Genomic DNA, 144,179 nt, shown 5'->3' on the forward strand with positions numbered 1-144,179 from the left:
TCTTAAATAATCACCAAGACGTGATTTTCTTTCCATCTAGCTTCCTCTCTTGCTTGAACAAATGGCCATAGACTTTTTCCTTTTCTCCTGCTTTTACTTCCTGAAATCAGTACCCCCAGGAGGATCCAAAACAGAGAAAAGAGGGAAAATATTTAGACTGGCACAATGTGTGCACATTGTATGTATGTATGTGTGCACATGACTGTATATACATATAAATGTGTGTGTACATTTTTTAAATTTAAAATTTGAACTTTTTATATTGTAAAACAAATCTAATGTTAAAGATGACTTTTTGTTAGCCTTTCCTGTATTACAATTTTTGTTTCAGTCAGCAATGACAAATTCTTCCCCATACAGGTCATATCCTGTTACAAATATCAGAGTGACCAAAAAAAATTATGTAGCAGATGATTCCCAAGTATCTCAGATCTTCTTGACTTCAGGTGCAGTAATCTGTGCATTCAGGTTCTAGCTGCCCCTAAAAGCAGATCTTTCCTTCATTCTGAAAAGTGGTGGACTACAGTACAGAATAGAGCATATTGTCATATATGGTCAATATGTAGTTTTTTTCTTTTAAAACTAACTGTATTTCTGTGTTACAAGGAACCTTGAGGGGAAGAGGAACTAGTGTGTGTATTAGCTAGGTAACACTAGAAAGTAATAGTCAATTTTTTTTAAAGCCACATTAAATTTTTAAAAAATAGAACTTTCTAAAGGGAAATCAATGAATGCCAATGGAATGCCAAGCCTTGATGAAGACATCAAATCTATTCCCTACTTATCATGTGACTGACTGACTGCTAGAGAGTCACCTGATGAGGAGGGAGAAGCAACTTGCATGGGTCCCACTTATCATACCTGGCATTTCAAGTCTTTTCCAACCTGACCCAACATAGACCTTTCCAGCCTTATTTTTATTTCTGCATGTATTTTTTAATTTTAAATATTTTCCAATTTTATTTTCATCTTCTTCCTTTGCATTGGGGAGTGTTGCAGGCAACATGGGGTAGGTGATGCTCTATATTTAGATGATCTTTTTCTCTCTCTGTGTGTCTTGGTTTTACTCAATCTGCCTTTGTCTCTCTGTCTCTTCTCTGTCTATCTCTGTCTCCTTCCTCTCTATTGCAGATTGCAATAAGGAATTATGAAATTTGGAGCTAGCTATGACTTTAGAGTTCAGCACCCACCTTTTTATCACATTCATTTTGTAACAGGTAGTTATAATACAAATTCTTTGCAAGTTTGACAACTAACAAAAATATATCTCTTTACCACTACTCCCCCTCTCCCTGAAATTTTCATTTCAAAATCTGAGAGAGAAAAAAAAAAGGGGAAAGAATGGGGGGTATTGGCCCACGTCTAAATCTACAAAGCTGCTTCAGATGTGATGGATAATCCACATACCCAATGTGGGTGTTAGTCAGTGGAATTCAAAAAATGATTTTTAAAAACACCAAGAGGTGCTATCAAGAAGATGAGGGATTATGAAGACATGGTATCTCAATTTCCTTACAGGCCAGAGAAGACAAAATCTACCATGGGAGTCCCATAGTTTGAAAACTATAGTAAACTCTATCATGAAAATGCACATTTTTGAAATAATCGATAGTTTCTGCAGATTTGCTGGGGCACCAAAGCTCATGTTCATACAGCTTTTGTGTGACACAGATGAGATTTGAACCCAGCCCTTCTTGTCTCTAAGCACAGCCTTTTTATCTATTATGGCACACTATTTCTTAGTATGAAAAATATTAATAAAATATAATTTCCTAGGAAAGGACGAGGAAAATTTTCTGTCCTTTGATATTTTTTCTTTCATCTCCTTTCCATTTTCCTCTAAGTCCTGAAGCATTCATTTTCTTTATTTTTTCCCCCTGAGAAGGAGAAAAAAAAGAGATGCCTTCTGTATAGGCCAAAACAGATGCCTTCTTCCTTTTTCATTTCCCTCTATTGCCTCTCATTTTATGTATCTGTTCTTTCTTTTTAAATGAAGTATGAGCCTCTTCAGGGTGGAAAGAGGCTGTTTTGCATTTCTTTGTATGCCTAATGATATGTATATCCTGTACATAAATAGCATGAACTGAATGAATCTTTGGTGTGGATAATGATGATGATACCTAGAATTTACATGGATCAGTTTTTCTACAAAGGAAATGATTTAGGCAGTTAGTCCTCGGAGAAGGTAGATAATAGTAATAGATGTTATTCTTACTCTACTGTTGGAGAAACTGAGAAACAGAGATAAACTTGTAATTAAATATAAAAATCACTATTCAGGGCAATCCCTAGTCTCTGAAAGAAGAAGTAGGAGATGCATTGTAGAAAGATATGTTTTCTTTGATGTCCAAGACTGAATATTAAAAATATACATTTTTCTCTTTGAAATTCATTATAGTTCAATCATCTATACATTTATCAAAGTCAATGAACTAACACGCAATTATAAAAAACAAAATTATGGACCGACTCTGGGAATACAAAGCCAAAAATGAAAAGAGATGCTCTGGTATATATAGAGGCATATGTAAAATTTATATATTTTTTACAGTGTATAATTTTTGCCTGTGTCACTTTGGGGAGTTTTGTAAGTTTGTTTCCCTAAGTGAAATAATTCCTTCTTGTTTTTTCAAATTTATCTATTCCAGGGTTAAAGGAGCTTCCTCTCTTTAGTGAATTGACTTGCACCAGTGGAGGACCCCAGGAATCTATCTTAGCCCTGTGACATTTAAAAATGTTTATCAATGACTTTGATGAAAACATAGGAGACAAATAGAATGAAGCTGTGAGGGATGGCTCCCTTTGGATGATGTAATCAGTATTCAAAAAGATCTTAACTGTGTAGAACAATGGATCAAAAGCAATAAGATAGAATTTAATAGGTAAATGTGAAGTCTAATACTTAGAGATACATTGGTGTGTGTGTGTGTGTGTGTGTGTGTGTGTGTATAAAACAGTAGATTTTAAGTTCAAATGAGGCAGCCAGAAAAACAAATTCTATCTTAGGTTACACTGAGAATTATAGTGTCCAGGATCAGGGAGTTAATAGTGCCCTTATATTGTATCCCATCTATGTTAGCACATCTAGAACATGGCAACATATTTCAGGAGTAACCTTGACAACTTGGAGTGTATCCAGATGAGAATGATGAGGTTGCTAAGGGAACTCAAGATCATGTTATATGATGATTAATTGAAGGAAGTGGGACTATTTAGTCTAAAAAACACCATCTTTCCAGTTCCCCAGACTGACAACTTAGACATCATCATCTATTTCTCACTATCTCTCACTCTCCATATAGAATTGTTGCTAAGGCCTGTCGATTTCACCTCTTCAACATCTCTCATCTATTTCATCTCTGCAACATCTCACCTCCATTTCACCTCTGCAACATCTCTCATCCATTTCACATCTGCAGCATCTCTCATCTATTTCACCTCTACAACAGATCTCATCTATTTCACCTCTGCAACATCTCACCTCCATTTCACCTCTGCAACATCTCTCATCCATTTCACATCTGCAACATCTCTCATCTATTTCACCTCTGCAACATCTCTCATTCATTTCACATCTGCAACATCTCTCATTCATTTCACTTCTGCAACATCTCTCATCTATTTCACCTCTGCAGCATCTCTCATCTATTTCACCTCTGCAACATCTCATCCATTTCACCTTTGTAACATCTCTCATCTATTACACCTCTGTAGCATCTTTCATCCATTTCATGTTTGCAGCCTCACCTCCATTTCACCTCTGCAGCATCTCTTGAATATGTCCCCTTCTCCCTCTGATATTGTCTCCATTCTGGTGCAGACCCTCCTTACCTCACATCTGGACCATAGCTGCTGGTGGATCTGCCTGCTGCTGCAAGTCTCTCCCTTCTACAAACCATTTTCTATTCCTCTACAAATGGGATTTTCCTAAAGTGCCTGTCTGTTCATGTCACTCCTGTACTCAATAAACTCTAATGGCTCCCTAACACCCAAGATCAAATATAAAATTCTCTGTTTGGCCTTCAAAGCCTTTTATAACCTTAATAATTTTCTTCAACTCCCAGCTCTATGAAAAGCTTATTACATCTCACTTCCTGACAAGCCCTCTTCATTCATTGGGCTCCTTGCAGTTCCATGAACAAGACAGTCAATTCTGGGCATTTTCTCTGGCTGTTTCCTCTACCTAGAATGTTCTCCCTTCTCACTTCTGCCTAGTGATTCCTTGACTTTCTTTAAATCCCAAATCAAATCCCGCTTTTATACTTCCCCAAACCCTTTTCATTCTAACGCTTCTCTTTTCTCTCATTTCCCATTTAGCTTGTTTGTGCATATTTGTTTATTGTCTCATTCACTGGATTGGGAGCTGCTGGAAGGCAGGGGTTGGCTTTTGCCTCTTTGTATCCCCAGTACTAATGCCTGGCACACAGTAGGTACTTAATGAAGGTTTATTGACTGAGATGACTTAAGACACGTAGGATCATGAGAGCCGTGTACATTATTCAGGGCAGATTCCAGTAAGTACCTCGGCTTACAGGTCTCAATGGGGACAGAACCAAAGAAACCAAAGCCCGGACAGGTGGGAGTTACTTCCGTTTAGGAAACAAGGATTAGACGCCACGTACGTTCTATACCAGGGAATTCCAGGAAAAGAAACAGTCCCAACGCTCACATTCCACCGGCTGCGGGTAACCACAAGGAGGCAAAATTGGAAACCAAGTGAACACAAAGTTACCGTGGCTTCTGCCTCCTGGGGTGTCCCGGACCGCGGCCGCGTAGCCACGGGCAGGAGCGAGTTTCCAACGCGCATGGGCCTGGAGGCCGAGCAGGAGAACTGGCCGGGGAGAATCCGCGGAAGCGCGTGCACATGCGCGAGACCCAGAGCCGCGGCCCGCGGCCTAGGGCCGGTGGCCGCGCGAGCCACCCGCGTTGCCGGGGTAACGGGCAGAAGCAGAGCTCGGTAGAGGCGAGCGGTACGGGGCGGCGGCGCCAAGAGGGCGGAAAGATCTCGGCCGCGGGGGGGGTCGCCATGGATCGGCTGACTGTGTCCCCCGGGGCCGCCGCCACCGTGGACGAGTATCTGGAGTACCAAAAGTGAGGGGCGGCTCGCCCGCTGCGCGGAACGGGAAACTGAGGCAGCGGGAGGCTGTCCGGGGCTGGGAGGGGGGGGGGTTCTCAGAGGCCGCCCCCTCGCTTTACAGCTGGGGAAACTGAGGCAGGCCAGAGCGGATCCATAGTGTCCCAAATAACTCTAGGGAGGGAACTCGGAACCAGACAGCTCAAGCTGAAGCCATCAGTGGCACTTCTCCCCAGTTTTACAGCTGAGGAAACTGAGGCAGCCTAAGGCTAGGTCACAACATGCTCAAAGTTACCCAGGGAAGAAGTGCTATGACCTGGCACCCTCAGAGACCACCCACTCCCTATTTTATGATGGGGAAACTGAGGCAGCCTAGAGTTGAACCACAGCATGTCCTAAGCTACTCTAGGAAGGAATCCCCAAATCTGATCCCTCAAGCTTGTGAAGCCTCAGAGGTAATAGTGCTTCCCCCTCTCAGGTGCCCAGATCTAGAAACTGAGTCCTAGCACGAGGAAGTCACTTAGGGACTCCAAGGCTGCCACCTGCATTTTACAGAGAAGTGTAACAGGCTGAGACAGAAGGGAATGGGGTCATGGAATCAGAGGTGGAAGCCATTCACTTGAATGTCCTCATTTTCCATATGAGGAAACTGAGTCTTGGAGGGGAGAAATGATCAACCCAAGGGCACCAAGGTAGTAAGAAAAGAGGTAGAACTGGAATCCACATTTCCTGACCACAGAACAGTGATTCCTTTTACTATCCTTTCTTGTGGGCAATTGTTTCACTTTTGCCTTTGTTTTTCCCAAGATAGTAAATGGTGTGTCCCCTCTCACCCCGTAAATTCTCTTCTATTGGGAATCACAGACTCAGCAAACATTTTACAAAGCACCTACCATGTGCCAGGCTCCCTGCAAAAAACTTGACTGTGCCTGTCCTCAGGAGCTTACAGTCTAATGAGGGAAGACAATACATTAACATGGCTCTGGAAGAGGGAAGCCACAGTCAGCCATATGTTCAGTAGAGTCTCAGTTCTGAAACTGGGGCAGGATCCTCAGGGGCCTTTGACTCCAACATGCCTCAATTTATAGAGGAAGGCCTGCAGCCCACCAGGGGAAAACCCCAGCTGGGATCACAACAGTCTAATAACCCAAAGCGGCACTTGAACTTGGGTCTCTCTCTTCCCAAGGATAGTTTAGGTGACTGGGTGGTGAGGGCTCTGGGTCTGGGGTCCCTCCTTCCTTCCTCCTTCCTTCCTTCCTTCCTTCCTTCCTTCCTTCCTTCCTTCCTTCCTTCCTTCCTTCCTTCCTTCCTTCCTTCCTTCCTTCCTTCCTTCCTTTCTTCCCTCCTTCCTTCCTTCCCTCCTTCCTTCCTTCCCTCCTTCCCTCCCTCCTTCCTCCTTCTTCCTTCCCTCCTTCCTTTCTTCCCTCCTTCCTCCTCCTTCCTTCCTTCCCTCCTTCCTTCCTTCCTCCTTCCTTCCTTCCCTCCTTCCTTCCTTCCCTCCTTCCTTCCTTCCTTCCCTCCTTCCTTCCTTCCTCCTCCTTCCTTCCTTCCCTCCTTCCTTCCTTCCCTCCTTCCTCCTTCCTCCTCCTTCCCTCCTTCCTTCCTTCCTTCCTTCCCTCCTTCCTTCCTCCTCCTTCCCTCCTTCCTTCCTTCCTTCCTTCCCTCCTTCCTTCCCTCCTTCCTTCCCTCCTTCCTTCCTTCCTTCCCTCCTTCCTTCCCTCCTTCCTTCTTCCTTCCTTCCCTCCCTCCTTCTTTTCTTCCTTCCTTCCTTCTTCCTTCCTTCCCTCCTCCTTCCCTCCTCCTTCCTTCCTTCCTCCCCTCCTCCTTCCTTCTTCCTTCCTTCCCTCCTTCCTTCCCTCCTTCCTTCCTTCCTTCCTTCCCTCCCTCCTTCTTTTCTTCCTTCCTTCCCTCCTTCCTTCTCTCCTTCCTTCCCTCCTCCCTCCTTCCTTCCTTCCTTCCCTCCTTCCTTCCTTCCCTCCCTCCCTCCTTCCTTCCTTCCTTCCTTCCTTCCTTCCTTCCTTCCTTCCTTCCTTCCTTCCTTCCTTCCTTCCTTCCTTCCTTCCTTCCTTCCTCCCTCCCTCCTTCCTTCCTTCCTTCCTTCCTTCCCTCCTTCCTTCCTTCCTTTTCTCCCTCCCTCTCTCCCTCCCTCCTTCCTTCCTTCCCTCCTTCCTTCCTTCCCCCCTCCTCCCTCCCTCCCTCCTTCCTTCCTTCCTTCCTTCCTCGCTCCTTCTTTCCCTCCCTCCTTCCTCCCCTCCTTCCTTCCTTCCTCCTTCCTTCCTTCCTTCCTTCCTTCCTTCCTTCCTTCCTTCCTTCCTTCCTTCCTTCCTTCCTTCCTTCCCTCCCTCCTTCCTTCCTTCCTTCCTTCCTTCCTTCCCTCCTTCCTTCCTTCCTTTTCTCCCTCCCTCTCTCCCTCCCTCCTTCCTTCCCTCCTTCCTTCCTTCCCCCCTCCTCCCTCCCTCCCTCCTTCCTTCCTTCCTTCCTTCCTCGCTCCTTCTTTCCCTCCCTCCTTCCTCCCCTCCTTCCTTCCTCCCCTTCTTTTCTTCTTTCCTTTCATCTACTAGAGGAACAAATTCTTTGGTATAAAAGATGATTGTGATCACATTCATAACACTGAACTGAGACATTTTTAACAGTACAAAGCAATATCACTTTAAAGATGATGTTTCCTATGTGCATTTAAGAGAAGGGGCCTTAGGATGATTAATTGGTGTGTACCTCTCTTTCACCCCCATACTATTATCAGTTGATTTCAAAGACTAGAGACCAAAAACATAATACTTTGTAGGAGAGAAAATGGGACAGAGAAAATTAGGTAGCTGATTGCAAATGTCATTACAGAGGCAAACATTCAAAGGGAGAAGCTTTCACTTTTGAATACTTCCATTTCCTTTTCCTTCCCCTAGTTTTTGTATGACAGTTTGGAGGTTTAGCCTACATTTTTATTATTGTTAAAATAGCAATTTCAATCCATAGAGCTGGAAGCTTATGTAAACTAAGTGCAATAACAATTCAACTACACATGATCTCATTTGAACCTTCTGAGCAACAATCCTGAGAAGTAGATGCTATCTCACAGATGGAAGAAGTCAAGTGACTTTCCCAGAATCCCCCAGCTCATCAGAGTCAGACGTGGTCTTCCTAAACTCTAGCTTAATGTGCCATTGACTGTCTCTTGGTGGCTGAAAGCAGGTACTTTCTAGGTTAGTGTCCCTAGAGTGCAGCCCTGACTGGGAGCTACAATTACCTGTATGCACTAGTGAGCATTTTCTTGGTTTTAGAATGATAAATGCCTTGGCATTTTCAGACCTGACCTTTTGGCTAGTTCTGGAGAGGGATAAAGGAAGACAGAATGTATTTTAGGCTGCTTCAGAAAGAGAAAATCCAGATAAATATATAATAAACTATGTGTAGGGTCTGACATAGCCAGTAGTTTCATAACTGTTCTCTGACTGATTAATATGAAAGGTGAAAGTGAAATCTTTACTTGACTATGCAATCTAATTTTTTATATTTTATATTTTAATTTATCTTTCTCTGAAAACAAACACACCCCAACCTTATAAAAATTTGTTGTAGAAATGCTGGTGAGGATGATGGAGGTTCACTTTTCACCCCCGAAGAATCTGATGTGCTCAGAAATAAAATTTTACCACTGCGATTACGAAACAGATTATATGTGAGCTGGCGATCACCAACGGGCATGGACTGTAAACTTGTTGGCCCACAAACTCCATGTTTTTGTACACACAGGTAAGATATGATGCTATAGCCAAAATAAAAATTGATGAATAGGTTCTATAATGTTTGTTATAAGTTAAAAAAAAGTTTTAAAATAATTTTGGACCTCAGGTTTGTTAGTTGAGCATCTTAACATCTCAACAAGCTTCCCTTATTCAACTTGGTGACTTCAGAAAAGAATACAGTTTGATTTTATTGGGGTGATGATAAAGAAAGAGAAAGAATAGCAAGCTACTGCACAAGATGATGGAAACACAAATATTAGAAAAAATCCATGGCCCCGATCTCTGAGATGGTTGAGGGTAGGGAAGACAACCCTGACCTCTGAGACGGTTGAGGGTGGGGAAGACTACATTATGGACACAGAGAAGTAAGAAACAAGGTTGGGGGAGATTGAGCGAATGAGGTTTAGTAGGGAAGGATTTTGTTAATAGGAGTGTGAGAAATCCAGAGGTGACAGTGTAATGGAGAGGCCCAGGCAAAGTGCTTTAGGAAAACTTGAGGTGGAAGAAAATCCTTCCCTCTAGGGAGAATCCAGAGTTAAATCTTGGAAGAAGAGAAAGATTCTGAACAGGCACATTGTTCAGAGGATGTTCAAAGAGGAGGGCTTGTGAAAGAAGATGCACAGATGCAGGAGATGGCTGTGGAATTGGCCACGTGCTTAATGAGGGTCTGTGTGGTAAAATGTAAGGGCACAGAAAGATCCAGAGCTGGGAGTGGGAGGTGGGCGGTGCTTGGACAACGTGGGCGGACCGGATGTATGATTTCCAGGCCCTGCTCCACACCTGCAGCACCTTGCCTTCTCTCAGAATGTTCGCTTCCTTTTCAGTTCAATTTGTGTACCATTTCCTAGAGAGGCCTTTCCTGACATCCAGCAGGCTTCCTTAACTGAGGAGCCTCAGCGAGTGATTGGATCTGGAGAAGGGTCATAGGTTGGCAACTAGGTGATGAACCCAGGTGACAGGAAGAATGGTGGCTTCCCCAGAGATGGGGCTACATCTGGAAGAGGAATAGGTTTTGGGGAAATGTTCTGTTTTGTACATGTTGAATTTGAGCTACTTGTAGGGCACTGAGAGGGAGCTATCCAGCAGGCGGTAGATGTATGATAATGGAACTCATGAGAGCTGATGAAATTGCTAAGGGAGAATGAAGACAGAAAAGAATCTTGGGGGATGTCCACATTTATTAGGGATGAGGAGGATGATCCTAGAGCTCAAAAGTTTGGGAAAGGATGAACAGACAGGAAGACAGCTGAGAGAGGGCACTGTCATAGAAGCCGTGGGAGTCTAAAAGTCCAGGAGGAGCAAGTGGTGAGTGTGATTGCCACCTTCAGAAACATCCACTGGCTTCTGATTGCCAGTGGACAGGTTAGTGGCTGGGTCAGAAGCTGGATTATAAAGGGTGAGAAGAGATTGAGAAGTGGCAGAAGGAAGCCAGGGATCATGGTCTCTTAGGAGGTGGGCTTTGAAAAAGAGTAGAAACAATAGGATGCTAACCAGAGTGTGCTTTCTGTTCTAGCCACCCTAGCTTATTTTCTATTCCCAATGCACAATATTCCGTCTTCCACAACCTTACATAGGATGTGCTCCCTGCTCACTTCCACCTCTTGGAACCCCCAGTTTGCTTCAAAGTTCATCCCCTAACTGAAATTACTTGGTAAATTGTATATATTGTGTATTATGTACCTCCTAGTAAAATGGAAGCTTCTTAAGAGCCATTATTTTGTTTTATTTTCATTTCATTTTTCATAGCTGTATCCTCAGCACCTAGCACAATGCCCAGTATATAAAAGATGTTTAACAAATTTGCATAAATGCTGTATTTTATCTCCTCTCTCTCTATGTATGATCTCATTTGGATGATTTTGTTAGAACTAAATTTTCATGCAAAGAAATCATTTAATAACATATTTGTGTTTGGATTAAAATTTCCCTACAGTAATATTTTCACCTTTGGTCCTTGATAAATGCACAGTGAGAAATATGTTTATGCATGATATAATGGGCTTAATTTTCTTAGACATGGTACTGTTGAAATCAAAAGGTTCTGGTAATGAAATTCTAGTTTTTTCTAGAAAAATCTCAGCAGATTTGTCCCTCTTATTCTCTTTACTGAATAGAACAATTAAAGAATTAAGTGCTTGTTATTTGAGCTTAAAAATGTTTAATGTAACCCCTTTCTTTTGTCTACCATCATGAAAGCTCAACAGTAATGAGACTTACACAAAATATCTTTATCTTTCATTGAGAATTTTCAATAGTCTCATCCTCACAGAAGTGAGTGCAAGGGATAATGTTGTAAAAAATTACCCATGCATATGTTCTGTCAATAAAAAGTTATAATAATAATAAAAAAAGAAAAAATAGTCTCATCCTCACCTGTCTGAACTTGACTTTCTTTTGAAATAATACCTTATGTTATCAGCTTGATTATTTATGAATTAATTTTGCCTTTCCCAGATCATAGCAATCCAGGAAAAATAGTCATAGATGGAAATTTGTGTCTGAATGTGTAACTTTTTTGGGGAGATAGTATTTCAACACTAAGTCTAACTTATTTGACATCTATTTTGTGTGAATTCCAACATTCTGCTGGTGTTTCTGTGTGGCTGCAAAATGTGGAACACAACAGAGAGGCCTATGGTTGGAATGAGGAGTAAAAACGTGTCACCTGGCAGGAACTCTGATGGAGAACTCTGAGGAGTAGAACAAAAGATGTCCTCGAAAAATGGAAGGCAGGAAGAGCTAGTCATGTGGCAAGGGTGATGAGAACATCCTGTAGTAGGACTCTGGAGGCCATTTTGTCCGGCCCCTCTGGACATGACCAAAAATTCCCTCTTTATCAGCTTCTCCAGCAAATTGTTCTTTGTTCCGCCTTGTACACACTTGCACACCTCCACTGAAGGGGATCCCCTTGTGTGTCCAGGCCGCTCTCATTTTAGGGAAGTGTTTACATTGTACTTGGAAAATGTTACGGTTTTCCATACTTCTGAGTTGCTGTGACAATGAACCAAATTTACCTGGGTGCAGCTTCCACTGGTGACACTTTGTTACATCCTCTGGGGTCAATCTTATTTTCTCCTTAGCAGCTTTTCAAATACCTAAGGGAGCCACCATGTCCGCTTCGAGGCTTGATTTCTCTAGTTACTTCTTTATTCATTTTTCCATGTCATGATTCAGAGACTTTTACCTTTCCCAGTGGTCTAGACCATTTAGAGCTGGAATACTTCCTAATAGGGAACCCTTAGATAGAACCATCATATTCCTGATGGGGTCTCATGGGGACGTTTCCAACCCTATTCTCTTGTTATTGAAATTTTTAATAGACTATATCGTCTAGTGAACATGTAGCTGCTTCTTGTTGCTTTTGAGGTAGCAAAACTAATACCACAAATAGGGATGTTTATAAAGGACGAAAAACTGTTTGGAAGACTCTCTTCATATAGGAGGATGATATAATTAAAAATGGAGAGCATTTGTAACATTTATTTCACTCTCCTGTCAAAGCACAAGAATTGATGTAATTTTTTTGGTTAAAAAATAATATGGGGGGACAGCTAGGATAGAGCAACCAGCCCTGAAGTCAGGAGGACCTGAGTTCAAATTTGACCTCAGACACTTAACACTTCCTAGCTGTGTGACCCTGGGCAAGTCATTTAACCCCAATTGCCTGAGCAAATACATATATATATATATATATATATATATATATATAATCTTGATTTAAGTCATCATACTTTTCCCCAATGTTTTTTCCCTTCTTTCTCCCAGAGCCATCCCACATAACAAATTTTTTTTTTTAAAGAGGAAAAAAATCAGTTCAACATACTGAAAAAGTTGGAAAAACTATGCATTTCACAGTGTTTGTAGCCCTCGCATCTCCACAAAGGGGTATCCTCTTGTATCTCTTGATTGCTTGATCTTGACAATCTTGTAACATTCACTTTTTAATAAAAATTTTATTATTTTTTTAATTAAAGCTTTTATTTTCAAAACATTGAGCCTTGCATAGCCTTGTGTTTCAGATTTTCCCCTCCTTCCCCCAACCCTCTCCTCAGATAGCAAGTAATCCAGCTATAAAGTTAAAATATATGTTAAATCTAATGTTTAAACATATTTATACAATTTTCTTTCTGCACAAGAAGGATCAAAAAGGAAAGTAAATGAGTAAAAAAAAACGCAAACAAACAAATGAAAAAAAAGAATGAGAATGTTCTGTTGTGATCCACACTCAGTTCCCACAGTTCTCTCTCTGGGTGTAAATGGCTCTCTTCATCACAAGAGTCGTGTTTGTTAGAATTGATTCGCTTTTGATTATTTATTGTAAGCTTTCCATTTATGCTGTTGGAGTTATTCTTTCTGCATTGTTTTCTCGACTCTCCTTTTCTCTGCAGCAGCTCATACAGCTCTTCTATGCTTCTGTGTCTGTCCCGACAGAGTCAGGTACCACAATGCATTTAACTGTGGTTTATACAAACTTTTTATTTCTGCTGAGGTTCACTTGTTATTTTTGAAGGATTTTAAAAGATGGAAATTCTGCTCAATTTTGGCCGCCTTGTTCTTATTCACCGTCTCCTTTCTTTTGCTTCATTGTTCTTTTCAGGTATAAACAACATAAAACTGAATTCATAGTCCTCCCGGCAGAGCGTCCAATTTCTCTGCCTTGTAAAGTGAGCCAGTGCCCGTGCAACTCCTTTCACTATGTGCCTTTAAGTGGAACCCGGCCCATTCGATGCAAGTGTAAGCACTATGCCGACCAACACAGTGCAGACTCGAGCCGGAGTTGCCTGGCATGTAAGTAGGAAAGGGTTCTCTGGATGCAGAGACAGGCTTGCGGGCCTTTTGGTATCAGCACAACTGGGCAATTTTCACCGTGGACATTTTTTTCTTTGCATGGATTTGAATCTCTCACTGGGTTATTCAAAGAAGAAATGCTTAGGAGCAATGGATGTTGGTGCCACAAGCTGCAGTCTTAGATGTGGTAAATCAGTAACTTGACTAACAGCCACAGAGTTTGCACTGCAATTGTTCTTTGGGTCTATTGATAAGTTTTTAGAATAGAGGGAGTTTAGTCAATTAAATTATGCATTGCTAAGCATATTACTGGGAGTCCATTAGACAGTTTTTATGTAAGCACTGTAAAAGCTGGAAGCAATGGTGTTTTAGATTCTACTTTTTATACTCTAGCTATGCCCCCAAAAGATTGTGAGGCAGCTTTATTTGCTGGCAAAATAGGGTATGTGACAAATGGTGTATGTTATTCTAAATTAAATATGTCCTCTTGCAGAAATTATAATTTAGAGAGAATAAATATAAAAATGAAATCAATGTATCTATTTTTCTAGATTATACATATTAAGTTATTTCAGTCATTTTTGAGATAATTTGACTGGAAATCTGACTGTACAGTAGAGCTGGGGTAAATCTGAGTCTCACCTGGCATATTCTGGCCTTATCCCCTACTTTTTACGAGTAAGGATGGGTGGCTGAGTTTTCATTAAATGAACTCTCTCTTGGATCTGATACTTGAGCTCAACTTGGTAGCTTAAAGACTTTTGGAACAACCTCCCCTTGGATCTCGAGGGGAAAAGGGAAGTCCATTGTTCCTTTTGGTTTCCGTCATCCGCTGACCATTGCTCTTCCCATCTGCGCTAACTCCCAAGGGCAAATAAAACGTGTTCATAGCAATCTCTGACGGTCACGGTTGACATGCGTGGAACTTGAAAGCTGTAAGAGTGCCGGGTCTAGATTCTGTTACGACGAGTCTGTTCCAAGCCTGGTTATCCCCACTGGACAGAGGAGGAGCCCAAGGCTGAGAGTGGCCGGAATAGGCTTGGACGGCCGCCTGATTCCTAGCCGGGCACCTTGTCCACTGCGCCTCATTCTCCCCTCCTGCTTTCGAGAGGCCTCTGTCCCACTTGCTGCTCTGTAGCCCTTTTGCCCCAGGAATGGCTGAGGCCCCAGAGGGAACAGTAAGACCCCCCCCTCCCCCGGCTTTGCCATCTTTGAAGTCGCAAACTGATAGACAATGACGAGAGTTGTTTTTTGGTGATTTTTTGCAGGTTCCAAGTGCCCAGAATTTCGTAGTTACTATACTTGTAGTTGTGGTCATCCCGCTCACGCACATCAGACCGTGGTGGAAACTAGAGAAGAGAGGCTGGCCCTGGGGAAGCCCGTGGGACGCAACGTTCCTTACGCCGCAATGGGAGAATTCGCGGGATTCAGTGCACTCTCTGAAGACTTCACGGATCTAGATGAAAATGAATTAGGTGGGTGACCTCGTGGGGAAGGGCTGACGTCCGGCCGCCACAGGTGGACCTGCCGGGCTCTGCACTGAGGAAGCTTGGGCCTCCATCTGTGGTTTTTGTGTCATCGTGGGAGAGCCGGCCCAAAGAGAAACCCTCCCCTGGGGGACGACACATCCCCGGTCCTCCCCATTGCTCTTTCCCACAACATGGGTGGAGGCCTGGCCCTGCGGCTTCCATTGGCTGCAACAATGAGTCTTCCCTTTGAACATTTGCCTGATTAGCACGGGACTTGTATGATAAAAGACAGGCTCGTGTGGAGAGTTACTCTTCTTTTCTGACTGGCTGGTCAGCTACAGCCTCCTCGGATGGGACAGGACATGGGGCTGCCTCCTGGAGAGCGGGGAGAAGGGGAGGCCTGGCCTCCCTCCTGCCCAGGCACTGGGTGCCCGCTGCCCATGTGTGCCCCCGGCTGCTGACCCCTTCGCTCCCCCAGATCTGCTTCCCTTGCTGCTTGGCACCCGGCTGCCTTTGCCACCGTTTCATTTCCTTTGGTGCGGGTTTATTTTTTGGCTTCTCTCTCCACAGCTCAGGCAGAGCCTTTAACCCCACCCTAACCCCTCCCCACCATGCCAGGCTGTTCCTTCTCCCTTTGCCCTCAGGGAGGTCCCAGAAGCCTCTCCTTGAGGTGCCACGGGTTTATTCTCCCATGGCCCAGTCTGTAGCCCCGATGACTCCCTCCATCCTTCTCTTCCCGGGCCTGGAAAAACTTGCCCCGATCCATCCCCATTTGATGCTTAGTGTGAGTTGCTTTGAAACAGCACCTTGTTATTTCCCATATTGTGTCTGAAATGTCTGCTTGGACTCCTCCTGAGATGAGAAGCACAAAAAGGCCCTTAGCCTCGGCCCCCCAGTTCTTCTGCTGAGGGGCACATGTTGTCTTTGAGATGCCTTTGCTTTGTCTTCTTCCTGCCTCAGTCTTTACCATCTTTCCTGTATATTTTTAGTGGATCATCCCTTTCTGGGGAGAAAGTCTGTTGTGAGAACCTTTAGCCAGGGCAGAGGGAACAAGAATCTTGAAGGGACCTTCCTCCCCCTCCTCCTCCTCAGCCAGATTTTCCATTTTCTCCCTCCTCCCTGAGGGGGAGGATAGCAGCCTTAGGCCTTTGCTCTTCCTCCTCTTGCCCTCCCTGGTCTCAGAAACAGGAGGACATTGGTTTCCAAGCCTGTCCGCAACACATCCCCCACGGTGGCCATCTTGCTTCTCGGCCAGATGGAGCCGGGACTATCTAGGGCACCTACCTTATTGCCAGGGAGGATTAGGAGAGGAGCCAAAGAAGTGAGCCATGCAGTGTGCTTCCAGACCTTCAGGCACCACCCCTGGATGCCAGCTGTTGGGAGGAGGACCTGCCCCCCGGTGCTGAGGTCTCTGCAGGATTTCGGCTTCACTGTATTTCTTGGCCATTCCTGGGGGTATTTTGGGGCAACAGGAAATCTTTCTCCCCTTCTTTTGGCTTGTATCTCCTTTGAATCACTAGGCATCTCTGTGACTAATTTTTTCTATTTTATGCTTGTTCATCCACCATACATTTCACTTGATGAATGCTCCCTGCAAGGAAGTGAATGTTCTTAAATTTTTACATACAGAGAGTGTTGTATTTTATTTTTTATTATATCAATAATATATTATTTGATTATGACTATTTTATCAAGTGCATTTTAACTAAATTGCTTGGGGTAAGAAAGTGCCAAGGATGGTGAGGAGACTGGAGATGATACTAGGAAGAGGATTGGTTAAGGGAAATGGGCATGTTTATCTTGGAGAAGACTCAGGGGTGGACATGGCTGCTAGTTTCAAGTCTATGAAGGGTCAACATGTAAAGGAGAGATTAAACTCACTGTTTTTAGCTTCAGAGGCAGCTTTAGGCTTCATTCACATAAGGAAAATTGATGGCTGATCATCATTCAGTTGTGTGCGACTCTTGGTGACCCCATTTGGGGTTCTCTCAGCTCTCTCCTGCTCCGATGCAAAGAAAAGTGCGTCATAATTAGAGCTGTCCAGAGAGAGAGAGAGAATGGGCTGCCTGTGAGAGGGCAAAGGTTTCCCCTTTGAGGATGTGCTTGAGGAGACTCAGACTTTGGCCATGAACTGGCTGAAGATGATCTTCGAGGTGCTGAGATCCTGATTTTCGTGTTGGTTTCCTTAAAAAAAAAAATCACTTTTCTCCTCATTGTTTTTCTACCTAGAATTTTTAAAATCTACAATGAATCCTGCAGATCATTCATCAAAAACAGGTCAAGATTCAGCTAGCTCTGTTCAAGGTAAGTCAATGGGAGAAAATGCAGTTAACTAGAGCCCAGAGGAGGTGGCCAAGATTCACTTTCCTCAATGTCTGTCTACTTTTATCTACATGTGTTTGCTCTGCAGTAGAATTTTATTTGTTCTAGTCAGGTCAGCCCCGGGGAACTTGTGAAGCTTCATGAGCTGTTGAAAGGCTAGAACTCAAGATGGCTATCTTGGGATGGCTAGTTCTGAAGCTCCCAATTTATATCGGCCTTTATTTAAGCTGAATTGGAAGGCTCATGAGATCAGACCCTGGTTTTCTCTTCAGAGGGAGAACCTGAGTCTTTCGTGCCCTTCCAAAGGGAATGGAGCACATGATAATATAGTTTCCCAGAGATTATATGGGGGGGGGTTCATGTTTTAGAAATCAAAGGTAGGCAAGAAAAATCAAACTGATAACCAGTTATCCTATATAACTATGATCCCCTAGCACATACTGTCAGGCTTGTAGTCTTTGTTTTCTAATCTTTTGTCTAAAATAAGATAAAAGAAATGGATGTCTTCTACAGAATTTTAATCATTAAAAACTATTTTCAACATGTATAAAATAACATTTATATGTTTAATCTTTAAAAATACTTTTGTAGATTTAAGTAATCAAACCTCTTCCTCAAGGAGACCAGGTGAAGATGATATGGCTTACTTTGAGAGGCACTACCAGGAAAGGGTAAAGACACTTTTCTTTCTCTTGGTGCTTTTCTTAAGCGTCCGTTAGGGATCGTGATGTCACTCAGATTATTCATGCTGCTGCCTTTCCGGGGTGATACTAGGTGCTTCTTGTTTGGAATTTGGTGTGTGTTAACAGAAGCTTTAACGAAACCTTCATTGAGGGCACATTGCCCCGGTTAACATCTAGAAGGTCTGCAGAAACAGGACTGCAGCGTGTGGGGCTTACTTTGTCAGACTCAGGAAATTGCATCTTGATGACAGAATTTTGATAAAACCTTCAGTTGTGTCACTTGTTACAGATCGAGAACTTTAGGGTTAACCTGGGCATGAGTTAGTAACTGGCTCATTGTGGATGGATAGTTTTACATCCACACCAGAACTGTCCAGAACTCAGGAAGCTTGGCCTTGGGGAAGGGAGGTGCCTGTGATTAGGTCAGAGTGCCTTGCTGGAGGAGGAGAGGACGGATGAGCCATGGAGAGTCAGAAGGGAGAAGATGAGCAAAGGGAAAATGGTAGGGGATTGGATGGAGGACACAATGGAGGGGCGGCCTTGACAAAATCGAATTGCTCCTAGAAGTCTGGGTATTGTTACTGGATGTGCACAGATCTTGAAAGTACTTAGCACATAGTAGGCATTGAGTAACACTGAAGTGAGCATGGGGGTTGAGGATGAGGGCGGTGTTTGGGACAGCTTTGGGGTGAAGAAGGAGGTGGATGAAGGACTCTTGACAAAAAGTGGGAATTGAGGTTCTCTCCTGAGGATGGAGGGTGACAGAGTCAGGAGCAGGAGAAGAGATTTTTTAAAATCTCTGTGGCAAATGAAGGTCCTAAACTCATATTGAAGCTATTTCAGTTTTACTGTGGGCTTAGTTAATAATATGCAGTTACCTCATATCAGTTCTCCTCAGTTATTTCTGACTTTTGAGAAGTTTGGGGTTTTTAAGCAGTCAGCTCCAGATCTTCATAAAATAATAAGCTAATAGAAGATGCAAGTTGATCTTGAATTTTGTCTCTCTAACATTACTCTTTCATTTCAGCTGAACAAAGGATTGGGGTTCGTGCCATACACAGAACGATATTAAGGACGGAAGGTGGAGATTGAACGCCATGATGAATAAATGAACCTGCAGTAGGTATATACATACCCCCTCTGTAGAAGGCTTGGACTGCACTAAAATACATCTTTAGCTTTTCTCGGGGCTCATTTGTGGGAGTTAAGCCTCCTTTGCCAAAGTGAACATGATGGGATGTACATCCACCTCTTAGCTCTCACTTTGGATCGTACTCCTAAGAAAAAGGGTCAGACTTGTTTACAAGTGGAACACAAAGTTCCTATTACATCACGTCTTCGGTCTAGTCTTTTTCCCTCTCAGGAGAACAGATGCTGAGGTGGCAATGAGGGCATTTTAGAAGTATGTAAGCACATTTCCCCTCTGCAGTTTCTTAGTTGATTAGAGCTCTTCATTATTATATTTCATGTCACATATATATCATATTTCTTATGCTATTTATTTAAATCCAACACATATGCTAAACGTAGTGTTCAGGATGTTACAGGTGTTTGAGTCTAAATCCAAATTTCCCTATGGCTGAGAAATTAGGAATGTAGACAGAAGACGAAATAAATGACTGATACTTGTTGAAGACATGTCCTTTATTGTGGCGGAGTTTTGTGCCCTTTAGTGGTCTCTGTCTGGGCCTGGCTGATTTTGAGGCCTGTTTGTATTGGTAGGATCTGGAGTTGCTGACCCCCTTTTGGGAGCAGAGCCTCAGGGCTGGAGATGTACTGTTTGATGGCCAAGATCACAAAAGAGCTAGTGGAAGCCTCTTGCTTCTTCCCTTCTACATTAAGTTGCATCAAATATGAATGGTTTCCAAATCAGAGAAATGGCAAAACTGAAGTAATACATTCCTAGTTGGGGAAGGAGCAAATTAAAAGTACATTTTGATACAAAGATTTGCCAAGTGGAGTAAAAAGTTGTCTCTAAAATAATCATGAGTAATATTAAGTGTTATTCCTGTCATATTGTGGCCTTCAAACCAAACTTTCCTTCTTCCTCCACCTTGGCAAGAAAGCACTTGTGATAGTAAAAATAGCTAAGGAAAAGTAATAATGTATAACACAATTACAGGTTAACATTGATGTTATTCAAGGCTTTGCTACAATGATTTTTATTATTTTTTTTGTTATTTATGGTTTTATTGTATTAGGGTATTATTATTTAGGATTTTATTATGCTTAATTACTATAAAATGGAAGTATTTACTTAAAAACTTTTAAAAACTTTAAAACTTTTTTCAAATAAAAACATTATGATTTGGTTACTAGTTGAAATAGTAGAGAATTATTTAATATGTTAAATTACTGATTATAATAGATCCTGATGTATTTTTTCCTTCTATTAATTATAACATTCTGTCACAGGGTAATTTCTCAATCAGTGAAACAAGTGAACCATTCGCTGCTGCAGGTACTCAGCCTCCGTAACCCATTTTACCTCCGACATCCGCTTCCAGACCATACCACCAGATCCTTGGGATTCCAAGGGTTACTTTCTTGTCCATTTCTAGTGGTGCCCAGTAGAAATCTGTACTCACCAACCAACCATCCCTCTGTATCTAGCTTATCAACAATAAAGGGCTCTAGAGAAACTGTATTCTGTGGTACTGATTCTTTTCTTATTAAGGGGAAATAGAGAAATCAAGAGATCTGACTATTAAAAAGAATAACAGCTAACAGTCATGTAATAATGTTCCAGGCACTGGGCTAAGTCCTCTATAAGTAGCATCTCATTGGATCCTCACAACAACCCTGGGAAATGGGTGCTGTTATTAATCCCATTTTAAAGAGAAGGAAACTGAAGCAAACCGATTTGGTCAGGATCACATAGCTAGGAAGTATACAAGAATTAAGCCCCTTGGTAAGTTCTGGAATGGGCTAAGTAGAAAGAAACTTAGCATTTGATTTTACATAGCTAATTGGTCTCCCCCAATGTCTACCTTTGGTTATAGAAGATTAGACTGTGGCAGGTTCTATCATTCGGGAAAAGCTTCGAGAAGGGCCCCAGCAGATTGTTTTCTAAGGATTCATTGAGGGAGTAGACCACGCCTCCTAAAAAATCAATACTTTTCTGTAGCATTCCTTGTAATGGGCTGAGGCTTGGGTTGATGCACTGAGGTCCCAAGCACATGAGGCTAAATAGTAATTGGACCATACTCTATTAATATATATGCCTGGAGACGATTTTGGTGGGTGGAGGCAGGGGAATGGAAAGGGGAGTGGAAAGGGAAGCGGAAAGGGAGCACAGCTGCTCACATTGCTATCCCGACCGCCCTTCACCTCCAATCCCCTTTTCACCTGCAATCCCCCTTCACCTCTGCTAGCTGGCTTCCTGTCGCAGCTGCCTATATTGCTATCTCAATCCTTCTTCACCTCTACTGAGAATAAAGATTGAAGATTTTTCCCTTAACCTGAATTCCTGACTCCAGCTGATTTTAAATATGCGGTCATTACAATTCCTCTCTGGGATACTCCTTTAGCTTACGATAACCCTTGGGGGGCGAGGGGGGAATCCAAGAAAGTTTCTTTCATGGTCCATGGAAGCCCTACCATTGTGATTCTCATAAACACTCATGCCCAGCAAGAACAGACTATATGCCCTCTCCCTCCCCCTACTCCAAATATCAACATGATGGCCATGGGGGTGAGAGGTTCAAGTGGAAGAACCACAAGTGACTGAGATCTCTCATTGTTGCGGAACCCCAGTGTATCTAAGTAGTTTATCTCAGGAAATCTGGACAGGTTGGTTGCTCAGCACAGGGCACAACAGCCTTGGTGATGCTGGGTGGGCCATGGATCTCCTGAACTTGATTCCTTTTTTTCAATAGCTTTTTATTTTCAAAATAAACGGTAAGATAGTTTTCAACATTTACTTTTGCAAAATCATGTGTTCTAAATATTTCTCCCTCCTTTCCTCTCCCCCTCCCCTAGATAGTAAGTTATCCAATATATGTTAAACAATTCTTCTATAAATATCCACACAGTTATATTGCATCAGAAAAATCAGATCAAAAATGAAAAAGTGGGAGGGGAAAAAAGCAAGTGAAAATACTATGTGGTGATCCACATTCAGTCCCCATGGTCCTCTTTCTGGAGACAGATGGCTCTCTCCATCATAATGGACTTGATTCTTAATGGGCAGATTTCCATCATTTCCAACTTCAGATTTTGGTCCTTAGCTGGGGGATGAGTTGTTAGGACTGGCATGAGGTTTTCTCTTATTGCCCCATTATCACAGCTCTAAGGCTTTTTCCAAGCAGGGAATGAAAGCTCTGGATATTCTCCATGAGAGCTCTTGGTCTAACTTCTATTGTCCCTACAGAATACTTCCTAGATCTGCCTCTGCAGGCTAGACTCATCTAGGGATGACAATTTGCTCTCATCACCTGTGGTCATCAGACTGGAAGGGCTTCAGTGTTTCCCTGTGTTTTTTTAAACTATAATGTTTTCTCCTAGGTCCATGCAAAGGAATAGCCAAACACCCAGTGCTTGGCACTTAGTATTTAATGTTTGTTGCTTATTATCTTGCTGGTGGTAGGGGAAATGCTCCTAAAAATCCTATGTCTTAAAACTTCTGGCCACCTCTTATGCAGATTAGTCACTCCAACTTTTATTTCTTTTGCTGGGATTGAATGGACCTATGACTTCTGTAGTGTCTACTTACATCCAAAAAGAGGATCACTTTCTACTGAGTGTCTTCATCTGATGGGGAGTAGATTGGAGTAGACTTTAACAGGCTGTTAACTTGGATAAGACAAAAAAATTTACCAATTAAAAAAAAACTGGCTTTCATTCAATAAAATCTGATTGTTGTCACAATATCACCATCAAATATTAGCTTTAAACCTGAAAATGTGAATTTTTCCTACACAAAATCTTTTTTTAAAAATAAAAGTAAATCATCTATAATCAAGTTGCTTGCCTTCTTGAGGAAGGAAGGATGAGAAGGAGAGAGAATTTGGAACTCAGAATTTAAAAAAAGAGACATAATTGAGAAAAAAATAAACAAAATAATAATAATTAGAAATAATGGACACAAATCTAATAAAATTGACATTAAAACAGAACTCATCTTTCTTCCCCTCGCAAATGAGTACAATTGTCCAATGTTGAATGTATGTATGATAGACAAAATGAGATTTTTTTTTTCCTTAGGAGTATTTTTCTTCTTTGGAGTCTTTCGAGCTCAAATATAATTTAATATTTGTGTGGCTATTTTAATAATGACTTTTTTTTTTTTTTTTTTTTTTTTTTTTGCTTTTTCAAGATTTCAACCAAATCTGGTAACTGGTTTGTTTGGGAGTCACAATATAGCTTCCTGAAGCATCTAAAGATAACCATAAAGCATTGAATTTGTTTTTATTTTCATTTTACCTATCTGCCCTCTCTTTTTTCCTTCCTCTCACCAAGCAGTAAGAAGTTAAATTAAAAATCAGCCATCTTTATTGTAGGGGCAGCAAGGGGGCCTGAAGCTAGGAAGACATCTTCCTGAATTGATACTTACTAGCTAAGTGCCCCTTTGGCCTCAGTTCCTCATCAAGAGCAGGAGAAAGAAAAGGCAAACCACACTGTCCTGTAAAGCCTGAGAAACTGTGGCAAGACAGAGATTAGTTTTTAATATGTTAATAGTGGAGAATTTGGGCTAGCTGGTCAGACAGGACTTGCCCAAAAGATGTCCCACCCCTAGCAGTTAAGACACAGACCTTTGATAAGGCTCCAGTTAAAAGGGAAACAAAGGCAAAGGGTGGGGTGGGGTAGGGGAGTGGAGAAGGGAGAACACTGAGTAAAGCCATAATTCCCAGAAAGGATCATAACTTTAGTCCTGACAGGATGGGGGTCAAGATAAAGAGATCCAAGGCAGGAGACAGGAGTGGGAGGGGCAAACCCCAGCAGGCATTTGAGATAAGCCACCTGGAGTTTTATGACTCTTAGGCATGTAAAGTGGTTAGAGCTTCGAGATTTTAATTCTCTCAGCCCTAATGGCCAGGAAGGGGGGTGTGTGGCCATAATAATTTTATTCAGGGCATAGCATAATAATCCAGGGAAACTGAGGCACAACAATTCAGGGAAACTGAGGCATTACAGTCCCTTTGCCAAGAAAACCCAATAAGGTTAGGAAAAGTTGGACATAACAAATTTTCAGTGTGGGCATTTTGTTTTCCAGGGAGCATTAAAGAATTTATTGATCCACAAGTAATCTAAGTGTTTAATTTTAGTTATGAGCTCATCAATGGCATTTAACCTTTATCAAATCTTTTAGAAAATGAATTGAATGAAAAGAGCTACCAGCAGGTTCTTAAAAGAACTAGCCAGCTTGAATCCAATTAATCAAATAATTGATTGCTTTCCCGTGGGGAGAGGCGGAAGTGCCTCCCCCCCCCCACTTTTTAACCTCTAACAAAACTTATCTTTTCATTTAGAAAAAACAAAAAACACCAAAGCTTTTCAGAGTTGTGTTAATCAGTAACCAGAAGTTGGCCTGTTTTTGACGTTTTAAAGCCCTTTTGCATGGTCCCGGAGGAAAGCGGGATCTTGGGCTGAGCGTACGCCGGACGGGTGAGGGGGATGAACCCTTTTAAACGCAGCTCATTTAAATGTCTCCATCTGGGGGCCAGGGAAGTGGAGTTTATTTTTATTTTATTTACTTTTAACGTGAATTCTTCACCACGAGACGTTTGTAACTGGGGCAACCAGGGATCAGGGGCTTTGCCCTGGGGGCTCAGCACAAGCTTCCTCCCAGTCCCCAGTTCCTTCGGGCCCAGGTCTGAAGCTGGGGCACCTCGAACCCTTGGGGTTCCGTGTTCCGACGGCCTCGCTGGCGGAGGAAGCGTGCGCACACGCTGCCGGGGGCCAGGGCTGGCATCAGCCTCGGGGACATCCCGGGGAGCCGCAGGCCTGGGCCAGACTGGGCCCCCGGGGGGAGCCACGGAGGTGGGCGGCCGCCCCTGCTGAGCCCCGGGGACAAGAGGATGATCGTGGGGGCATCGGCCTGAGGGGGACAGGCCCGTAGGCCGCGGAAAAAGCCCGGGCTTGCGGGGGACAGCTCCACGTGGGAAGAAGCCAGCGTAGGATGCGGAGGGGCTGGGCCTGCGCGCCGGGAGGACGGGGGAGGGGCTGGCCTGGGGGTCCAAGTCCCGCCTCCCGCCCACCCCAATTGCGAGATGTGCGTGGGAGAGGTACTAGCCCCTCCTATCTGCAAGCGGGGGTGCTAATCTCCTGCCTCCTGCACCACCGGGAGGGGCTGGCTGGAGGGGGGTTTATTAACCTGCTCTCCTCCCAGCGCAGGAGGGGCTCACTTCTCAGTTTTCCCAAAGTCCCGGGAGCTCCACGAGGAAAGCGAGACCGCGGGGCTGGCGGGGCTGAAGGCAGGGCTACCCATCCCCCTCACCCATCCGTGGCGCACGCTCAGCCCGAGGTCCCGCTTTCCTCCGGGACCATGCAGTGATGAAAGCCCTCCTTCCCTCCCCCGCGTGCCGTCCCGCCCGGCCCGCGGTGACACCCGAAGCAGCCTCGCGCAGGGCGGGGCGGCAGCCGCGCCACGTGCTCTTCCCGCTCTCTTCCCCTGACTGCCGGGCTGCCACGCGCAGGCGCAGAGGGCGCCGCCTGGAAAACTGGCTGTGGTTGTCGCGCGCGAGGTGCGAGGGGCGAGGGGCGGGGGTGGGGGCGGAGCGCGGTCACGTGGGCGAGCGCGAGCGCGAGCCGCCTAAGAGCGGGCAGGCGACTGGGACGGCGGGAGCTGGGGGAGGGGGCCGCCTGTGGTGTCGTGTCCGCGGCCGTGGGAGTGAGGGCGGGAGGGAGCGGGTGAGGAGCCGGCACTTGGCCGCGGCCACCCTGGAGAGGCCGATGATGGACCCTGGGCCTGCTGAGCAAGGACCAGCCCAGCTAAGGGCCCAGAGGTTCGTGGCCTGGCGGGTGCCGGGCTCCTCGGGCCCTCCCCGGCCTCGGTGTCCTCGCGTGTCCCGTGGGGGGTGGGGGGCCTGGCGGTTCTCCACGGGCCCTGCTAGCCTTAGACCCCCTCTATGACGTGTCCTCTCCCCAGCCTTAGTATCCCACTTTGTTCAGGGAGGGGGTGGATGGGTTGCTCGGGTAAGGCCTCTGGCCTTCAGGCTGACTTAGGGCCTCTCTGGCCTCAGTTTCCCCATCTGTACAGTGAGGGTCCCCCAGCTATTTAGATTCCTCGAGCCTCAGTTTCCCCATCTGTTTGGGAAGGGGGAGAATTTGCCACTAATGAGATCCTTCCAGCCTTCCAGCTTCTCGAGCCTCAGTTTTCTTCGGGGTGGGGGTGGGGGACTAGCCACTGGTGAGATTCCTCCAGCCCTTCAGCTTCCCCCAGCCTCAGTTTTTTCATCTGTTTGGGGAGGATGGGGACTAACCACTAGTGAGGTGCTAGTCCTCCAGTTTCCCTGAGCCTCAGTTTCCCCATCTGCTTGGGGAGGGGGCCGGCTAGCCCGAGGCGAGGTCCCCTCCAGTGTTTAGTCCATATTCCCTGAGCCTTAGTTTCCCTATTTGTATGGTGGTGGTGGGTGGACTAGCTACACTAGCGTGAGGTCCCTCCAAATCTTAGTCCATCTTCCTAGAGCTGCGGTTCCCCATCTGTACAGTGAGGGACCGGACTAGCCAATAGTGAGGTCCCTTCAGCTCTTAGTCCAGCTTCCCTGAGCCTCAGTTTTCCCATCTGTAGGGGCTGATCAGGCAGCTCTGGCCTCTCGGGCTCTCAGCTATCATCCTGTGCTTCACCTTTTGATAGTTTTATGACAAAATCCTTTGTAGAAGCAGTGGAAACCACATTCAGATCATGGTTGTAGGAGGGCTTCTTGCAGAAGGAAGCTTTTCGGCTCAACACTGGGATTGTACACTAATGAGGAAACTGAAGCACAAAGTAGTAAATGCCAGGCAGGAATTTTGCTCCTTATTAGACTTCAGATCCATTGTTCTTTCTACTTACTTACATAGATATATTATTATCAAAAAAATTTTTAAGCATTGTTCAGGCATTTGATATTAAGATCCTTGCACCTCTAGTTTGATTATCTAATTGATATTGACAGTTGGTTGAACTGGACAAAGTCCTATAACATTTTTTCCCAATTTATTTATTTATTTTTAAAGATTTAAACGTTTTCCAAGCCCTATGGGTGCAAGTAGAGTAATTGGTATCTGTGGTAGATTTCAAAATGAAATACTGCATTCAAAGCCTCTAATTTTTTTTTTAACTGCCTGTCAAAAGGATAGGGTTTCAAAGTCTGCAGCCTTTTGTTTTCAATTTGAGGAAAATTAAAGTTGTTAAATTCTTTCTTCTTAGATAGCATTAAGTGCTTATAGCTTTGTGGGCATTTCTTTGGACATTGTTTAGAGGCTTAATATGAGAGAATGCCTCTGAATTTTTAGTTTAAACTGTTTTGTTTTTAGTTTCTTTGTAAGAATTACTCAGACCTTTGTGTCCAAAATAATTGATACTATATTTTAATTTGACAAGGATAAGCTAATAAGAATGATGTTTTCTCATTTTTTTTCTGATGAAATATTTGGTCAACCATTAGCTTTGTTTTCAGTATATGAGGAAAAACAATTATATTTAAAGAAAAATTGGGGATATTTGATCCCTTTTGTGATTGTGTGATTTCAGACTTTTTTTTTTTAACAATAAAGACCCAACCCATAGTTCCATTTTTTAAAAAAAATTTTCAATGTTTTCCTTATGACATTTTGAAGTTGCCATTCAAAATAATTGATACTATATTTTAATTTGACAAGGATAAGCTAATAAGAATGATGTTTTCTAATTTTTTTTCTGATGAAATAGTTGGTCAACCATTAGCTTTGTTTTCAGTATGTGAGAAAAATAATTATATTTAAAGAAAAATTGGGGATATTTGATCCCTTTTGTGATTGTGTGATCTCAGAGTTTTTTTTTTTTTTTTAACAATAAAGACCCAAGCCATAGTTCCATTTTTAAAAAAAATTTTCAATGTTTTCCTTATGGCATTTTTGAAGTTGCCATTTAAGATTTTTAAGGATCTGATTTCTTTGTGTACCTTATCACCCGTGCCAGATTGGTGATGTTTCAATAACTCTACAATTTACATAGTAGTTTGCAAATTTTTCTTTATAACAACACTTGCGTTAAATAGTGGAAACATTGTTAGCCTCCAATTGAGGTGAGGAAATTGATGCTTACAGAGGTTAGGTGGGTTTCTTGGAGATATATATATATATATATATAATTACACACACACACACTCACACCATATGTATATGTATATAGGTATGTGTGTATATACACCCCCCCCCCCCATACACACCTAGTAAGTAGCAGAGCTGGAAAGTTGCTTGTTCAGGCTTTCTGATGATCAAGTCCAAGGTTTTTCCATTTCATCACAATTTTTTTTTTTTAAGAAAAAGATGTTAGGTATCCATCTGCTAATGTAATTAGCTAGAATCTAGTGTATTTCTGCTTTCATATTGTAAACTTGAGTGGGTATTTAGGAAAATAAAATAGAACTTTAGTAATAGAAGTTGTCTTGTAAAGGAGCAGAACACATTTGCACTACTTATTCTGTGACATAAGTCTTTGATCAGAGGGGTAAAACTGTCAGTGCAGAAAAAGGTTGACTACATTTTGTGTTCTGGATTTTAAGGGCAGAGACCAGTCTTAGTTTATGTTAGCTTTCCAAAATAACATTAGATAGGACTCTAGAAGAAATGCAATATTCAGTGCCTGAAGTAAAGATGGAAGAATTTCAGTCATCTCAGATGTCAATGATTTGAATTCTGCCTCTTATTTATTATTTGTGTAATTTTGGGCAAGTCATTTACCTTCTATGAGATTTTTCATCTGTAAAATGAAAGGGTCTAGATTACTACTGAAATGTCTTTTTAGGATCTCAATCTATGATCCTATGATTTAAGATATTGAATAATTTTAGTTTTTCAGGGGCTGTCAACATGGATGAAGACGTAACTTATAATAAAGGTACTGACAATACAAATTGTTGTGTTTAAGAGCAAATTAATGTGGAATCAGTTCTAATTTTTTTTTGTCATTTTGATTTCAGTTGAGGATGTGGTTGGAAGTCATGTAGAAGATGCAGTCACATTTTGGGCGCAGGTAAAAATGCCATCTGGACATTGAAGGCTTATTTTGTTTAAACAAAAATATGGGACCATGCATTAAATTCAACCACTAATGTTTATTGGATAAAGCAGTGATAAGGCTAGTGTTATATATTGGCCTCTAATTTTAATATCTAAGTGCTCTGAGTCAGTAAATGAAAGCCATTACTAGATTCTTAGAAGATGAAATTTAATAGAGAAAAACCACAAAATCATATGTTTGGGCGAAAAGAATGGACTTTATAATCATAGATAAATGTGGGGAAATCATGGCTAGATAAACATTTTGAAAAAGTTTTAGAGGTTTAATAAACCCTAAACTCAGTATGAATTAACAGTGTGATCTAGCAGCCTAGGAAATGAATGCATTTTTTGGTTTGATGGGTCTGAGACCATGGAGAAGCTACTTACAATTATATTGTATCCCTTTAAACTACATTGGAAATATTCTGATTTAGTTCTGGATGCCATTTTGAAAGGTCTTGAGTTCATGCCATATAATAATGGTTAAAAAAACTAGATTTGTATAGTATGGAAAAGAGAGAACTTGGGGAAGGCAGGGTTAGGATATAGAAGCTGTTTTCAAGTATCTGATGGCATGCTACAAATAAGAGATTACATTTGTTCATCACTGTGTACTGCCACAGATTGCTTCTGCAACTTGGTAGAAACCAGGATCACGTCTAGAGTTCTCTAAAGATAACCAGGAACAATGTATGGATGGTACATAGGCCAATTTATGCCTGAAAGTAAGGGAATATTTACTATTAGAGATATGTCAAAGTGCAGTGGAATAGAGTGAGCATCATCTTATTTTCCGTGAAAAACTGGATGGCTATTTATTGAAAACGAAAAGGAGACTTTTGTTAGAGTGTTAACTGGACAAGAAGAAGCCTTGAGTTCCCTGTCACTTTGTGGAACTGATGGCATTTGGAATTTGGAATTACTGAACATCAAGGAATGTACAACTCTGGTAATGTTTCTTTACCAATAGTACTAGATTCCAACCATTTCCAGGAGACAGAAAAGGTATTTCTTAATCCATAGAGTTTTATTACATTAAAAATTAATGTTTTTATTGGAACAAAAGGTTTTGCACTTGTCAATGCTGAAAAATTACCCATGCATATATCTTGTAAATAAAAAACTATAATAAAAATTAATGTTTTTGAGGAGCTTAGTGAATAAGACATTAATGGCTTTGAATTCCATGGGACTAGAAGAATTTCCAAAAAATAGTTTTTTCATCCACATCCATAGAATGTTCTATTGAAGGTAGAAGGTGAGGAAACTTCTGCTAATCACTCTTAAGAAATCTGGTCTGTTACTTAAAATCTCCATATCTTCAAAGAACTAGTTGTTTTTATTTTGTCTTGATTTTGGTTAAGATCTTCTTGCCGTGCCTCACTATGGCATGGAGATGATCCTGGTTTCTCAGAATCAAAGTGCAAGGTGTGTGTGGTCTGGCAGGTCTTATCCCAAATCAGAGACTGGGTGGTCAGGCAGCCAAGCATTTGTGACTTGAGGTAGAGGCTAACTCAATTCAGAGAGGCTGGCCACTAGGTTCCCTACATGGGGTATAGAATATTTTTGGCACAACAAAGCACAAAGACCATTTACCAAGTTGTAGAAGCAGTCTGTAGTAGTGTGGGTAATCCCCATGGCAATCAAATTGTCAGTTCTAGAGGGAAAAAGTGGTGACAGAAAAAAAAAAAAACTTGCCAATTAACATAAACCTGTCGGATCAGAGTTAACACATTTATCTTTTGCTTTTCTTTCTTTCCTTTGATTCCATGGCATTTATCCTTTCATATAGAGTATCAATAGAAATCGTGATATTGTGAAGATAGGTTGTGCTTTGGCTGAAGTTTGTCCTCAGTCCAGTTCAGTTTTTGGGAATCCTGACCTAAACAAGGTAAGCCATTTTTTGATGTAATTATTTCATTCTTTATAAACTTAGTTTTCCTCTTTTTGTCTGGATATGAAGTCATGTTTTCTTAATTTCTAGAGTTAATAGTACATTTTTGATATTTGGTAATAAGTGTTTAGAAACTTGTATGAACTGCAATTCTAAAAGCTCTAAAAGGCATGTTGTAAGTGCTCAAAGGAGAGGCTATGATTTAGAGTATCATAAAAGTGTGGCAAAGTATGATTAGAAACTCTTACCATATATATATTTTATTGCTGCTGACCTCAGTAATATGGATATTTTCTCCCAGCAATGCAAAGAGAAATTCATATGTCTAAGTGAGTAAAAAGGAAGGGAGTTTTAAATTGACTAAAAATAATCTCACTGCCATGCCCAACAAAAAACAATTAGAAGATAACAGCAGCCATTTCTTAGATTTGGATGTCCCCTTCTATGAAGTTATATGAGGAGAGACCCAAGTGTCTTCTCAACCATAACCCTTAAGGGACTTATTTTTCTTTTCTTGTGCTAAGGTTCTCATCACCACAAGATTGGACTGTTCTAATAGCCTCCTAATTATTTGATCTTCTTTCTGGCTTCCACTTCAGAATTGGGCTGTTGTTAAAATCTTGCTGAGGCACTCATTCTCTTGTTGAAAACCCTTCCTGGGATCCTTCCTGCCTTTAGGATAAAATGCAAACACCTCAGTTTAGTTTTTAAGGCCTTTGATTGGCTGGCTCCAAACCAACTCAAATCTCACTTCATCCTACTCTCCTTCATGTATGTGAATTTCCAATCAAAATGGCCCATGTTTGCCTCCAAATTAGGAAGCACTTAATAAATGTTTGTTAAATTGGATTTTTTTCCTAATTTGGGAGCATTCAAATTAGGTTCAATTCAGCCTGATTAAAGGAAAACAAACTTAGCCTTTTGTACTTTGGCTTATAAAATATGACCTAGCTGTTAAGGATTTGTATGAATATTTTGTCTTTGTGGATCCCTGATTAACACTGTCACTGTCTACCTTCTGGGTAGTCCAGTTCATAAAACATTATTACTCTGGTGTGCAGATCAACTTGCTAGGAGAAAGCAGGATTTACAGATTTCAGATAAGACTTGGTTCATGCATAAGGATTTTGAGAGTGTGGCAGGAGGTGGGTCAGGTGCCTAATACAACATGACACTGAGTGCATTATCAAGTGACAGAGCAAAGTGTTGGGTATTTTGGATCCCTGACCACCGGGAGAGGGGGTAAGTCAGGAAACAGTTGGGTAGGACGAGGAATAGATACATTTCTGAATTCATTCCGAAGTATTTTGTTTGCCTTATATGTTTGTTGCCAGTGTAATTCCTTCTTTGTTGTGGACTACTTGGCATAATTCTAGTAAATTCAGGCACAGAGCTACTCTTTGGTATTTTTGCCCACAATAGGGAGCATATTTTTGACTGAACCAGAAAACCATATAGGGAACAGGAAATATTCCCCAGTGGTTTGGGTGATTCATCATTGAGGTTATTAGTACAAAAAAGAGACAGAGATAATTACTTTGTTTCAAGTATTCAAAAGGATAAATTTATCCTATTGTAATTTTTTTTCCTTTTATAACTTTATTTAATGAAAAAATATTCAGAGCATGAAAGAATTAGCTGAAAGATATAACCTGCTGTAATTTAAGGACCTTTAACATGATTTACTCTGCACAAATTAGTACATTAGTGAAGTATGTAAATCTTTTTTGGATACAACTCAAGTTTTATAATTAGACTTGATGGCATTTTCAGGGTTAAAAAGAAAAAAGCTATAAGCAATTATGCCTATAGTCTGTTTTATTGAAAGCTGCTTAACCAAAAATGTGTTATATGATATATCCAAAAGACTTTGTGTTCTTCTAAGCTTAAAACAGCACCAAGACTTTAGTCTCCCTATACATGTTCATGTTAATTCTGACTCTTGATAGAGAGCGTCTTAAAAATGGGACTTAAAAATTTTTTAAGCTTTGTCTTCCCAACATCACTTAATGCTTGTAGATTGATAATCTTGTTTAATTTTTCTCTCTTGCAGATTTATGCTGGGTTGTTTTCGGAAGATAAGTGCTGGTACAGATGCAAAGTGCAGAAAGTCATCAGTGACGAAAAGGCAGGACAAAACTATTTCACTCTTTGCTTTGATGATGTATGAACTCTGGGATGCAAAATTGAAGTGGTTTTGGAGGGTCATCAGTAGTTATTAAACTTTAGAATCAGTCAGTAGGGTTTGTACTCTTAAGAATGTTTCTGAACTTTTAAAGTTATGCTGTAGAAATAGTTGTATGATATCTTTATATGTGAATAGTTAATGAAGAGAGACAGAGGAATATGATCTGGAGCCAACCTTTAAAAACACTTCAGACCTTAGTTTTCTCATTTTTTCTAAACTGAGAGAATTAAGACTAGAGCCTTTTGGGGTCTTGTCCCTCTTCATTGATCATGGTAGCCAGAAGAAAGCGTTGACAGAGGGCCTCTGGCTAACAGTAACTAGTTTAGCAAACACTGATGAAATGAAAGCCAGGAATATAAAGGCTGGGGGGAAATAAGCCCTGCTTTCAAAGAGCTTGCATTTTATTAGAAACATGGAAAGCACATACAGGTAATTTGGGGAGCAAAATAACATTAACAGTAGTTGGTGGTGGAGGTGGTGGGGTTTGGAGGAATAGTTTGCTACTTTGGCTTCCATATTACTGGTTCCTCATAGTTTAGTACCTAAATAGGTGGTGATAAAGAAAAACGTTGAAAGTCAATTCAATATTCAATAAATTGATAATAAGTTTATGGAATTGGCTTTCAGAGGATTTAAATAAAATGTAGCTGTATTTTCAAATATTAGTGATCTAGCCAAGTTTCTCGCATCAGGAAAAAGTTGTTCAAAATTACATATGAATCCTATGTAGGGCCCAGAGTGTAATTGATCATAATTGGGATTAGAAAGTAAATAATTGCTATTTTTTGGTTCCCTTTCTCTCCCCCATTCTTTATTCTTTGTAATATTTTTGTAGCATTTGATAATATTGACTTTGTTTGAGCTACTCTATCTTCCCTTCTGTACAACTGCTGTTTTTCTACCTATAGGCCCATTTTTTTCTTAATATTTTTTGTTAATTAATAATCCTGTATCTTGTCTCATAAATATGTGAGGCCACAGGATTCTGTCTTGGTTCCTCTTTTTTCCTCCTATTCTTTCTGTTCTCATTAGAAATATCAGGTCTATGCAGATGATTTTCAAATCTAGAGATTCCTAGAATCTAGAGATCTAGAGACCTCCATTCCTGCATCACCAATCATAGCTGGATATTGAATAAGTTGTCATGCAGAATGTAAAATACAACATATTCCAAAGCAGAATTCCTGTTTACTTTCATAGCCACTACCCTTCCTTTTTCCGTTCTTTTTTTTCCCTCTTGTTCCTGGAACTAAACTTGGATTTTGACTCTACAATTTTGGGTAAATTACATTGAAAGGTCATCAAATGAGTTAATATATGTAAAGCACTTAGCAGAGGGAATGATTAATAGATATTTAATAAATGCTAGGTGATTCAGTGGCTGGAGAGTCATTTTCCTGAATTCAAATTTGACTTTAGATGCTTCCTAGCTATGGACCTTGGACAAATCACTTAACCCTGTTTTCCTTAGTTTTTTCATCTGTGAAAAGAGTTGGAGAAGGAAATGGTAAATCTGCCAAGAAAACCCCAAATGGAGTTGTGACTGAAATGAATGAACATTAAGTGTTTATTTCTTCCTCCTCTTCCATCCCCTTTCAAGTTTCCCTGTTTTTGTCAAGGACACCCTTCTATTTGCAATCTCTGGTGTTTGTGATTTTGATCCCCACACAGTTCTTTATTCTCCTTTATCCTCTTTATTCTGCCCATTGCAAGTCTGGTCAGTCTCCCTCCCCAACAGCCTTTATACTTATTCTTCTTTACATTATTCCTTCATCTCCCATCTAGCTTCCTCATTTTTCTACCTCCATCCAGTCTGCCACAGATATCTTCTACCTAGCTGCCCAATAAATATTCTTCAGGTATGAGTTTGACTGTCACAATCTTCATTGACTTGCACTAACCCCTAGCACAAAATTTTAGACTCCTCTGTTTGAAGTATGACTCCCAGCCATCTTTCCCATTTAATTTCAGATTATTCCTCCTTTCTGTTCTGCTCAAATTAGCTTTCTGGTTTTCCCCATGCAGCTTCTGTGTCTTTGGCCTAAAGAGGCTTCTCTCCTTCTCCCATCTTTCAGACTCATGAGCTTCTTTGAAAGTGTCCCTCAGATGCTACCTTTTGTCTGAGGCCTACAAGATCTTTCTCCTCTTTCCCCGTGCAATAATTGGGATTATTTTGTTTGTGTCTCATTTTGGTGTGTATCCTCATGAAACATCGAGCATCTTGAGGGCAGGATGTTCCATTTTCTTTTGATATCCCCTGCATATCTAGTTCAGTGTTTTGTACAATGTAGGTATTTAATAGAAATTGGTTGCATTTCCTTTCCTCTTTCATTCTTCCTTTAAAGGGATATATTTACTCCCATGCTGAAATAAAGAAACTAGAATAATTGCAGCTATGTGACATTTGGAGTAGGAGGTAGAAGTGAAATCCTTGGGCCTATGTTTGTTGTTTCAATGTAATCCTGCATTATCCCTTTTTAAAAGATGGCAGATTTTTAAAAATTGCATTTAAAAGTAGAACAAATATTGTCTGAAGTATCACTTATTTCTGGGCCTTAGATTTCATTTCTTTTGAAGTTAAAGCATACCTTGATTTCTAAAAGCATTTGGTGTCTGGCTTATAATAAATGCTTACTAAAGGATGTGCCAAGTTTGCGAGAACATGGCCCATGTGGTTTAGTATGAAGCTTACAGATAATTGATAGAGTGGAAACATAAATATGTTGGTTTTTCTCTCGGGACTAAAATAAACTACTTGAATTTTGACTCTCCTTTGTGTTTCTCTCATAGTGTCTGGTAAGGTACATTGACTATGGAAATACAGAGATTCTAAATCGCTCCGAAATTGTTGAGATTCCTTTGAATCTACAGTTTCCTGATGTAGCAAAAAAATATAGACTCTGGGGACTACAGATTCCTTCTGGACAAGAAGTTACTCAATTTGACCAGGCAAGTCAACTTCCTATATGTAAGTGAGGGAATAAACTTTAATGTTGAAGCTTTTTCTTTGGAAACAGAGCATAAGGGATATTGGGTAAAATCTCAGTGAAATAAAAGTATATTAAAACCTCATTACTTTAAACCAGGAGGAAGATTAGTCTGAAGGTTTGAAATTTGTGAATTATGAATAATTTAAAATAAGTAGGATATTAAAGTATAGCGACCTTCATTTCAGTTTGCCCATCAGATAGTAATAGTTTGTGATGTTCAGAAAGTCTTCAGAAGCCAAGTTGTATCTTGTCATGATAATCACCTTTAAATCTTAAATCCTAATTCAAGTTGAATAAAAACATAGAAGGATGAAGGTACACTATGAAGGATGGTACAGTGGATAGTGATGGTTTTGAAATGGAAGACTTGGGTCTAGTTTCTTCTCTTTATTCTTTCTAGTTTTGTGACTGAGCAAACCATTTGGCCACTCCCTAAAGTTTATTTGTTGAGTCAGTTTTTTTAAAATTTTATTTTATTTTACTTTAGGGTTCACATTCTTTCTATCCTGTCATTTGAGAATGCAAGAAAAATAAAGCTCATTAGAAACATATATAATGGAACAATATACATTCCTCCATTAATTAGCCATATCAAAATAAAGGGAAGGAGGAATGTTTCAGTGTGTGCTTTGAGTCTATCCCTTCTCTATTTTGAAGTGGAGTTAGGATTGATCTCAATGAATTTCGGAAATGTCATGAATATATTAAAAGGTTTTGAAATAAAGGTAACTTCTTGTGAAAAGATCTGAGTATAATTGTTTAAATAAATATAGAATGATTTTTTTTTGGCAATTTGAAAATATAAAAATATATATCAGTTCTTCTGATTTTCAAAAGCATGAAAAATATATTCTCTGAAATATTTCAAGCATTGTCTCAATAAATTTTTCTTTCTTAAGTTTTTGAACAAAGATAATCTTGCCACTCCGCTTTAGTAACTTAAATTCAAAGAAAGTTAGTAACACCTGAATTAGTGTGATTTGGGTTTGGCAGACTGATGTTTTCAAGCAACTGCAATGTGTCTTAATTACATTCTAGTTTATTCATTTCTTTAGGATTTTGTTGTGTTGACATATAAACCCAAGAAAGGAGATTGTAATTTCAGACCTCTGTTCTCATACCAACTTCCCCCCAATTTTCTGTTTTGCAATGATTGTTGGGATTTTTTCAGCATGAAATTACCTGCTTATTTGCTTTGGGATTCCATTTTAGCAAAGTGGTGTTTTTTTTTTGGGGGGGGTTAAAAGTAACTTAATTGAGATGATAATACACAAAATTAAAATGCCTTCTGGTACCTGTAATTACCTGTGTTTTTTTTTTTTTTCCTGAGAATCTTGCAGGTGTTTTATGTAAAGTAGCCTTGTGACACTGTGATCATTAGAGGAAACATTTCTCTATGCTGAAATGAATCAAATCTAAATGAAAATAGTTGTTTTTGTGTGATTGAATGTAAGCTTAAGCAACAATTGAGAGTCTTCATTATTTTGTCATTGAGAGGTTTAAGAGCAGTCTTAAGTACTTTAAAATTTTGAATTTACTGAGTATAGATTTGTTTATGCTTGCCATATTTAAAACCATATATTTTTGGAGCTGGAGGAGACTTCATAGATGATCTACCTTCATTTTATTGGTTTTATATGAGGAAATGAGTTTAGGCAATAGCTTTTTTTGTTTGTTTTTATACAACGAGACATTTTTGAACTTGAGTGTCATGGAAAAATGTTATTTAGCAGTTTTTTCTCTTAAATAGGTGATGTCAGCATAAAGGTCTTCTTTGTGGATCTCTGCTTTCTGCCTAGCCTTATAGCAGTTATGCAGAATGTAAAGGCCCCGATCTTTAAAAGAGCTTCCCTTCTAGATTAGGATAGTACAGGGGCATTGATATGAAGAGGTTCAGTAGTGGCTACCACTTAAAGACCTGATATAAGGAAGTAATTTTCTCCTGTTAAGACTTGAGGGCCTAAATAAACTCTAATAAATATAGCTACCAGAGGGGAAACAAAATGGGGGTAAAAGCAGTAGTTAGTATAAGGGGAAAAGAAAGGAGAGGAAAGGTGGGGAGGAAGTAGGAGTTGAGTGGGAGAGTCTTTGTGTAGAATCAGTCATATTCTGGCTGCCTTTGCAGGAAAAGTTAGAATTGAAAGCCCAGCATCCTTTTTGAACTGCCCTAGGTTTGACTTTGGAGGAAGGGATGAACTTGTCACAGAATCTCTGAATTGGAAGGAATTTCATGCCATCTAACTAAACTTTGCCTTAATTGTAATCTGTGAAAAGCCCTGGAGTGTGATCATCTAGGTTTTAAAAGGCCTCTTGTAAGGGAAGAAACTATTTCCTGAGACAATTTGTTTCATTTTTGGACAAGCCTTATGTTGTGGTGTAGGTATTAACATCTTATATTATTTCCTAGATCCTAGGAAATTTTTGCTTCTGGAATTTAACTTCTGGAATTATTTTAGGATCAAGGGAAAAACTCTTTATTAGATTAGACAGATATGAGGTGTTTAAAATGTATCTCTAAACTGAGGGGTCTAATAAAATAGTATTTTTTTGTTTTAAGTTTTATAGAAATTGGGATAATTCAATAGTTGTTTACGTGAAAAAGAAAAAAAAATCCTTAAATAGATATCACGTACATTCTTATACCAGCTTCCTATGGTGGAACTATTGAAGTTCTTTTTATGGAGAAGTAGATGTGCTTGTCTTTCTGTGGTGAGAAGAATATTGGACTGAAAGTCAGAGAACCTGGGAGTAAATTAGTTTACCAATAGCTAATGTGACTTAGGATGGGCAATTTAATCCATGCAAACTATTATTAGCTAGGGAGTTAGGCTTCCAGAACATTAAAAGGAATTTAAAAAAATTCCTTAGGAGCAAAGCTTCTTTGTTAGAAAAGTCAACTGTCCTGCCCTTGTTCTGGGGTTAAGTGGAGGGAGCTGAAGGATCTCTCCCCATTTTGAAGGGATTGCCAAGAGCTCTAGACATCTCTAGGGTGGCTGCTGAGGAGGAAATGGTACAGTTTTAGGTATGGGCACATTGAAGGCATTTTAGACCTTCATTCTGCTGAAGAGGATTAAACTTCCAGGATTCAGTCACTTGCTGCCCAGCCCATGTTCATTAATGAAACTTATCAAGTAAGTGCTTATGCTTCGTGCTAGAGATACAAAGACACAGCAACAATTCCTGCCTTCAAAGGGGTTATACCCTACAGTGTTTGTGTGCAAAGTCTGAGTGTAAGTTTATATGAAAATGAAAGAGTGTAAACCTGGGAGATCAGGAAGGATGATAGGAACTGGCAAGTGAGCCTGATCTTGCACAGAATAATAGAGAGTTATTGACCCTTCTTAAGGAAAGTCGTAAAATGTTTAGTCTTGGGCTTGAAGAGGCGACTGGCTGCCTCAGTAGGTGGTGCACCATGATAAACTATGTGAGAGTACACCCTCTTCTCCACGCTGGTTATTTAGTTCTTTCTGGCATAGCAGAAATAGTTCTCACTGGGGATGACTTCTGAATCCCAGACCTGGACTGTATTCCTGAGCCTTCTGTATTAGTGGTTCCCTGAGAGCAAATTTGCTGGGTTTTTTTGAAACCATTTAGGTTAAGAATTATTATTATTATTAATTATAGTGTTATAGATGTAATGGTATTCATATATACACATATGTATGTATATAAACAGTAAGGAGAAGTGATTGTTTAAAAATAAAATTTTCAGATTAAAAAAATCATGATCTTTGATTAGCATCATATGGTGAAGGGGCAGCTAGTGCCCAGAGCGCTGGCCCCAGAGCTGGGAAGATCTCAGAAGTGGCTTTAGAACCTGACTAGCTACGTGAACTCATAACTGTTTGCCCCAGTTTCCTGTATCTGTCAAATGAGCTGGAGAAGAATATGGTAAACTCTACCAGTATGTCTGCCATGTTGTTGTTTAGTTATGTCCAACTCTTTAGATCCTTTTAAAGTTGGCTGTGAAAAATCTGAGGATGAATCCTGCTTCTGCCCTGTACTTTCTGGATTTGCTGAGGCATCTCTCAAGTTTGTCCATGTGTAAAATGAACGGTTAGCAGTAGATGAGCTAATCAGTTTGCTTCTGGCTCCAAGCTCTATGAGACTCTGACCTCAGGAAGATGGGCATAACATAGAATTTAATGACTCTCTTCTTTCCTGTCTTTCCTAGGGCAGATCATTTTTGGGGAGCTTGATTTTTGAAAAGGAAATAAAAATGCGACATAAAGCTACATACCAAGATGGTACAATTGTCGCTCAGGCTGAGTATGGTAACGTGGATATTGGGGAAGAAGTGGCCAAGAAAGGGTATGCAGAGAAATGCAAACTCCCTTCCAGCAATAACGTCCCTGAGGAGAAGAAAACTGACCCTGGTCAGCTTGGCCTTGGGAACCTCAAAAGCCCTATTCCCCTCTGGGGACATAGGCCCAATCCGTCAGCATTCACTAGGCCAAAGGGCCGCTTCAATGGACGAATGGTCCCAGACCTAAAGACAAAAACTCTTGTCACATTCCCAAAGTAAGTTTTTGGTGGGAAGGAATTGTTTTTTCTATAAGGGGATGGTACTGTGCTGAGCCAGAGCATACAGGTTCTGGTCTTGTAGTTCTATAACCTGATGCTAGCCTTGATTTCCATTTCTTATCCTATAAATATCCTACAATATATAAAAATATGTAATATGTATTATATAAATACATAACATATAAATATCCTATAAATGGGTGATATAAATGGGTGATAAATCTATAAGGCCCCATCAGAGAGGCAATGAATAATGTGGGAGAGGCTTCTTGAATGAAGACATTTTTATTGGTACTGGTTATTCTTATAATTCTCTAATATTATTTTAAAAGATCACTAAATTTTTAATTACAAAGACAGGTGTAGAAAAGAAGGCCTTGTTGAAATGTTTCATTTTTTTCCCCTTAAGCATAGGTATCCTCATTTGTTTTATCCTCATTTGTCCATTTTTATTCAGAAAAAATAGAAACAATTTTTTGAATCTTTAATGTATTATTATGAGGAAATGAAATATTCTTGAAAAATGCTTCCACTTATGAAATTGGAACTCACTGAAGCTGAAAGCCTAGTTTGGATTGACTGCTCATTGTAGGATGTTCTCCTTGAAACTCAGGCTATAATTTGCCACCTTTAAAAGTTAAAGGCAGATATTAGTGAGGGTCTTCAGTTCTCAATTCCATTGGTGGAAGAGTCCATGGCAGAACTACTTTCTATTATGTTACGGTGAGGTTCCTGTATATACTTCTTGGGTAGGAGTTAGAGGAGGCAGGTACTGCTGCTTTTTTTTTTTTTTTTTGTTAAGTATTATTTTTAGTTCTAGAATTTAGTCAGTTTTTTCTCCCCAGATGTCTGTATGTTGTAGACTAGTTAATATGCAGGATAGGTCAATCACCAAGCCCACCTTGACATAGTCACAAGTGTTATTGTGAACAATGTTGAAAGGATTTGGGGCTCCTTATCTCAGGTCTCTGGATTTGAAAACTGAGATGAATTTCTTTTTAGTCTTTATTTTTTTCTTACTCATTTTTAACAGGGAAAGGTTAGCTGTTGGAGACTTTAATTTAGGATCAAATGTCAGCCTGGAAAAAATCAAGCAGGACCAGAAGCTGATTGAAGAGAATGAAAAGCTTAAAGCAGAGAAGGACGCCTTGCTTGAGAGTTACAGAGAGCTAGAGCTGAAGGTTGAGCAGACTTCCCTGGAGCTACAGGTGCGACTTGGGCCCCTTTGCTCTGCCGGTCCCATCCGGTTCTTCCTCTGTGTTCCTCTTATAGTCTGTGATTGTGAGAAAAGTCTTGACTCAGGTTGGATCATTTTCTTAGAAGTATGTGGACAATATGCTCTTCTTTTTCCATTTTCATTCTTCTCACATTTAAAGGAGGCAATTGACTGAAATCTGGAGTTAAATCATATTTAATGGTGGGGGGGGAAAGGCTCTCATTTTCACCCAAGAAAGTATATGCTCCACATATGACACGTGATTTAAGAATCAAGTTAGGTAGAAAGAAAACTTGTACATCAATGATTCTTTTATTTCTTCAATGAAAATATTCTATATGGGAATTGGACTTTTTGAGGAAGACAGTTCACTTTGGAGAAACAAAGGGAGAAGCTGACTTCAACTTCTTTTTTTTTTTTTTTTTTTAAATTTTGAACTTAAACATTTCCATACCAAAGTAGAATAGAAAAAAAGAGGATTATATCTTAAACTACATCCCTGTTATGTACAACTTCTTATTCTTTTAAAATATAGAACAAAGTTATCAAGTAATTTTCTTTCATTTTTAAAAAATCTTTTCACCCGCCCTGATAGCCATCATTAGACACAAATATATGTCTGTCTCTGTGTGTGTGTGTGTGTGTGTGTGTGTGTGTGTGTGTGTATGTATATGTGTGTATATGTATATGTGAGTTTGCAGTTAATTTAGGTATTTATAATAGAATAGACAGCTCAAGGCTGTTCTTAAAACAATATTGCTATTACAGTATACAGAATTCTCTTGGTTTCACTCATTTTGCTCTTCTTCATTTTGTGTAAGTCTTTCCACTTTTTTCCCTAAAATCATAGAGCTCGTCATTTCACACAGCACAGTAGTATAACATCACAACTTTTCAGCTATTCCCTAATTGACATACATCTCTGCAATTTCCAGTTCTTTGCTATCACAAAGAGAGCTGCTATAAATTTTTTTAAGAAGATATAGGTTCTTTTCCTTTTTCTGTAATTGTCTTGGAGGAGAACTGATTTAATTTAATTGTGGTATTTCTAGGTCAAAATAGGCAGCTTAATTCCATGTTCTTCAATTTTTTTGGTAATATTTCCCTTTATTTCTAGATCTTTTATTTATTTTAGACCTTATTTAGGTAAATGATATAAGATATTGGTCTATGCCCAGTTTCTGCCAGACTTTTCCAGCTTTCCTAACAATTTTTACCAAATAATGAATTTTTGTCTCTTAACACTTTTTTAAAAAATAGCTTTTTATTTTTCCAAATACTTGCAAAAATAATTTTCAACATTCACCTTTGTAAAATATTGTGTTCCAACGAACATTTTAATGTATCTGTGATATAAAGTTGAAATTATAAGGCAAGCACTGACATTTTGAAATGTGCTGCTTTGTTAAAAAAAAATAATAGTACAAGTTAACCTTTGATTATCTGAAACAAATGTTAACTCTTATATAAGCTACTCAGACCTGCTTCTGGGCCACCTTCTGTTTGTTGGTAAATGGAACTGCAAACTTTATTTTAACATTAAGGTAAAGCTTCTGGGAAAAATCATATAACAACATTCCAGAACTAAATATAAATAATTTAATATTACTAACACCGTTGCTTTCTTGTAGAGAATCAAGTGTAGACAATAATATGGCAGGGAACACAGGCAGGGAAGTTGTACCTGCTCTATATCAGAGAAATGTTTCACTTCTATTAATTGTATAAACTGGCTTAGATCTCATAGGGAAAATGAAACTTTAGAGTTATGTCTCAGGGCATATATTTTTCTTTTTTTTAATTGAAGATTTTTATTTTGAAAACATATGCAAGGATAATTTTTTAACATTGACCTTTGAAAAACCTTGTGGTCCAATTTCTCCCCTTCCCCCCACTTCTTATCCCCTTCCCTGGATGGCATGTAATCTAACATATGGGAAACGGGGTAAAATATATATGTTAAATCCAATATAGGCATACATTTTTATGCAGTTATCTTGCTGCACAAGAAAAATCAGATCAAAAAGTTAAAAAAAAATGAGAAAGAAAATAAAATTCAAGCAAATCACAACAAAAAGAGTGAAAATGCTTTGTTGTATTCCACCTTCAGTTTCCACAATCCTCTCTCTGGGTGTAGATGGCTCTCATCATCACAAGATCATTGGAACATGCCAGGGCATATTCGTATATCAGAAGGAAAATGATTTGACTTCTCCCTGCAAGCTGCCATGAATTTGAAATCAAGATGATTCTGTTTTTCGGAGGCAGAGTTATTTGTTTTTCCCTATGCCATTGGGGTTCTACATAGTATTTAATCCAATTCTATGCTTTTTTTTTTAATAAAAAGAACTCAATCATTTCTGTTTTAGAATTGTGTTATCCTGTAACATACTGATGTGCATTTTTCCTATTTTCAGCGAGCAAAAGTGACTTCCATGGAACTGACTAAACATTTGGAAAACACTCTGCATACCCATGTAGGGACAAGAATGAAGAGTCTTGCTGCTAAAGTTGAAATATTGAAAGAAGTCAGGTAGGTGAAGTCACTTTTAAAGTAGAGGAAAATCCTCATTATATTTTGATATGTGATTTTTGATATGCGATTCCTGCTTTCTCCTGCTGATTTAAAAGCAAAAACCACCACCAACAAAAAAGAAATATTTTCCTGAAGCTTTAAAAGAGAATTTGTCTCTCTTGTCAGTGATTGATCTTATGACGGAGGAGCATGTTTAGTTGGAGTTGGCAGCATTGAATCTATTTGTCTTGTCTTTGTATCCCAGTATTTCCTCTTAGGTTCTTATCTGAATGGATTGTTTTTAAATGATTTTAAAAAAAATTTAAAAAATATCAAAGAGGTTGTATTACTTTGTGGATGGTAAGAAATTAGGTTTGTGGACCTGAAAAACCTGGATTTTAATGCCACTTCTGCATAATCTGGGCAAGTAACCTACCTGTATGGTTTAAGCAGCTATAGCAATCCAGCTTTAATGTCCCAAGTGGTGGGATGTTACATTTGTTTAGTGCTTTCCTTATGAAGATGAAGTTAAGACTTGTTCTCTTCCAGCTATCAAAATCACAGATTTCTTTTTAGATTCAGTATTAAAAAATGAGAGGACTTATAGATTCAAGGAGTTATCAGTGCTTTAATTTTATGAACCTTGCACTCTATAGTAAGTTGCAGTTTTCAAAATTCAAAACACGTCCCCCTAAACTGTTGCTTCTCTTTCATCCTCTCTGTCCTTTGAAAACTGAGTTAGGCCAGGGGACATAGGATAGACCTTCCCTAGGAGAGCAAGTATAGATTTGTTAGAGGAGACCTGGATTTCATAGCTGAGTTTTGAGTTTTTATTGTTCTGAGGAAGCAATAACTGTTTTAAGAGTGAGAAAATATTGTGCCCTGCTTTCTAGAGCGCCCAAATTGGGTGACAAAATGTACCATTGCTTTCTAGAGTCCTCACACTGGGGTGATGAAAATATCCTGCTTTCTAGTGGAGAAGTGATGAGGCAGGAATGCTGAGGATGGTGGAAAAATGGAGTCTGTTTATTTCAAGAGCTTTCCCCTTTTTATAATGTAACAAAAACAACACTGAACATGTGGGACCACATGAACAACTTGCTGTTATAAGTAATTTGCCTCCTGGTATCACTCTTCCACTGGTATCCCTCTGCCTCAATCTCAGCATAGGTTGTCACCGCCCCCTGACTTCTCAGGAAGGCCAAGAGCCCTTAGGGGAGATGGGGAACTGAACCAGACATTATTAGCAGGTTCCTCTGGGCTGAAGGATCTTATACCTTACCCAGAGTTTCCCCACTGACTGTGACCCTCTACAGGAAAAGATCCTTCTCCCTCTTACCTGGAGAGAAAATTCAGGAAACTGTGGTGACATGTCAGTAAGAATGTGGAGAACTTAACAAGTGAATTATTTAGTATATTTTAGCTTCTCAAAATACTCTGGAAGAATTTAAATTTTTGTTTGGATTAGTGGTCTTGACCTGGTCTTGACAGGTTAAAATATTATTTAAAGCTCATTGATATTAATGGTAGTTATCTTTTCAATAATGATACTTTTGTTTTCTAAAAATTTGATTTTTTGTTTTGCCCTGTCTGTCCTCTTCGCAACAGGAGAGCAAACATCAACGTTCGTTGTGGAGATGACCTTTCTGATGCCGTAAAAGTGGTGGCCGAAGGTCACTTGGTCACTCCATCTTCCTTAGATGACCTGGAGAAGATCTGGGAGGAATACAACTTGGCTCAAGAGAAGATTCAGATTTGTCAGAATGTGGTAAAGTTCTTTTTTCATTTCTAGGTGTGGGACTGTTGTAAGGAAAAGTAATGTAGACTGAGGCTGTGGAGAGAGGGAGTTTTGTATTTGATGCCCATGTCATTTGAAGCTAGGGATGCTTCTTGAACAGGGAAGTGAGTGTTTTGATCAGAGATGAATTTAGGAAAATTATCCTAATAGCCATGTTATGGAGAGTATTCCAAGCAAGTGGGTTAGGGCCTACTCCTAGGTGTAGCTACAAGACACTGGGGAAGAAGATAGATTGGAGAGAGAGCTTGGATCCACAGGATTTGGTAAATGGTAATCTCTGTGAGATGAGATAGAGTGAAGATCTGACCCTGACTGACTGGCTCACACAGATTCCAGGACATCCAGGGCATTCACCTGAAGATAGCCCTTTGTCACCAAGGTAGAGGGATGGTAGTACCCTCAACAGAAGAAATTGGGAAACTGGGAAGAGGAAAAGGCGTGTTTGGGCAAGTTTGAGTTTTCAGTGTCTCTGGAAGATGTAGTTTGAAATGTTTGTGAGGCAGCTGCTGATGGGAGGAAGTAAGCCCTATCGGTGTGGACCGGCCCAGGAGAGCTGAAGAACCCACATGGCCTGGCACGGGGCCTGCAGCAGCAGCAGCTCTGTCCATGCAGGGTTGCCAGATGCCTGCAAGTTGTTGGGCTTTTCTCTTTTTCCTTTCATCCAATCTTGGTGGCCTCAAGGAAAAGGGGGCAATGGAACGGCTAGGAACCCAGAAAGCTGTTACATGGTTGTTGTGGGGATTAAATCAGGGAGTGTTTGGAAAGTGCTTTGGAAACCTTGAAGCATTTTATAGATGCTGTCTAGGATCGCTTTAGTCTGTGTTTGTGATTTTGTTCCCTTTTCCCAAAACTCATCTGTGCCTTTAGAGCCGGGTGATTTCAGAGCCTCAGTTCTCAGATTAGAAAGCCTTTTCTGATTGTACTAATTGAGGAGGTCTTTGTGCTAGAGAGCTTGAACACGCTTGACATTTTCACTCTCTTATTTAAGTAAAAAGTATAGAATTGGACCATATATTAAGTTTGTTAGAATGGGAAGCAGGTGACTGAGAATACCAATTACTGAAAAGTGGGAAATTTGAATACGTCTCTTGAACTGATCTGTTGGGAAGGCCGGCCCCTTTTGCATCTTCTCTTCCTTTGTCAGGAAAAATTCCCATGGCTCCTTTCTTCCTCCTTTTGAAGTTCTAAAAGAAGGGGAGATCCTGACTGGAGAGGACTTTCACAGGAAGGTGTCCAGTGGTCATAAAGAAATAGGAACTAGCTCATTCTCAGGAGCATGAAGTGAGCTTGAGTTCTCTATCTTGAACTTTCTTCTTTTTTCTCCCAAGATCATCTCTTGACTGTCCATGGGCAAAAATGGTGAAAGTTTTGCCTTTTGCTTCTAGTTCAGCTTTCAGCCCCACCGATATTGATTCCTTCTCTCTGTCCTCTGCTTTTGGATGTTGGGGGTAGTCTCTCTGAGAGGGGATCGTAAAGTAGTCAGCAGGGAAGCTCAGGCCTTGGAGCCTGTGCCTGCTGTCTTGTAGGAGCTGCAGAAGGAGTGTTCATCCTTGGACTCCATCAGTTTGTGTGTTGCTGTTACCTCTCTCAGTGGCATATATTCTCATTGATTTCTTAAGGAAAAGATGTATCACTACTATTCAGGAGAACATTAGAGAGTGAACTCAGTTACCTTTGACCTTTTGGAAAAGTCAGTTGTGAAATGAGATCTGTGAGAGGGTTGAAATTTCTGGAAGACCTGAAAGGAAGTAGTTACTGTGTGGGGAAAATTGGAGAAATCCTTGGAGCCATGTAGTACTGTGAATCATTGGAGTTTAACCTTCATGGTTGTAGAAGGGATCCATAACCCTGGGTGGATTGGGTCTTTTGAATTTCACAGCCATCTAGATTATTTGCTTTTGCTTCAGAGGCTGTTGCCTTCTTTCTGGGCACAAGGCCATTCTGGAGCACAGGAAGGAGGTGATAGGGAGGGATGCTGGTTATTTTCTGCTCCATTTGAAACACAAGAAGGCTTTAAAAAAAGATGGATTGGTTGGCTAGCTTAAGGGTAAGAATGTTCCTGTTTTCTTGTTCTCAGATGCTTATTAAGTCACTGATTCCACATTAGCTCTCCATGAAAAGGAAATTAGATTTACATTTTGAGAACCTCACAATTTATCCTAAAATAATTCTAGTTACTCTTAGGAATAGATCTTTACTGGAGTTGGCAAAGGAACAAAGCTTTCCTTTATCTGATAAATATGCTCAAAGAAAGTAGGTATATAAAAGTTTTGAAATATTATGACCTTTTACATTTTATCTATCATAGCTTATTTTAATTCAGAACTTAGTGAATATAGTTTGACTTTAAATGGGGTCTAGTTTAAGACAGATTTTTATTTGTTTTCACAAACACATGTGCACTTATGTATAGATAATACTAAACATAACACTTTGTAAAACATGTCCCCATTATTTCAGTCTTTTTAGCTTATCAGTCTTTTAAATTAGGGAACAGATTTTTCAAATCTGGGAATAGTTTTTTAGTTTTATAATGTCATTTCCCTCTCATTTATGATGCATCTTTGCTTGACAAAGACATTTTTGTTTCTATAAATTCTTTTTTTCCCCTAGGGCAATTGGGGTTAAGTGACTTGCCCAGATTCACACAGCTAGGAAGTGTTAAGTGTGTGAGGCCAAATTTGAACTCAGGTCCTCCTGACTTCAGGGCTGGTGCTCTATCCACTGGGCCACCTAGCTGCCCCTATAAATTTTTTTGTTGTAAATTCTCTCTTGTTGCTATTAACTTCAAAGGCCTTCATCATTCTTGTATGAGTTTGCACATTTTGACATTGAATTCATTTCATCAAATAGTTGGAGAACAACCAGAGGGCATAAAGAGGACCAATGATGGAGTGTTTCATCCTGCTGCTCTTTTGTTTAATATCCCTATTTATTCCTTCCTTTCTTCTTCTTTCTCTGAGACTTTTCCTCGCCTTTCCTTTGTTCTAACAAAGCTGAAGCCTCTTCAAGGGGCCAGGTTGTGGGCAAAAATAGCTTCTAGAGGAGAGTGAAAAGGGGCCGGAAACAAGCCATCAAGCCATTTCTCTCTCCTGCCCCTTCTCCAGTGGTGGGCTTAGAGGGCAGGTTTTAAAGCTTTACTGGCCATTTAAGTCCAACACTTGCTTGTGGTTGACTTGGGCCTTTTTTGTGGTAGATTGGCAGAGATAGAGCTCTGACAAGAATTCTGGATGTACTGGAATCTGTGTGGGCCAGCGAGTTCCAGGGTCAGAGCATCAGTTCCTTGGGGGACCTGGAAGTTATCCAGTAAATTTCCTCATTTTCGATCCAGTGGGGCTGAAAAAATGGTCAATTTATTGGCTCCTCTTTCCAGAGTGCTTCCCCCCCAGTGTCTTTAGATACACAGCAGCATGCTTTGTGCCTATTGACTTATTTGATCTTTACAACAACCCTGGGAGGTAGAGTGCATAAGAACATAATTTTTTTATTTAAGCTTTTTATTTTCAAAAAATATGCATGGATAATTTTTCAGCATTAACCCTTGCAAAACTTTGTGTTCCAGTTTTTCTTCCCCTTGCACCCATCCCCTCCCTTAGATGACAAGTTATCCAATATATGTTAGACATGGTCCCCTCCCTTAGATGGCACGTTATCCAATATATGTTAGACATGGTAAAAATATATATTAAATCCAATATATGCATACATATATATACAATTATCTTGCTACACAAAAAATCAAATCAAAAATGAAAAAAAGAGAAAGAAAATAAGATGCAAGCAAACAACAACAAAAAGAGTGAGAATGCTATTCTGTAATCCACATTCAGTTCCCACAGTCCTCTCTTTGGGTGCAGATGGCTCTGTTCATCACAAGATCATTGGAACTGGCCTGACTCATCTCATTGTTGAAAAGAGCCACGTTCATCAGAATTGATCATCATCTAATCTTGTTGTTCTGTGTACAATGAAGATCATAATTCTTTTTGAAATTAAGATATCCTTTCCCAACTGGTCAGTGGTCAAAGGATACGAACAAACAGTTTTCAGATAAAGAAATCAAAGCTATCTAAAGTCATATAAAAATGCTCTAAATCACTATTGATTAGAGAAATGTAAGTTAAAAACAACTCTGAGGTACCACCTCAGACCTATAGGATTGGTTAATATGACAGGAAAGGAAAATGATAAATGTTGAAGGGGATGTGGGAAAATTGGGACACTAAATGCATTGTTGATGAAGTTGTGAACTGATCCAAACTTCCTGGAGAGCAATTTGGAACTATGTCCAAAGGATTATCTAATTGTGCATACTTTTTGATTCAGCCAATACCACTATTAAATTAGTATCCCAAAGAAATCATAAAACAAGGAAAAGGATCTATGTGGAAAAAGCACTTTTTGTGGTGGCAAAAAATGGGAAATTGAGAGGATGCTCACCAATTGGGCAATAGCTGAATAATGGTATGTGAATTTACATTACATTACATGTGATACTCTTGTGCTATAAGAAATGACAAACTGGCAGATTTCAGAAAAACCTGTAAAGACTTACATGAATTGATGCCATGTGAATTGAGCCAAAGCAGAACAACATTGTACAGAACAACATGGCTGATTTGTGACAATTCCAAAAGACTTATGATGGAAAATGCTATCTAAATCTAGAGATGTGATGGAGTCTAGTGGAGTCTGAATGAAGATCAAAGCAGACTATTTTTACTTTATTCATAGTTTTTTTCTTTTGTTCAGGTTTTTCTTATCCAACATGTCTAATATGGTAATATTGTTTTACATGATTGCACATATGTAACCTATATCAAATTACTTACTTTCTGAGGAAGGAAGAAAATTGGAACCCAAAATTTTATTTAAAAAAAGAATGTTAAAAATCGTCTTTATATATAATTGGGAAAATACTATTTAAAAGGGAAAAAAGAAAATAAGATTCCCATATGTTCTAATGGTGCACAATAAGCTTCCTAACTTATTTTTATATAAGCAAAATAGCAGATCAATTTCATTTGTTTGTTTATGTTCAACATAAAATGAACTAGGATGTTCTTATGGTACTTTGGGATCCATCTGTAGCCTATAAAAGTCATAGATGTTCTCAGGTCACTCTCTTTTGTGAAGTCCATTCACCCATTTGGTGAACATTTTGTTAGAGTGGATTTATAAGGTTATATAGGTTTGGGAGCTGGAGAAGGGATCTTAGAGATCACCTAGGTTAGCTCCTTTTTTTTTGGAAGATGAGAAAACTAAGGCCTTTCCCTTTTCATCTTTAGACTTCTAAGCCTTGCATACTGTTCTTTTGATTGTTTTCCTGGATGTTTTCCTGATGAAGAAAAAAAGTTTTAAAAACTATTCTGACTTTATCTTAGATTTTGAAAATGTCTATAAGTATTGACTAGATTGAATTTGGTTAAGAAATATGGGTTAAAGGTAAAGTTTCTTAGTACCAGATTGATGAATGGAAAATGAAGGTAATTACTCACCATTAATGTCTTTGATCAGAGAACATAATATTGAAATATGTAATACTGAAGAGGATAATTTTTTCTTTTATATAGCTTGATATATGGAGTCAGATGGTCCATTGATGATAGTGGTGGTGGTGTTTTGTTTTTGTTTTTCCACAGAATGAAGGTGATATTTTGATAGCCAAGAGAAATGAGGTTCGACAGAAACTATATACAGCTGTTGAAGTTTTCATTGTGGAAGTGGATGAATTATCCCTTAATAAGCGCCTGAAAACTTTGCAGGTTAGAAATGAATAATTTGTTTCCTACAAACCAAAACATAAATTGAACAATGAAGGTAAGATAATTATTATTTTATAGAAATCCCAAATGATACTTTTCCTTTTTAAATTAATAGAATTTTTACTCTCAGTTATTGTTATTTTATTTTATAATTTTTAACAATGGTCTTATAAATTTAAATTAAAAATGGCTGCGATATTGTGTGGGACAAAGACTACTGGTTCAAATAAATCAAGGAGATTTCTCAAAGTAAAAGCAGAAAGAAATTTTATTTCAATCTTGCAAGAAAGGATGTCTCCGACCTCCCAGCAAGCAGTCAGACAAAGAGAACTAAGACACAGTTAACAGACAAGGATTATATGAGGTCTGGGGTAACACTTCCTATATATAGACTGGACTTTTGCCCTGATTAATCGGGACAAATGACCTCACATTCAAGTCATAAGTGAAGAAAAACTTCTAACTCCAACCACATCTTTAGGATTACTAAATTATCTCATATGGGAATTTTAATGCCAAGGTAGCCCTAATTTAGTCTCATAAGAAAAGGGCTATGTGGTCCTATTCTTTGTAAATAAACCACATGAACTCTAGGGAAAGAAATTTGGGCCTGGGGCATAGCTGACCTTCACTTGATTTTTAGAACACTGTCTCTATCTTGTAAGAACTTTTACAATTCACTTCATTCAATATGGAAAAATTTCAGGCTACTAATAGTTGTGGAAATGTTAATTAAAGCAATTTTATGGTTCCATCTTATATACCTTTCAGATTCATAAAGTTGATTAAAAAGGAAAAATGATAAAAGCTGGAGGGTTTGTGGGAAAACAAGTATATTGATACATTCTTGGTGGAGTTATGAACTGGTCCAGCCATTCTGGAAAGCAGTTTGGATTTATGCCTCAATAATTATTAAAGTATACATACTCTTGATTCAGTAAGAAGGCAATGAGGATTATAACCCAGAGAGACAAGAAAGAAGAAATGTAATGAAATGATTCCTATCTGGGTGTAAGATGTGATGAAGGAGACAGTCAGTGAGCATTTATTAAATGACTACTATGTGTGTGCCAGGCATTGTGCTAAGTGAGCATTTAATGTTTTAGGGAAACTTGGAAAAAATTTTAATGAACTAATGCAAAGTGAGGTCAGCATAACCAAGAAAACAACTTCTATAATAACATTGTAAAGACAAATATTTTTGAAGATTTAAGAATTTTGATCAACACAATGGCCAAAATGATTCCTGAGAGCTCGCACACGTTATCTTCTTACAGAGAAGTGATATTTTCTGGTGAAGATTGATACCTGTTTTTGGGACATTGCCAGTGTATGAATTTGCTTTTCTTGATTATGCATATTCCAAGAGTTTTGTTTTTGTTTTATTTTTTCCAGTTTGGGGAATAGGATTAGGGTGGTCTGTGTGGTCCAGGGCACTTCCCTTCAGTTCCTTGCCTTCATATCCTCATTTGTGAAATGGAGGTTAGTTATAACACTTGCCTCCCAGGGCTAGGGTGAGGCTCAAATAAGGTAATGGATGTAAGTCAATTTTTAACTTGTTTGAAAGTTATCTAGTTATTTACATGTTGTCTTCTATTAGTAACTAAGTTCCTTAAGGGAAGGAACTATTTTTGCATTGAAAACCAAAACAAAACCTCAAATACATGAATGGATTTTATGTTTATGTTTATGAATTCATGTAATGTCATACAAAACATATTTCGACATTAACCAAGGCAAAAAAAATAAAAAGGGAAGAAACAGAGAGAGTGAAAAAAGTTAATTTTAATGTATGCTTCGAGTTTGTCAGTTCTTCTCTGAGATGGATAGCATTTTTCTTCATGAATCCTTTAGAATTGTTTTGGATCACTGTACTGGTCAGAGTGGCAAGTTTTCATGGTTGTTCATTGTTAATAATATTATTGTTCCTGTGAACAATAGGAGTGTTCTCCTAGTTCTGTAAAGCAATTTTTGTGTGTGTGTGTAATGGGGAATAACTTACAATTAACACTTTTTTCAAGAATTGCATCTCTTGTTATCTTTTATTTTACATCACTTTAATTTTCCATTATAATGTTTTTCCTTTCCTGTGAGAGCCATCTCTTACTACAAAGGATAGAAAAGGAGCCCATCTCTCTAAGCCTGATAGGGTATACAATATTTGGCACCCAAAGGACACTACCTTTGCCAAGAAGGGAGGGAGGTGCTGGCATTCATTAGGAGAATGCTATAAACACGTTGTTTGTGTCTTATAGGCAGTTTCGATTTTTCACAGATTGTACTGTTATGACTCAGAACTAAGAATTATAGTTTAGGAAGATGGATTTTTGTGTCAGAAAGTAACTTGGTATCATTAGAGAGGTACTATGATTTTTGATGTGTGAGCCACCCTGTTTTGTTTGTTATATTCAGTAAGGAAGGACCATGTTGTATTTTCTATTAATTCAAACCAGTTCATCATTTAGTGCTGATGGGGATAAGCCACTCTTTATTTAGCTGGGCTGGTAAATTCAATTCAGCCAAAGATGATTAGTTATTCACTAAGCATATACTGGGCACTGGTGATAGTGCCCATTGCTTGGACTGCATTGTATAGCATGGAAGAAACTGATCTTGGGAAAAATAAAAGAGAAAGACATTAGCTTGGTGTTTATGAAAAGGGATGCCATTTTTTCTTATATGTAGAAGTCACCTAGGATTTACATAGAATGAAAGAACATAGTATAGAGCAGATTGAGGCACTGCTGTGGTGGGTGAGAAGGAGCTACTGGTAGTCCAGCCTATAGCCAGAAATGGAAAGGGGAGGTAAAAGGAGGTAAACTGGTAAAATCTGGGTTGTCATTTTTATGAAAAAGGAAGGTTCCTTTAGAATTAGCCAAGGAGAGGTCAAAGTCAGCTTTTACAAATTGGAAATGAATGTCCTTTGGCACACTTGGAATTAATGTCTATGTTTGTCATATACTATAGGAATTTTAAATCATGCCTTTGGAAATGTACAATGTTTTTGTGGAGATGCAAATTTAGATTGAGAAGAATGGGAATTTCCAATTTAAAAACATGACTTTGTTTTTCAATTTGGAGTTGAGTTCTGTTATACAGAAATAAAAAGTGATATAATAAAGACAAAAGCTTTCTTTTAAAGTCCATTTATAGCAGAAGTTCCTTACCTTTTCTGTGTCTTGGACCCCTTTGGCAATCTGATAAGCTTCAGGAGTCGTTTTCAGAATAATATTTAAAATGTAAGACTTAAGATATGTAAAATTACAACAAAAGCAATTATCAAAAAGAAATCACAACTTAAAATTCATGAACCAGAGGTTAAGAATTCTTGATTTATAGCATTGTGGGTACCCACTAAATTCTTGTTGAAAAATTGTATTTAATACTTTTTTTAGGAATTGTCTGCTTCCTTGGAGGCTGTGTATGGACAGACCAGAGAAGTGACAAATGCTGAAGAAATCCTACACAAGTTTTATGAGTGGAAACATGGCAAGCGAGAGGAATTTAATCGAGTTAGAACGGAGACAGATACTTCCCTCCAACTTCTTGCTGAGTGGTTCAATTCCACTATAAAGGTAGAGCAACTCTTGTCTTCTGGAGTCTATAAGAGATTCCTACCCTTCCTATCCTGATTTCAAACTTTTAAAAAACTTCATGTATGTAGGTTCATCGTTTTCTTGGCTCTTGAGGGGTTTAGAATAACCTGGTGAGGGAAAAGGGAAAGGAAATAAGTAGCCATGTGGTGTCTGATATGTACATAACTCTGTACCAATATGATGCTTAGCTATTCCCCAGCTGTTGGAAGCCTCAGTTTTCAGTTTTTTGGCAGCACAAAAAGAATTGTACAAATTTTTGTATTATGACTCATTTTTCTTTTTCTTCACTCTCCTTTGGACTCAGCAGTTTTGCTGGGTTATAAAGCCTGTTTAATAACCTTTTGGGCATAATTAAGTGCCAGGTATTTGGAATTTTCATCTAGTACACATGTATATACACATACTTTAGGACTTTAGTTATTCTTTTAATTCCTGGTTTTTCAGCATAAATTAATATATTTTGTTGCTTAGATATTGCTTACAGTAATATGTAGTATTATCATCCTTAATTGGAAGACCTTTTTCTTTAATAATTGTTAATAATTTTGCCCCCTGCACTGTTTGTAAACATTTCTTCATAAAGGCAATTAATGAAAATATTGAAAAATTTCTTGGATTTGCTGGATTCTTTTCCTTAATCTTTGTCCCAAGGAGAGGTCCCATGGATAGAAGAAGGAAGGGAGACATTTCTTTATTCAAAAATGAAGATTATGTTTAAAAATGTAAAGAAACATCTCTTTTGTAATTGAAGAATAAAACTTCGGTCAAGGACTGATCTCTAGGACATTCTGGGAAGATTTTGTGTCAAGCTCACAGCAGTTCATTAATGACTATTCTTAAGTTCTGAACATTTAACTGATTCTAAATTTAACTTAGGTATCTAGCCTATATCTTTCTATCTCTTGTTCAGGGGGGATAGTACCAGAGTTTCTGTCAAAAGCTTCCAGAAATTGAGGTAAACTAAATGTAAAAGATTTCTTTCTAATCTACCATCTGTCTTGTAACTCAGTTGAAAGAAAAAAAAATTGTCATTACCTGGACTCATTTAAACTTTTAAAGATGTTTTATTGATGGCTTTTGTCTTCATATAATGGGCATTTCACCTTTTTTCCAGATTGAACTCTTCTCTGTGATAAAGGAAAACATTTAAGCCAAACATTTGATCTAGAAAGAGAGCCTCTTTGGCAGTGGAGATAATAACCTGTCCTTGAAAGAGACAGAATGTCCTTTGAGAGAGACATTTCATTTCATTATCTGTTCTCTGGGACCATTTTCGGATTTTCATTTAGTCAAATTTGATTTGCTTTTAGTGACCTTTTGATTTATGTGGTTGTAGTCATTGTGTTGTTCTCCTTGGGGAAGGAAACAAAGGCATGACAAAAAATGTCAGTCAATGGATCAGTAAGCATTTATTAAGCACTTATTATATGCCAACCATTGTATTAAGCCCTCAATACAACCATTGTATTGAGCCCTAAGTCTAGAGCAGGAAAATTAAAGGCAGAAATAATCCTTTCTCTCAAGAAGTTCTCAATCTAATGGGAAATGTAGCATATGAACAATGATATACAAACAAAATATATACAGAATAATTGTAGATAATTCCCCCCCCCACTAGCTTTAAGAGGAATTAGGTAATAGTTCTTTTCAAAGGTAGGATTTTAGCTAAGACATGAAAGAAGCCAGAGGGACCAGGAGACAGAGATGAGGAGGAGAGAGAATTCTAGGAACAGCAGAGAAAATGCTTGGAGTTGCGATATAGTCCATATTGTTCAAGGAACAGCAAGGACATTAGGTCAATTTTGGATGGGTAATGTGTAAGAAGATAGAACAGGTAGGAAGGGACTAGGTTTTAAAAGGCAAAGCATTTTAATTTATTTTTTTAATTTAAAATTTTTTTTAAATTCAAATTTTTTTTATTTTTAGTTTTAAATTCTCACTTTTCTACCTTCTCCCTCATCTGTTGAAAAATCAAGAAAAATACCTGCTACAAATATATATATATATATATATATATACACACATGTGTGCATGTATACAAAGAAAACACAAAACACGTGTGCATGCACATATATATATATATATATAAGCATATATATATATGTTTCAAACATACATGTGTTTGATCGTCCACTCTGAGTCTATCATCTTCCTATATAAACATGAATAGTTTGTTTCATCATGAGTCTTGGATGAGTGGTCATTGTATCAGAATTCCTAAGTCTTTGAGAATTGTTCGATTTTACAGTATTGTTAATGTAAAAAAATTTCTCCTTGTTCTGCTCACTTCACTTTGCATTAGTTTATACAAGTCTTCCCAGGTTTTTCTGGAACCATCCTCTTCATTTCTTATATAACACAATAATATTCCATTGCATTCAAATACTACAGCTTGTTCAACCATTCCCCAGTTGATGGGCATCCTGATGTATGTAAAACCAGGAGTATGGACTAGCAGGTGGCAGTAGGTGAGTTAGGAACAGAGAAGGCTTTTTGGGAAAAAATAATGATTTAACTTTAGACATGTTAAGTGTGAAGGGAAATTCATCCAGTTCAAGACGTTCAGTAGATAACTGGAGATTGACTGTTGGAGGTCAGGAGAAAAGCTAGGATTATATAAATACATTTGAGAATGATCAGCACAGAGATACACTGGGCTCAATAAAAGGAGCACTAACATGGGGGCCTCTGGGGTCTGGAGGGCTGGATTAGCAATGTTCAATGAGATTTAAAAGATCATGGAGGAATGTGTGTGTTATCCTAGAGGCAGTAGGAATTTTTGGAATTGATTGCTTAGAAGGGTTGGGTCCCATGGTCAGATCTGTGTTTAAGGAAAATGATTTTCACATTTGTGTAGAATGAACTGAAGTGAGAAGGGATTTAAGGCAGGGAGACCATGATGTGTGAGTGGACAGAGGGCTTGGATTTCAGAGAGATTTGGGAGAAAGATTGAGCCACTGATTGGATTGGTGGAGTTAGGGAAAATGAGGAATGGAGGTGGTATGGAGGGTAGTGAACCTGGGAGGGACATTTGGAGAAGAGGTGTTGGCAAGAAAAGTCTGTTTCTGACATTTCAAGTTTGATATCTCTGGAACATTATACTTGAATTGTCCAATAGGCAATTCTTAATTCTAATGCCTTACGACTACTGCCTCCCTTTGCTGTTTATTTTCATCATACCCTATCTGTTATTTGATCGTCCATAATTGTTTGCATATCATTTCTCCCCTTAGAATGTGAGCTTCTTGAGAGTAGGGAGTGTCTTTTGGCTTCCTTTGTATCCCCAGTGCTTAGCATAGTGCCTGGCACAAACACATTAGTGTTTGTGAAGGGGAATTTGAAGCTCAAGGAAACTCTGGGGCTGGAAATCTCAATCTCTCTCCCCTCCTCCTTCTGGAGTCCCCCTCCCTTACTTTCCTCCTCCATTCCCCTACTTCCTCTTCCATTCTCCTCCCCTCCATTATGTCTGTCTCTCTTGTCACTTTCTCCTCTCTTTGTCTGTCTCTTCCTCTCTTTTTCTCATCTGTTGTTTTGTCTGTATGTGTATATTAGTCATCTATACAGAGATGATCGGCCATATTTGATGACTTAGGTACATCACATACATTCTACCTGAGTTTTTCAGCCATTTTGTTTCTAGTTATTGGCTGTATATTTAGAGTGGGTTATGGTAGGAATATTTTTCCTACACACTGAGCCTTTGTATTTCTCTCTCTTTGACTTTCTTAGGGCACACCCCTATCGTGAGTTTATATTAGGTTGAAGGATGTGAATGTTTTAGTTATTTTTTCAGTATAACTCCAAAATTTTGAAATCCCAAATGGTTGAACCACCTCCCAAAAGGAACAGTAATATGTCGACTTGTTTTCCTACTGTGAATAATAATCTCAGCTTTTACAATTTGGTATTTTGTGTTGTGGGAGGTAAAGTTCAGCTTTTAATTTGTATTTATCTTATTGGTGATTTGGAATCTACTTTTATATGGCTTTTTCTTTAAATCTTCTATTTTCCTTTACCTTCACTCACACTTTCTCTCTTCCATTACACTCTCAGAAAACCATCCCTTTTAACAAAGAAGAAAAAATTGCAAAACTAACCAACACATCAATTGCAGTGTTGCAAGCTTGTAATCTCCACCTCTGCAAGGAAGAGGAGATATATCTTTGTGATTACTTCTTTATTTTCTAGACATTCACAATCTTTTAAAAACAATGTTTTAAAATTTTTGCAAGGTTTAAAGTGAACTAAAGTGAACCCTGGACTTTATAAAATTTACAGATTTAATTCTCTTTCTTTGATTGGACCATACTTGTTCCTTTTTGTTTCTATAGTTTCCTTCTCGTTTTTTATGATTTTCCCCCAAAGATTCAAATGACTTAGCCATCACATTTGAGACTTTTTTCTCACCTAGGGTATGGTTTGTATGGCCTCATGAGCTGAATATTATCTTACCTGCTCCTTACTTATCTTGTGTTTTACCTGTTAACTCTTTTTTCAAATATTAATTGCTAACTCTAGAAAAACTTAAAATATAAGGCAACTCAATTAATAAAATCTTGTTTTTGTGCATAATTATTGTTCCGTTTTTTTCAACTTAAGTTTTTTGATCTAAATGATGAAGAATCTCTGAGTTCTGAAGAAGTAATTGGCAACGTTGATGAAATACTGGAGAAGATCGAGTCTGATGTTTGCAAAGAGCTGGAGATTTCTCTCGTTGTGAGTTACTGCCCTTAAAACATGTACAGACTATGTATACAGCAGAAAGGAAGCAAAATGACTTATGATTTTAAAAATAATTTTACCTTATCTGTCTGATCATGAGACCGTTTCTTCAGGTGCTTTGCAAAGTTTGTTAAAATTTTAATTTCAAAGCTAAATTTGAGATTTCTTCTCGGTAGAAAAAAACCAACCCTGTTCTTTTAAATAGGTGAGTTTTTCTATATTAATTAGTGACTCGCCTACTCCTCCCCCCAATCTTTTGATTGGAAGGAATTCCTTTTGGAGGAAGTGAAAGCTTGACTTGAAGCGACATCTGAGAGAGAACTGAAATGAACTTGCCAAGGTTCATTAGCATCCTTTCCCCTCAGGATCTCTTTTGGGATTGTCATGGAATTCTAGCTCTAGAGTCAGGAAGTACCTCTGTGGTCATCTAGTCAAAACTCAAATAAGAAGCTCCAGCTCAGGTGATTAAGGTCTTACAGGAAGCTCAGAGAGATGGCTTTTGGATTCGGTTGCAGTGAATGTAGAACAAAGTGATCATTTTACTCTGCTGCCTTCTTGCCTTTCCTATGTTAAAATTTGGTGTCATTTCTTCAAGTTTCTCAGGAGGCTCTTTCTATTATCTCATCCCCAGAATTGAAATATTTTTTCTGATATCTAGAGATGGTTTTATAAGTTCTTGGGTGATAGTCATTGGTAGTTGTGTTGTTCCTTAGTAGTTTGAAATTTTCAAAGCTTTTTTCATTTTCAGCATTTGTCCCTTTAAGTTCTTGTAACATTTTACAGGTAGGGCTTATACCTGTTGTACAGATCACTGATTTAGCACACAGTTCTCATAAAATAAGCTGCCCTCATTAGAATACCTTGCCTGACATGTTCTCTCTTAGAACCAATTAATGACATGTCAGGTTATTTGTGTTCTCATTTGACACATATTCCCGATTTCTCTGTTTTAGGTTTTGTCCTGGAGGAGTTTGTGAATACAATGACCAATTCAGTTTGTTGTACACAAATAGTGTCTAAAATCTGTAAAGATACATAGAGGAAAACTGTGCTAGCAGACCCTTTCTTAGAGGAGCTTATACTGCATTGTACCTGTTCAAGTTGTTCTGAGCCTTCAGATTGTTTTTGCTGTCTTAATTTGCATTTCCATCAGATTTTTTTAAACTTATACTTCTTATCTATCTTAGATTTAGAGCATTAAATGATAGAAATAAAATTAATTCATAAAACTTTAGAAAAGGTTTTTAAGTTAAAAGTTAGTCTTCTACCTTATTTGGGGAAAAAAGGGTATTTACTTAAAACATTTATTTTGAAGGGAAGTAAAAAACTTGTCTTTCCTTAGTGGCAGTTTGGTGTATAGGAGGTAGGGCATAGAACATGGAGTCCATAGACCTGGATTCAAATCCTGCCGAAACACTTTCTGGCTGTGTGATTTTTGGGGAGTTACCACTTCTCTGTAAAATGGGGAGTTAGGCTTGATGGTGTCTGAAGTTTCTTCCCTCCAACTTTAGAGCTATGAGCTTATGGTGTTGCCACTGACATCTTCTCTTTTCTTTTTCTTTCTTTCTTTCTTTCTTTTTTTTTTTTTTTTGGCTGAGGCAATTGGGGTTAAGTGATTTGCCTAGGGTCACACAGCCTGAAAGTGTTAAGTGCTTGAGGACATCTCTTTTCACTCATGACTTTTGGTGCTCTGTGTACCATTGTGAAGACCGAGTTAGCACCCTGGATAAGCAACAGTCCTTGGTCTTTATTGTTGGTCTTTAGATGTAGGAGTGAATTGGATGGACTCAGGATCTCCATGATCTTTCCTCTTTGTCTATCACCCAAAAGATGACTCTGGCTAGTCTTACTCCACCCCCTAGTCCCTCCTACAATTCTCTATATATACCAATTATCGAGCCAGCACAGAATAGTGGGAAGGGTCATTTTCCAAGCATATGCTTATAGAGTATTGTCCAATCCGTAATTAGCCTTAAGTGCTTGGTTGTCCAACCTCAGTGCATCAATTCAAGAGGTTCAGACCTTTACGTACCATTATATGTATTTTCATTTAGGAGCAAGGTGATACAGACAAGGAGATCATCCTGAATACATATAATGAAGTCCTACAAAAGATTCGTTCAGAGGAGAGGCTCATCACTATAGTACAAGCCAAATACAAGGCCAGTATTGAGGTTAGTTTGCTTTATACTTAAATATTTGGATTCTAGTATTTAGTTTGCTCAAGTATACTTTTTTTTCAAAAAATGTTTTATTATTGCTCTTTTACAAATCAAGTATTGCTTGTACTCTACTGAATTTTGATGTAAATCTTCTATGAAAATGATCCTTTGTATCTAAATTAAATATATAATTTAAAAATACTTTGTTGAAAAGAAACCTTGATCAAACCAGCTTCTTCTTAATAATCAGATTTACTACTATAAGGGTCTATTGAAAAAAATCACAACAGTCGATCCTTTAATATTATAGAAAAATAAATTTATAAACCTTGGTAGTATCCATGATTTGAGAGGTTTCTCATTTGTTCACTGTTTTACACATGTATGATGGTGATGGTGGATGTTTGAAAATTTTAGCTTACTCAATCTTTGGTTCCAATAAAATCTAGTGGTTGTCTTTTACAAAGCCCAGTACTGTTTTTAACCAGTAGATACTCAAGTAATGTTGATGGAGTGAATTAATCAATGGATTATATAACTATTTTTTATTCATAGTTTAAGAAGCAGATCATGGAATGGTTAAATAAAAGCCCCAATGTGGACCATTTGCTGTCTATTAAGAAGACTCTCAAAGGCTTAAAAGCTCAGCTGAGATGGAAACTGGTCGAAAAGAACAATTTGGAGGAGGTACGGATCCCCTTGCTTGTGCCTGGAATCTGCTTACTCAGCAAGGGTTCTTATGGACTGCCATAAGATTGCCATATAGGCAAATTGGCTTCCATTGGGATAGCTTGTTTTTTTAAGGGAATCTGAGGATGAATATTTAATAATTCAGATAAAGTTACCATTGAAAATGGTTATTACTTTAAATTTTTCATTTATTTGGTTTGCAAAAGAAGTAGAGTTAAAATTGGAATATTTGAAAGTTTGTTTTTTGGGTTTTCAAGTGACAAACACCTTTTTTTTTTTTTTTTTTTTTTTTTTTACAGTTTTCCCTGAATATCTTTATAAATTTGAAAATTTGGGGAAAAAGTTTTCTTATGGCTTGTGCTTTAAATGATACTTTTCATTAGTTTTAAATAGGTTTGATCATAAATAATGTTTTCAAAAGGCTAAGTAGTCCTGAAAAAAAATCATGTTTCTTCCAAAAGCCTGAAGTAAGGAAAAAAGTGATTTTTATATTAAATGGGACATCTCCCTTGTAATCTGATGTTGAAAAGTCCTTACTTACAATTTTGCTAATTCATGTGACACCCATTTTTCAAATCTTTATTGTATAAGTTCTTCTTCCACTTCCATTGTGTTTTCCCCTTGGGTTAATTTACCTTGTTTGTGGAAAATGAAAGGCTTAAACCAGAACTTAATTTTTTTTCTTGTTATGATTGTTATTGAGTTGCACTTGACTTTAGAATAGAATGAGACTGTGGAGAGGGCAAAGGGTGGGAAGAGCATTTCTTTAGTGCTTACTCTGTGTAAGGTGCTTTACAAACATGATCTCATTGGATCCTCACAGCCTCCCTCAGTTGAGGCAACTGATGGGCACAATAAATGTCTAAGTCTGGGTTTGAACTTGGGTCTTTCTAATGCTAGTGCTTGGGTTTTTGGGCACTGTGGTATCACCTCTCTCTGTTTAAGCATGGAAGCTTTATTTGCCATCTCTTTTGGCTCAAGGCAGGGGGAGAGAAGGAACATTCCTAAATAATTTCTGTGGAATAATAGAGCTTAAAGCAGTCTGATTGTGATATTCCTGGTGTATAGACTTTTCCTTTTAAGTTTTATGTTCCTTCATCTGTCCCTATATACTCTTGAAGGTTTTCTTCTTTTTTAAATATTTTATTTTCCCCAGTTACATGTAAAATAATTTTTAAAAATTTGTTTTTAAAACTTTGAGTTTCAGATTCTCCCTTCCTTTCTTCCTTCCCAATTAAGATGACACATGTGAAGTTAAACAAAACATATTGTAAAAGTTATGTTGTGAAAGAAAACATAGATTTCTCTCTCCCACAAAAACCCCCTCAAAAAAGCGTGCTTCAATCTGTATTCAGACACAATCAGTTCTTTCTATGGGTATGGATAACATTTTTTTATCTTAATCTGGTTATATGAAAAAGAACTGAATGATAATAATAATTATGCTTGTTTTGTGTTAGCATTTTAGGAAATTACCTCAATTTTCTCTAAGAAACATATATAACAGTTTTGATTCCTCTTATTATAGGCTGATGACTGTAATGAACCTGAAATTGAAAAAATAAAAGAAGAAATCACTCAGTTACGTCATCGTGTCTTTGAGAAAATTTACCATGAGCAGGAGGAATATGTAAGTTTTTGACTAGGTCTGTATTGAGAATTAGCTTCTAAGAACTGGCTTCCAGGCTGCTGGGCACTGGGGTGCCACAGAGAGTCCCATGGGTTTGATTTCTAGACCTCAACTACCTTCTTGTCACGTGGAGTGTTTTTCTTATCTAAAATGGGCATGGTTAAACCTTTTCTTTTGTCCCTTGGATTCTGGGAAGACAAAGGAGGTCAAAGGAAAAGTATCATAGCCTTTACATCATGTATTGTAAATGCAGGATTTACTTGTATCACTGAGGAATTTATTTATTTATATTATTTTTTATTATAACTTTTTATTGACAGAATCCATGCCTGAGTAATTTTTTACAATATCATCCCTTGCACTCACTTCTGTTCTTTTCCTTTCCCTCCCTCCACCCTCTCCTCTGAATGGCAAGCAGTCTTATACATGTTAAATATGTTATAATATATCCTAGATACAATATATGTGTGCAGAACCGAACAGTTCTCTTGTTTCACAGAAAGAATTGAATTCAGAAGGTAAAAATAACTTGGGAAGAAAAACAAAAATGCAAACAGTTTATATTCATTTCCCAGTGTTCCTTCTCTGGGTGTAGCTGATTCTGTCCATCATTGATCAATTGGAACTGAGTTAGATCTTCTCTTTGTTGAAGAAATCCACTTCCATCAGAATACATTGAGGAATTTATTTTTAACTTAAGTAACAGTGTTGGCCCTCCTTCCAGGGACTGAACAAGGATTCAGAACATTTCAGAAAAATGAGAGGAGTTTTGATTAGAATTTCGTTAGTTTACATATTGACTTCAGTAGCTTTGTCATAATTTACATGTAGGTTATGATGTTTCTGTCATATGGAACAATCTGTGCCAATAAGCAATTTTAAAACAACTCAATACACAATAAATATTGAAGTTTTTATTTCTATTTTGGGTTTTGGATTGGGGCTTTTAAAACTGGGCTGTTCCTGTACATCTACATATAAAGGCTTCCCCAAGAAAGCAGAGGAGGGTTTTTTCACTTGTAAAAGTTGGATCTAGACAAAGAATATTCATTGAGTCAAGGACAATGGACATTCATTTTAAATTTCTATTCTAATATTTCTTTAAATAAAAGTCTGAAATGAGTTACTGAAAAATTTTTGGTCATATACATAATTAAAATCAAACTTTTGAAATGGAGGTAGACAGTAGAATTGGTATCTCTGAAAAGAAATACTGAATAATTAAAATGTATTTTCTCAAATAGTGACTAGTTGTTTTAATTTCAGGAGAAACTAACTAGTTTGGTGCAGAAGTGGTTCCCTGAGCTACCTCTTCTTCACCCAGAAGCAGGAATACTTAAATACATGGTAAGTTTTGGTGACTGTAAAATATGAAGAAAATGTCCAGAAAAACGAAAGTTCTTGGTACCTTAAATTTTCACCGCAAAAAAAGAAAAGTTTCACTTAGCAGTTGTTGGGTTCCCTATAATCAAGCTTCTTAAATAAGGTGGCAGCATGATAGTAGTTTCCCTGCCTTTGTTCCTTGCCTGACCCAGTCTGGGGGAGAGGGGACTCTGCTGCCAGGCTCATCAGAATGCAGCAGTGCCAGCCCAAGTGCCCCCTGCCCAGGGAGTTAAGGCAGACCTTGGTCCCTTGGTTAAACTAGGGGAGGAGCTGGATGACATGGGGAGAAGTTCCTCAGTAAAAGTAGTTTCCTTTTTGCTTTCTTTGTAGCCAGCCAGGTAGATGGAATAGATATCTCTGAGGGAGTTAGAGGTTGATGGGTGACTGAGGGAGTGGCAAGCTTTAGAGTTGCTGTTTGGCCTTACTCATCCCCTTGGTGCACCGGTGTCTATATGATGGACATTTAATTTTAGTTATTTATTCAACAACTGCTTACCAGGTACCTAATAATGTATTAGGTTATGTTAGGTAATAGGGAATAGAGAGAGAAAGCCATCCTTTGGATAAAGGGACTTATCCTTTTACTAGGAAGATAGCAAGATGTACAAAGAGCAGTTAATAAGATATACAAACCAAGTTGATCCATAGTAAATGTCAGTTCAGGGCAGGCTTCCTTTGGGAAGTGGCATTTGAGCTGAGCTTTGGAGGAAAAGTAGGATTCTTCAAGTGAAAAGGCAGAGGAAGAGCATTCCAGGCATGGATTGGCATGAAGCAATGGAACAGCAATATGACTAGTCTGGCTGAACTGAAGAGTGCCAGCAAGAGCGTGAGCTGTACTAAGCCTGGAAAGGCAAGTGAGAGCCATATTTTAAAGAATTTGTGGCGATTTTAGGAACAATGGGCTGTCACTGACACTTCTGGAAAAGGGGAGGAAGATGGCCTTTTCCCTCCAGCTTTAGGCGAGGCACTTAGGCAGCTCAAGGGAGAAGGGAGTAAAGAAGCAAGCTGGAGAAGCGACCCATGCTTCAGTGCAGGGATTCTGGGACATGAGACAGACAGCAAAGCTTTGGAGAACATGATCTTAACCAACCCTGCAGCTGGAGTCATTTGCTACAAAAGACATTTCTGCACCAACCAATAAGAGATAACAAAAGACCCTTTAGAGGTGCAGGAAAGGGCAGGAAATCTTGATTTTGTATAGTGCTTTGTCTGTATAACTTTGGTTAATGATAAGAAATCCACATGTGTTACTCAGAACTCGGGAGGAATTTTGACTGTTAGCCTGGAACGGGACCTTTTGGATGCTGAGCCCATGAAAGAGCTTAGCAGCAAGCGTCCTTTGGTGTGTTCTGAAGTGGATGGGCAGAAAGTTCTTCTGAAGGTCAGTCTTGGTTCTTGTGGCAAATAGAGGCTTGCAGGATTAAATTGGGGTGGGGGCTCCTTTTAAACAACCTAAAAATAATAAAGGTTCTCCTTGGCAGAATATGTTTATAATTAACTAATATAATTATTAACTAATAATTATCCTTTCCTGCTACATTCTCTTAAGGGACAGCCACTGATGGAATGATTGTTTTTTCCTTAGCCAACCAATGTTTTTATTTTTCCTTTTTTTCCTTCATATTCTATTCTTGGTGACTCCTGTGAATCAAAGTTCCTGCTTTTCTTACTGTTAGGCTTAAATAAGATTATTGTTAAAACATTGTACTGCTGGACTTTCTCTTTTGTTCCTGGAAGTACATGATACAGCATCAGATAAAACTAAATAAACATTTTAAAGAAATTATAATTAAGTATTTGTATATTTGAAAATAAGGTGTTTTGCAATGTAACTTTCTTTACTCAAAGAGGAGCACTGCAGTCTTTAGTATGACATTTAATATTGTAATTTTTAGAACGATAATAGAAATTTAATGTTTTACATGTCAGTCAACAAGCATTTATTAAGGGCCTACTATGTGCCATTGTCATCCCATTTGATTCTCACAACAGTCAGGTGAGGTAGGTGATTCTAATTTCTTTTTTTCTTTGTTGTTTTTAAGAGTCATTATTGATGTCCTTTGGTTTTTTCCTCCTCGTCATCTCATGTTAGTGAATATTTTTCAAAGCAAAAAAGGAGGAAAAAAAATCTGAAAATATGTGCCATGTGGACTTCTCACCTCTGCAAAAGATGGGATGGAATTACCATGTTATTATATCTCTTCTTTTGACCTATGCTTGTTCTCTGCCAAGTTTGCCAATATTTAGTTTTGAATTTTTTGTCATTCTTTCCATCTGCTTTGTTGTGGTCTTTTGTGTCTGTGGTTTTCTTGGCTCTGCCAAATTCACTGTGCATCTGTTTATGTAGATGTTTCCATGCTTTTATGTCTTTATTATCACACATATTATTATTACATTCAGGGACCACAGTATATTTAACTATTCCCAAGCTGATGGGCATCTACTTGGTTTCCAGTTCTTTGCTCTCATAAAAAGTGCTGTTCTCAATGTTTTGTTGTGTGTGTGGACTTTCTTTTTGTCATTGACCTCTTTGGGGAATAAGCCTAGTAATGGAATCTTTGGTTCATAGGATATGGTTTAATTACTTTATAATTCCAAATTGCTTTCCAGAATGGTTGTACCACTTCACAGCTCTGCTGACTGCCTTAGTGCTTATCTTCCCACCACTCCTCCAGCGGTTGACCTTCCCAACCTTTGGCATCTTGACTCATTTTTAGGGTGTGAGGTGAAGCCTTGGGTCATTTTGGTTTGTGTTTCTCTTATTATTAGTGATGTGGAACGTTCTTTCAGCTGTTCATAATTTAAAATTCTTTTGAGAACTGTTTGTTAATATCCTTTGACTACTTACCTGTTGGGAATGAAAGGCTTTTGATCTTAGATATTTTTTGTTAATCGTTCATATATCTTGGATATGAAATCTGTGTCAAAACATCATGATACAAAGTGTTTTAAAAAAAACCTTTGTGATGCTAATAATATTATCCAGATTTTATAGCTAAGGAAACTGAAGCGTGGGCCAGTGAAATGACCTGACCATGGTGACCCCTGGTCCTTCCCCTCACCGTTAGCACTTCTTAGTAGTAAGTAGCAGAATGGCGTGGACGGTGGCTTTGTGGTGCCCAGGCCAGCCACTTCCCTGCCAGGCCACAGGAGCCTTGTCTCTTGGCTCTAGGGCTATTCTGTGGATATGGATACGGAGGCCACAGTGATCCAGAGAGCAGCCCGCTACCACAAGGCTTGGCGAGAATCCAAGGAAGAGTCGGGATTGTTGCCCTTGATGTTCCTCTTTCTGTGTAAGGTAAAGTGCAGCTTTTTCAAGTTCAATTCTTGAAACTGAGGAAAGATTTTTCTGTAGCATAAATGGACTGTTTCAGATTTCAGTGGAAACAATTACTCCTTTTAACATGCTAGAAAGTCAATTATTTACTGTAAAAATTGTGTTAGTCTCGTTGTCACTCTTGAGTCATGTTGTCTCTCCTTCTTTTTGCTCTTAGTCTGACCCTCTGGCATATCTGATGGTCCCCTATTACCCTAGGGCAAGTCTGAGTGCTGTTCAGGCCAGCACGCCTTTGTCCGCAGAAGTAAGTAGTGGAGCTGTGGGCTTTGACGCCTTAACTGTGAAGCTTACAAAACCTTTCTCTTGTAAGGAATGCTGTCTTTCTCAAAATTCCCAGTTTTCAACAAAGGTCTTATAAGGAACGTGAGAGAGGATCCTCCAGTAACATGCATTTCTTAAATCCTTTTGCTTACTTCCATGGATATTACACTGAGCCTTGTGTATGTGATACCAGGCTTATGGGTCTATGCTACCAGGCAGTGCAACATGATTTATTGATACTATATCCTGTTCTGATTTTTTTTGTCCTGTTTATTTACTTAGAATGTGGAGGCTATTTTTCTACAGTTGTAGGTAATTTGTATATTCTAATTCATGCATCACTTTGTATGCCTTTTTATAGTTCATATTTTAGTGATGCAATAGTATTTGATTATACTAGTATGCCACCACAGCTTTATCTAATGTTCATCATATAGGGAGTTTCCACCTATATGGAATATTTCTGAGCAGAAGTCTTTTACTTATTTGGTGTTATTGTTCAGTTGTTTTGGTCATGTCTAACTCTTCATTACCCCATTTGGGATTTTCTTGGCAAAGTGTTTGCCAAGTTTGGTTGGCCATTTCCTTCTCCAGCTCATTTTACAGATGTGAAAACTGAGGCAAACAGAGTGATGTGACTTGCCCAGAATCACACAGCTAGTAACTATATCTGAAGTGAGATTTGAACTCTGGGCTTCCTGGTTCCAGGCCCAGCGCTCTATCCACTGAGTCACCTAGCTGTCTCCTTTTACATATAAGTCTATAGATTCATTTTTAATAATATCCTTGAGCTAGAGTCCTAGTAGTCAAATACAAGTATACAGGTATTGTTTTTTTATTATTAACTGTATTGCTATCTTCCTCCCTTCAAATCCAAATTTACCAGTAGTGGAATAGAGCGTCTTTTTCCTCTTAATCTCTATACATATTGAATGTCATTGTTTTTTAGAGCTTGGAGGCCAATTTGCTAGGTGTTTGGTGTTTTTAATTTGCATTTTCTATTTGTTAGAGTTTGAATAGCATTTCAAGTAGTTATTAATAATTTGTACATTTTCCTTTGAAAATTACCTGCTTTGTCTATTTTAATCATTTTTTCCATTTGGGGAATGGTAATTATTCTTTTGATCCTGAATGTCAGATATTTAACAGATAATATATATATGCGTGTGTGTGTGTGTGTGTGTGTGTGTGTGTGTGTGTGTGTGTGTATAAAATCTCAGGTATTTATTTGAAGTTTTTCCCCCTAACCTGTTCTTTTTTTTTTCTTTAAACATTACCTTTTACCTTAGAAAATTTTTTTTCTTTTGGTAGTTACAGCCATCCATTTTTTCCTATAATTTCTTCCATTTTATAATTTTTTTTCTCTATCATAGAGAATAAATTTTTCCACTTTTTTTCCTACTTTAAAACATTGTGTTAATGGATCCAATTGGATTTTAATTTAGAGCATGAAGTATGACTTCAGTCTTTCTATTATTTAGTATATTCCACTCTTTTTTTCTCATAATATCAATTTATGTTTGAGCTTTTAAAATAATTATCATTAAAATGATAACTAAATGGAGTGTCTATAAAGGAACTTTGGGTAGTTTGTTATTTTAGAAAATTAGGAAAATGTAAACTCTTTAATTTTAAACCTAGAACTTCATCTGGTCTTAATTGATTCTTTTTCTTTATTCTGATTAGTTGCTATTTGAGAACATCATGAATTTTTTGGGGGGGAGGGAGGGAATTTCTTTATGGGAAATTGAGTCTCTGATACGATGAGAGAAGGACCAGGAGCAGAATAAGTTGACCATTTTAAAATTTTTCTTTGTGTGTTGTTAAACTTTAGGAAGCTTTAAAGGTCATGAAGGGTGTTGCGCATGGCCTTCATACATTGCATAAAGCTAATATCATCCATGGATCGCTGCATCACAACAACATTTTTGTCTTGAACCGAGAACGAGGAATTGTGGGAGATTTTGACTTCACCAAATCTGTGGTAAAAAAGTCTAGTGTTGGGGTTGGTTCTTTGAATTACTTTAAATGTGAGTACTCTTTTATCAGCAGATAGTCCTGAACTTAGATGTACATTTAAAACACAGACTCATGTACTTTGGGCTAAGGTATGTGTCAAGCTTTGTTTGGTTTGCTGTCTCCCTATTATGAGTTAACCTGCTTCTGAGTTAGGAGTGGGTAGAATGGAGGGGTAAGTAGTGTTTGTAGACAGATCCGTAAATGATTGATTGCTCTATAACTAGTAATTATGCTTATGTAGCCTTGATGCCATTCGGTCATCAAGCATTTATTCGGGCCTGCTACGTGTGTTCCAAGGATACAAATATAGTCAAATATGTTAGCTGAGTATCATTGTAATTAAGAACTTTTTATTGAAAAATTACTCATGTGTCATACTATGCTAGTTTTTGGTAAGATTTCCTAGCACTATGGAAGTCAAGGACATGATGAATAAAGTCAGTTTTTCAGGTGAGGCTTGTATGCAAAGTACTCTGCTGGATGTCAGGAGTACAAGAAAGAAATTAGACCATTCCTGTCTTTCAGAAGCTTAGATCCTCTTGGAGGGCTGCAACCACACATAGTACATAATACAGTAGAGGGGAGTAAAGGGGACAAAGGGAAGATTGAGCCCAAGGCACTTTGGATTTTAGGGAGAGCAGTAGAGTGTTAGCTGTCTGCCTTGTCTCCAGGAAAGCCTCACAGAAGTGGGACACGGCTTGTAGGAATGTACAGAAGTAGAAGACTCGCATTGTTTGACTGCCTAACAGCTCTTGGTGATTGTCCCAAAGTTACCCATTCCCAATAAGTCCTGAATTAATGATGATATTTTTCAGTTGGAGAAATTTATGGCTTCACTTGGTTGTCTGTTTAGCAGAGCAAACCATCTATAGAAACATAACTAATCATAATCAGCTGAGAATGTGGAGGTGCTTCTCTAGGGTTGTCATATCAGTACTTGGTTGAAGTGTTCATTTGCAAAAAGTACAAGCAAAAATATTTCCTCTTGTGCATATGGATTGTAGTGGCAGCTAGTTTTCATGTAGTTACTCTCAAATCATAATGTCTGTTATAAAGCCAGAGAGATATTTTTATACTGTATTACACAAAATGAATAAATCAAAATCTATCTGGTTTTCTGATCAAATGCCAGATTATGCAAAAGGATGATATAAAACAGATTTGTTCATTTGTTCAATTTAGCAGGTTAACATTACATGAAAATCAAGGGTACCTCACAATTTGAGTTATGAATTTTAAATAAAAATGTATGGGCTCAGTTTGGGCTAGTTATGGACAGTAAATGCTAAATACTGAAAAAAAAATTGTACTCTAATGACAGACCCACCTAAAAATCTCTTCCTTATGGTCCCTTTCACAGGGATGCCTGAAATGGTTCAAAGGAAAATGATCTAAAGCACTTTTTCCTTGTATGCTTAAAGCCATTTCATTGTATGTTAGTGCATCTACTCACAGAGGCCGACTGGGGCTGGGAGTGTAAGTTAGGTTTTCCATGCAGCCATATAGAAAAGGATGAAAGAAAAAGGATGTGGTCAGAGGGGAGTCGTTTTGGTTGGGAAGGAGAGGGTAGTCTGTGTTTTTCTATCATTAGCTAGATAAGGTCGCTATCCCAATTTTTTTTTAAACAATTGCGTTTTCTTTATGATGGTTGCATTTTTCCTTTCAAACTCATGAGGTGTAGGCAGCCAAGGTGTTATCAGATACAGAGAATAGCAGAGCAGTTACACAGCTGATCCCTTTCAGATCCCTCCAGCATTTCAGAGAATTCTACAAGTGCAGCTTTGAAAAGAGCCTTAACTTCCAAACCTTATCTTTCAATTCTTCCCCCTTCCCCATAGTGTGCCAAGAAAGTGGTCATGAAGTTCTCAGAGGAGGGGCAAGGCCCTTCTGCTGGAAGGCCTGTGCCATTTGGAGCAGCTCTACCTTGTAGCCACATCCTCCTAACATGAAGCTTCAGCTGGCCTCTGGTGGGCCAAGGGAATGGGCTAGCAACTCTTCAGCATGGGGCAGCCTTTTTATACTGGAACATTCCCCCACAGTCTATTTTTTTAAGGCTAATAAACATGCTCATTTTCTTTCCCTGATCCTAATCACAGCCCTTTACCAGTCTGGTTGCCCTCTTTTGGACATTCTGGTCAGTCTTCTAATAAGCTGTGCTTCCTAAGACTTAATGCAGTTCTTCAAATGAGGGCTGATGAGGGCAATGATTCCTTACCCACTTCTGAAAACTATTTGTGTCTTAAATCCTGTCTCCTGAGTTCAGATCTTGTGCTTTTCACTCTGTTATACATCTGCCTTTTTAATGGAGTAATTTTTACTTCTGTTTTCAGTGCTGTGTATTTAGTAGGTAGTGTGGAAACAACTTTTTTAAATGATCAGCTTTTTAACTTGAAGTTAACTTGATAGTGGGTAGGATATTCTGCCTTCATTTTGATTTTCATTGAAAACCTCAGATTTTTGAAAAAAAAATTACTTTCTTTGCTTTAACCTTTCCAGAGGGTGGAAGTGATTTTTAACAGTTCATAGTAGAATTTACCCTGATTCATGGGAGCTTAGAAGAAGAACCTCCACCTTGAGTCTAGCTATACCCATGTGTCGCTGTAGCGTGCCTGAAGTAATGACTAACTAGATAAACTATAGAAAGTAAGGCTAGTCAGTCTTAGGGGGGCACAAGAAGTCTGAGTTATGTTCGTTTATTTGACAAAGATGACATTTCATTTTCTAAGTATACATGATAGTAAATTAATAGATTTTTTTACTTCATTGATCAAGTGAGATCACACATCACATAGTTGCAAATCTTATAGCACTGTATAAAAGCAGGTTATGATTATTAGTAGTAGTTATATGAAATTTGATTGCTCAATATGTTTAAAAATAGCTTCTCTAGTTCATGTCAAATGTACCTTCTGTGATAACTGTTTCTATTTGTATTCCCTATCAGCTCTTTAGATCATAGCACCAAAAACTTCAATCTAATTATGTTGTTCAAATTATCAAAAATTTCAAAATTAGATTAATGATTTGGATTAAAAATAATAGATATTTTTAGTAGAGGTAGAACTCGAGGTGCTGTCAATATTTATTATTTGTACTTATTCCATCAGGGTAAGGGAACTCCCTCCTTCCCCTCCATTTCTTCAGTATCTGGTCTCTGGGCCCTGAGAGGGAACTCATTTGGGCTAGGGTGGAGGGATGATCCTGTTTTATCCCTTAATACCAAAGGCCTCTCTTAAGTTTGATAGAAAATAAAATTTCAACTTAAATATTTGAATGAGTCAACAAATACTGTTAACAGTGAATATATATCTGAAACTTAGTTTGAACTTAGTCATCATTGATGAGTTCTTAATTTTATGGGACTGATTTAAAGATTAAGTAATCAAAAGGGTTTTTTAAGAGAAAAAAATTAAAATGTCATTTCCGAGTACAAGAAGAAGGAATGCAGAAAGTCTGAAGGGAGCTTGAAAAATACATTGCTAGATGAGTGGAAAGTGTTGAGTGAAAAGGAACTTTAAATTTATATGGCTTTAAAAATGTGTGCCTTGTCTTCTGTGCAGAGCCAGCGTACTGCTATGAATTCCATGGTGCTTGGTGGCTTGAACCTAATGTCACCGGAATTGAAAGTGGGACAGCCAGCTACTCCATCTTCAGACTTGTATGCTTATGGCTGTCTTTTGTTGTGGGTATGTTGTTTCTTACTGAAATCTTGACTGATGCCAGTTTTTCATATGTAAATATTTAGTGGCAATCTGCAAGGTGCTTTATTTTTGCAAGTTGGTTTTTCTTCCAATATTGTTCTGCTGTAAAATTCCTTCTTGAACCTGAGGGAGAAAATTCTGGGGTTTCTGCTGGAAAATGAGTTTTTCTAAGTGACCTTGTTGCTTTCTGTCTCTTTTTCTTGCCCCCATCCTTCTTTCTCCTGCTGTCTCCTTCAGTACAGTACATGCTATCACTTGACCTTTCTTTTCACAGAGTAGTCATTACAACAAGAGGTTCCTCTGGTTGGGTTCACCTGTGACCAGAATTGGCCAAGACCCTCCTCCCTATGGAGCCACTGATGGGGGGGCCTTTCTGCCAGGGCTTTCTGGAATCAGATTTTCAATTCCACTCCCTTGGCTTAAGTCTTCTCTCCTTGTTAAATGGAAAGAATGTCAGAAAAAAATGCTCAGCCTTTACGTCTTTCAAAAGCAAGCGCAACTGGAGCTGCTTGGTTTGAGGTGCTTCTTCTCTAAAAGAAATTTCAGCAGCGTTTGGATGGCCTTCCTGCTTTATGCAGTAATTTGGAATAATGTCCCTTCTGACTCCTTCATGATCTGAGCAGCTGCTGCCCAGATCAGCCGGAGACAAATGTTGGCATGTGCTTGAGAGCTGGCATAAAATGACTTGAGATCCCCTTCTGGAAGCTCTGGTGAGACAGCATCAGCTTTGTACAGCTGACGGGCTCTGGGTCTAACAGCAGGGGACATGTCTCCAGGAGTGGCCTGGCCCCTTCAGGAGCAGGGCTAAAAAGACTTTTGGTTGGTGGTTGTTTTTATGATTTAGTATTAGAAAAGTTGGTTGTTAAAATGTTTTTTCCACAGTTTCTCCTTATAATGATTATGAAGAAGAATTTCATTCTGGTGCTTTTCAGAGTTTTTTTTTTTTTTAAAGATAACATTGAAAATTCTAAGTTTAAATGTAGAATCCTCAGAAATGAATCATAAATTACATATATTACAGCATTACAGTTAAAAATTGCTTTTATTGATTTCTTTTTGCTTAATTTCCTTTTATTTCTCTTGTCTTTCCTCTTAAGACACATTTTTTTTTAAAGAAAAAAGTGAAAAAATTCAGGAAAATTGGGCAATTCATTAGAAAGAGCAGCATTGCAATCTTGAAGAAAGAGAAGCAGCATACATGGAGAAGGGAGGAACCAGAAAAATGTTAAAATAAAGACCATTGTGTTTATTATTTAAACATGGATTATGCAATTCAGAATGAAGGATAAAAGTATGATTCTTCACTCTGGAAGTATAACATAATGTAAACTGAGAATTGGAAATGAACTTTCATTCTAATCTTTCTTGTTTGTTTGTGCCACTTCTTTAAGAGTTCTGTAAATTCACCTAGCATTTTCTCAGTTGATGTTTCATTATTTAAAATGTAAATTATTATTTATTTGTTTCTGTTTTGATTTTTTTTTGTTTTCTTTTCAGTGGAATTTGTTTTTTGTTAAATCTCAACTGCATTTTAGCCTTCGAAATTGCTATAACTCAGTAATAGTTTGATTCTGGAGATATATGTGTATTTGTTGTAATAGTTTGGTTTTGTTAAGGATATGAAGTGTTTTATTTGGAGTGAAAAGAAGAGGGAGAAGGACATTTAAAAATATTGATTTAATATTCTCTAATATAATATTGGCCATCACCAACTGAAGTATTTATTTCCCCTCTTCCCTTCCTTTTTTTTGATTTAAGACAGCTAGTCTTCATAAAGAACATACTAGATTGTCCCATATTTAGACATCTTAAACTCAGCATGTCCAAATCTCATTAGCTTTCTTATTACTGTTGACATTCCACCATCTTCTCAGTTAAGCTGAGTGTTATCTTTGATTCTTCACTCTTGCCTCCTGTGCAATCTGTTGGCAAGTCCCACCATTTCAATGTTATAATAATAGTTAATATTTATACTGTGTTTAAGAGTTTCATAGCTAATATTATTTAGTACTTATTGTGTCAGGCACAGAGCTAAGCACTTTACAATTCTCGTCTTGTTTGATCCTCGCAACGCTCCTGGGAGGTCGGTGCTATGCTCATTCCCATTTTACAGATGAGGACACTGAGGCGAATAAATTAAATGGCTTACCCAAGGTCATATAGACAGCAAATATTTGAGCCTGGATTTCCATTCAGGCCTTCCTGACTCCCTCCACTACACCAGCTGGCTGCCCTTCTTGCACTGGCTTTCTTCTTTGCTCTGTTGTTACCTTATGCCTGCTGGGGCTGTTCCTGCATCAAGTCCATCCTCTCCCCAGCTGCCAAACTAATCTTCCTAACATGCAGGTGTGACCATGTCACCACTCCCTAACATTTTTGCATTTTCTAGCCTAATTTTCTAGTAGATGGTGGGTTTCTAAAAGGAGAGTCTGTTGGAGGATGTTGTGATGTTAACACAGAGCATTTCTCCCCAAAGTTGCAGATATTTGTCTACTAGAGAAATGACTGCTTTCTTTTTGCCTTCCATTTTTTCTTTTACCATCATGTAATTTGACAATTGTTCTGTGGAGTGTAAAGATTGCACCATTGTTAGTAACTCGTCTTAAGAGGGGGGAAAAGAGTAGGGGCCATCTGAGTGCATGCAAGGCCTCCTGCAGTCACAGTGAGTGGGGTGCTGGAGTGCACATCTGACCTCCTCAGAGGATATCTATTGCCCAAACGGAAGCCATTCTTTTGCACCCTGATCTGGGAGGATGCACCCATACATTTAAAAAGTGCTTGTTAAAGACAGTATTCTGAGAGCTGATTCAGCATTCATTCTTTGAACCTCTGGGTCTGATTAATGTGTACATCACAGATTTTCCCCTTGGGTCCATGTTCTAATCAGTGTCTGAGACTCAGAGATGGTAGTACTTGTTTATCAATTTAGTTCTTTTTCTCTTGGCTTCTGTCTCTCAGCTTACTAGCTGCTTTTCCTCCCAAAAAAGGAATTACTTTCAGATTTGATGAAGTGTAATAGTAATGTTCTGAGTAAGCTGTTCTTTAGTTGCCATTCCCTAAATTTGGAGAGTTCACTGAGCAAATAATTCCAGAAGAAGAGATTACAAAACAACATTTACCCTGAAAGAAATTCACTTTGTTAGGAAATATGACATCATAAACTCAGCACTTTTCCTTTTGATATTCTCATAATTCCTTTAAAAAAGAATATTACAAAAACACATCAGCAAACAGCTAACCCATGTTAGCCAAGAGACTCCCAAAAGAGTCTCTTCCATTCCCTGCAGACAGTGAACATAAGCAAGTGCTCACTCTGCTTAAAAGGCGTAATTCCTTCTTTCATTTGTTTAGAAAATGTCACACCTAGATGTTGATGGGTTTCCTGAGCCCTATAAATTAAACCCAAACCTTCTCAGTTTGTGGGCTAGCTAGTGGTGTTTTCATCACTCCTGTTTCTTTGAATTCATTTCAGAAAATTGAATTCTGGCATGTTATATACTTTTTCTGCCAGAGTTCTGTTTGTAGAGAAGGAAATAAATAAAGACTGAATAATGTGAGCCATTATTTAATTTTAAATGTAGGATATTGTGTAGGAGAATTTTGATCTGTGACTTATTTATATGAGTCCTCCCTACATGGATAAAGACTGTAACTTATATATGTCTTACTAAACACTGTCTTTGAGGTGGTGTGATCACAAGGTTCACTCTGCAGGGAACCTCGGGATGAACTTTTCCAAATGTAGGAGAGGTCTTGAATAACTGACCTAGTCCAGCAAATAGCCCAGGAACAGCCTGTTAACAAAGCCTTTTTGGATTTATGAAGTCTTTGCAAGCTCACACTTAAATGTTAGAGACAGCCCAGGGCCACCTGCAGGCCATGATGAGGTAGGCATTGAAATAGGAATAATTAAGATGAGTATCTTAAATGTTGAGAGGCAAGAGAACTTTCAAGTTGGACATAAGATACCACACACAGGTAAAGGTTATTGCTAAAAATATGGATGCACATTTAATTAGTCTCAGGACCTAATGCTGGTTTTCATTACTATGAATGACTGAACTTTATTGATGTACCATGGCAGCTTTTCTATTTACCTTGTATGTAGACACATAAAAACGGAGTACTTATTGACACATAAAAGAATTGGAAGAAAAGTTGATCCTTTTTATCACCTCTTTACTTCAATGTAACTGTGTTGCCTCATCATAGCGGAGTCACTCCCATGTTATCCAGATGTGGAGTTCAAACTGTGGTAGGTTCTACCATGATGAAAATCTTTGAATTGGATCCTGGGAACAGACTTTGCTGCTCATTGCAACAGAATGGGTTAATTCTTTACCCCTGGCAGTCTCTGAAATCATGAAAAATGCCAGATGTTCCTCATTTCTTTGTGACATCTTGGGGTTATCAGAAGATTAGAGGAGGCTGCTCACTTAGTATATCCCTTGGCTCATGATCAGACCATTTCCTTTTCCCTCGTGTGTCCCTATACAGCCTTTATTCCATTCCTTCTAAGTTCCATTATGTATTAAACTCAAAAGACTTTTCATACTGACTTTTTTCTTTTAAAAAAGTTTTTATTGCTATTTTCAGTTTTTTATATCATCATAGGATCTCAAGGATCCCTTTCTTGCTTCCCCTCCCCTTTCATGCTCTGTGCTCCTCCTAGTTAAAAGTTAAAACCATTCCTGCTTGTGAGGCTTTCACAGTCTAAGGCAGGTCTTAAACTTTTTTTCACTCACGACCCCTTTTCGCCTGAGAAATTTTTATGTGATCCTGGGTATGTAGGTCTATAAAATAGGGATACAAATCTGATATTAGACCACAGATTTATTTCAAAATAACTCTTTGTTATACATAATTTTATTATTAAAAACAAAAGCAAATTTGTATATGAATGAAATGGATGTGCTTGTTTTTACATAAAGAATTATATTTTGGTGGAATATTAATAGTGTAGGATGTAGATAATCTTCCAACATTTTTCAGAGTTGATCAATATTTTGATATTTCGTGATCCCAATTGTGCAACCCCAGTTTTAGAAGCTTTTGTCTAATGGACACTGAGCCGAGTATTATTGTGTAGATTATTCTTTAGATTTTGTTCTTTTACTCTGCATCAATTCGTATAATTTTTTACACGTTTCAAATTGTCCTCTTTGAAATTTCTTACAACGCACTAATATCCATTACATTTTTGTTCAGACATTTCCTAATTGATGAGCATTTCCTTAGTTTGTAATCCTTTGCTAAATAAAAGGAACTTCTGTAAGTATTTTTGTGCAATTATATGGATCCCTTTTCTCTTTTTCAGATCTCTTTGGGGTATAGGCTTAGTTAGGGTATTGCTAGGTCACAAGGCACTAGTATTGAGTAACTTTTTGGAGCAGAAGTCCAGAAAGCTTTCCAGAAGGGCTGGACTAGTTCACAGCTCTATTGACCGTGCTAAGGGAGGAGGGGCGTGCGGGGGAGGAATGTACCTGTTTGCTCACAGCTTCCCTCTGTTCCTCATTGTTTGTAATCTACCTTTATTGTCATCTTTGACTGAGGAGATAGATGGAACCTCAGAGTTGCTGTTGTGTATATTTCTCTAATTATTAATGATTTGGAAAACTTTTATAGGATTGTTAGCATCTTGGATTTCTTCCTTTAAGAACTATCTCTTTATCTTTTAGCCATTTATTATTTGGGAAATAGACTCCTATTCATAAATATTTGTATCAGTTACTTGTATAAGTTGGATATTAGGTTTTCTTTTAAGAAACTTACTGCAAAGATTTTTTTTTGGGAGGAGAGCAAAAGATTTTAAAGTTCTTTTTTTATAGTTTTAGAAACTAGTAAGTGTTCTGAGGACAGACTATATTCATCTATTTATTTTATTGGGCTAATAAATGTTTGTAGTCCATAGATAAAAAGTTTATGAAGGTGTGTTAGATGATGGGAAGAGGCTAAGCTGAGAGATTTAAATAGGGATCACCCATAATTGTAGTTAACAGTTTTGTAGAAATAGTGGGATTAAATGTTATAGCAGGAGTGAAATCAACTTGGTAAAGCTGATTATTTTTAGGACAGATCTGGGGGTTTTAGCATAGGGCTGGGAAGGGGGGGAAGTATATTTAAAATATATATATATATATCTGTTGTATTGTGAACTTATGATGCACCTATTATCCAAGAGTCACTATATTTATTTCTCAAAGTAATCTCTTTGTTCTTTTGATATCTGGAAGTGAAGGTAATTAAAGCTTATTCCTGCCTTTAATATTTTTTTAATTCCTAAAGTTATAATGAATATTTATTTTACAGCTTTGTGTTCAGAATCAAGAATTTGAAATAAATGAGGATGGAATTCCTGAAGTAGATGGACTTCATCTGGTATGTAAATTTCTTGTATTTGACTGATTGGGAGCATGTGGAATAATTTTATGCCATTGCTCATATTTAAAATAGGTTAAATGTTTGACCAAAAAAGACTTCTCATTTTAAAGTAAATGTTTTTCTAAATTTAGGAAGAGAGATAAAGAACTTATTATACATTCAATATTATTAAATTTGTATGTAAATTGAAATTGAGTACCAGTTCTGCATTTTTCAGGTAGAAGTTATATTTTCAGTATATTGATCTGTAATCAAATATTGTTTGGTGAGTTTATGGATGGAAAAATTTCTGAAAGGTTTTGTGTTAGACCTTGCAAAGCAATGACTTTACCATAAACTTTTCATTTTCTCACTAGTATATACACTGACACTATAGTTGTTTAGTTTGTAATTATTGTATTACTGTAGGGGTTTTGCTTACTATTTCAAATGAGAGTTTAGTTGTTTGGTATATTTATTATAAGACAAGAAGCTACTACCAATTGATCAAAGGATATGAACAAAACAATTCTCAAAAGAATTGCAATTATTAAGCTTAAGAAAGAATGCTTCAAACCACCAATAAGGGAAATGCAAATCAAAACCTCTACTCTTTTACCTCACACCCAGAGAACTGGCAGTGATGACACTGGTAGTTTGGTGATGTAATTTACCCTTTGAGAGTTATTTGCTTCCATTCTGAATATTGAACATGTCTGACAATTTTTAGGGGATTTAGATTGAATTTGAGGAATTTGACATAGAACATGATAGTTTCTTAGCTATTAAATGGGAGAGGGAAAATCTTGCTTCTTCTACATAAATTATTACCTCCTGTTTTTTTGACTTTTGACCCCATTGGATTTGTTCAGTGTAGTACAAGTAGTGAGTTCTGCTTGTACAGATGAGTTGAAATTGCATAGTAGCATAGAAATATGGAAACATTTTCTATATTGGGGAGGAGAAAAATCATAATCAAGCGAGGATGACTTTGATATGGACTTGTCTTAGAGTGATGATGGCACAAAGCTAATAAATATGCCCTTTGTCATCTGGCATTTGAAGATTTTAAGGAATAATACACTTACCCCTGTGTATGGTAGGGTTGTTTCTCCTTTTCTTGGCAAGAGAGGAATGGAATTGAGTTGACTTAATTGAAGATTGAAGTTGAGAGATTTAGTTTGTGATTGGAATTAGATCTAATTTAATAAAACTGAATCCTGGCAATACAAATTTCACATCTTTTGGGAAATTCAAATTTGGAAGTTTAAAAATGTATTAATACTGAATATTTTTTAATCAATGAATTTGTATTGTTATCTGGTTTTAAAAATTTGCTCTTTGCTTCTTCTCCCAGAAAAATCATCCCTTATAATAGAATTTTAAAAGAGGGGAAAAGAGAATGTTTGTCAAAACTAACCAGCTCATGGAAAAAATCTGATGTTTGCAGTGTTCTATATCACTACATCTCCCTCCTACACCTGCAAAAAAGAGGAAGGGAGAAATATGCCTTTTGATAATTTTTCTTTGAGATCTAGTTTGGTCATTATAATTTTTAAAATATATTTTTAAAAATAATTTTTTATTTTTCACAATTACATGTAAAAACAATTTTTTAAAAGCATTTACATTTTAAAAAATTTTGAATTCTCTTTCTCCCTTTCTACTTCCTCCTTGAAATGGTAAGCAATCTAATATTGGTTATATATGTCCAATCATGTAAAACATATTTTCAAGTTGGTAATTTTGTAGAAGAAAACTCGAAGCAAAAGAAAGTGAGAAACACAGTATGCTTTGATCTGTATTCAGTTGGTCATTATAATTGTACAGCATTTATTTTTAGGCTTTCCCCCATTTACATTGTTCTAGTCCTGCTTCTGCTTACTTTACTTTGTGTTAATTCCTTAAAATCTTTTAATGCATCTCTGTATTTATCATATTCATTGTTTCTTATACCATGGGACTATTACATTGCATTCATGTACCAAGCTTGTTTGGTCAGTCCTCAATCTGTAAGAATCTCTTGTTTCAGATCACATCCATGTTCATTGTGGTATATGGTATAAGATATTTCTCTAGATCAAATTTCTGCCCCACTGATTTGTAGTTTTCTCATCAAATTCTGTCAATTAAAAACTTCTTTCTTAGGGAATATTTTGATTATTTATATTTGGTTATAATACACCAGGTTGCTCAATTGAATTCTAGTCTTTATTCTGTTTTCCTACTTTTTAAAAAATAGTACTAATGCTTTAATTTTTTTTTGAGATTAGAGGTGTTAATCTTAGCTCTTCCCCATTTCTACTTTTAAAATAATTTCTACTGAGATTTTAGATTTTATCGTTCTGACATATTTAATATTTTGTCTAGTTTTGTTAAAGTATATTCTTGGTTTGTTTAATAGGGCAGTAATTCTATAAAGTTGTTTAAGTAATATTTAATTTTGACTTATATTGGCCTGGCCAATTCATGAGCACTGAACTTCAGTTATTTATATTCTGAATTCTTTAAGAATCATTTTATAATTGTATCCATATAGCTATTGAGTACGCTCTGGTAGATTGACTGCTGGATACTTTTTGCCTTTTTTATAGTTACTTTGTTTAATTTCCCTCTGATTTTAATTTTTTTAATATAAGGAAATGTAAAGAAAAAAGTCAATGTTTAGTTAAAGGATATTCTAAGAACTTTATTATTCAGACTTTTTTTTTTAACCTTCCATCAGGTTCCCTATCTTGTGAATCATGTGTGGAGGTACAAAGATTTTGAAGTTTTGAAATAGGTTGACATAAAGAAAAAAAAGTTGACAGGCATTGTAAGAATGTACTATATTTTTAGCAAAGCTTTTTGATTCTGTGTATGCAACATGAATTTAGCATCTATACCTTCTTCTTTGTTCTTATAACCATCCCCCAACAGATCCATATCATCATTCTCTGCACTAGCATTCTCAGCCCAAGTTTTCTTTCCTCTCTTTGTCTAGAGCTTTTTCTTCCTGCTACAAAAACTTCTCCTTAAAAAACTCTCCACATAGTTTTATTATTGATATGATCAATTATCAGAAATCATGGTTTTCTCAATAAATACAGAAAAAGCATTTGACAAAATACAATACCCACTCCTAATAAAAACATTAGAGAGCATAGGAATAAATGGAATTTTCCTTAAAATGATAACTAGCATCTGTCTAAAAATCATTAGCAAGCATTATCTATAATGAGGATAAGCTAGAAACATTCTCGGTAAGATCGGGGTGAACAAGGTTGCCCATTATCACCACTATTATTCAGTATCATACTAGAAATGTTAGCTTTGGCAATAAGAAGAAAAAGAAATTAAAGGAATTAGAGTAGGTAATGAGGAAATGAAACTATCACTCTTTGTGTGTGATATTATGGTATATTTAAAGAATCAACTTAAAAACTACCACAAACAACTTTAGCAAAATTACAGGATATAAAATAAGCCTATGTAAACATCAACATTTTTATATGTTACCACCAAAGCCCAGCAGCAAGAGATAGAAAGAGAAATCCCATTTAAAATAATTGTACACAATATAAAATCTTTGGGAGTCTGCCTCCCAAGACAGCCAGGAAGTATATGAACACAATTATAAAACACTTTGCACACAAATAAAGTTAGATTTAAACAACTGGAATAATATCAATTACTCATGGGTAGGTCTAGTTAATATAAGAAAAGTGACAATTCTACTTAAATTTATTTGAATAGTGCTATGTCAAACTGCCAAAAAACTACTTTATAGAGCTAGAAAAAATAACAACAGAATCCATCTGGAAGAATAAAAGGTCAGGAATATCAAGAATTAATGGGGAAAATGCCTACCATCTATAACTATACGATAAAGCAGTAATCATCAAAACCATTTGGTACTGGCTAAAAAAATAAAGTAGCTAATCAGTGGAATAGATTGGGTATACAAGACAGTATTCAGTGACTGTAGTAATGTACTGTTTGATAAAATCCCAAACTCTACTTTTGGGATAAGAACTCTCTTGTTTGACAAGAGTTGCTAGGAATACTTGGAAATGGAATGGTATGGCAGATTCTAACATCTAACATCCTATACCAAAAGAAGTTTGAAATGAGTTCATGATTTAGACATAATAGATGATATTGTTAAAAGTAAATTAAGAGAGCAAGGGATAGATCCATATTTTTTTGCTCAGCATTCATGTCTTCTCACATTCTGACACTATTTTTCCCTTTCAGCCAAAAAAATACATTAAGCCAGATCTTTGGAGAAAGGAGGAATTTATTTCCAAAGAATTAGAGAACAACATGAAATGCAAAATGGATAATTTTGATTATATTAAATTAAAAAAATTTGCAAAACAAAACCAGTTAAGCCAAGATTAGAAGGGAAACAGAAAATTGAGAAACAATTTTTATAGCCAATGTTTCTGACAAAGGCCTCATTTCTAAAATATATAGAGAATTGACTTGTATTCTTATAAATTCAAGTCATTCCTCAATTGATAGTCCAAGGATATGAACAGACAATTTTCATACGAAGAAATGAAAGTCATTTCTAGTCATATGAAAAAATGCACTAAATCATTACTGCTTAGTAGAATGCAAAGTAAGACAACTCTTGAGATACCATTTTACACCTCTCAGATTGGCTAAAATGAGAGGAAAAGATAATGATAAATGTTGGAGGGGATATGGGAAACTGGGACACTAATACATTGTTGGTGGTGGTGTGAAATGATCCAACCTTTCTGGAGAGCCATTTGGAACTATGCCCAAAGGGCTATAAAACTATATACTCTTTTTGATCCAGTAGTGTCTCTACTGGGCTTATGTCCCAATGAGATCATAAAAGAGGGAAAAAGACCCACAAATGCAAAAATATTTGTAGCAGCCCTTTTTGTAGTGGCAAGAAACTGGAAACTGAGTAGATGTCTATCATTTGGGGAATGGCTGAATAATTATGGTATGTGTGAATATTACTGTTTTATAAGAAGTGATGAGCAGGCTGATTTCAGAAAAGCCTGGAAAGACTTACATGAACTAATGCTAAGTGAAGTGAGTAGAACCAAGAGAACATTGTACACAGCAACAAGATTTTATGATGATAAACTGTGAATGGACTTGGTGCTTCTCAACAATGTGGTGTTTCAAGGCAATTCAAATAGACTTGTGATGGAAAATGCTATTCACATTCAGAGAGAGAACTATGGAAGTTGAATGTGGATCAAAACATAGAAACAAAATTTTAAAAGGTGAAAATACTTTCTTGTGTTTTTTCCCTTTTGGTATGATTTTTCTTACACAACATGATAAGTATGAAATATATTTAACATATATTTAACCTATATATAATCGATTGCTATCTTGGGGAGGGGGACACACAGTCTTAAAAAATGAATGTTGAAAATTATATTTACATGTATTTGGGAAATAAAATGCTATTGAAAATTTAAAAAAATTAAAAAAAGAACCCCTCCTCAACCAGAATTGTTTTCTGCAGGAGGCTTTTACTAATCTCCCCACCTTTTGCTATTATCTTTCAGTTTATTGGGCACATAGTTGCCCTCTGCCTGGGTTTTTCATTTCTGTTGGGCAGAGACTGTTACCTACCAACAAGTTCTGGTATTGGGACCGGGGTTCAAATCTTGGACTTCCTTTGGACTCTGTTTTCTCATCAGTGAAATGAAGATGTTGGTCTCTTAGCTATTTAAACCAACAATTCTTTATCTAGCTTTCATGTCTTCTCACATTCTGACACTACTTTTCCCTTTCAGCCAATTCTATTCAAAAAAACACACATTAAGTAACTACTGGGTATCAATCACTGCATTAAACTCACTATAAAGACAGAAAGCAATCAAGTCCTGCCTCCAAGGAGTCGATATGCCATTGAAGGAAAGCAATATATGCACAGATAATAAATACAAGTTATAAATAAAATATATGAAGTAATTTAGAGAAGGGAGTGTTAACTGGGAAAATAGAAAAGGTCCTGGGTTGGAGCTGAGCATGATTTGAAACGGTAATGGGAGTGTCGGGGAGCCTTGTACAAGGGAAGGAATTCCATATCTCCAAGCCTAAGGCCGTTCCAGGCCTAACATCCAAATGTTTGGCTGCCATCATCCAAGGGCTGGAGAACAGAGGCCCTGGAGTCACAGCCATTTGCTTACAGTCTGAGAGTAGGGTGGACCCAACAGAGCAGGTTTGATAATGTGAGTTTAATGGGATTCTTTACATTTCTAAAGAATGGATCCACAAAGGGCTATGATCAGGAAGAGGTGTGGAACAGACAAGTTTGGAAGGGAAGGATGATGGGACAGCAGCCTCTGGGATCTCCTGACATCCATGCAGTCTTGAAGTCTGGAGGCAAGACCTTGATGATTGAGTGGGAGTCCTTGTGTGTTTGCAGGAAGGATGAGAGCACTGATAAGCTTTTCCATGGACAGGAGTGGTGTTAAAACACACACACACACACACACACACACACACAAAAGGATTGTTAATTAGCAGTAAGAGTCCCAGGAGTTTGTGTCCTGAATTTTATAATGGACTCTGTCATTGAGTTTCTTTAATTTTAGCAAACTCCACAGTCCTGGAGTACAAGTGAAGAAAGCAAGTGGGAGGCAGTTGTTTAGTAATTATCATGATGGCAACAGGACAATACCAAGTATTTGAAGCATTTTGTGATGGTAAAGAGAACTTTGTTGAGTTTTTTAAAGCTCCAGGTAACATTTTACTAGGGAAGGTAGGGTACTGACCCAGCATTCAGGAAGCTAGTTCTGTGACCCTGGGCAAGTCACTTAATTCTAATCTACTAGAGAAGGAAATGGCAAACCACTCTAGTGTCTTTGCTAAGAAAACTCCATATGGAGGTCAAGAAAGAGGTTACAACTGAACGACATTTTGCTGACATTATATAGAATAGGTGTGCTTATCCTTAAATGTACACAGTCAGGACTACATCCAGAGAATTATAGCATTTTAGAGCCAAAAGGAGCCTTAAGGGTAAAGTTCCTATTAAGTTTCTGTTTTATTTTTTTTCAGTTGCTCAAAACACTTAGAAGTAATAAGGGAGTCACTAGTTTGATCAAAAATTTATTTTTTAATCAACTTTTTAATTTTTCCCAGCTACAGCTAAATTTTTTTTAACATTTATTTTTAAAGCTTTGAGTTCCAGATTCTCTCTCTTCCTTTCTCCCTCCACATTGAGAAAGCACATATCAAGTTATGTAAAACATTTCCATAGAAGTCATGGTGCAAAAGAAAACAGATCTCCCCTTCCCTGAAAAAATCCTTAAAAAATAAAGTAAAAAAAAAAAAAGCATGATTTAATCTGTATTCAGATGCAATTAATTCTCTGGGTATGGATGGCATTTTAAATCATGGGTCTTTTAGAGTAGTCTTGGATTGAGTAGTATTGCTGAGAACAGCAAAGTCATTCACAATTTGATCAACAATTTCTGATTTTAAATCCCCAGATAAAAGGCTGTTGATCCCCCTCTCCTCCTTCCTATTATCAATCTGGAGAAAAACACTTTTTTTTAAGAACTTTTTTTTTCTCTCTGGCAATTTTTATCTCAAAGTTTAATTTTATTATTATTTTTTTCACTTAACAAGAATAACATCATTTATTTTCTCTCCCTCTCCTTTTCCCTCCCAGTTTTTCCCTTCCATTAAAATAAACAATCTTCTTGTAATAAATATGCACAGTTAAATGATGGAGATTCCTTTATTGGCCATGGGGGGAAAATGTATGTCTGATTCTATTTTGAGGCCATCCCTTCACTCTCAAGTGGTAGATAGGATACTTCATCTTTAGTCTTCTGGAATCATGTTAATTCAGTAACCAGAGCTTAAAGTCTTTAAAATTGTTGTTATTTATAATATTATTATATAAATTGTTGTCTTGGTTCTTATTTCACTTAGTATCATTTCATGTGAATCTAATGTCCTTTGAAACTATCATTTTTATCACGCGATAATATTCCAAAAAGTTTACATAATTTGGCCACTTCCTGACAGGTTTGTATTCTCTTTCCATATTTCCATATATTATAGAGAGTTCATTGAGTACCTTGTTGAAAGGGATTGACACCATCAGCTCCAGGTTGGTAGTAAGATGAATGAAACCAGAATCAGGGATGGATTTAGGAGAATAGGGAGAGATTCAGGGCCAGAGATCTTAGGAAAAGAGAGAGATTTTGTTTTTTTAAAGTAATGATGTAGTCTGTGCCATGTGCAGAACGGGTTACTGAAACAGATCAGAGCTAGATATTCAAGGAACTGAGTAAATAAGGTCAGGTATATAACAATCATTAATTATTAGTTAATTAACAATCAGATTTCCATGCATTGGGAGATGGGATAGAAAAGGAAAATCCTTGAAGAAGGCAGGTAATACTAATTTTGTTGTGCTTTAAATAATCAGAGTAAACTGGATGAAATCTAGTGTCAGATTTCTAGATATGATTCTTTTTTATTTCTTTCACTTCACCAAATGTAGAAATGATTGTTCTAGGCTCTGAGGTTATAGAGATGCAAAGAGACTGAAAGGAAGAGAGCAAAGGTGAAAAGTGGAAGAAATCTGTTAACATTCATTTCTGGGACCACTTTTTTCATAGCAGAACCACCAAATTTGAACTCTTGGAAAGAAGATACACAGATGAAATCTGTCTTGGAGGAAACATGATTAGGAAAACATTGAGGGATTAGTTTTCAAGTTAGCTTTCCTTCTTTTAGATACCCAATGATTAGAAAGGAAACACCAGACATTTTTCTAACAAGAGTTGAGAGGTCATCAGTAGCTATTGACCAATATGCTTATATCTCTAAAATTGTCGAGGATTATCTCTCTCTACATTTGAAGTAGGCTTGATTAAAAACATGAGAAAGGGAAAGTCAGAATTGTGCAGAATTTTATACTGCGTTGACCTATGTACTTGACTAAAAGATACAAAGAACATCAGATTCTGCTACTTATTTTTTAAAAGTTTCTTCAAAGATTTCTCTTTTCTATCCCATTTTCCAATCCATGGATCCCTTACTCTTCATCTGTGTTAAACCTGATCTCATTTTCTGCACTTAATCAACTTCTTGAATATGTATGTAGCTCTGTTCTACTTTAGCTATCCATTCTGGTTTTAGTGTGGACCTTACCATTACTATACTCTCCTAATATTATTATTATTATTATTATTATTATTCTAACATCAAAAAAATTTCTAAAGTGGAGCCTTAGAAAGATTACTTGATAGATGCAAATACAAAGGTGGGCTTATTCAGTGATGCTTTTCGGTGTCAGAATAAAGCATGACATGGAGATTCTTCTGCTCTCCTTTGTGGAGAATGTGCTGATTGCATTAAGCTCAACATCTCCAGAGAGATATAGGACCACAAGAGAGATTGGCATCATAATTGACCCAGGAAGAACAAGAGTCAGAAAATGCCTGTTTGTAGTTGGATAGGCAGTTATTCCATTGTGTTGATCCAGTTGTTCCAACTTGAACAGATACTGATAATGAGATAGGTCCTGAATTGAAGAGGTAGGAGAGAATAGGCTGGGTGACATTTGGTAAAAAAGTACACCGGATTATCTGAGAAACTCCCTTAGTAGGAAGAAGAAAGTGGTGAATAACTGACTTGAAATGAAAGACATTGAAAAGGAAATGTTTGGCTGTCCAGCTCTGTGAAAGATTGGCTGTTGTTTGTTTAAAGGAGGGGGAAAAAAGATGGGTGTGTGTGTATGTAGGATGTGTGAAGGACTGGGGATGAAAGGAGCACCTATCTGAAATTTTGTTTTCTTCAGATAGTTTAGCAGTGATCTTTATCTCTTTTAAAATGTTCATCTTTATTTTGGACCATGAATGTACTTGACGGATGTATCTGTGGCTTTAGTGTAAATTATACCTTGAATATTGTGTTTCATTAAAATACTTAGGGAGAAAGAAGGTTATCATTCAGTGTCACGATTAAAATGTTTCAGGGCTTTTTGCTTTGAGTTAGTTCTCCTTTATTTATTATTCTGTTTTGTTTCCAGGATGATGATGTCAAGACCCTGCTGTCCAGTTTAATCTACTGTAGAAATTCAATGACCGCTGAACAGGTCTTGAATGCTGAGTGTTTCTTACTGCCTAAGATAACATTAATTACATACCCTGAAAAAGATTCTGAATGTGAAGAGAAGGAAGAGCTTGAGGAGGAGAACTTGGATATGTATGATGAAAAGGCCAGAAATAGCGAAGACAATTTTGACCAGTAAAACAGTTTTTCCTTTTGCTTCTCAGATTTTAGTTTTTTCCATTTGTTTAGTTTGAATTAAAGCAACTAAAAAGTTAACAATTACATTTATATAATTCTGGAAGAGTCCAGATTAAGTTTTCCTATTTTTCATGTATTCAAAAATAAAAATAAAAGATGTTTGGATAAACAGAACATTGCTTTGTGTGATTTGTATGAAATTTTGTTGATTTTGGAATTATTAGAGAAAATTTAAATTAAAGTAGAACAGAGCTACATACATATTCAAGAAGTTGAGTAAGTGCAGAAAATGAGGTCAGGTTTAACACAGATGAACAACTACTTTTGGGAATTGAATAACCAAATTAGGAACTTTGCAGCATTGAAAAGGGGTTGAATTTATTTCTTGTTATCAATATGTATATTTTTAAATTTTGCCAAAGTTGTTAGCATATTTTTTAGATTTGAAAGTTTCTTTTTCTATTTATGCATTTTAAAGATATATTTATTTTTTAAAATAAATTTTGATGGTCAAAGGATATGAACAGACAGTTTTCAGATGAAGAAATTGAAACCATTTCTAGTTATATGAAAAGGTGCTCCAAATCACTATTGATTAGAGAAATGCAGATTAAGACAACTCTGAGGTATCACTATATACATCTCAGATTGGCTAAAGTGACAGGAAAAGATGATAAATGTTGAAGGAGATATAGGAAACTGGGACACTAATGCATTGTAGTTGGAGTTATGAATTGATCCAACTATTCTGAAGAATAATCTGGAACCATTGCCAAAGGGCTATCCAACTGTGTCATACCCTTTGATCCAACAGTGTTTCTACTGGGCCTGTATTCCAAAGAGATCTTAAAGGAAGGTAAGGGACCCACATGTGCAAAAATGTTTGTGGCAGTCCTTTGTGTAGTGGCTAGAAACTGGAAACTGGGTGGCTGTCCATCAGTTGGAGAATGGCTGAATAAGTTATGGTATATGAATGTTATGGAATATTATTGTTCTGTAAGAAAAGAATCAACAGGATGATTTCAGAGACTTACATGGACTGATGTTGAGTGAAATGAGCAGAACCAGGAGATCATTGTACACTGCATCAACAAGATTATGTGATCAGCTCTGGTGGACGTGATTCTTTTCAACAGCGAGGTGATTCAGGCCAGTTCCACTGATCTCTGATGAAGAGAGCCATCAGCACCCGAGAGAAGACTGGAGACTGAATGTGGATCACAACATAGTATTTTCATTCTTTTATTTACTTGCATTTTGTTTTCGCATTTTTGTCTTTTTTGATCTGATTTTTCTTGTACAACACGATAATTATATAAATATATATACATATATTAGATTCAACATATAATTTTTAAAAACACGTTTAACATTGGATTAGTTGCCATCTAGGAGAGAGAGAGGGTGAAAGGGGGAGAAAATTTGGAACACAAGGTTTTGCCAGGATCAATGTTGAAAAATCATCCATGCATATGTTTTGAAAATAAAAAAGCTTTAATTAAAAAAATAAAAATTGAGTTCCAAATTTTTTTCCTATCTCCCTCTCCTGTCCTCTGAGCTAGAAAGCAATTTGATATAGGTTATATGTGTGCAATTATATAAAATATTTCCATGTTAGTCATGTGAAACCCCCCCAAAAAAAACCCACCACAAAAAAAAGAAAAATGGTATATACTTGGATCTGCATTCAGACTCCAGTAGTTCTTTTTGTAGATATGTTTGGATAGCATTTTTCATCATAAGTCCTTCAGAATTGTCTTGGATCATTGCTGAATCATTCAGTTGATCACCATACTCTATTGCTACTATTGTGTATGATATTCTAGTTCTGCTCATTTCACATTGCATCAGTTTATGTAAATCTTTTCTGTTTTTTCTGAATCCTGTTTGTCATTTCTTTCAATACAGTAGTACTCCATTACAACCATATACCATAATTTGTTCAGCCAGTTCTCCAACTGATGGACCTCCAAAAGGGGCTGAATTTCCAGAGTAAATCTAGCCTATCTCACAGTTTTTAAAATTTAAAATTTCTCTCAAGTAGTATGCTTTTCTTTTGGGGCAGGGCTAATGATGGGTCACATAATTTTCTTTTTCTCCCCTCCTTTTTAAAATTAAAGCTTTTTATTTATAGAACATATGCATGAGTAATTTTTCAACATTGATCCTTGCAAAACTATATGTTCCAAAATTTCCCCTCCTTCCCCCTCCCCCTGTCCTGGATGGCCAGTAATCTAATATATCTTAAATGTTAAAATATATGTTAAATCCAGTATATGTGTACAGATTTATACAATTATCTTGCTGCACAAGAAAAATCAGATCAAGAAGGAAAAAAATAGAGTGAAAATACTCTGTTGTGATCCACACTCAGTCCCTTCTCTCTGGGTGCAGATGGTTCCCTTCATCACAAGATCATTGAAACTCTCCAGAATCATCTCATTGTTGGAAAGAGCCACATCCTTCAGAACTGATCATCATATAATCTTGTTGCAGGTCACATAATTTTCAAGGATTACCACAGGCACTAGGTAAGGGGATGACTTTATGGTTTATGTCTAAGGTTTCCCTCAAAAACAGGAAATAAAAAAGGTACTTAATGTACTGTAGGAATCAAAGTTGAGACAGATAATTTATTCCTGTACAAGGAGGGCTAAACTTAAAGAGACTCATATGTATGCACTAAGAAAATAGGATTCAGTAAAATTATAAGGGGTAATTAAACCTCATCAACAGCCAAAAGAACAATGTACATTTGTGCATTCAAGAGTTACTAGCTCCCCTGCTCTAGGCTGCTAGTAAGGAAAGAGGTCTCTTCATTCTTACAAGTGCAAACTCTTCAGAGACGAGTCAGGGGAGAGCCCCCCAAACCTCCACATGGGTGTCTTATGACAATGGTGATCATGCTGGGATGTTTATGGTCATTTTGACACTCAACACACCCCTGTGAGGTAAGCAGAAAACCCTGAATGAGTTCTTGCCCTGTGCTGGCCTGGCAATGCAAATCCGACAGTCATGACCTTTAGAAGCTACAGGAGCTAGATCCCAGTTGGTGCAAATAATGATTCCCCTGAAATATTTAGGTGCCCTCAATGTTTATAAAACAGGGTAGCCAGCTCCAGATCAGTGGAAAGATTCAGTCTTTTCAGTTGTCATCCCACTTAGGGTTTCCTTGGTGGAGATGGCGGTGGTTGGCCATTTCCTTCTCCAGCTCATTTTACAGATGAGGAAACTGAGGCAAACAGTTAAATGACTTGCTCAGGGTCACACAGCTCTTAAGTTCTGGGCCAGATTTGAACTGAGGGAGTTTTCCAGGCCCAGCGTTCTATGCCCTGTGGCACTTCCTTGGTGTCCTCTGAAGGGAGAGAAGAGGTTCCTAAAGGTGCAGGTGAGGAGGAGGAGGACATGCTAAGTCGCCTTTGCAGACAGCTAAGTGGGACCTAGAATGTGTGGTGCAGGGAGTGTCAGTGGGCTGGTACAAATATGAGGAAAGTGAAAGTCTGGACTTTAAACGTTAGAGGCCTTTGTGTTTTAGCCTAAATGCAATGGGGAACCACAGGAGCTTCTTGGGCAGAGGGAAAACGAATAGATTTGGGCCTCAGAGCAGGGCTCCTTTTACTACTTTTCTACCTTTTCCACCAAGAAATCTTTGCATGGTATATAGAAGTATATAAAATTGTTGTGGCCGGCTTTTAAGAGCTCATGGCATATGAGCCCTTTGATTTCAGAGGCAAGATGAATGGGGCAGGAGACTCATAAGATGTGAAAAGAGTTCCAGTTTATTAGTTCTATTCTTCATCAACTATACATTTCTCTGATTTAGAATATGGATTCTTAATCTGGAGTCAGTGAACTTTGAAAAAATTTGTGTATATATATATAATATATATATAAACTTTCAATTTATTTGATTCTCTTGTAGTGATATATTTTATTTTGCACATTCATAAGTTCTTTTGAGAAAAGGTTCCATAGGTCTCCCCAGACTACAAAAAGGGTCCACAATCGGAAAACGTTAAGAAACCTATGACTCGAGTCATCCATCATCAATGATGTTTAAAAAGTCACTGAATTGTACATACTGTTTGACCTAGAGATACCACTTCTAGGCCTATATGCCGGAGGTCAAAGGAGAGGCAAAAGGACTTTTTTGTACAAAATATACTGATGGCATCTTTTATTTGTTAAGTTAAGGCAAAGAACTGGAAACCAAGGGATGTCCATCAATAAAGAAATGGCTGAACAAGTTATGGCATATGATTACATATGATTACTACTGTAGCACTGTGAAAAATGCAAAAGAGATGGTCTCAGATGAACCCAGGAAGACTCATGTGAACTGATGCACAATGAAGAGAACAGAACAATTTATACAGTAACAGCAACATCATAAAGAAAAGTTTTTGAAATGTGTGATTCCTTTGATCAATGCAGTGCCCAACTATGATTCCTCAGAGGACTGATGGTGTCCACCTCCTGGCAGATTATGGACTCAAAATGAAATACATGTTTTAGAATGGCCAGTGTGGGAATTTCTTTTGCTTAAACATGTGTTTTCTTTTAAAAAATGAACTTCTCGTCTCCCCATGATGATGGGAGGGGTGGAAGATGGAGAAGGAATCTAAGGATATAGCAGCCAAAAAATTAAAAAGAAAAGAAGATCATGAAAAGTTTTAAAAAATACGCAAAAGAAAGGACAGCAAGAAATTAACAGGACAACTTTGAAAAGCTACATTTTGTCATATATCTTAAAAGAAAAACAAACTATCACAGTTTTATGTGAGTTCCTTTTCTGTTCTACTGGAAACGTCCATTTAGTTGGTGTTCAAATTTAGAATTAAAAAACAAAAGATGGACATTTGTTTCAGAGAGAAACTTAGGGTCATTAAAAAAATCAATTTCTGAAAGAGAATTATCCTACACAGTTCTGGGTCCAGCTCATTGTCCATTTTTACTGTCCATTTAAGGTTATCTATTACCTATCTGTGATATCTACCACATATGAACAAATGTGTGTGTATAATATATGCATATGTATATATAAATATAACTTGAAGTCAGTAATTCCTGAGTTCAAATCTTGTCCCAGATACTAGCTGTGTGACTGTAGACAGGGTACTTAACTTTTTTTGTGCCTCAGTTTCCTCATTTGTAAAATACAAGCATCCACTTTACAGGGCAGTTGTAAGGATCAAATAAGTATATATATATCTTTATAAACTTTAAAGCACTATAAATGGTAGAATAGCTATTTATTACTGTTTTTGTTATCATTATTATTGTATATATTGCCCATCTATCTGACCATTGTAGTCCTGCACAAGAGGCATTCTCCCTTCACTTAGTTTTTCTTATGTGATTTGTTACACTGAATTCCTTTGGTCTCATTTAGGAGCCTTTGCAGTGTTAGAGGAATTGCTGTAATCAGCACAAAGCCATCCACAAATAAGTACCAGGTGCTCTCACAATTTGGTAGTGTGTTTATGTAGACAATTTGGTAATGACTCCCATGTCAGGGGCAAGTTGTTTTCAATTCCTGTTCCCTATTTTATATTCACTGTGCTCAGTGCTTCCCAATTTTTATCAAATTGAAGATTTATGATGTATAGACATGAGGTTTCTGAGTGTTCTACGAGTCTTTGGCTTCTTATTGATTCCCTATTTTTGAAATATATTTTCTAATATTTTCCCTCTATTCTTACATGGACCTACCTTTGCAGAGAAATCTCTAGGCATAAAGACTATATGTTGATTTAAGTTAGAGGGTTTCATTGAGCTTGTAAAAGAACTTTTTTACCTTTTCTCTCTCTACAACAGATGTAGGTGTATAAGCCACAATTATTTTTATATAGTTAGAAAAATACTTTTATTACGAGTGCTGTGATGCAAGATTACTGAGTATCCCATAAAGAGATATTTCTTACTGCCTCATAAAAACAAAGTCATCTTTGCCAACAAAAAGCTTACATTCTATTGAGGGGATGACATCTCTGTGTATAAGGTTAATAGGGGGCTGATGGAATTCTCAATCCCCAGCATAAAAGAGGATGATGAATGACTAAGGATATAACAGCCAAAAAATTAAAAAGAAAAGAAGATCGTGAAAAGTTTTAAAAAATATGCAAAAGAAAGGACAGCAAGAAATTAGCAGGGCAACTTTGAAGCTACATTTTGTCATATATCTGCCTCTGAAAGACTTTTGGACTGAAGGTCTCACTCCCTGCTCTCATTGTGAGAACCCATGATGAGGAGATGGATTGTGGATGTCTGTGTAGCCAGAACTGAGTTGCATTCAAAAGCTACCGTGGGAGAAGATTCTAGGAATATGGTGGAGTAGGTCAGAAAATTCCAAGCTCTCCAGATCTCCCCACAAACAAGACAAAAGAGCACCTCAAACATAAAAATAGCAGTAAAAATAAATAAGAGTGGTAACAGAGCAGTAGTCCTCCTGGAACAATAGAAGAAGATCTGAAGAAAGACTCCAGGAAGTACGCTTGGTCTATGTAAAGTGTAAACACTTTCAGGCTAGTTGTGCTGAAATAGCAGTGCAGTGGGCTGCTGGGTTGGAAGGTAGCCTTGGCCCCGACCACAGGAATTTTCACTTTTGAGATAGTGTGGGGAGTTGGGCATCTGAGTGAGGGAAGACTGAGAAAATCCCAACTGATAAGGGATGCCAGATCCAGCTGTGCTGCTGAGTTGCAGACCATTGGTGTGAAGGGACCAGTAACATTCCTGGCTAGAAGGGAAAACCAAACCGGGACCTGAGACCAGAGGCACCATCCTCCATAAGTCAGTGCTAGATGTGATTACATTAACAAGCTATTAATATTAAAAAACAAACAAACAAATGAACTGGCAAAGGAGAAAGAACTCAACCATAGAAAGTTACCATGAGAATAGGGAAGGCTGGAGCTCATCTTCAGAGGAGGATACTGAAGCAAAAAAAAAAAAAAAAAAAAAGTCTTTCCTGCACCAAAGAATAATGTCAAATGGTTACTTGCCCAAAAAGAATTTAGAAAAGAGCTCAAAAAAGACTTTAAAAATCAAATGCAAGAAACTGAGAGGAAAAATAAGAACAATCCAAGAAAAGAATATTATGAAAATAAAGTTAACCAACTAGAAAAGACGATCCAGAATCCTAAGGAAGAAATGATTCCTTGAAAACTAGAATTGGGAGTCAGCAAAGTTATAAGACCAAGAAATAATAAAACAAAATATAAAGAATGAAAAAAAAGAAGAGAAAGTGAAACATCTCATAAGAAAAACAACTGGTCTAGAAACTAGACCAAGAATAGGATACATAACAATAATCAGATTACTTAAAATCTACAATTGGACAAATAATCTCGATGCAATCATACAAAAATAATTTGAGAAAATTGTCCTGAAATGTTAGAACAAAAGGAAAAAGTAGAAATAGAGAGCCGCAATTAGAATCACATGAGACCTACCAGCAGCTATACTAAAAGACCACTATATATCAAAAAGCAAAAGAATTGTGGTTGTGACCGAAAATATCGTTCCCAGTAAATTTAAGCATAATCCTGAAAAAAATCCAACGAACTGCCAGACTTTCAGGATTTTGTTGCAAAAACTTAATAGAGAATTTGGTATATAGGGCAGCTAGGTGGCAAAGTAGATACAGCACCAGCCTTGAAATGAGGAGGATCTGAGTTCAAATGTGACCTCAGACACTTAACACTTACTAACTATATGATCCTGAGCAAGTCACTTAACTCCAACTGCCTCCCAAAATAAAACAAGAGGAAATTTGACATATAAGATCCAAGAAAAATATAGTGATAAATATCAAAGACTAATTACAGGGACTAAATATAAATTGCATATGTTTTATATGTGGTAATGTAAATTATAAGTCTTAAGATTCTCATTGATAACCTTCTCTAATTGGTAATTGGTTCAAAGGAAAGATTGGGGTAGGGCTGAATAGGATGTGACTCTAAAAAGCAAAACTATGTAGGAAAAGATAAAAAGAATAGTTATCTTGCATAAATGAGGTATGAGAAGAAGAACTGAGACAGAGGAATTAAATGGAGGAGGAGGGCTGGTAGTTTTAGAACCTCACTGTCATCAGGAATGGCTGGAAGAGAGAACAGCACACACACATACACAAAGAGATACATGTATATATAAATACATATCCATCTACCTATCCATCTATGTAGAAAGGTATAACAGCCTTCTAAATTAAGAAAAAAAAATAAGAGAGTAAAGGGATGATGGGAAGAGGTGAAGGGAGAAATTTTTGGAAAGAACCCTACTCATCTCAGATCAAGGTTAAAGAGAGAATAATATATATTTAGAAGACAATAAAAGTCTTCTAAAATTGTAAATAAATAGGAGGGCCAGGGAACAGGAGAAGGAGAAGGAATAATACATAAATTAGCAGGAGTGAGATTAAGAAGGATGGGTGGGGAGAAAATAAGGGAGGAATCTTTGGAGGACTGGGTAGATTAAAGAGAATAAGGAAGGGACCCTGGGGTAGGTTGTAGGTTAGGTTATAGGTGGACAAAGTAGCAGGTAGAAATAAAGTAGGGGAGTCAGGAGGGTTAGGAAGTAAAGAGACACATAAACATACAATAAAGATCAGGAGTAGAATTTATTATGTAACAAAAGTAGGGTTAGTAATCATGATCTCAGACAAAGTTAAAACAAAACTAGATTTAATTTAAAATTAAAATAGATTTAACCAACAAAGAAAAACAGGGAAACTATACTATATGTCAGCCATGTTAATCCATATTGTTTTAGACTAAAATAAAATAGTATAAAGTTGGAATATTGCTGTGGTGTAGAGAATGATGTGTTAATGGTGTTTGAAAAATATGGAAAGACTTGAACTTATGAAGGAAGATGTCATCCATCTTCAGAGAAAGAGAGAACAAAGAGATATGTTTGTGTATATATGTGTATATAGGATTATAGATATCTATGAATATATATATATATATATGTTTATATGTATCTATGTGGTTGGGGATGAAAAAGAAAAACAGGAAAGGATTTACATTGCGGCCCACTCATGCCTGTGTCACTATGGTCTGTCCACCACAGGGCATCTGCTTCCTTGCTTTCTTTGATATTGTGAAGGTACCAATAGGAGCCTCAAGGAAAGAAGGACACATTTATTAAGCTCCTATAATAGTCCAGACGCTGTGCACTTTATAAAGATTTTCTCATTTAATCCTGGGAGGTAGGTGCTATTATTACCCCAATTTGAGGAAACTGAGGCAGACAGGAGTTAAGTGACTTGGCCAGGGTCTGAATCTGGATTAGAACTTAGGTTTTCCTGACTCTAGGCCCAGCACTGTGGGTCTCAGAGTCCAGCTGTGACTCCAGCACCCACCCAGTGTGCCATCTCACTGCCTAATTGTTCACCTGTCCTATCTCAATCATGCCATGTGACCAGCCTGTCTTCTCACAGACATTTCCTTTACCCTTACTCTTCAAGGTTTCTTGGTTATTTGTGGTGACCTACTTCCTCTCACCATGAACTTCTCCATTATTCATTTTCAGAACCAGTGGTGTCTATATAACAACACTGGTAATGCTAGTGTTGAAAAGATGGGCCTTTGTACAGTAAGATGGAAGTCAGTCAAAGAGCTTTGCCATTTCCCCAAAGGGAGCCTCCGTCCTTTCCTCCTCCTGTTTAATTCTGTTCTCAGCGAATCGTCTCTGTATTCTCTGACTCCGACATGCACCCTACTGGACAAACTCTATTGTCTGCCCCTCAAAAGGCATGAGGAAACTTGACAATAAACTTTATTATCCACTTGGTCTTTACTGTGTAAATGGGTGAGCCAATCTCCTTTGAGTGATTACAGATTTCTTTTAGCAGACTTAGTCATTCAACAAGAGTTTTATGCTGTCATCCCATCTGAAACAGGAACATCTGAAGGACCTCACCTTAGAGAATCTTTCCTTGTTCTAGACTGCTGAATATCCTTCACCTCAGTGGGGAGTATCTCTGGAAAGAGTACCTCTCACTGTTCTATGTTTGCCTGATGTTTATGAGCAGAGGTCATTGAAAAGAGATCGTTCTGTTGTTGCATCTTTCAAGAAATCCTGGATTATTTTAATGCATACATTGGGAGGTAACTTGTGGTAAAAGAGACTCTATGTTAATGTTTTGTTCTATCGAATCGAATGCTTTTTCATAATCAATAAATTATAGACACAGAGGGAATTTATGTTCTCTACATCTTTCAGTCAGTTGTGAGATGGTAAAGATAGGATTCATTTTTTAACTGTCTCTTATGAAAGCCTGCTTATGGCATAATAATACCCTCATTGAAGATACCCTTAATTCAAGTTTTGATGACTTTCCTAAAAACATTGTGTAAATGAAGTAGATCCATAAGTTAATATTCTCTCAGACATCTTTTTTGTATTAATAAGATCTGATATTTCCCCCCATACTTTTTATTATCTTTCCCTCCTTTAGAGTTCTTATATCTTGATTTATCAATGCCATCACAATTATATCTAGTACAAATCTCTTCCCTACATAATTGGTTCAAACCAAGTTTTTTTTCCCCCACATCATTATTCTCTTTTTCGCCATTTCTGTTTCCTTTGTAAGCCCCTCAGGTACTGTGAAATGTTAGAATCCAAGCATGACACTTCCACAATCCTTGGTGCAGAAAATATCTAGTTGAAATGATTTTTGCAAAACTTTTCCATTTCTTTCCCGCCTTTGTTTGTAGTACCCTTCCATTTTTATGCTTGAAAGCTCCTGGGTTTCTAAAGCAATGCCAATAAATTTTGGACAGAAAATGCCATTTGCATCCATAAAAAGAACTAAGGAGACTGAATGTAAATCAACACATGCTATGGTCACTTTTAAAAATTCTCTCCTGTAATGGGCCAGAACTCTGGAGAAATATACTTAAGGCAAGGATTCTTACAATAAGGTGTTAACTCAGTGGAATTGTGTAATGGGCTGAGGCTTGAGTTGGTGCACTGAGGTCCCAAGCACATGAGGCTGAATAGTAATTGGACCATACTCTATTAATATATAAGCTTGGAGAAAGAATGGCCCCCACCCACTCTTTGTGCAAGTCCTGATGTGTTGTATAGGAAATGACGATTTTGGTGGGTGGAGGCAGGGGAGTGGAAAATGCACGCATCACCGGGGGTGGAGGCAGGGGAGTGGAAAAGGAGGGGGAGGACATGGCTCAGTGGGTAGAGCACCAGCCCTGAAGTCAGGAGGACCTGAGTTCAAATCCAGCCTCAGACACTTAACAAACAGAAAAAGTTGTCGAAAGCAGCAAAAGCAAAAAGAAGAAGAGAAACAAATCAGCTAACAGAGAGAGAGCGACGCGAGCCGAGCCAACCGTGGCAATCCCAAAAGTCTCTCCTCCCCTTCCTTTTCCACTCCCCTGCCTCCACCCACCAAAATCGTCATTTCCTATACAACACATCAGGACTTGCACAAAGAGTGGGTGGGGGCCATTCTTTCTCCAAGCTTATATATTAATAGAGTATGGTCCAATTACTATTTAGCCTCATGTGCTTGGGACCTCAGTGCATCAACTCAAGCCTCAGCCCATTACAGAATTGATAAGACAATGGTTATCCAGTTTACATATGTTTAGTTCTTAGCATGGTGATGTAATGGTTCTCTAAGTTCATACATAATCAGTATGCTGTAATGATGGAATTGTAATAGAGTATATAAGGATATAAATCCTTATATACTCTATTATATAAGGACTGGAAGAGAGACATTCCATCTCCCACCATCTTGGTAGCTCTCCTGCCTCTTGCATTTCTCCACTGAGAACAAAGCCTGGCTGAAGGTCCCCCAGAAAGCTAGCCCGATCTCAGGCAAAGGAGACAGACTGTGAAGGAGATAATAATGACTTTGGACTTTATCCCTGACTATTCTCATGATGATTACTCTACAGAAACTGAGGCCCATTCGGAGGATCTCCAGAAAGCTAAACCATAACACTCTCCTATATTTTTTCCCTTTTGCTCTGATTTTTCTCTCTCAACGTGATTCATAAAGCAATGTGTGTTAAAAAATAAATTAAAAAAAAGAAAGCTCCTGGGTTAACTTTGCTTAGTTAGGTATTTTACCACATTTTCTTTATAATGGTTTTGCCATTCATTGTTTCTCTTTGCTTCATGATAAAGCACCATTGATAATGGTCCATCTTCTTCCTTCATAGAATTATACAGATGAGTTAGTAGTCTAACTTGATATTGTCTTTGGAAGTTGTCTCTCCTTTGTTTAATAAGTAAAGCAGATATTTAATGACAATGGTACTTTTTGGGCTCTTTCAGTATCCTTGTTATAGCGACTCATTAGCATTGGTTTAATTTCCAGATGAAATTATCTATTTAGTCTATGAAATAAAGGGAAATATTAATAGTTAACAGTTAATATTTAATGTCATGCTGTCAACCAGTCAGAATCGGGGTAGTTGGATTGGGAGATGGGACTAGGAAAGAAAGGGCTGAACCAGACATCCAATTGGTGGGAAGAGACTATCAAGTTGGAGTGATTATAATGTAAGCTTCAAGAATCTTGGAACTCAGAATAATGTATCAGCCTTGAAGATCACAGCATAGGGCTGAGACTAATCCACTGAAAAGGGGACTTGGTCTGGCCACACTTATATTTGATCCTAATTAACCCTTGATCTGTGGGGCTGTGCAATGGGGGAGCTAAATACTGTAGGAGTACTGAAGCTGCCGTTATTCTCATGTTAGATCCAGAATCAGGCAAGAGGGAATGAGGATAATGACACAAAAAGAATAACAATAGCAACATTTATGTAGCACTTATTATGTGCCAATCATTGGGCTCAGCATTTTAAAATTGTTATCTTATTTGATCTCCCAACAACCCTTAGAAGTAGATGCTACATCTATTTTACAGATGAAGAAACCGAGGCAAGTGACTCCCCAGGATCACACAGTAAAGTCTGAGGCTGCATTTGAACTCAGATCTTTCTGACTTGAGGCCTGGTGTCCAGTCCCCCGAACAACCTGAACTGTCCACATACAATTCAGAAACAGCTAAGTGACCCAGTGAATAGCACTGGAAATGAAGACGACTTGAGTTCAAATCCAATCCTCAAACTCTCTCTAGCTTGGTAAGTCACTTAACCTCAACTTCAGCTTTCTCATCTGTAAACTGGGGATAACAATAGCACTTACCTCACCTGCATTGCTGTGAGGATAAAAATAAGATAAGATTTGTAAAACATTTTGCAATCCTTAAAGGTACAAATGCCAGCTTTTATTTTCATAAAGAATTAAGAAAAATCTCTAATGCAAAAAAAAGAAAAAAAGAAAAGAAAAAAGAAAATTAAGGGTGGGGGGAGGAAATTTCTAACGAGTAAGAAACAATCTGTTTTAGGTCTGGGGATCTGGAGCTGAGTTTTAGACAGCAAGGGCAGCACTGCCATCTGGTGGCGGTAAGCTGTGACGATCCATTACATTTTGAGAGGTGAATAAACTTAGGAAAGGTGATTGTGCAAAACTACCCCAATGTGAATTGACAGGAAAGATCAATATTGAATAATTACTCTACTAATTGTGATAGTTAATGGGACAGAGATATTGATTGGTTTAGCCCAAAGTCACCTAAAACTGGCTTTCTGGCTGTTTTAAAGCATTGATTCTCTGCCCAGATGGTAAATTATTCTACGCCCAGTCGGATGTGCTAATCTCTGTGTACTTGGATAGTTTCTTGGGTATTTTCTATCAATTATATTTTTAGCAAATTAAAAACAGGATTGTGTGTATGTTCTATGTTGAGCCTTAATTGGAAAGGACCTAGATTTATGAAAAAGGTGTGAAATCAGGACAGCTGTTAGCTGGCTTTGCAATATGTTTTTACTATGTTTCTGTCACTGCCTTTTAAGATAGATAACTGGGTACTTCCCTTTTCTAGGATAGATACGCTAAGGCTTTCCAACCCCACCCTTACTTTAATCCATGAAGAAGTTTCATGAGCCGTAATTGTTCAACTCTGAAAAACTGGGGGATGGAGAGATGCAGGAAGCTGTGAAAGGACTTCTACACATTTTAAAGTAAGGTCTATATAGGAGAAGCAGGATCGAGAACACCTTTAAAGAAACTAGTAATTTTAAAAGAAGAGGGGCTGGTCATGGAAATGAAGGATAATGGTTGGGCAGCTCATGGGCTTCCGTGATGTTAAGAGACTGGAGTCTTTTAGCTTCTTGGGTGTTGATCCCTGAGGTAATAAGTTGAGAAGAGCACATGGACAAGTTCCCACAGGATGGGCAAGTAGGAGAGGGCAATCATTTGCATTACTGGAGGATGCCCCTCCATCCAGGAGATCCAAGATATATGGTAGTGTGGTCATACTTGCTATGGCTGAGCTGTGTGCAAAACGCTCGCTCTCCTGACTCCTCTCAAAATATTTCACTAAGCCAGGAATTGCCAAGATGTGGTTCTTTGGGTGGGGCACTAGAGCAAGCCCAAGTTGGACAGTTTCTGAGGTAGTAGCAGTGATGGAAGGCTCACATGGTCCTTTGTTGAGAGGCAACATGGCGTGGTTGATAACTTTGTAAGCCTTTAAAATGTAATTTTATTATTAATGAAGCCCTCCCCCCTTCCCCGAGCTTGGTGTATATGTATGATGACTCCCATTACATTATTATTAGAATAAGGACAAGAACATGTAGGGGTGTATGTTGGTGAGGTTTGGGTAGAGTAGCATAAAGCACATGGGGGCTATATGTGGGTAGTCGTTTCCCTTTCACCACTGCCTCTTTCTCCTTCCTCCATCTCCCTGCGTCTTCTGTGGCCATGCTTACCATCTCCCTCACACTTATCTTTGTAATGGATGGCCAACCTGCCATTTTGTTTTGATGGGACAGGATAGGGTTGAGTTAGAGGAGGAAGGCTAAAAGGAATGTAAGAGGCAATACTGCTTTAGACTGACGGTTCACTTCTGAAGAAATCATAATGCTTCCAATTCCTTGATCTTTTATTTAGCAGTCTATCCCAGTTCTCAGTATGCCTCATTATTTTTTATAATTAAAAGATGGTACCACCGGTGGTAGTTACTGATAGCATTGATGAATATAGCTGAAGACGCTCACCTTACCACATGTATGTTCTTAATTAGTTATGAGATTCAAATGAAATAATGTGTATAATATACTTTGCAAACTTTAAAGCTTTCTGTGTCAGCTATTATTATGTAGCCTGAGCTGTTAGCCAAGCCTAGAGAATTTTGCACGAGGCTCTCCTGAATGGTGAAAGAGTGCTGATGTGACCTTACGTGGCTGCCCAAGAAGTCAAGGTGGAATGAGAGCTTTGGAAAGGAAAGACATTCGTTATTTCTTCTTGGGAAAATACAGACACACGTGGTTCCAGGCTTTCTTCAGGGCTTGACTCTAGGGCAGGGAAAGGAAAAAATTCTCTTGTAGACTGATAGAAGGTAAGTTCATAATCAACAGCTTCAAAATTGTAGAATTTAGCTCTGGAAGAGATCTTAGATATCATCTAGTGCAATCCTTTCACTTTACAGATGAAGTGAATGACCAGGTCAAGGTCATAAGGAGAGTAAGTGTCAGAGCCAGGAATTAAATAGTTTTATTCATGTCAATGTTCTTTCTGCTAGGTCTTATACCATGAGGGGAAGAGTCTAGATGGAAAAGGAAAATGCTACCTTGTCATATATCCATTTGGTTAATATGTTGCTTGTAAATCTTTATAAATAAAGTGCTTCATTAATGGATGAATCATTTAGACATTTATTTCTCAGAGTTACTGACCGTTAAGGGGAAGATTTGTTGAGTTTCGTAAGAACTATTTTTCTGAGAGTAGTGGCTAGTCATTCATTCTAAGATTATAGATTGGAAATCAGATCCTCAGTCTCTAAATCAAGAACTTTTCCCAACTAGGATGGAATCAGGGACCCTCATTTAGATTCAGATACTTTTTGACAAAGTAAATTCATGATTTAATCAGAAAATGCACCTCTAAAGTTTTGAATACAAATAAAGAACATTTATCCTGGCATGGTACCATGGACAGCCGCCGCCATTGTTGGGTTCACCCATCCATCAAAGTAAATTTGATATTTCTCTCTTGGGGACTGACCATCTAAGGGATATTAGCAGGTCCCTAGGATACAGGATTAAAAGGGAGCATTAAAAGGGAGCATGGCTAGTTTAGGGATCCTTAGTCTGGAGTCCACAAATTTATTTTCCAAAAGTGTTTTGATAGTTATATTTCAATATAATTGGTTTTCTTTATAATATTTGTTTTATTTCACACAATGGAAAAACATAATTCTGGGAAGGCTTTACCAAGTTTTTGCCAGACTTCTTAAGATACAAAAAAGGCAGATCCCCTGTTTAAATCCCATCTCCACCTTTTAGGGGTGAAGAAATAGGCCTGGAATGAAGATGATCCAGAGCCGGGGGATTGTACTCTACTCCATTTGTATTCACTGAGCTCCCGTTCTCTGCAGAGACGTGCTAAACACCAGTGTCTCCATTAGAGAGCAGCACAGGACTGGATAAAATGAGGAGCAGCTTATGTGGTGTCAAGCATGTCCAGGGCCATTGATCTCTTGCTGAAAATGGAACGAGGTGCACTTAACAAATGTCCTCCGGCCGAATTCACAAGGCTATTAAAATCAGAGCCCCTGTGATTAACCACCTGACCCGTCCCAGGTGTACAAGGGCCTGCGGAGATCTGACATTTCCCTTCTCAAGGGCTCCCAGTGGCGCAATAGAAGTAACACAGGGTTTGGAGTTAGAAATCTGGGGTCCAGTCTTGGGTCTGGGATTCCCCACTAGAGTGATTTCACTCAAGGCGGTCAGTCTCTCTGAGCCTCAGTTTGCTCCTTTGTAAAATGAAGGTTTTGGACTGAATGGCTTCAGAAGGTGCTTCCGGCTCTAATGAAAAGGATCAGAGTTGTCTGGGGACGAGGTCATACTGTGGTGACTTCAAGCATGTTCTTATTTCTGAAAATGCCAGCAATTTTTGTCCTGAGCTAAGGTAAGAGGGCCGTGTGTGATCCTCTCATTCATCCGTTTAATGGGCTGATTTTATTGCCAAGGCATGTCCTTCCTCCCAGACATCCGTAGGAAAATGCATTCTGTGTGGGAAGCAGTGTATAGCAGGGCTTTCACCTCAATCTTGGAAATTTCTTTCAAAGAGTTTTATTGGTACCCTGAAAAACAAAAGCTCCAGAGTCATTTCTCCAGGTCCCCATGCGCAAAGAACCTTCTCTTGTATAAAAAAGAACTAGCCAATGAAATGCTCTGCCTGGTACCATCCCCTCTCCCCAATCCCTGCCGATGCAGCTGCAGCTTCTCCTCTCTGCTTGATGGCAAGCAGGGCTGCTGCTGCTGCATTGGCTGCTAAGCCAGAGCTGGCGACGCATACAAAAGGCACAAACTGGCCAAATTGTCCCCCCCAGCATTTCCTGGCTGCATTTCAGGAAGGAATACAGAATGCTGCAATCTCCGGAGAAGGACTCCCTCCGCAGCCTGCTTGCAAGGTGGTTTCAAAGTCGGATGCTACCTAAGTTGGGCCTGTCTCTCTCGTGTCTGCTCTTCCCTGTTCTGGGCTACAGGGATATTAAAGATGAAATGACCTTGTAAGATTCCCAAGATCAGAGGACAGAGGTCCAGTGATGATAGTTAGAACATGAATAATAATAATTCTTTAAAAATATCTCATTTTATCCTGGGAGGTAGATGTTATCATTATACTCATTTTACAGATAAGAAAACTGTGGATGAAAGGAGTCTACTGACTTATACAGATTCACACAATTAATGAGTGTCCGAGATAGATTTGAACTCTGCTCTCTCTGATTTGAGGTCCTGTGCTCTATCTACTCCCATACTTAGAGCCTCATAATTATAAGGTTTGCAAAATCTCTTGATTTATCCCACCATTAGCCTGGGAAGTAGGTGCCCAATTTTACAGATGAGGAAACTGAGAGGGCTTTTGGGATTTCCCAAGGGAAGCCACTAAGTGTCTGAAGCTGGATTTGAACTTGAGTCTTCTTAACTCCAGGTTCAGTTCATTATCCACTGTGTCACCAAGCTGATGGGAGTCCATTTCTGACTGTCACCAGCTGGGCCTGCGGAGCCAATATAGCCCCAAAGAGTGATATTTGGCATCTGAGCCAACAGCGAATTGAGATGTCCAGCGAGACAGCACATCCAAGTAATTGATCCATCAGTGAGGTGCCATTTAGCAGTGAACTTGGGGAGGCAAATGCTTTTTAGTTACTACTTTTAGCTTAAGCTCAGTCTTCTGAGGGACTAAGGTGGTTTAAGGGGGAGAGAGCACTACTGATTTGGGGGAATGTGTTTATTTTTCTGTTCTTCCTGACTTCTCAGTAACTATCTTTTTATAAAAGCTAATTGATGTTTATTGCTTAAATGTTATTGAGGCACTAATTGCTGGATCAATCAGTGATATAAAGGAGTTATAATGAATGACTGAAATTGGAAAGAACAGAGCAAGATAGGGACTCAGATCAAGGAAAACCCCATAATCCTTTAGGGCTGTCCATAAGACCCTGAAGGGAGGGTAGCCAAACTGAGAATCTGAATCAACAGGGTAGGCTCTCATTTTTTACAGAGCTATATTTGTAACAAGGAAAAATAGTTAAGCAAAACATACTGACATAAGACTGACATAAGTTATGTCAGTGTTAGCAATATTGTAGACTTACAACTCTACCTCTCTACAAGAAAGGGGAAAATATGTTTCACATTTTATTCTTTGGAACCAAGATCCTTAGTTTTTTTGGTTTTTAAATGGTTGGTTTATGACTATTTTTTGACCATTCTTAAATGCAACAATAAGGGTCTTAGGAAATCAAAAGGTATGCTTGAGAGAGAGAATGATTTTGCAAAGCTCTAGCTTCTCTCTCTCTCTCTCTCTGTCTCTCTGTCTCAATAATAAAGAATTTTTCAATCTAACTTCTAATTTTGTCATAGATGGAAGCAGGTAAAAGCCATGGCATCTATGGTGTAACACTGACTGGTCTCTTCAGTGAATTTGTCATCAACATGGAATGAAACCTCTTCAATTCTTCTTCCTTTGATGTAATGGGCTGAAGCTCGAGTTGATGCACTGAGGTCCCAAGCACATGAGGCTAAATAGTAATTGGACCATACTCTATTAATATATAAACTTGGAGAAAGAATGGCCCCGCCCACTCTTTGTGCAAGTCCTGATGTGTTGTATAGGAAATGATGATTTTGGTGGGTGGAGGCAGAGGGGCAGAGAGAGAGGCAGAAGAGACTCCTGGCTGGTTCCTGTCACAGCTGCTCACATTGCGATTGTGATCCTTCTTCACTTCCACAAAGAATAAAGATCGAAGATTTTCCCCTAACCTGAATTCCTGACTCCAGCTGATTTTAAATACGCAGTCATCACATTTGGCGCCCAACCCCAGTTTATTCTGTACAGCGTTTGCTTTGTATTTATTTGCAAGTTGTCTCTACAATTAGATTGTAAGCTCCTTGAGGGCAGGGAAGTCTTATGCTTCTTTTTTATCCTCAGAATTAGTATAGTGGCTGGTTCATAGTACAAACTGAATACTTATTGATTTATTGAAACAGACATCCTTAAAAGGATGCTATTGTCCTAAATAAAAACAACCTGGACATCTTTATAGGAATGGTTGATTTGACACCTGGACATAGGAATGGTTGACACCTGACTATGACACCTGACATAGGAATGGTTGATTTGACACCTGGCCTAAGGTGTCTCCATGGCTTGGTGGAGAAAAGAGAAAACAGAGATTTGAAGAGGCTTAACAAATATATATGCTGATTATATATGCTGATTATGCTTTATCATAGAATCATAGTGTCATAAACCAGATCAAGATGGTACTTCAAAAGTCATCTGCTCCAATGCCCTCATTGTACAGTTGAGGAACCTAAGGTTCCTGAAAAAAAGCCACCCAGATCATTAAGTAGCAGAGCTCCTCTGCCTTTGAATCCAGGGCTCTTTCTAATTATTCTTAATGGAGTTACTTTTTTTCCCTTAAACGACAACAATACAATTTTGTTTCCTAAGACCTTTGTATATGTCTTCCAGATCATCAAAGCACTTTATGTCCATGAGACATTTTCATGTCTTTGTTCACTAGCTCCTCACAATGTCCCTGGGAAGCAGAGATGCTCAGTTTTATGATCCCTATAACAGGTGGCTATATTGGCCCCTGCTCTCTGCCCAGATTTCATTTTGTGATTCATTGCTCTTAGAGGGATGACCAGTGAAAGAAAGAGGCCTGGGTGATAGTGATAGTTCATGTTCTATGACCCTCAGGTCATCATGATTCTCCCATTTGAACTGTCGCATATAAGTAGAGTGAAATTCAACAGGGAAAATCAGTTCCAGACACCATTTTGAGAATGAAATGGTGAAGACACAAAAGGAGGTGACTTCAGTTAGGAAGAAAGTCAAAAGTTATCCAAAGATGGATCCAAACATGGAGGTGGAGAGATCTCTGCACTCAACTTAGATTTTTAAAAAGATAGGTACAGCAAATAGACTCAAGAGTATAGAGGGTAAATACAAAAGCTTCATGGGTCTGTACAAATAGTGTCAGGAGTGCTAAAGCTCAGAGCTAGGGCAGGCTAGAGAGTTATGGAAAAACCAAAGGGGGCTTAAGCTGTACTGAAAAAGAAGAGACTGAAAAGAGAAGTGCTTGGGAATAGATGGAGCAGGGATAACTGAGAGTGGAGGAAGGAGGGCAGCGCTCTCCTTGTCTTGTTTTGCTGCTGCTGCTCTGCCACGAAATATGGCAGTCTTTTGGATTTCCAATCTTTGGACTGGGAAGAGTGAAGTGGTTAACAAAGAATGGGTACCAAAGGTAAGTTCAGGATGCAGTAAGAAAATACTAGTCTACCCTTGATGAGGGCATTGGAGAGAACTGGCAGATGTGATGGCTGAGCCTCCATTAGAGAGAATGAAGAGGAAGAGAAGCATTTTAGTCTTGGAGATGGCTTACACCTTCCCAAATTTTTTCCTTTAGCAATCTACATCTTTATTATGGCATTTCACTAGATTCTGATAGCCACTCTGGGAGGTGGATGCCATTATGATCCCCAATTTACAGAGGAGGTGACCAAGGCCTAGAGAGCTTATGTGTCACCTAGCTGATAACTGTCAGAGGCAGATTTCAAATTCAGATCTTTCTGATTCCTTGCCCAGTATTCTGTCAACTGCTCCACCTAGCAGAAAAGAGATGGGGGCTTGTGAATTATAAGCCATTGAAAGGAGTGGGATTTATGGCACGATTGTCATTCCCTCACGTTGAAGATGTTCATTCCCTCCTCTTTCCTTTCCGAGACTTTCCCTCTTCTCCTTCATGAATAAAAGAAGAGATGGATTTTCATATACTTCTGTGGGGAACTCTTTCATGTATGAATTGGACTAGATGGCCAGTGAGGTTCTTTAAGAACCTCGCGTTCTGCAATCTGTGGCTTGCCCGAGGTGCTGCTGCTAGGAAAAACAGAGGCAGGAGGTAGAGCTTACCTTCTGACTCTCAGGCTACCTTTCTTACCTCTGAATCCCAGTTTCTGTCTGTCAGCAGCTGGCGAGCCTGCCCTTGGGGCAGGAGCATCATTCTCTCTGTTGGGGGAGCTTTCCTCATCATCACAAGAAGAGAGAAACAGGAGATGAAGCTTTAAGGAATCCCATCGCTCTGGAGAAAATCACTCCCTGGAGAAGCCTTTTTGGGGGTTTGGAATTGGCAGAAAGGTTTTCCAGCCAAGGCCTTTTTTTAAAGTGACTTTGTTATCCTGGGTACTCTATGTCCACATCACAATATACAGCCTGCATATGCTGGCAGGCTCCTAGAAACAAAGGATAAGTTTATCATTGTTGTCTCATGGAGGAGGAGTGGCCATTTCTCTGTGCAGAGGTCTTTCTGTCTGAATCATGAGTTTTCAGCTTTATTTACTTTATTAACTTTATTATTTACTTTATCCTAAACTTTATTATTTACTTTATTAATGTAAATATTTACTTTTTTAACATAATTCCTCCCCCATCCCCAATTTCATTTCTAAGGAGTCTTCTATATGTTTGAACCACAAAACATTTTTTTTTCCTGTGCAGCTGACAATATATGAGTAGAAATCAATTCTATTGCATGGCTCTATCATGTGTTTTTTTTTCCTGAGGCAATTGAAGGTTAAGTGACTTGCCCAGGTTCACATAGCCAGAAAGTGTTAAGTGTCTGAGGTCAGATTTGAACTCAGGTCCTCCTGACTTCAGGGCTGGTGCGCTATCCACCACCTAGCTGCCCCTATCATGTTTTCTTACAAGTAACACAAGTCTGAGCCTTTCTTGAAGTCAGGAAGAGTTGAGGTCAAGCCCTGCCTTTGACATGCATGGGCTTTGTGGTTAGGACAAACTTTCCAATTTCTTGCTCCCCCCCTCGCTTCCAGTCCATCAGCAAATGTTTATGAAGCCCATAATATGTGACAGTCACTTTACTAAATATTGAGAATATAAATACAAAGAACGAAATGGTCTTTACCGTCAAGGAGCTTACATTCAATTGGGAGCCACCTAAGTCTAACAGTTAGAAATGAGTTCTGAGCTTAAAACTGGTAGAGGGAATCTCCATGTCTGTGGTTCCTTGCAGGAATGAAATCCCAAATCAGGAGATATGCCCCCATTTCCTCCCCACTTAAAAAGAAGGATATTCAGTTAATTCATTTTTAGGTACCAAAAATTCTTCTCATTTTGTAGTTCTTTTTGGGGGTTAATTTTGTCTCTCCTCCAGACAGGCCGGGGCTGAAGTCTTGTTTGGATGCAAAACATCAGGAGCCGTGAAGAAGGCTGAGATGACTCACTTCCTTTTGCCTTTGCTTTCAGATAATCATAGCTGCGTGTTCAACCATAGGCATTCACCGCTTCTCCTAGGAACGAAATGAGCTCTATTCACACTCAAGCTCCTCTTCTTCTTAATAAGAGCCTTTTTCTATGTGATTCTCACTCCCTGAGAAAGGGGCATCTTCCTACAAGCCCTGGGATGTTGCTACTCCCGAAATAAGGAGTGAGGCGGCTTCATTTGGATTCCAGATTTTTCCCCCTTTTTAACTTGTAATAGATCTGGGGTGGGATGCAAAGAACTAAACCGTTATGAAAAAGACCTTGTGGAAATGGTAAATTTTGTTTCCTGTATAACAGGAAGGGAGCCAACGCTGCTTTGGAATAGAAGGTGAGAGCTGCTTAGAGAGCTGGCACTCAGGATGGAGTTGGGAAAGTGGGTTGAAAAACCCTAGACTTAACATTGCAATTGGAGTCCTATCCTTTGTCCCTCAGTAGCTACGTGACCTTAGGCAGATCATACCTACTCTAATTTTTTTTCCTGAGACAATTGGGATTAAGTGACTTGCCCAGAGTCTCACAGCTAGGAAGTGTTAAGTGTCTGAGGACAGATTTGAACTCAGGTCCTCCTGATTTCAGGGCTGGTGCCCTATCCACTGCACCACCAGCTGCCCCTGACATTGAATTTCCTTATGTGTAATATAGAGATGGCCACTAAGGTCCCCTTTGACACGGGACTAGGACCTCAGAGGGTCTAGGATAGTAAAACCTTTTGGATGCACAAAGTCTTGGTGCTTTGAGCTCCTGGTCTCTCTTTACCTCTTGCCTTTTTGGACCAGTTTTTTTTTCTGGGTAGAGTTTGAATATATTTTTTGTACACTTTCTGAAGCCTTTTATGGGCACTGTGAGCTGCGCCTTTTCCATTATATTCTTTCTTCTCTTCCTGAGTCCTTCCTTCTTCTCATCAGAGAAAGGAAGAGGTGGCACATTGACCAAATTTGCCCAAAATATAGGGATAGCCAATGAACTGGAGGAGAGGCAGGATCCCGAAAGTTCTTGAAAGGAGGCCAGACTCCAACAACTTTCAGTTAATAGAGATCAATGCACAGTCTTTCATTTCCCAGATCAGCTTAGACAATTACTAAAAAGATCTACAGCTTGAAGGGACTGGATGCTCAATTCATCTGAGTCTATTTTGCACATAAATTGTCTGTTTACTTATCTGCGTTCACCTTGTTTCTCTCTGAAAGCTTCTTGAGGGCATTTTTATATTCCAGTTGTTAGCACAGCACCTGCCACATAGCAGGTGCTTGATAAATGCTCATGGGAAGAATACAGTCGTGTCATACAGAAACCTTATACTGATCCCGGACTTCACTGAAGAGCGTGGTGTCTAGTGCCCGGGAGGTAGAAGTCCCATCACCCCCGTTCCCTCCCCTGGCCGGACCCCCTTGTGTTTACGGTGCATTATGTACATTTCTGTGCATCGTATTTTAGGAATGACATCAATAAGCTAGAAAATGCCCAGAGGAGATCATCTAGGATAGTGAATATGAAGATGGGGGGGGGAGGAAATTCAGCCTGGGGAAAAGGAAACTTGGAAGGGTGGGACATGTTAGCTGTTTTTATATTTGAAGGGATTTCAAAAGCTGTCCTGTGGGAGAGTGCTTAAATTGGCTTGACTGTAGGGACAGAAGGAAGAGCAATGGGTTGTGCAATGAAGCAAATTTAGGAAAAATTTCTAAAAGTTAAGGTATTCCTATGTGGAACACTGAGAGTATGGGATTCTCTCTGTTGAGTTTTGTTGTTGTTGTTTTGAGCAAAAGCTGGTAAGAATTTATTGGTTCTGGTATACTGGAGATTTGGACTTGGGTGCTTGGAGGACTAGACTGTGGTGGAGACGTCTTCAAAATCTTGAGTCTGAGAGAGACTTTAAGTGCCGAGCCGAGGAGTTTGCATTCTGTTGTTGTCTATCTAAAGAAAAAGATCTCATGGAAGAGGCTTTACATCTTGACTCTGACCTTGGAGCCAGAGTGAATTTGGGGGGAGTGCTATCAGTTAGTCAACAGGCATTAATTAAGAGCTTATTGTGTGGGATGAGGGGAAGAAGGGAGATCTTACTGCTTCCTCTCCCAGCTGGACTTGCTAGGAGTCTGGAGTTCTGCAACTGGGAATTTTGGTTGACTCTGAGTTGTTCTTTTATTTTAATCAAATCTTTGTTTCAGGTACTAAAAACCAACCCAACAAGCACAGCTAGAGCTTTGATGGGAACGGGGCAGGAGGCAGATTGGGGGATAGGGAGGGAGGCTAACAACTGCACATCCCCCCCAGGGATCCTGTCACGGAGGGAGCAGGTCCCCTGGAGTTGCCTTCTCTCCTACCCTAGTTTACTCTCTTTCTCTCTCAAGTTCTTGGGAGAAATGATCGCATTATGGGCTTCAGAGATTTTCTGACGTGCTGATTACCCTGTTCTCTGACATGGTTTTATCAGGTATAGAAAGTAGCAATCTCTGCTGTCTTAGACACTAGCTGAAAGATGCCCGGGCAACTGGTGAGGAAAGAGCTCTTCATCTGGGGATGGGGGAAGTGGTGGCTCCTCCTAGTCCTTTGTGGACAGAGACAATGTCGATCGTAGCAACAGTCGCTCCCATGTCCCTCGCCGTCCCCCTCTGCTCTAAGGAGAAGCAGCTGATACTTCCCTCTCTAGCCTTCCTCCCCAAGGACAGCAGGGTCTCTGGGAGCAGGATGGATTGTACGGGAGCCTCAGGCGAGGGGCTGGGGCTTCATCTTATGGAAGTCATTGCTGTGGATGTGGGGATGATGATGTGTGACCTCCGCCAGGGAAGTTTTCTCCGAGGAGAAAGCATCTTGGGGGCCCTTCCAGACCAGATGGATGCTAGTTCCTGTATGGCTGTCATAGTGGGAGCCTAAAAGATATCTTTGGGGACAGCGGGTGCTCACTTCCCATTGTGGAAATCGCCCTTCTTTGCTCTCCTACTCCCACTTCTAAACTCTCCCTAGTCAGCACCTCTTTTCTCATTTCCCCCATTTTTGAGCTTAGGTGGGAAGGTCTGAGGAGTAGAGAATGTGTGACAGAAATGATCCCGGAGATGCACTGCTGGCACACAGAAAGAATCTTGAGCGGAGCCCAAACAGCCCTGAGTTTCTGGGTTGTCAGAAGATCTGGATTCAAATTCCACCTTTTGAGAGACTCAGTTCAAAAGTAATTTAAGCTTGATTATTACCATAGTGCTTCCTGTGAACTCTGTGGTATAATAGGTGGAATCTGCAGGAGAACCTTAAGGTTTGTACTACGTTTGACATCTGTTCTGTCAGTAATCCTCAGGACAGGTGCTGTTATCATCCCCTTCTCCAGTTTTTGCTCTCTGGGTGTCCTGGTCTGGGCTGGTTAGGGTTAGTGTGGGCTGAACAAGGCTAAGGTTGGTTTATTCCAGTCTATAAATTTCAGAGAAACAAAAATAATTTTAAAGTTGTGGACTATGCCCCTAACCCGAGCTGACCTTCTTCTAATTTGTGGGCACTGGGTAAGTTTTTTTTGGGAGGATGCTCTTTGAGCAGTTTAAAACACATGGCAAATATGATAGGTTTTGAGATGAAGTAGATGAAGAACAGTGCCTTTTTTAGTGCCTTTTCTGGAGACCTTTGCTCTTGAAATTGTACTCTCCAGCCAGTCACAACTGACTAGGACTGGAGGGAAAATTAACAGGAAGGTCAATGTGGGAGGAGGACAGGGATGGTCAGTGAGAATAGAATGTACGGTATTGTAGAGAGAGAAGTGGGTCCAGATCCTGGCTCTACTATTTCCGGCTTGTATGATCTTTTCTGAATTTCAGTTCCTCATTTATAAAATAATGGGATTGGACCGATGATGTCTAAAGTGTTGGTCCTATGAAATGAAGTATGTGTTCAATCGTATGTTAATATACAGTCAATCCGACAAGCATTTATTAAGTGCCTACTTGTGTGCCAGGAAGTGTGTTACTTTATTTTAAAACCAGGAGGCAGAAGAAATAGAGTGTAAAATACTCCTTTAGCCTTAAAAACCTTAGCTGGATTGTTGGTGGAGTTGTGAACTGATCCAGAACTTTATTCTGGAGAGCAATTAAGAGCTATGCTCAAAGAGCTATAGAATCATGCGTATCCTTTGATAGCACTGCTAGGTCTATATCCCAAAGACATCCATAAAAAAGGACTATTTGTACAAAAATTATCTATAACAGCTCTTTTTGTGGTAGCTAAGAATTGGAAATCAAAGGGATGCCCATCAATGGGGGAACGACTAAACGAGCCATGGCATATGGTTCTAATGGACTATTATTGTGTTGTAAGAAATGACAGGAAGGTTGAATGAACTGATGCATAATAAAGTGAACAGAACCAGGAGAATATTGTATAGTTAACAACAGTGTTGTTTGATGGAAGAACGGTGAATGACTTGGCTATTCTTAGCAACACAATGATCCAAGACAATCCCAAAGGACTAATGATGAAGTGTATTATCTTCCTCCAAAGAAAGTACTGATGTTGATTAAATAAGACTGAAACAAGCTATTTTTTTTGCTTTATTTTATTTTTTATTCAACTTTTCTTGTACAAAATGACTAATGAATCAATGAAAATGTTTGACATAATTGCACCATGTACAAATTATATCCGATTGCTTACCATCTGTCAGCTAATGGCTTGTATTATGATTATGAGCAGCCTCAGTTTCCCCCAATGTTAAATAAAATTTGTAGTGCTTGCTTCATAGCAAGCAAGTTTTATAAAAACTCCAGGGAGATAATATTTGTAAAATGATTTAAGCATTCCCTCCAAGAGGCACCAATGGAAATGGTGAGGAGTTGTTGCTTTTGTTTAATGGATTGGTAACTGCCGTGATGTGGGACTCCCTGCACTAAGCACATGGGAATTCTTATCACATCACAGATTAGAGTTGGGAGGGATCTTGGCGCCTTCTTGTCCATTTTACAGATGAGGAAGCTGAAGTGTGGCGATGTGGGATGACTTAGGCAGTGCCATATTACGGTAAGTAGTAGAATCTGGATTGGAACCCAGTTCTCGTTCCAAGACAATTCCTACTGCAACCCTTGCGCTATCTCATCCTGTTGGATTCTGGTCCACACACTCCCATTAAGCCTCTAAGTGGGTCTGCTCAACATGACAGAAGCCTTCCTCTAGGTCTTTGCCATCTGTGAACATCACAGGAGTGCTCACACCCTCCATGTGTGACTTCTTGCTCGTCACCATTTCCTTTTCCAATCATAGATTGCCCGGGTGAGGCTTTTTATGCTTCCTTCTTGCACGTCTCTCATTGCATCATATGGCATTGCTCCCTTATGCCCAAAGAAGCAAAGTCATGGGTGACCCATAGGACATTGGAACGGGTCATTGTAGTGATATTCAAATACATAAAAATTAGGGACCTAGTCAAGAATCCCTAAAATTGTGTACACAGCCCAACCAGATGGCTCCATGAATATAGGGCTAGATTTGGAAGTCAGTTCAAAATCCTGCCTCAGAAATTGGCTAACCATGTGACTCCGGCCAAGTTAACCTCTTTTAGCCTCAGTTTCCTCATTTGTAAAATTAGAATAATGATAGCACCTCCTTCCTTTGGTTGTTTTGGGGGTCGAAAGGAGAGATACATATGAAAATACTTTGCAAAACTTAAATTGCTGTATAAGTGCTAGTTACTATTATTGCTAATAATCCAATAAGCAAATGCATGGTAGTAATTATACTAATATTCATAATATCTAGCATTTATATAAGGAATTTATATAGTGGCCCAGGGCTTGCTTTGTTTCCATGTAGAAAACCTGAGATCTTGTTAGAAATCTGTTGAGCATTCTGGGAAATTTGGAAAAGAATTAAAATGATGATAAACTTTGACAAGTGCTAAATGAAAACCCATCATAGCAGCAGTTATGTGGGTATGTATGCATGTGTGCAGTCAGGGTGAGGGAGAACACAGATCTTTTCTGACTCCAAAGCTTGAAAAGTGTCTAATGGTGAGTTAATGACTCTCCCTACCACTGTATTTGTCAATTAACCCTGCCAAAGATGAACCTGGCTGTGCAGCAAATGACTAACTTAAGTTTGAGGACCCAAATTGTGTGTATGTGTGTGAGTGTGTTTTCATCTTTCAGTCTCTGCCTCAACATTTCCTTTTTCTTCCGGAGCAAGTAACCATAGGGGACAAAGCTTCTGGATTCTGGGGATCTCCAGCTCTTAGTTTGGAGATTGTCAAAGAATCACAGAAGGATTTCTTCAGAAACCTGGTATTTCAACTTAATCTTCCTTAAGGGGATGTGAGATGCAGAAAGCACATCACCACTTTCAGCAAGGGCCTGTCATTGTGCTCGTGTGGATACGCCTATTTCTTACATACATGGGTGCACATGAGACATGACTATACCCATGGGAGGGGAATGCTGTTCAAGGGGCTGGCTATTTCCATATGGTACACCTCGCTTTACATAACTGGCCTAGCTCCTCAAAGGAGGATTATAGAATCTAGAACTAAGAGAGGCTTTAGAAACCATTGAGTCCAAACTTTTCCCCCTTTCCTTTTTTTTTTTCTTTTTCTTTATTTTTTTGGGGGGTGAGGCAATTGGGATTAAGTGACTTGCCCAGAGTCACATAGTTAGTAAGTGTTAAGTGTCTGAGATGAATTTGCAGTCAGGTTCTGCCTTCTTCAAGGCTCTATCCACTCCACCATCTAGATACCCTCTTTTAAAATTGTTTTTAAAAATGAGGAAACTGAAAAATTGAGATTAAGAAATGGAAGGGAATGGACGTGACAGCAGGAATCGGCAGAGTCAGGATTGGAACTGAAGCTCTTTAGACCCTGCTGATAATGCTCTTTTATGTTGATATTAAAATTTTTATATTCTTTTTACTAGGGGAACTTGTGATTTAAAAGAAACAAAATGAAATCCTTTTGCTAATAATAATAATAAGATGATAGTCCCCAAGAAGACATACTAATGGAGAACATCTCTGAGCTTCAGATACTCCTAGGAATAAAAGACTCTATATTTGCTAAAGCTACAAATCCCTCCTCCTTGAAGCTCACAAATATTAGTTCTCCTCCTCTCCTCCCAAATGTCACTCTACTTCTTAATCCTGTCCCCCACTTCTGTCAATTCTCCTGCAAATTAACCCTTTAGTTATCATATTAATTAATAGTGCTGTTAAGAGTTTCTTTATATTGTTGAAGAACTGGAATTCTTGTTAGTTACTTGCTGGAATTGTCACAGTCAGTCACTAAGAATGTGAAGATGTTGGGGGAGAGTCATAAGGACTTCATTTGGGGGGTATGTGGGTATGTCTAGAACACTGTGAGCATCATATCTTGTCAGTCATGGAGAACTTCAAATGTTGGCAACTCTATTTGAACAAAAAGACTTCTTTCTTCCTGTTTCCTTCTCTCCTGGCTCTATGTCTCAGTATGAACAAGAATCAGGAATTTAACCAAGCAAACTGTAATTTTGTTCCAAAACTTCTTTCCTGAACCTTGGGTGGAAAACAAAGACCATTTATTCACATGATTTTTATTTTATTTTATTATTTTTATTTTAATAGCCTTTTATTTACAGGTTATATGTATGGGTAACTTTACAGCATTGGCAATTGCCAAACCTCTTGTTTCAATTTTTCCCCTCCTTCCCCCCACCCTCTCCCCCAGATGGCAGGATGAACAGTAGATGTTCAATATATTAAAATATAAATTAGATACACAATAAGTATACATGACTAAACCATTATTTTGCTGTACAAAAAGAATCGGACTCTGAAATATTGTACAATTAGCCTGTATTCACATGCTTTTCAAGTAGAGAAATGTCGTTTGGTTGAATAGTAAGCAACCTTCCATTAGGAAACTCTTGCCCAAAGGAAACATGAGATTAGAAAGGAATCCCTGGTGAACATAAAATTTTGAAAGTCAGGGACCATTTGGACTTTTTCTTTTGGAAAAAGGAACTTGGAACACAATGGGTGTTTAATAAGTGCTTGTCAAATAAGTGAGTGACTCACTAGAACTTTCTCATTATGATGGCAGTTCGAAAGTGTATATATAGACAAAGGGCACAAGTGTGAGTTGAATGTGAAGGAATTATATCTTAAAAATGATGAAATTAAAGGATGAGAGAAGAATGTACTGGGAGAAAAGGAAAGGGAGAAGTGGAGTGGTGTAAATTATCTGCCATAAAAAAGAGGCAAGAAAAAGCTTTTAAAGTGGAGGGAAAGAAGGGGGAAGAGAGGGAGAGTGAGTACTCTCATCAGAATTGGCTCATAGAGGAAATACATACATACTCAATATGGGTATAGAAATCTATCTCATCCTTCCAGAAAATAGAAGGGGAAAAGGATATGGGAAGAAGGGAGAGTGATAAAAGAAATGCCATAAGTGGTCAGTAGCAAAACACTTTTGAGGATGGACAGGGTGAATGGGGAAAAAAGAATAGAATAAATGGGAGGAAATATAGTTAGCAATAACAATTGTAAAAACAATTTTGAAGTAAGTTTCTTTGATAAAGCCTTATATCCCAAACACAGAGGAAACTAAGTCAAATTTATAAAAATAAAAGAGCCATGCCCCAATTGATAAATGATCAAAAGATAAGATTTTGTCCAAAGGGCTATAAATTCATGTATATCTTTTGACCCCTAACAATACCACTACTCAGCGTGAATTCCAAAAGAGATTTTTTTTTTCTAAATGAAAAGGATCTATATGTACAAGAATATTTGTAGCAGCTCTCTTCTCGGGTCAAAAAATGGAAATTGACAGGATGCCCATCAATTGGGGAATGATTGAATAAACTGTGATATGTGATTGTCATGGAATAGTGTTCTATGGGAAATGATGAACAGGATGCTATCAGAAAAAAAAATCTTGGAAAGATTTCCATGAACTTAAGCCAAGTGAAGTGTACTATATACAAAGTAAAAACAATGTTCTGGGATGACCAACTGTAAATGGTTTTGTTATTCTCAGTAGTACAATAATCCATGAATACTCTCAAGGACAGTATGATGAAAAATCCTATTCTTACCTAGAACCCTAATCCTACTCTATCTGTCCCCCCTTTCTTCCCATCCCTCACTTCTTTCCTCTTCCCCTCTCCCCTCTCCTCTTTGTCTCTTTGTCTCTCTGTCTCTTTCTCCCTCTCCCTCTCTCTCTTCCTTTCTTTCTCTCTTTCTTTCTTTCTCTCATCTCTATTTTTGGAGGGTTTTTAAAAAGTAGGGTGGGAGATCTGTTTTCTTTTACAACATGACTTTTATGTAAATAAAAGTACATACTTTTTAAAAAGTATTTTGAGAAGGATTCGTCAGAATCTGGGGTCAACTAGATAACAGCACATCTGATACAGGGAAGAAATGAGAAGGTTTTAATGGCAGTTCTCAAAGCTATTTGGAGTGGTCTAGGAGAAGCAGACTGGGAAAGTGTCTAATCACAGGTTTTTAGTTTGCTCAGCACTCACACATACTCGTGCATCTCAAGCCCAAATCATATGCAAAGAAGTTATAAGAGAGGAATAAAGTGCTTTAAATAATCTAAGGGTTATTTAATAACCAAAATAACCAGTTTTGTAGGAAGCTAAAGGGAATGAATGGTTTTGAAGACGTATATTCCTTGCTTTAGGAAAACTCATGATATGAAAATCCCAATTCAAACGTCATTAAATTAGGAAGTGGTTTTTTATAATACAAGAGGGTCCCTCACTGGACAAGAGGGCTGATCCCCAAATTCCATCAAATAGATTCCCAAATGCAGTTAAGTGTTTGTTTATAGAGCATCAACTAAAATGGAAAGGAAAATTAGGTGAGCCGAAAAGTGTTTGTCAGTGAACAAGGACTAAAGATCCCCTCGTCCTCAAATTAATTGACTTTTAAATTAATTTGTTTAATAAGCCTATCTCAAAACAGGACTTTCTCCCATAAAAAAAATCCAGCTTGCTAGTACTTTAATGGAAAACAAAACAAAACAATTCTCCGGCATTTTTGACCACTTTGAAGTAATTTTCTTTAAATTACCTTCAGAGCTGAGAGAGGAATGAAAAATGGGCTATTTTGTGACCCCATAATGGGTCTCTCTGTTTCTCTCTCAGCCTCTCAGGCTCATGGCATGGAGGTGAGTGCACTGAAAACTGTGCCAGTGGAACCCAGGCTCTGGTGTTGAGTTTTTTTGTTCATGTTCTTATAAGAATCAGGGACATACTCTCCCCAATATTGAGGTAAGTCCCCTCATAAAGCAACTTTAAATTCAATGAATTCAGTGGGGCTGCTTCTATTCAAAAGCATAACTCACGAGCCCCCACTGACATTTTTCTTTACAATTTGGCAAAGGACCCAGTTCAAAGCCTTTAGTAGACAAATAAGAAAAGTAGCAAAAAAAAAAAAAAAACAACAACAACAGCCTTTCCTTCCCCCTTTCCCCCTCCCCAAGTTGGGGGCACCCTCTGCCAGGCACATATATACTGTCATTGGGAGGAGTGAGAATCCAGGGGGAGCACATGCATGTAGGGAGTGGTAGCTTCACACTGGAGGGAAACGGCCAGCTCGTGCCTCTGAACTTGTCAGGTCTCTCAGATCCACAGGGAGGTGACTATGCTGCTCCCTCTGGGGACCACAGGATCCCCCCCCGACCCTCGCTGCCTTCCAGACTTTGTTCCTTGCCGATCCCCGTGAAGGCTGCTTAGTGTTTTTCCACTGGCTTTGCGGTCAGTGCTGTTTTCTGCCAGGGATGCTTCACTGGACACATCATTATGCAGCTTCTGGATTCGGCTGGAGGCCTTGGCTAGGGAAAGCTGAACAGGTCCTGAGATACTCTATGGCCTTTACAAAGCAGCAGCCTTTAGTACACCCCTAAAGCTTGAAAGAGGTTTTCTCTAGAAAGCTTCTCCCCCACTTAGTGGAAGGCTGCATATGGGAAAGGTTAGACTAGCAGCTTTAAGCTAAGATAGTTTGGCAGGATCCATTCATCCAGTATTCTTGACACCTGTGTCAATGCATTGTAAGAAGAGCATTTGATAAAGAACCTACTATGTGCCAGACAAAGTGCTAAGTGCTTTAGAAATATAATCTCCTTTGGACTAGTAGGTAAGTTCTGTTATTATCCCCGTTTTACAGCTGAGGAAACAGAGGCAGGAAGTGGTCTAATGACTTGTTCAGTCATATGATAGTAAGTGCCTGAGCCTGGATTTGGAAGTTAGGGCTTCCCGATTCCAATCTTAGCACTTTCTATGCTGCACCACCCAGCTGCTTTGATGAGATTTAAGTTCTCAATCAGACTTTTGGAACCCCTTGCACATAGACACACACACACACATGAAAGTTGTCAGCCAAAAATTCTCATTGGAACAACAGACATTCTCCAACCACTTGATTTTTCTCGTGTGGATAGATCACAATGGGAGACTCTCAAATAGTGCAGATCTTGGTACGACCCACACAGTGTCATATACAAGCACGAACACAAGGAAGATCTCCTTATCGGTAGAAAACCTGCTTTGAGTTGGCTCTGGGCTATCATGATCCATGATAATGCCTGATATTTTGGCAAGGGTACAGTGTATTTGGCAGCCAACAAGTCTTGGTGATAGCTCGGATGTGGAGGGTAAGAGTGTGAGGAGTCGAGGAGGATGTCTCTATTTGACCCAGGAAGCTTGGCCATGTCACAGGAGAAGGGAATCAGGTGTTGTAAAGGTGAACTCTGAAGGTCTTGGCAAGAGCTTGAATACAGGCAGGGGAGAGTGAGGAATCCAAGATGACGTCTAAGTTGGGAAGCTTGGGGGCTGGAAGGATGGGGTTCCCCTCTATGGTAATCTGAGAGTTTGGAGAGAGGGAGGTTTAGCAGGAAAGATAATGAATTCAGCTTTGGACCTGTTGTAAGATGTCACGAGATTTAGCTTGTTTTCTCCCCTTATCTAGAAGCACTGGGGCATTTACTTTCTAAGGGTATGGTGGAAAAAAAGCCTAGGTTATTCTCTGGGGATGCATGACTTGAAAGGCAGCTGGCTCTGCACAGAGTTGACAAGGGCTCGCAGCTGCTTGTGCTAATGATTGATTGAATACCAGCTCCAACTGGCAGAGTTTTGAGCTCCCAGCAGTCAATGGAAAGGTAGAGCTCCCAGGGAGAAGCTGCCGGATTCAGTCTGGATGCAAGAATACGGATGTTGGGGTGGGTCTGTTTCATAAGGTGGAACCGACAGTTATTCCCTAGATTAAACTCTGCAGGCGTCCATCCTGGGAACCTGCTAGAGGTTGTCTGACAGATGGATTCAGTGTGGAACTCTTTGTCTTCCTCTTCTCTTTCTTCTGGCCTCAAGACACCACAACCTGATCTCTGCTTAATCTTGAATTGCTGAATTAGTTGGGAGGGAACCATACCTTGCGAGTCCTTTGGAACTCAATGGGCTCCTCCCAATCATTAATTCTAGTTTAGATAACCAGCATTTATTAAGCATATCCTATTTGCCAGGTTCTGTGCTAATAGCAAAAGACAGTCCTGCCCTCAAAGGACTTACATTTTAATGAGGGACCAATGATAATTGGAACATGGTTCCTATTCTTATAAATTTGAATCTCTTTCTATGTCTTGGAAACGAGATCTTTGTCAGAGAAACTAGTTGCAAAGATTGTCCCCCATTTAATTGTTTTCACTTTAATTTGCAATTTTATGTAATTAAAATAATCTATTTTATCTACTATGATCCTGAACAGCTGTTTAATCAAGAACTTTTCCCCTCTTCATAGATCACAGGTATTTTTTTTTTCATTTTCTCTAATTTATTATGTGATTTTAAAATATCTAATTCAAATAGCCATATAAAAAAAGTTATTTTGGCAAAAGTTGTGAGATATTGGCCTAAATCTAGTTTCTCTCATAATGCTGGTGAATTTCCCAATAGATTTGTTTAGCTGGTATCTTTATGTTTATCAAGCACTGGGATGCTAGATAAAAGTGCTTCATGTATATTGTATAATTAATTCATTTCACTGATTGATATCTTTGTTTTTAATCAGTGACAAATTGTTTTGACAATTATTTCTTTATAGTAATATTTGAGATCTAGCACTGCTAGACTTTCCTCATTTCAACTTCTTTTTACTTGACATTTTTATTTTGATTTCCATGTGAATTTTATTATTATTTTTTCTAGTTCTATAAAGAAATTCTTTGGTTGTTTGCCATAGTATTGAATAAATAAACTTAAGTAGCATTGTCATTTTTATTGTATTATTTGGTCATATTCATGAGCGATTAATATTTTCCCAGTTATTTAGGTCTGTATTTCTATAAATAGTAGTTTGCAGTTGTATTTATGTAATTTCTCTTTCTTTCTCTCTCTCTCTCTCTCTCTCTCTCTCTCTCTCTCTCTCTCTCCTCTCTCTCTCTCTCTCTGTGTGTGTGTGTGTGTGTGTGTGTGTGTGTGTAAAGGGAGATTGCAAAGCATTTGATACATTTTATGGTCATTTTAAATGGAATTTTGCTATTTCTACTGAATTTTTTTTGTATTAGAAATGCCAATTGATTTAGGTGAATTTATTTTATATTCTGAAAGTTTGTGGGATCTATTAATAATTGTCCAATGAACTTTTAGTTGACTAGATTCTTTAGGTATATTATTATAGCACCTGCAAAAAGTGAGAATTATTTTCTTTTTCAGCTATATTTTTCCTCTCAATTTCTCTTTCTTGTGTTATAACTATAGTCAGATAAGAGTCATGTTAAATAGAAGTGGTAGCTATGGACATGCTCATTTAACCCCTGATTTTCTTGGAAAGGATTCTTGCTTATCTCTACTTAATAATATTTATCATTTTGAGGAAAGATCCATTTATTTCTATTTTTTCTAGTTTTTTTTAAACAGTAATAAGTGTTGTGTTTATCAATACTTTTTCTGCTTCTATTTACATAATACCATTTTTATTTTGCTTCTAAAATGCTTAATTAAGCTTATTATTCCTAATATTAACTCAGCTTTGTATTTTTGCTGTAAATCCAGGCTAGTCATAATGTATATAATCTTTGTGACATGTTGTTTAGCTCCTTTGCTTATAGTGTTCTTAAAATTTTGTATTGATGTTCATTATTTTTAAAATTTTTTTTAAATACAAGCAGTTTATATTCATTTCCCAGTGTTCTTTCTTTGAGTGTAGCTGCTTCTGTCCATCCTTGATCAACTGAAACTGAATTAGCTCTCTTTATCAAAGAGATCCACTTCCATCAGAATACATGCTCTAACAGTATCGTTGTTGAGATATATAACGATCTCCTGGTTCTGCTCATTTCACTTAGCACTATTGATGTTCATTAGAGATGGATCCAGGGGTCCTCAAACTTTTTAAATAGGGGGCCAGTTCACTGTCCCTCAGACTGTTGCAGGGCTGGACTATAGTAAAAACAAAAACTTTGTTTTGTGGGCCTTTAAATAAAGAAACTTCATAGGTGAGGTGAGGGGGTTAAACGTCCTCAGCTGCCGCATCTGGACCATGGGCAGTTTGAGAACCCCTGTATTAGTCTATAGTTTTCTTTATTTGTTTTGATTTTTTCTGGTTTATGTGTTAAGACCATCCCTGGTCAGACAAGGATTTTGACAGGATCCCTTATTGGGCTATTTTTGCAAACAGTTTATATAGTATTTGAATTCATTGTTCTTTGAATATTTGATAGAATCCACTAGTGAATTCTGGAGTTAGGTTTTTCCCCTTTGGGAATTGTTTATGGCTTGTTCAATTTTTTCCTGTTTAAATATTTTTTCTGTTTAAATATTTCATATCTTAATAAATTTTCACTAATTTTATTTAATCTATCAGTTTTATTGATATGTAGTTGGACAAAATAGCTTCTAATAATATATTTTTAATTGGTTGTGAATTCTTTTTTCCCCATTTTTTGATTCTATTAATTTGGTCTTTCTATTTCTTTTTAATCCAACTAGCTAATGGCTGATTTATTTTATTGATTTCATGAGCCAGCCCTTAGGTTTCTTTATTAAATGATGTTTTGTTTTCAATTTTATCTTTTTTTCTTCAATTTGTCTTCAATCTCCTCTTTGATTTTCAGGATTTGAAACCAGGATACTTTGGGTTTTAATTGGGGTTTAAAATGTTTTTAGTTTTTCCAACATTTTCAGTTGTATTCTCAATTTGTTGATCTGTTCTTTATCTCCCTCTATTTTTTTGTTAATAAAAATATTTAGAAATACAAATCCCTCCTTGGTCCCAGGATTGTTTTATCTATATCCTAAAAAATCTTATATGCCATTTGTCTCATTGTAGTCATCATTTTTAATGAAATCATACATTATTTCGTGTTTGTTTTTTGGCTTACCAAATTTTTAGAATTAAAATTATTTAGACTCCAATGATTTTAGAGCCATTTAGAATTATACATTAAAAGTTACTAAACACTGAACACTCTTTGACCAAGCTATATTATTGCTTAGTTATATATCAAAAAGTGATCATAGAAATAGGCAAAGATCTTATTTGCACAAAATTATTTATAGGAGTTCTTTTTGTAATGACAAAAAACCTTTCATTTAACTGAGAACCAAAGGGTTGTTATATCTGCTCTACTTCCTTTCCTTCTACTCTTTAACTCTTTCCAGCCTGGCTTCCAGTTTCATCATACAACTGAAACTGCTTTCTCCAAAGTCATTAATGTTTGCTAAATCTAATGATCTTTTTTTTTTTGACCTGTGACACTGTTGATCTTCTTGATACTCTCTTCTGTTTAACTTTTTGAATCACTTCTCTCTTGCGATTATCCCCTACCTACCTGACTACTCTTTCTTAGTTTCTTCTTACTCTTTCTGCAATCAATATGAACTTTCGTTCATGTCATATTTGTAAACCACGGGCTTTGTCCTGGATTCTTTTCTTTTCTCCCATATTATTTCATTTCATGACCTTATTAGCTCCCAATTATATTCTTTATATGCTATATGTTTATATAATTTATTAAAAAAATATATATATTTACCAGCCATGGGACTACACACAAGGTCAATTTATTTCTGAGCCTTATCTCTGTGTAGGGTGAGGGTAATAATAATATCTTTACAACTCCCTCATCAAATTGTTCTAAAGTTCAGATGAGGTAATGTCTGTAAATGCTGTGCAAATTTGAAAAGGCTAAATGAATATTATTGTTGCTATATGAATATGTGTTATTGTTTTTATCTGAGAACTGCCCTCACTGAGACCAAGAAAATAATGAGCAGTTAAAAAAAAAACAAATATTGAACTTTTAACAGAGAAATAAGGAGGTCAGAGGACATGACTGTACATAATTAACCCAAATGTCTCTGCTGGTTACAGCATTCAAGAAGAAATAAATAGACCCAATCCCACCCTGGAGTTTGATTCAGCCTTAGGCCTAACTTTAAAAAAGTAATTTGTTTATATAATATTATGTTATAATTAATTATAATCGGAAGAAGATTCTCAAGTCTATTTATCCTATACTAACTTCTCTCCTGACCTCCAGTCTTATATCTCCAAATACCTGTTGGAAAAGACTACTGGATGTCCAGTAGACAACTAAACTCAATATGCCCCAAACTGCACTAATCTCCCCCTCCACCATTTTTCAAACCCTCCTTTTCTCCTAACTTTTCTATTACTGTTTTGGACACTGCCAATCTTCCGTACTCCAGGATTAAAACCCTTTGACTCTCTCGTCTCCCTTCATAGACCTAGTCTTTTGCCAAGTCCTATTGAATTCACTTTTATAACATTTTTTTCTCTATGTCCCCTTCTCTTCTCTTATGCTACCTTGATATAAGCTCCCTTTATTTCATGACTGGACCATTGTCTTCCTGCCACAAACTTCTCCCTACTCTGGTTCATGACCATTCAGCTGACAAGGTGAGATTCCTAAAGCACCCTGATCATGTCTCTTCACCCCACCAAAAAGCCAGGAACAAACAGAAGATATTGCTTGGAGTTCAAACCTTTTTATAACTCATCCTATTTATCCAATTTTCTTACACTTTCTACCACTCCCCCACATAGTTTTCAGCCAGTCACATTGGTTCTTTGCCCCACCTTGAACAAGACACTCCATCCCTTTATTGTGGCCATTTCCACTGGTTGGTTTTGGTGCCCGAAATGCTTTTCTTCATCTTTCTCTCCTGGCTTCCCTGATCTCCTTTAAGTACCACCTAAAATTCCATCTTCTACAGAAAGCTTTTTTTCAATCCCCCTTAATTCCAACGCCTTCCCTCTCTTGATAATCTCCGATTCATCCTGTTTATAGTGTATTCATTCATACATAGCTGTTTGCATGTTGTCATCCCCATTAGAAAGTGAGCTCCTTGAGAGCAGAGGACTGTCTTTTGTTTTCCTTTGTATTCTCAGTGCTTAAAACAGCACATAGTAAGAACTTATTAAATGTTTATTAAGTTATTCTTACTAGATGGCATTGTTTCCTGATTTCCTGAGAAATCCTGAGAGCCCCCAAAGATGGCATTTTAGTGCTCCTCTCCACCCTCTTTAGTCCTTATCTTATTTCTTGGCTCCTGGTGCAATGGAAGGAGCACTAGATTTGGGGCTTGAAGAACTGGTTAAGTTGTACCTCTTTTTTACACTTCAGTCTAAAAGGACCTCGAAGACTCCTTGTTTTAAATCTATGATCTTCATGTTCCCGTCCAGTTCTAAGTCTTTGATCTGAGAACTCACTCTCAATGTCCTAGAAAGAAAAGCTTACTCTTGTTGCCCCCCTCTTGCTTAACCCCTCTTCTATCGCTCCAATCTCTGATCACTGTCTTTCAGCTTTTTGAAATGGCTTCCTCTAAGGATTTCTTATAGATGAATCAAGTCATCTTCTCCAATTCTCATTCTTCTTGACTTCTCTGTTCTATTTTATTCGTAACCTATTCCCACTTTGGGATAGGGGGGCTATGGGTCAATGATCCATGGAGGAATACAAGAAGGGAATAAACAGAGAATGCCTACTGTGTCCCAGACTCTGTGTTAAGTGACTAGTTATGTGACTAATACAACTCAGTTCATAGGGGAGATATTGCTGATACATGATTTCCTGTTTTGAAAAGTAAGGTCAAAGGCTGTATCAAAATCCTGGGTTTTTTATTTTTTTTACTATATTATTTTATTTACTGCTTCTTGCATGGTGTAACTATCAGAGATACTTGTGTTAGGTGATACTGTCATCTCTTCTGACCTCCTTACTTCCTTATTAAAAGTTCTGTATTTGTTGTTGTTCTTTTAAACTGCTCATGGTTTTCTTGGGCTCAGTGAGATCTTGGTAACAGCAATAACACATTTTCATATAGCAACAATAATAGATATTCATTTAGCCTTTTCAAATTTGTGCAGCATTTACAGACATTATCTCATCTGAACTTTAGAACAATTTGATGAGGGAGCTGTAAAGATATTATTATTCCCCTCATCCTACACAGAGATAAGACTGAGAAATAAATTGACTTTGTGTGTAGTCCCATAGCTGATAAGTATCAGAGGGAGGATTTGAATGTGAGTTTATCTTCCATCTATTCTGTATATTTTATCATGTAACTAATGAGTCCCTTGTGCATAGTAGGGGCTTAATAAAGTTTACTGATTGTTTTTTTTTTAACATGCCTATCTATCTGAATCTGAATTCCTTGAGGGTAGAGATTTTTTTTTTTTTTGGTAAACCTAGTGCTTAGCCCAGTGCCTGGTGCAGAGTAACTGCTTAAGAAATGCCCCTTCACTTTTTAAATTTCTTTTTAAATCTTCTGACTGTTCCCCCTCTGTGTTTTTTAGCTAGATTTTCAGTCTTCTGTGATTCCCCCCAGGGATGTCCACTCTGATGCTGTGTGCCCCCCTTTCCTTCTCTCAGCCTTTTCCCTGTTGATTTCCCTAAAACATTTGGTACTGACTGTTGACTCATTCAATTCAATAAGCATTTCTTCAGGGTCTATTGTCAAACATGGTGCTATGCTTGGGTAGAAACAAAATCATAAAAGAAATGACTCCTTCCTGTCTCGGAGCTTTTATTCTCCTGAGTTTCTTATTTCCTGAAATTATTTCCACCTTGGTTTCCCCACTTTCTTCTCGAATCATTTTCCCGGGTTCCTCCTCTGATTCCTCTTCTTTCTCCCATTCTCTGTCTCCCAAGGTTTGAACCTTAGATTTTTCTTCTTCTCTCTCTATACTGTCTTCTTTAACAATTTCAATCTCTTCCTGCCACTTCAATGATTACTTACTTTTAAAAGACTCTCAATTCTCTTCCTTCATCTTCAGCCTCCTGAGTTTCAAGCTTTAAAATTCAATTTCTTGCTGAATGTTTCCATCTGGATGTTCTGCTGGTGCCTAAAATTTAACATATCCTGGACTTGATTTATTGCCTCCCTCTTTTTGCTCCCTCTCCCAACTTATTGCTTTCTATTATTTGCACTATTGTCCTTCCAGTTCCTCAGCTAGAAGTCATCTTTGACATTTCCCCTCCCTTCTACCTCACATCCAATCATATGACAAGTTTTCTAATTTCTACTCCATAGTACCTCTCAAGTCCATCGCTTCTTCTCTCCCAATGAAACCACCTTAGTTTAGTCCCCCTTCTTTCTTTTATTTTTCCTTTGAATATTGTTGCTGTCCACTATCTACCTTTCCTGGCACCCTCTCCTGCAAGGATAGAGTCGAGGGTAGGGGTACAGGGGAATGGAGGGGATCTGTTAAGGGAGGGGCTTGCAATGGAAAGGGTTAAATGAGCACTTTGCCCCAGACAGTTTACCCTCAGGATGATCGGGGAGCTGTCCATCAGTACCTGCTGAAAGCTGGTAGAGAGGCTTCTATCTTAATGGAGACAGAGAGATTAGAGAAGCAAGCAGACTGAGGGCGACTAGATTGCTCTTTGGGGATAATGTCTGGGGTTTTCTCCCTTGCCATCCTTGAATCTTTTTTCTCTGAAAAGGGAAAGAGAATAACCTCATTTTTCTTTTTGGTTTCTCATCCCTTCTCCCCAAAGCATTTCACTTGACAGCAGACTTTGCAACTGGGGAAGGAGATGCATTTGCACATGGGTACTTGCTATTTAATTGCAGCTCTGATTCTGCCATAAGAAGCATGGAGATTGTCCGGGCTGCTTGTGGGGTGCCATTAATATTCTGTCCAGGAACCAAATCTGCCTAACAGCAGGGGAAAGTGGGGTTTAATTGGATTTTTGCAGGCTCAGAGAAGAGGATTGTGCTTTCCCTCAGAAGCCTTAGATCAAGTTCACAGTTGCCCCAGTCCTGTTGCAGCCCTATGAACTTCACAGGTAGTTAAATAGGAGAGAATAAAGCACAGGCTTACTGCGCTCACAGCAGCTGAAACCTAGATAAGGCTATTTGGAAAGCCTTTCTTTTGGCACAGTTTAGCTGTGTACATAAATAATAATGCAAAAATTACCCTTTGTTCAGAGTTCTGCTCACCCCCCTACCCAATGAGGATGAGCGCATAGGCCTCCATCTGAAACAATCTTGAGAATCAGATTTTATAACTCTTCAGAGGAATCAGCAGACTGACTAGGAGAGCTGCTGGACATGTCTAGGAAGGTCAGTGGCTCGTCACCAGCAGTGGTGGGATCAGAAGTGGCCACAGATAGGTGAAGAGGTGGGTCACTGAGGCAGACAAGCCACCTTTACTAGGACATGAGCTTTTGGGGAGTGAGCCAAAGTCTGATAAAAAATAAAAGCATTAGACACCAAAAGACCTGGCTTTGAATCTCCTGTTTATGAGCTATGTGACATTGGACAAGTTAATTTCCTTTTCTGGGAATCGGTTTCCTGATTTGGAGAATTGGGAGGATTTGGCTAGAAAATCCCCAAGATCCCTCCCAGCTTGAACATTCCATGATTCTCTTAGGATGGTTCTCTTACCCATAAGACTTTAAAGTTTCCTAAGGGGACTCTCTCTCTCTCTCTCTCTCTCTCTCTCTCTCTCTCTCTTTCCACAAACATACACAAATATTGTACAATCTAAGGCTCTTACCTTAGATTTACCATCTGTCACAGAGACATCCCTAGGACCTCTGTCCCTTTCCATTAGCATCCCTGCAGCTGAACTTTGTCTTTCTTCATTGCTAGTGGGAGTTCCCTGAGAACAAGGATAGTCCCACTTTTCCTATTTACATCTTTAGCACTTATTGTGGTGTTTAGGATATTATAAATAGTTCTGTTCAGTTGTGTCCAATTTTCTGTGACCATTTGGGTTGTTCTTGGCCAAAAGCCAAGAAAATCCTTCTCCAGATTATTTTACAGAGGAGGAAACTGAGGCAAATAGGACTAAGGGACCTGCCAGGGTCATACAGCTAACATGTAGCTCAGGCCAGATTTGAACTCGGGGAAAGAAGTGTTCCTTATTCCAGGTGTGGTAATTTATCCATTGCTTCACCTAGCTGCCCCAAAATATAGATGCTTTTTCACTCACTCATTCACTCATTCATTCTTTCAACTATCTTTCAAAGATCAACCATATTGACTTTACAATCACATCTGCTGTCTTTCCCCCCAGTAAACTAGGTGGTTGTTGTTTGACTAGATCTGGTGCCTTGAACTCACCAAAGTCAGCTAGCTGCTCTCTCACTATCTCCCAAACTTATCTTAAGTCTCAACTCCCTATATTCCACTTATGGAAGTTTATTATTTGAGGATGAAATTAGTAGTGATGTAAACCGAGGAATTACTAGACACTCTGCTTTGATGGGGAGGGGAGAGTCACTGAATGGTGTGTTAACTAATCATTTGAACATTTTCATGTGTGGCGCAGTCCATAGAACACTGGGCCTGGAATCAGGAAGATGTGTTCACATCCAGTCTCAGATCTTTCCTAGCTAGTGACATTGGACAAGTCACTTAACATAATTATCTCAGCTTTCTCATTTGTAAAATGGGGGATAATAATAACATCCTACCTCCCAGAATTGTGAGGATCAAGTAAAAAAAATAACATAAAGCACTTGATATAGTGCCTGACACACAGTAAGTGCTATGTAAATATTAACTATTATTATTAATTATTATAACTAATATTTGTAGCTTTATTTTCAATTGTTCTCCTCCTTCTTCTGTTCTTTTGTTTTTTATATTTTTGGAGAAATCTTGAAAATCAATACCTGAGCACTTCAATGATATATTACTGACAACATCGATTTTTTTCTGTGTATATTTCATTAGATTTAGTTGTCCTTCCCAACTCTATCATCTTCTGGTCCATTTCTCTTTCCTCTTTCATACAGCACATCAGTTACTGAGATCCACATGTTGTGGATCAGCTCTCCTTGATAATGAGAATGAATCTCAATAGGAGTTCAGACTAATCTCCTCCATTTTGCTCTCTGTTATTTTCTTTTCAGCCCATTGCAATCCTTTTTTCCCCCAGGGACAAATGTATGTCTTATTTTTTCCAATTAGGATTGTGGAGCAAACCTCCATTGTTTTGTGCTTCTGTTTGTTTTTCTCTGGATCTTCAATTTTATTGACTTAGAGAATTCTCTGTGAGCAGACCCCCTCTATCAAACTTCCCAAGAGTACCTGGGGCACAGAGACATTGTCACTTGCTCAAGTTTATATAATCAACATGTGTCAAAAGTGGGATTTGAAGTAGGGACCTGAAGTCAGATCAGCTGTCTGTCTACTATGCTAGACAGTCCACATGGCTTTAATTTTTGATGAAGTTAAATGTTTGTACTGAGTTGGGAATTAATTTCCTTTACCAGTTAGTTCATCTGTCTGATAAATACTGACATATTGAGTTTTTATGTTGATAACATAGCTAATGACTTCCCGTATAGTCCATATATTTCTTTATCCTTCTTGCATACCTCTTGCTGTCCATCAGCACTGGGCTGTGTGCATTTTAGCATACCAATCGATGGGGTTCCTTCTTGGCTGCTGATGCAGGCTCAATCCCAGACAGGAAAGACAGTTTGGCTTGCATTTGATGACAGTTTCACTTCTGCTAACATTGGTGATCAGAGCTGTAGGAACATGCTAAACTTGATGGCTCAGTGAGTTCATGCCCCAAATGTCTACTGGGTAATCTGGATATAAATAAGGGAGTCTGGATTGTTGGCTCATGGACCATAAATGATACTCATCTCGGTGAGCTTCTGGCATCCCACTATCTCCCTAGAAGTAGGATCCGGTTCAAAAGTCTTTCAGAGGAGCAATTATCCTATTTTTGAATAAAAGTGTAAGTCTAAATAAGTTGAGAGAGCCCTTGGGATGGCACAGGTTTGGGGGGATAAGATAATGGCATGGAAAGGGCTACCAAAAGACCCCTGGCATTCTCTAAAGGCCCCAGGATGTTTCCCCTCAAAATTTAATTTGCATTGGTTGCACCATATTTGAGTGGTGGATTTCCTATTTCAGAGGTAGTTGTGAGCAGTAGACATTTCTCTGTGGGTACTGGTGGGTGTGTTTGATTTCCATGGTTATTGGTATCTTGCAAAATGCTCTTTTATGAATTCTTTTATTTTTGGCCCATCATCCTCTCTGGAAGACTATGTTGTGGCAAGTCCCAGAACATAATGATCTCAGCATTGGTAATAGCTGATTTTTTTCACGAATGTTCGGCTCAATCAAGAGAAACCAATAATGTCTTATAGAACATTTTTAAAAAAGACACAAACAAACCAAAATAAATTTGGTGCCTGAGGAATTGAGCTAAAAGACTCATGTTGTATCATTATTTTCTTGCAATAGTGATTGTGTAAGAGACCAGCTCTGTGTGAGCCAAGAACATAGGATAAAGTTAGATGAGATGAGTAGACCCATAGAGAATGAACCTTTTGTTCTGAAATCCTTCCCAATTCATCAGAGCTTTGATTCAACAACAAATATTTATTAAGCACTTACCATGTGCCATAGACTTTCTAGTCAATGGGGATATAAGACCAGAAATGAAACAGTTCCTGGCACAAATTTGCTTATTTTCTAATAGAAGTAGGGGATAACAAAATATATCCTAGGTATGATAAAAATAGAGGCTCTGGGGCTTGGTCTCTTAAACTCCAATTCCAATGGCAAGTCAAGTTTCCAGAGTTTGGCTACATCTGCCCCTCAGGATTCTAGGGTTAATCCTGGGAAGATAAGGAGATTATTCTATGCTATCAGTTCAAGCCCCTAGGTCAATGTATTGCCCCAAAGATCAATTGTCAGTGATTATTGCCCCAATATTTTTTGATACCACCAAGAAGAAATAAACAAAAGTTAGCTTTAGTAAAGTGCTATTTACTTAGAAGATAAACCAAGAACCAAAGGTCAAAAACATGTCCTTCTATTTAGGTCTACTTTCCCTTTTACCACCTCAATTGCTGGAAAGAATGAGCTCAGCCTTTTGCCTTACTAAGGTCACTTTTGAATGTGGTGGAGTGGATAGATAGAGTCCCTTCCTTGCTTCCAGCTGCTGGGTTGATCCAATGTTAGCTTAGTTTAAATAGGCTGCTCCTGAGGCTGCTTTGGCTCATTGGACTGGATGACAGCTACCAGGACACTCCAGGATGGTCTTTAGTTCTTTTGAACTCTGGTGGATCTTCTGACCTTTCTAAGCTTGCAGAAGTCATATCCTATAGTCTGTTCCATTTCCTACACTCATTCCCTTAAGAACAGGAGATAAGGAAACACAACAAATACAGACAACCACAATGTTGTGGTTGTCTTCTGGTAATTGGATCACAGAGTGGGTCCTCCACTCAGGGTCCCATAACAGCCTGTGTGTGTGTGTGTGTGTGTGTGTGTGTGTGTGTAAGAGAAAGAGAGAAACACAGAGACATCAGACACAGAAAGACAAAGACAGACACGAGAGAAACAGAGAAATAGGGAAACATGAAAACACACAGGAAGAAAAAGACTGAGAGGCAGATAGGCAGAAAAAGATGGATGCAAAGAAAGAGAAAGAGGAAAAAGAAAAAAGAGACAGGTGTGTGTGTGAGAGAGAGGCATAAAAGGATGGATACATAGTGAGAAGAAAAAGAGACAAAAAAGAGAGACAGATGTGAGAGACAGAGAAAGACAGACAGAAAGAGAAGGGAGAGAGACAGAAAGAGCTGAGAGACAGACAAACAGAGAGAAAGAGAGAGGAGCAGGAGAGGGAGAGAAGAGGAGAGAAAGAGAAGGGAAGGGAGAGAGAGAGGAGAATGAGAATGAGGGAGAAGGAGAGAGAAACTTTCTTTGTCCAGTTAATGTTTCTGGTTTGCAGACTTAATTCTGGCTCAGCAATCAAAGTTTCTCTTTTGTACACTATAGTGAGATGAGAAACAGTTGCAGGTTGTTTGCAATGCTCTGAGCTGAAATAAGGTTTCTCGTTCCATCATCATACCCCTCCAGAAGACTTGCCAGAAATCCATGGAGAGCAGATCGCCCTTGCTGTAGCACTGGCCAGCTCCTCCCCCTTCTGAATGAATACTTTTGTGAAAATATGAAAAAGTACATAAAAATATTTTCAAGAGGGAAACAAAGTCAACATTTGGGGGGAGGCAGAGTCAGAAAATGTCTTGTGCAGAGGAGACATCTGAGTTGTGCTTTAAAGGGATCTAGGGATTCTATGAGGTAAAGGTGGGGAGGGGGGCATTCAAGGCTTGGTGTGCAAAGGCACAGAGGTGGGAGATAGACTGTTATGTACAGGGAATAGCTAGTAGGCCAGCTTGATTATGGGCAATCCACCCTCACTCTGAGTGTTTCCTCACCTAAGTGAGGGGTACCTGACTCAGGATTTTTGTGAGACACAAATGCATTCTATATAAGTACATAAAGCACTTTGCCAACCTCGAAGGACTATGTAAACAACAGCTATTATCAATTCTTCTGGTATTGTGATGGTCTGGGAATTCTGGTGATGGATCATCCTTGGAAGAAAACTAGCATTCAAGAGTAGGGGTTAGGAAGCAGCGAGCATCATGGGATCAGAAGGTCACGAAGCAATTTCTGAAACATAATCCAGTCCATTTTTCTCATTCTACACGAAAATGGCTCCACAACTCATGTTCAAAGCACACGTGTTGACGGACCCATTAGATGGGTTGCCTCTCCAGCTGCATGCTGTAACCCAGACAATATGCATTTCCTTCTATCTTTTTTCCTGGTTTGGATAGTTAGGTTGGACTTCACGTTACTATTTTCTCTAATTTAATTTTTTAAAATATAATTTTCTCTGATTTTCTCAGAATTTAATACAGTTAGGACCATGTAATCCATGCATCTGGAGAACTTTAGCATCCCCAGACAATTCTTCCTTTGAAAGGATCTCGTGTAGATTCATAATGATGTCAAGTTCTTTGTTGAACATAGAGCTCCCTATTCATTACCTTGATCAATGTCGGTATCAGGTATCACTGAACAAAGTTACCTCCTTAGCTTCATCCGCCCAGGGGCTTGTGATCTTTGATGGTGTACATACAAGAACTACCTTGTTACAGGAGATCCTTTGAGGTTGCATTCGTACCGCTGAGATCACTGACTTCTTGAAATCAACAAGCAACAAACTCGGTGAGAAATTATATTTTCTCTACCTCCCATTCGGTTATGTGACTGTAAGAATATGATCTGCTGTAGAAAGTCACCTGTGAAGCTCTGTTTGTTTCCTTCCAAGTTTTCCTTGAGGATATTCTCATGACATACATAGCTTATTCTCATAAATATTTCATAGAAATGAGAAAGCAAGCATGTAATCATGTAGTAGCTACTGCTATCCTATCAGTCACCTTTCCTGTTCAGAGCTCTATCCGTGATACTTTTATTTCTCTTGGAATTTTCCTCTCTGAAATTCTGTAAGAATTAGTATCTGGATATGCATTTAAAATGTTATCTTCAACATTGATTTATTTTTTCCTCTCTCCAATTTCAGTTTTTTATTGATATATTTTGTTTTTTTTTAACATGTCATTCACTTCCCTGAAGGTATCTTACTTTATTATGAATAATATAAAATATTTATATAGCACTTTAAGGTTTATAAAACACTTTACATATATTATCAAATCTGAATTTAACAAACATCAATAAACATTAACAGCTCAATATACAAAGAATAAGAAAGAGGACTTAATATAAAAGCATGTATTGCCATTATATATTGTTAGCATTTGGGAAGAATGTGTTATCGTGCTAGTGGCAAAATTATTTTGTTTGGTTATGCCCCATTCTGGACTGCTCTCCCCCATTCCTCTTCTTATTAATTGAAAAAAATGTCTTAAATGGATATTTGCTATCTCGTTTCCTGCTATCTAGATTTATGTTGGTTATTTACCTATTTTGAATGTCAAATTTTTATCAGAGATGTTTGATGCTGAAATTTTTATCCATCTATCCCTTTTCTTTAAGTCCAAACTGTTTTGATTTTATTCATGCAAAAATGTTTATATTTGATATTCCCCAAACTGTCTGTTTTGTCATTCATAATCTTCTCTGTCATGTGCCTAGTTGGGAATTCTTTCCTTATCCCTAGTTATGAAAGATATGACCTTCTAACGTTAATCTATTTTTGGTATATTTTTAAAAAATGTATATATTTTCATACATTGGAAATATATTGTGATATGTGTTGTAAAATGTGCTCTGAGCCTATTCATCCAATTGTTTTCTGATAAATAAGCGGCCCCTCTTTTAGTAGTTTGTGTTCTTAGGTTTATGTAACATTAATCAGACATATTGTTTCTCAGATTGCTATACGATATGATTCCATTGATCTTTTTTATTAAAAAAAATCCCAAATGGCACCAGATAGTTTGGATGATTATTATTATGAACTTTCTGCCATTTTTCTTGTAACAGTGGAACAGAGCTAAGTAGGAATGAAGAAAAATCTGTATTTTTGTCCATTTCTGGAGATGTCTTGTTCAAAAATATTTAGGACTTGGATCCCATCTTATTGGTGATGAGTCTCTCCTTATCCTGGTCAAGGACAGGGTATCCTTGTACGGATGTACAGTTCATAGCTGGACCAACAGGTCCCTACTTATAAAGACTTTCCATCTTGGTAGAACCTCCTAGAACTTGGGATCTGTTGACAAAGGCTGCCAGAATCCATGGCCTCTTCCCTTACTTGAAGCATCTATCCTGATAATTAAAAACAAACAAAAAGACTAAATTAAAAAGTCCTACGGATAAATGGGCCTTATCTCTCAGAGCGGAAAGCAACTCTCTGGCAACTAGATTGCCACTGCAGTCAGAGCTGACATTAAGGTGGGACCCAAATAGGGTTTCCCATTACTAACCTGTCACTTGTTACCCAGGATATGTTTACTTATTTATTCTTAATTAATCAGGGCATTAGAAATAGAGTCACCGGGCTAGACAATTGTCTTCTTTCAGAAGAATGCTGGGAAAGCAAAGTTGGGATACATTGATCATAAATGAGTGAATTAATTATTTCTCTCATTATACCTTGGGGTCAGGGGCAGAAATGGTAAGCCTGGGGTTATTTGGGGAATGGAGCATTGAAAAAGTCCCTTTCATAGCCAATTATCTGGAAATAAATGACTGTTTCAGATGACAGTATACCATTCTCTCAGAACAGGAAACGTTGTGAGGCTGCCTTTTTTTTCCTCAGATGGACCACATGCAGTTTTTCATTACAATTAAGGTATTTTAACCAATCACCAGAAGACAGAGGTTCCTTTAGGATGGTTTCTTTGGATTTAATTATACTGAACCTGCTGCGAAGATGCCATGAACATGTGTTGTTGCCTGAAATGTTGACATATGACTGTCTAAAAAAGTACATCATCATCATGCCGGAGGAAAGGAGACCCCTGCTGCACCCTTAGTCCTGGAGAGGATGGCACAGGGCACATTCAGAACCCAAGCAGCATGGAGTCCTAGCACAGATTTAAACTGGAAATGTCCTTCAACATCATCAAGTCTAAGGCCCTCATTTTGAAACTAAAGCCCAGAGAGATGAACTGCCTTGCAATAAAATAAACATTAATCAGGTGTCCACCGTGTGCCGGGCCCTGTGCTAAGTACGTACCCAAGGTTGCACAGGGAAGAAGCACCAGAGACAGCCGTGAATTCAGCATCTTTGACTCCAGA

At 38.4% G+C, this 144,179-nt stretch overlaps 2 protein-coding genes across 3 annotated transcripts; both read left to right on the forward strand.

The window, feature by feature from the left end:
• Positions 1–4,922: 4,922 nt before the first annotated feature.
• FAM221A (family with sequence similarity 221 member A) lies at positions 4,923–20,726 on the forward strand. 2 transcript variants are annotated; one of them, XR_007947635.1, is made up of 8 exons: positions 4,923–5,091; positions 8,651–8,824; positions 13,415–13,605; positions 14,874–15,080; positions 17,304–17,378; positions 17,988–18,067; positions 19,107–19,202; positions 20,495–20,726. XR_007947635.1 is itself a non-coding variant. In XM_051961219.1 (8 exons), the coding sequence occupies exons 1-7, from the start codon at positions 5,027–5,029 to the stop codon at positions 19,149–19,151; spliced, it is 837 nt and encodes a 278-aa protein (XP_051817179.1). In that variant the 5' UTR covers positions 4,923–5,026; the 3' UTR covers positions 19,152–19,198; positions 20,495–20,726. The 2 variants fall into 2 exon arrangements, 1 of the variants encoding a protein (XP_051817179.1); XM_051961219.1 differs by having other exon boundaries at positions 19,107–19,198.
• A 4,424-nt stretch (positions 20,727–25,150) lies between these two features.
• On the forward strand, positions 25,151–92,448 carry STK31 (serine/threonine kinase 31). The gene is made up of 24 exons (XM_051961202.1): positions 25,151–25,764; positions 29,056–29,102; positions 29,185–29,237; positions 31,059–31,157; positions 33,214–33,288; positions 36,139–36,297; positions 40,513–40,859; positions 41,896–42,070; positions 44,496–44,611; positions 46,202–46,361; positions 52,034–52,156; positions 55,552–55,731; positions 60,352–60,468; positions 62,529–62,648; positions 63,192–63,323; positions 64,855–64,956; positions 66,223–66,303; positions 67,595–67,720; positions 69,512–69,637; positions 69,834–69,920; positions 71,772–71,921; positions 75,517–75,642; positions 81,967–82,035; positions 92,054–92,448. The coding sequence occupies exons 1-24, from the start codon at positions 25,574–25,576 to the stop codon at positions 92,273–92,275; spliced, it is 3,183 nt and encodes a 1,060-aa protein (XP_051817162.1). The 5' UTR covers positions 25,151–25,573; the 3' UTR covers positions 92,276–92,448.
• Positions 92,449–144,179: the final 51,731 nt, after the last annotated feature.

This window comes from Antechinus flavipes, chromosome 5 (genome assembly GCF_016432865.1).
Source record: "Antechinus flavipes isolate AdamAnt ecotype Samford, QLD, Australia chromosome 5, AdamAnt_v2, whole genome shotgun sequence".
In the NCBI taxonomy this organism is placed as follows: Eukaryota; Metazoa; Chordata; class Mammalia; order Dasyuromorphia; family Dasyuridae; genus Antechinus; species Antechinus flavipes.

Excerpts from the sequence above, each read along its gene's own strand:
- FAM221A (XM_051961219.1), top strand. The coding sequence starts at position 5,027 with ATGGATCGGCTGACTGTGTCCCCCGGGGCCGCCGCCACCGTGGACGAG. Across the intron at positions 8,825-13,414 it reads CCATGTTTTTGTACACACAG|GTATAAACAACATAAAACTG; the intron begins GTAAGATATGAT and ends TGTTCTTTTCAG. Across the intron at positions 17,379-17,987 it reads TTCAGCTAGCTCTGTTCAAG|ATTTAAGTAATCAAACCTCT; the intron begins GTAAGTCAATGG and ends ATACTTTTGTAG.
- STK31 (XM_051961202.1), top strand. The coding sequence starts at position 25,574 with ATGAAAGCCCTCCTTCCCTCCCCCGCGTGCCGTCCCGCCCGGCCCGCG. Across the intron at positions 33,289-36,138 it reads AAGTCATCAGTGACGAAAAG|TGTCTGGTAAGGTACATTGA; the intron begins GCAGGACAAAAC and ends TTTCTCTCATAG. Across the intron at positions 67,721-69,511 it reads GGCAGAAAGTTCTTCTGAAG|GGCTATTCTGTGGATATGGA; the intron begins GTCAGTCTTGGT and ends TCTTGGCTCTAG.